Raw genomic sequence first — 136,485 nt, forward strand, 5'->3', positions numbered from 1 at the left:
CCAGTGCCTCCTTTTCCCTAGGACTTGGCTAGCTCCAACATTTCCTTTTCCATCACTTCTGTCTACCCCCTTACCCCCCAGCCTCCTGCACCCTTATCCTTTCTCTTCATCCTCCTCCAACCTTCCTGGCTCCTTCTCCTCCCTTGTAGATAGCAAACTCTCAGAGAAGAATCTCTTGGGGATGCTGGCAATATAAACGGCAACACCAGAGATGTAGAGGGAGGCCATGGGAAAGCCGATCTAGCCAACAGCTACAGCCTGGCCTGAACATGAGGCCACTCGGACCCAGGCCCAGACCCAGGCCCAGAGCTGCAAGGGAAGAAGGGCCATGGAGCTCCCCTCTCTGGCTTTCAGAACCAACACTCTTAAAGGTCCCTTCCGACTTTGACAATCAGGGAAGGGATCTGTGAACACAGGGCTCTCAGGATCCATGAACACGTCTGGGAGAGGAGGAAGCAAAGAGAAATGGAGTATAGGGAAGACGGGGGGGGGGGCGCTCCTCACCAGCCAGATCCTTCTGGTACAGAAGTATGAAAAGGTAGCCCCCCGCCTTGAGCCCAGGATGTGTTCAATCTCAGGGTAGAAAGCCTGGAGCCGGGTAGAAGGATTAATAAAGCCAGGGCACAAAACTCCCATCAACCAGAGAAGTCTAGTCTGGAGGGAGTGAATTGCCCCCAGATCGTTTTCTTTTTGATTCGATTTACAGTTAATTTCTTCCATCTCAGAACCGCTTAAGCCATGCTTTTCTGCCTCAGAATTTGGTTCAGAATTCAATAGGTATGTAAGGGGTTAAAATCCAGCTCTCCTGAACCATCTGCACCCAGGAAGCTGACTATGGGGACTGAATGTGAATCACAACAGAGTATTTTCACCTTTTGTGTTATTGTCTCCTTGCTTTTTGTTTTGTTTTGTTTCTTTCTCTTTTTTTTTCCTTTTTGACATGATTTTTCTTGTGCAGTGTGATAAATGTGGAAATCTGTATAGAAAAACTGCACATGGGCAACCTTTACTGGATTACTTGCGGCCTGGGGAAGGGGGAAAGTGGAAAGAGAGGGAGAAAAACTTGGAACACAGGGTTTTGCCAGGATGAATGTTGACAACTATCTCTGCACGTATTTTGAAAATAAAAAGCTATTGTTAAAGAAAAAACAGTCCAGTTCTGCTAATCATTGACCTATTCTTGCCTCAAGGAAGTGAATTGAGCTTGGGGGAGACCTGTGAACATAAGGGAGGCTGGCCTAGTATCTTAACACTACCGAACTATCCTTCAAGGCCATCTGATTTGCCGTCCGGAAAGGTCCGGTCCATTGTCTCTAAACTTGGAAGCTGTACTTGAATAATGAGCCATCCGTAGTCTTCTGGGAAAAGAGAGGGGGTTGTTGCTGGCCCATTTTACGAACTTCTAACCAATCTCGTGCTCTGTAACCAGTCATGTTGCCCTCAATCCCATGATCTCATCTACCCGGTTTCGTTCTTTGTTCTGAACCTATATAAGGGGAACTGTCCTTTTGCTTGGGTTCTTTGACAGAAATGGAAGTAAAGTTCTACTTGTTCAGTGATGAAGAGAGCCATCTACACCCAGAGAGAGGATTGTGGGAACTGAGTGGGAAACACAACATAGCATTCGCACTCTCTCTGTTCTTGTTTGCTTGCATTTTATTTTCTTTCTCAGGTTTTTTTTCCTTCTTTCTTGATCTGATTTTTCTTGTGCAGCAAGAGAACTGTATAAATATGTATACATATATTAGATCTAACATGTATTTCAACATATTTAACATGTATGGGACTACCTGCTATCTAGGGGAGGGGGTGGGGGGAAGGAGGGGAAAATTTGGAACAAAAGGTTTTGCAAGGATCAGTGTTGGAAAAATTACCCATGCATATGTTTTGTCAATAAAAAAATGTTTTTTAAGGGGAGGTAAACCGTTGACCCTTTACTGACAGGCAGCATGGACCTGTTAATGGTATCTTGCTTGGATAATCGCCTCAATTTATCCTTTTGAAAAATTTCCGTTATCATAGAAGGAAGACTGAGGAAGGTGGGGGATTGAGAGCCTGCCCTTTCCTTAGTTCATGAGCACAAACACTGTCCCTTCACTGGTGTTCAAGGACTCCTTCAGGGCCCTCTTCTCTAAGAGTTAAAAGGGTATAAAGGGCAGGCTCCATCCTCAAAGAGCTTACGGTCTACTGAGTGGATACAGAACAGCAAACAAACCGAATACAGGGTCGCATGGGAAAAGTGGAGGCCGGGGAGCTCATTCTCTTCTCAGAGACGTGAGCTGGACAGGAAGCTCTTTCTAGGCACATGGGGAGGACGTTTGAGAAGGCAGAGGGCGTGCCGAGGTCAGGCTCCTATGTGGCAGGCTAGCTTTCCGAGCCAAGCCAGCGGTCCGGTGGGATTCCGGTTCTGAGGGATCTTGATGACTACAGAGATCAGAACCAGACTGCAGTGGTGACCTGGGCCCCACTGAGTTCATCAAAGGCTCTCAGGGAAGCTCACCAGGTAGTAAAAGGCACAGTGGGATCCTACCTCCTCTGATTCCAGAATGTGTCCAGCAGGCAGGTAGAACGGGGCCAGGGAGTGGGGAGCTTGCCTTGGAGAAAAAGGACAAAAGCCTAGAGTGCAAACTGAGGGGCGGCGAGTACCGGGAGAACAGAGAGAAGTTGGAGAAAGATGGAGGGACAATTCCGAGCGACTCAGAAAGACATGATGCTCTAGTCCAGGGATTTCCTCAGCCATCAGCTGAATTTTTGTAGAGGCTTGCGCTCCAAAGCAAAATCAAAGGAGAGTGAGAAATGCGTTAGAGGCAGGAGGATTGAGGACAGTCCTTTCTTTCTGCTAGTTTGGCCATGAAGAGGTCCAAAAGGGGCTCAGAGTCAAAGGATTAGGGTTTTCCGACTCCGGGCCACCTGGCCGGGTTTGTTGGCAGCTGCCAAATGGGGCAGAGGCGGGATGAGGGAAACATCAGATCGGAGAGCCACTTTATCCTCTGAGGCTGATGGGAATGAGAAGTCTGATGGAGATGGAGAGACTCGGAAGTGGAGAGGAGCTCACGATGCTCTCAATGGGCTCTCCAATGCAAGATCAGGTGGTAAAGGGAAGGTAAAAGGCTTAGGGAGAACGCTGTGGGGGAAGTGGAAAACTCAGTCCAAGACGATAAGCCCAATGACTTGCCTACCATGCGGGTAGCCATTCTGGAGAGCCATTTGGAACTAGGCTCAAAAAGTTATCAAACTGTGCATCCCCTTTGATCCAGCAGTGTTTCTACTGGGCTTCTACCCCAAAGAGATCTTAAAGGAGGGAAAGGGACCTGTATGTGCCAAAATGTTTGGGGCAGCCCTGTTTGTAGTGGCCAGAAACTGGAAACTGAGTGGCTGCCCATCAGTTGGAGAATGGCTGAAGGAATGGTGGTATATGAATATCATGGAATATTATTGTTCGGTAAAAAATGACCAGCAAAATGATTTCAGAAAGGCCTGGAGAGACTGACACGAACTGATGCTGAGGGAAGTGAGCAGGACCAGGAAATCATTATAGACTTCAACAACAATACTAGATGATGATCAGTTCTGATGGACCAGGCCATCCTCAGCCACGAGATCAACCAAATCATCTCCAATGGAGCAGGAATGAACTGAACCAGCTACTCCCAGAGAAAGAACTCTGGGAGATGACAAAACCATTATATAGAATTCCCAATCCCTCTATTTTTGCCCGCCTGCATTTTAGATTTCCTTCACAGGCTAATTGTACACTATTTCAGAGTCTGAGTCTTTTTGTACAGCAAAATAACAGGACATGTATGCTTATATTGTATTTAATTTATACTTTAACATATTTAACATGTATTGGTCATCCTGCCATCTAGGGGAGGGGGTGGGGGGGAAGGAGGGGAAAAATTGGAAAAAAGGTTTGGCAATTGTCAATGCTGTAAAATTACCCATGCATAGAACTTGTAAATAAAAAGGTATAAAAAAAAGAAAGAAAGAAAGAAGAGCCATCCTGCAACTGAGAAATGGTCAAAAGTAATTCAAAGTTATCTATAGTCCCACCCAAAAATGTTCTAAATCACCCCTGATGACAAATGCAGTTTAAGCTGAGCTGCTATCTTACACCTGTCAAACTAGCTAATGGGACAGAAAAGGAAAATGACAGATGTCGAAGAGGACGTGGGAAAATTAAGATACTGATACTCTGCTGGTGGAGTTGTATACTGATCCAACCATTCTGGGGAGCAATTTGGAACTCTGGCCAAAGGGACAGCCCATTTTGTGATGATCTGCTCTGAATACTTTAGCTATTCTCAGCAGTACAATTTTCTAGGACTTCTGATGAGAAACGGCCATCTCCAGAGCAAGAACTGGTAGAGCCAGAATACAGATAAAGATGGGTTGTTGGGGGTTTTTGTTTTGTCTTGTTACTTTCTAGGGGTTTTTTGGTCTGTTTTCTTTCACAGTGTGATGTACATGACCACACATGTATAACCTATGTCAAATTGCTTGTGTGCTCAATGGACTAGAGAGAAGATGGAAGGAGAGAATTTTGACCTCAAAATTTGAAAAAAATGAAGTTAAAATCGTTTTTCCACGTAATTAGGAACAAATAAAATATTGGATTGCCACATTGCTGAGAAGAGCCAGCACAGCCGATCAGCCCAGAATCTTGCTGTCATTGTGGACAATGTTCTTCTGGTCTTGCTCGCTTCCCTCAGCATCAGTTCATGGCCTCTGGGTGTTTTCAAAATCCTCGTGCTGAGCCTTTCTTACGAAACAATAATATTCCATCACATCCATATACCATAATTTATTCATTCTCCAACTGACGGGCAAGCCCTTAGTTTCCAGGTCCTGGCCACTACACAGAGGGCTGCCCCAAACATTTCAGCCCACGTGGGTCTCTTTCCCTCCTTTATGATCTCTTGGGGATACAGACCCAATAGTGAGACTGCTGGATGAAAGGCTAGGCACCGTTACCCTTTGATCCAGCCGTGTTACTACTGATTTTAAAGAAGGGAAAGGGACCTGTATGTGCAAGAATGTTTGGGGCAGCCCTCTTGTAGTGGCCAGAAACTGGAAACCACCTTTCCCGATAGTATATCAGTGTTTTAATTTTCCCACATCCCCTCCAACGTTTGTATGATGATATGACCTCAGATCTTAACTCTAGGCCAAGGGCTGTGTGCACTGGGGTGCTCCCTAGCTGCCTCAGGGATTATCTGGGAGTACTGAAAACTCTTTGGGTACAAAATGTCAGCGTTCTAAAGCAGAGGCATGGAAGGCTGGAGAGCAAGTTCGTATGAAGACCTTCTTTTGGTGGGCTCCAAGCTCAAGACGCTTCCGATGTGTGACTGGTGGCCAAAGTCATTTGATGCGGGGCTGCACTAAGTGAGGCTTCGGACAGGCCGAGGCAGGTAAATACCCACCCTCTGCTTTCATCCCTCATTCCCCATCTGGGCAGGTGTTCTGTTCTGGCTCTCAGAGTTTCAGAAAGAAACTGAGAAGCTGCTAAGCTCTAAAGAAGAACAGCCATGATAGTAAAGGGCCACAGGAGACTCTGGTAGGGGAAGTGACCCCGGCTAGTCCGGAAAAGAAAAACTGAGAGAACGCCTTCACGTCTTTGAAGGTCTGTCACATGGAACATGGGTGACGTTACTCTGCTTAGATTCAGAGAGAGGAAAGCTACCTAACAAGTCAAGCTTGTCTTGAAGAACGTGCACCCCCATGGCCCAGGAGCTCTCGTAGACAGCGTCTCCGGCTAGGCGAGAGTCGGGCCCATAGCCTCCCAGGTGACGATAATTTATCTCGTCTCCTTTCGAAGATTGGGGATCGATTGATACAAGATTTGAATTTCATTATTCCCAAGGTCCAGGCCCAAGGCTCATACAATAGTAGCTCTTTAGAGAATAAAAGAGAAAAAGAAGCTGGGGATGTCATACAGTGGATCCTGTGGCCTCACATGCTTCCCATCTTATTCGGGGGGAACTGCCCAAGGAGGTGGCAGGAATCTGCTCCTGAAAGCAGGCCCAGAATGGGGCCTGGGCAGCTCATGCCCCCGATCAAGAAATCGCTGCTCTTTAGCTGGCGTGGAAGGACATTGTGGACCATTCTCCACCCTGGAGGCTCAGAGAGAGGGAGGCTCAGAGAGAAGGAGGCTCAGAGAAAAGGAGGCTCAGAGAGAAGGAGGCTCAGAGAAAAGGAGGCTCAGAGAGAAGGAGGCTCAGAGAGAAGGAGGCTCAGAGAAAAGGAGGCTCAGAGAGAAGGAGGCTTTTAGGACTCATCCTAAACCTGAGGGTGTAAGCCCAAGCCTTCAACATGCTCTTCTCCCCAGCTGCTCAAAAGATTCCAGGCTTGGGGCCTCCTGGGTCCTTTCAATTACAGGATCAGAAAAGGTCCCAGCCCCAAGGACACGGGGAGACAGGCTTGTCCCGTCTGTGAGTCCCGGACTTGGGATGTAAAACTCTAGCATGTGATGGGGCCTTGGCCGGGAAGCAAATGGAGTCTCAGAGGGGAAGCCTAGAACTTCCTCTGGGACTGGAGGTGTCCTCGGGGAACCTGGGAGCCAGGCCCGGTTGGCTCACTGGCTCACTGGCTGCAGGGAAGCCTTTGCTCCTGGATCCACCTTCTGGAAAGGGTTGGAGTTCCAAAAGAATCCCCAAAGGGGCCTGAGCACCTGCTTTCCCTCTAAGGACCATGGAGGCTTTTCTTCCAAGGAACTTGAGGCTGACCTCGGCCTGGCCCTTCCAACGGGAGCTCCCGGAAGCAGGGACCGTCTGACTCTTGTCCCCCCCAGGCTTAGCACAGTGCTTGGCACACTGGTGGTGCTTAATAAATGCTTCATTGATTCAAAATGGTATACTCGGCTACCAGCTGGGGTGAGCTATTCCTCCCCTCCCCCGCCTCTCCTTTTCTCCCTCGTCCTTCCTCCCCCCACACTCCCCGTCCCCCAGCAGGGCAGAGATGGAGCTCAGCCCAGACTGTGGGGGAGCACGAAGTGGGGACCGGCTCCCGGATGCCGGGGCCGCTGCCTAGGCAACAGGCCCGTCCCCTGGAGCCTCCCCCCCTCCTCGCCTTTCCAGGGACGACTTCCATTGGCAGGAGGGTGTGTCCCTCCACAAATGTCCCTGGCTCCCTAAGGCCTGTAGGCGAGACCTCCCGCGGTGTTTGATTTCCCCCCCCCCTCTTCCCCCCACCCCCATCCGACTCCCCAGAGCTATCGCCAGGAAGAGGGGGAGGGGAGCCCCATTGTCTTTTGAAGGGCCCGAGCCGAGCCAGCTCGGGGATGTGGAGGAAGAGGGAAGGGGGAGGAGGCGCTCTGCGGAAGTGGCCGAATCGCCGGCCCCTGAGTCCCGCGCTTCCCCCTTCCCATCCCGGCCTCTCTCCCTCGGGGGCAGGTCGGATGTCTCGTTTCTGGGGCAGGGAAGAAAGCGATGGCGGCGCCCGGACAGACACTGAGCAGAGCCGGAGCCCCTTCTCCGGGGGCGGGGAGCAGAGCTGGGGAAAGGAGGCGGGGGCGGAGCGAGGCTCTCCTCTCCATCTTGTTTGAGCCAGGGAGCAAAAGCTCGTGTGGAGCCCCCCGTGTGGTGGGAAGGCTCGGCAGGAGGGCGTTGCGGAGGGAGTTAGAAGCGGGCACCCAAGGAAACGGCCCAGGCCGGGCGGCTGAAGCTCTGGGGAAACCCGGCTGGAAAGCGATTTCCGCAGACAATAGTGGCCGCCCGGGAACCTCGAGGCGGGACTTTGGGCCAGGGAAAGTCTGTTTCGCAGTTGACTGCAACTGAATCGTGAACCTCGGGGGCTTTTTTAAGCTTTTTATTTACAAAACATGTAGGGATGACTTTTCAGCACTGAGCCTTGCAAAACCCCGCGTTCCACGTCCCCCCCCCCCCTTCCCCTTGCCCCCTCCCCCAGGTGGCACGCGATCGCATGCATGGTATTAAAATCCATGTCAAACCCAACATGCGTAAACATATCGCTCCCATTCTCTTGCTACACGAGAGAAATCGGATCAGAAGAAGCAAGAAAATGAGCAAAAACCAAACGCAGGCGAGGGAAAAGCCACTCTTCCGGGAGAGCGGGAACGTTGGGCTGTGCTGTCTGGGAAATCTTGAGCAGGAGAAAATGTCCGCGTGGCGGCCAAGTTGAAATTGAGTCCCATCTGTCCTTCGGAGAAGGAAGATGGCCCCGCTCGGAGAAGGAAGATGGCCCCGCTCGGAGAGAAACAGCGCGTTGCCTCCCTCCTCCGCTAGCCCAAATAAAGGAGAGATTTCCCTCCGTCTGCTGTGGGGGATTTGGGGCCATTGTTGTTGGCGTAAGAAAAGGCACCGCGGTCCCGGAGCAAAGCTGCAAACCGAGCGACTTGACGTTTAGACGTTCCCCGGGCTTTGCTAAATTAAGGAGGACCCTCCAGCCACGGCGCGATCGCTCGCGCGGTTTGGCCGATGGTCCCTCGGTCGCATCGAAGTCTAAGATGATAATTCCGCCGAATGCAGCCGGCGCAGCCCGGAAGGTGAAATGGCGGAGGGAGGACAAAAGGTTCCGGGTCCCAGGCGCCGGTTTCTTAAACGAGGCGCGCCGATGGCCCCACAAGGCAGGAGCAGGGGACCCCAAGCGGGGCGGGAGACGGGCTCTGACCCATTAAAAGTGGTTAGGAAGCCCCCATAGGGCAGCCAGGTGGCCCCGGGGAACCGAGTCTGAATTCAAATCCGGCCTCAGACGTGGGAGGGAGGGAGGGAGGACTCTGAGCAAGTCCCATAACCTCAATCCACGGAAAGGGAACAAGCAAACGCTCCCCAACGTGGCCTAAGAAAACCCGAGCGGGGAAACAAAGAGCCCAAGATGTCTAACGGAGGGAAGAGCAGAGGCTTTGGGATCGGGGAGGGGGGCAGCGCGCCGGCGAGATGCCCAGAAATCACAAAGGGGGTGTCCCGCTCCGCCCAGGAGCCCGTAGCCGAGCAAAGGAACAAAGAGACGGAGCGCTTGGCCACTTTGCAGCCGAGACACAGGGCTCGTTCGAGATGACAATTGTGAGCAAACTCCTGGCATCCATCGTTGGGTCCCACCGGGTTTCTGGGCACACCGGGGGCTCCTCGGTTAAGGAGCAGCCCGGGGGGGGGGGAGGGGGGGGAGGTGCGGGTTCAAACCATGCAATAAGGTTGTCTCCCAGTCCCCACAACTGAATAAACTTCTCTCACAGGACTGTGGAACTAGCCCCGTAATGAACACAAAGGGAACTGAGCGGGATCTGGAATTCAATCCTAAGATGGAGTCAGGGTGGTCCACTCAGTTCCCACAATCCCCTCACGAGTAAAAAACAGCAAAAAATCAATAAACAAACAAACAAGCAAACAAAAAAGGACAGCAAAAAAAATAAACAAAAACAAAAACAAAAAAGAACAGCAAAAAAAATAAACAAAAACAAAAACAAAAAAGAACAGCAAAAAAAATAAACAAAAACAAAAACAAAAAAGAACAGCAAAAAAAATAAACAAAAACAAAAACAAAAAAGAACAGCAAAAAAAAATAAACAAAAACAAAAACAAAAAAGAACAGCAAAAAAAACCCAAAAAAGAACAGCAAAAAAAATAAACAAAAACAAAAACAAAAAAGAACAGCAAAAAAAAATAAACAAACACACAAAAAAGAACAGCACAATTGAAAGCTGGATGAAACCATTCTCTATGTGAGATTATTTACAAATGCATTCAGCTGAATTGATATTATTTATTTAACTGGCTTTTTTTTCCTGTTTTAAGTCTGAAATATTATATTTACGTTATGCTCATGCTCTTTTTGCAGGATGATTTTGGGAAACGATCATATAAGAAATGCTGTCCAGGTGAAAACTGCTCACGAGAGTGCCCTGCTTTTTTATTCTCGGGAAACTACCTCTTCCGTTGGGAATGTTGGGAAATGATCCATCTGACCTCAATTGTGGTCAAAAGTGGAGAAATGGTCTTAAGTATTTCATTCGGTAGAGTTTTCTTTATAATGAATAATGATGATAAATGTTTGATGTTTGGGGAAAGTCCCCCCCCCCCCAAAAGCCTTGTAGATTCTCATCATCTGTACAGTTTTTTGAAGGCTTTGCCAGGTTCTCTGGATGATCATTCTCAAGAGCTTATTCAGTCTTACCTGTTCCACGAAAGAATCTGTGTGATTGATGAAACCCTGTGTAAGGTCTGCTTTGTACATCAGCATGTGTTTAAATTGGAAATTCGAATGAATATTTTTGGAAAGAACTCCTATTTATCCCAAGGCTGAATGTTTCTATTTATTGCCAACCGTCAGTGCAAGTGGAAGAAACAGGGACTATTCCTTGCCCTAAACTGGGATTCCTCGAAACTTGCCGGGTGAGCTAAAATCTCTTGGGATTTGCTCTGAGATTTAAATTCACATACAGTTGTTTGGAGTCCGCTATTTAAGGGAAATGGCATGAGCTACCCAAAGGAAGTTCAATCGGGAGATGTTTCAGGTAGAAAGATGTAGGTACCCGAGAAGGAGGAGATGATCCATCTTACTGATGAAGATCGGGGCAGGATGCTCTGGATGTGATTTTCTTTTCCAGCAGGAATATTGCCCACCCGGTCAATATGACTCTGAATAATGTTTGGCTGTTCCGAAAGGTTTCTATGACTTCTAGCTAAAGTCAAACCAAACCAAGGGAATTTTGTGGACTTGGTCTCTCTATGAAAGGTCAGTCTGTGAGCACACTTAAGCTTGAGGGAGCCGGCCTGATAATTGTTTCAATTGTGTCCTTCCTTTTTCCTTGGCAGATTTCTCTGACCATGGCAGGACAACTGTAAATGTTGTATCGTGGATCTTATTGGTGCGATCGAGGATTTCTGGACTGTTTTCATGGCTGGCAAATAAAAAGGAAACTAGAATCTGACGGTTACGAGTTTGTGACCTTTCTTTATTTCCAACTTCCTGGCCCAGACAACTAAAACCATTTTAGGCTTGCCATCTGCTTGCTCGTCGGTTTGAAAGTTATATATTCGTGTAGAAGATTGCTCCCACAGAGTATTTCTTTTTTTTGGGGGGGGAGGGGGGTCAGGCAATCAGAGGCAAGTGTCACACGCCAGTGCCAAGTGTCTGAGACCACATTTGAACTCAAATCCTCCTGACTCCAGGGCCCGTGCGCTATCCACTGGGCCACCTAGCTGGCCCCGCGGTATCACATTTTAACTGAATGATAAGAAGATAGATTCACACCTTGATGAGTAAAACATTTAAAAAAAATTTTTTTTATTATAACTTTTTATTTACAAGTTCTATGCAGGGGTAATTTTTCACCACTGACAGTTGCCACACCTCTTGTTCCAACTTTTCCCCTCCTCCCCCTCCCCCCCAGATGGCAGATTGACCCATACATGTTAAATATGTTAAAGTATAAGTTAAATACAATATAAGTAGACATGTCTATAGGGTTATTTTGCTGTACAGAAAGAATCGGGCTCTGAAATAGTGTACAATCAGCCTGTGGAGGAAATCAAAAAATGCAGGCGGGCAAAACTAGAGGGATTGGGAATTCTATGTGGTGGTTCTTAGTCAGCTCCCGGAGTTCTTTCCCTGGGCGTAGCTGGTTCAGTTCATTCCTGCTCTATTGGATCTGATTTAGTTCCTCTCATTGTTGAAGAGGGCCAGGTCCATCAGAATTGATCATCATACAGTATTGTTGTTGAAGTATAGAATCATCTCCTGGTCCTGCCCGTTTCAGTCAGCGTCAGTTCCTGTCAGTCTCTCCAGGCCTTTCTGAAATCCTCCTGTTGGTCATTTCTTACAGAACAGTAATATTCCATAACACTCTTCTACCACCATTTATTCAGCCAGTCTCCAACGGATGGGCAGCCACTCAGTTTCCAGTTTCTGGCCACTACAAAGAGGGCTGGATGGGTAAAACACTAAGGCTTTAATGTCTGATGGATTAGGAAAGTGAAGACTTTGGGAAATGCAACCAGATTAGATCTGGGAACAAACGCGTGTGATTGGTTTTCAAGTATTTCCCATTGGAGAAAAGAATATACTTAAAAGTATTTGTGAGACTTGTAATTCTATCAGCAGCCTTAGAACTGCAGTTGTTTTGCAATTGAAAAAAAAGCCCTGGAAAAGAGCCAGCAAAAATAAAGGTCCTAAATGAGATCTTTCCCATTGTTTGGGGGGTGAATGCCTCTCAGGTGCATTTGAATGTCCAGGGATGTCTATTCATAGGAACGCCCCAATACACGGGCCTTGGATGGCTTTTAGTGCCTAGTTTTTAGTGACTGACTCTAGGGTTTCAAGTTGGATCGAGGATTTCATATATAGAATTGTTTTAATTGTCAGGAACTTTTCAGAGCATGATGTTTTCATTCCTTATTTTTTTATATTTTATTAAAGTTGTTGCTTTTCAAAACATGGGCATGTTTTTTGTCTTTCCTTCTCAGGTTATTTTTTACCTTCTTTCTAAATCCGATCTTTCTTGTGCAGCAAGACAACTGTATAAATATGTCTACACATACTGTGTTTCACATCTCCTTTAACGTATTTAACATGTATGGGTCTGCCTGCATGTGGGGGAGGGGCTGGGGGGAAGGAGGGGAAAAGTTGGAACAGCAGGTTTTGCGAGGGTCGGTGCTGAGAAAGGACCCATGCGTGTGGCTTGTCAATAAAAAGCTCTAATCAAAAATGTAAAAAAAATAAAAATAAAAATGACAACATACGCAGGGATCATTTTTCACCATGGATCCTTGCCTTGTGTTCCAAATTCCCCGCCCCCCCCAAGATGGTGAGTAAACCTAGTAAAATACAGAGGATGCTTTTTTTGAATGAAAAGATAAAGAGGAAATGACCCACGTCCTTGTGTGTGCCCGGAGGCCCATGCTTGGAACACGGCTGGGGTGCTCAGGCTGATCAGAGATAGAGCCCCTGGTAAACCACAGAATATGGACCGAAGGTCTCCCTGCACACCAGAAAGCGTCCCCCTGCTGCTCTCAGAAACAAAGGACGGCTCGCTGCGGCTCCTCGGCCCCCAGCGCTCTATTCGCATGGTTTCGCTAAGGAAAACTACAAAGTCCGCTTACCGACCTGGAGACATTGCCCCTAACGGCAGAAGCCTGGGTTCGCGGCCTCAGAAAGGGCCGGAGATCAAGTCCCGTCCTTTCCTCCGCACTAAATGGTTCGGGATTTGGCGAAGTTTCGAAAGAACTACGTCGTGGCCAGAAGGGAAGCTCGTGAGGGCCGAGCTGGGCCAGGGCCCAGTCCCGGGAGGAACAGACGGAGAAGGCCTCGGCCCCTGGCGGCGCCTCCTGCACCCGGGAAGCCCACTTTGATGCTTCTGCGCAACTTACCCGCAAGTGGACCAGGCTCACGGTGAGTTAGTGAAGGGAAGTGCTGGGGGGGAGGGGGGGGGGGAGGACTGAAACGCCTGCTGAGAAATAGCTGCATTTTGCAGGACTTGCTTTTAGATGATAATTACACAAAGGCCAAGTCTTGTTGATTGCTTTTTGTGGGCTCCCGGGTACACTGCAGCTATGCATGGAGAGGCTCCCCCTCTTCCCTTTTCAAGGTTCATTTCGACTCAACATTTTTCTTAGGGACCGTCTTGCCCTTAGAGTTCGGGGGCCTCGAGGGCACGGGCTGAGCTTTGCCTCTTTTGTTTCCCGGCTACTTGACCCCCTCGGTGCTTAATAAGTGGGGATTGAGCCTCGGGAGCAGGAAGAGATTCCCGAGGCGAAGAGATGGACCCGCACAAGGACCGCGAGGCGGTGGGCGGCCGCTCAGAGGGGTCACGTAGACGTGTGGCGGGGACGGAGAGGGGGAGCCACGCCGGTGTGGGAGGCCAGGAGAGCGCACCGGCTCAAGCGGTTAAGGCGAGAGGGCGGCCTACGCAGGCCCCGGGCTCGGTGGGCTGGCCAAGGAGTTTAGCATCAAAAGGAAGGAGAGGGCGGGAGTTACACTCCCCGGGAAATTCGCGCCCAAGCGAGGGCTATTTTTCGGGATGGGAAGGAGCCAGTAGTAGGCAGCTACCCGGAAGGGCACGGAGGCCGTTCGGGCCTCCCCTCCCGCCCAGGGCAGGGACTGCCTTCGACCTCTCTGCATCCCCTGCGCTTGGCGGGCGGCCTGCCACTTAGGAGCTTCATCAGACACGATTGATTGATTTTTCCTCACGGCACAGAGCTCGCGGGGGTCAAAGGTCATTGGGGTTGGCGATTTCCCGAGGCCGGGCCCTGCAACAACGCAGCCGCCGGGGATTTGGGGTGGGGGCCTTCAGGTAAAGGGGGGCTGGGGCCCCTGGCGCCTCACGCGCAGTCCCGGCTGAGGCCGGGCCTATCGCTCGAGTGGGCCCCACAGCCAGGACTACTGTCACGGCGGGAGTGATCCCAGCGGGGGTAAAGGAGGAGGGGTGTTGGGGGAAGGGCGTTGTGAAACCAGCGCCTACACACTCTAGAAAGACAGAGGCCGGGCTCGGGCAGCCCTCCCATATGGTCTAGCGGTTAGGATTCCTGGTTTTCACCCAGGCGGCCCGGGTTCGACTCCCGGTATGGGAAGGAGGCGACGCTCCTTTTTGGATGCTTGGGTGCAGGGAAGAGCCCGAGACAGGGGACTTTGGGCGGCGGAGGGGGGAGGGCTAGGCTGGGCTGGCCTCTCCTCCCTTCCCCCAACGTCTCTGAGCCGAGGCCCCGGCCAAGCTTTTTCACTACAGCCGTGGGTGTCCTCTCCTTCCTATGATGGCCCACTTTGCACATGAGGAAACTTGCCCGGACTGGCAAAAGAAGGCTTGAGCTGAGGACTTCTCGAGTCCAGCGTCGCGTGGCCTCCGTCGCCTCTTAGGCGTCCCGGGCCCCGCTCCCCGACCTGAGCCCCACATTCGGGCTCCCCAGGGCCGCGCGCTCTGCCTCGTCACCTTGCTCCACGAGCCGCAGCCTACCGCGCAGCTTTACTCCGCACTCCTTTTTACCTAGACAGAAACAGCTCTACCCTCTCCCGAACCTCCCGCAATAATCTGGCGCTCCCAGAATCCCACAGGAAGAACTTTGACGAGGCAAGAACTAAAAATTTTTTTCTTAAAAGCCATTTCCCATACCGGGAGTCGAACCCGGGCCGCCTGGGTGAAAACCAGGAATCCTAACCGCTAGACCATATGGGAATGCGGACGTAGCCGTCTTAAGTGATCTACATCATAGTTGCAAGTCGCTGGCTTAGCACGCCCCCTAAAGGACTCTGGCCATTACTTCGGAACTTCTGCGCCTGCGCTTACTTCGTCCATTGTTTCCCCCACACACACACACATACCCCCCCACACAACCTTCCTTAAGGGGGCCTCCGACCGAACCTCGCGGGCATTTTGGGAGCACCAGCCAGGGACAGATACGTCAAGTCTCGCTCTCGAGTCCCTCGGCCCTAAACCTTTTCTGTGCTCTGCCGAGCTGGGAAAGAAAGGGGAGGGGAACGAGACCCAAACTGGGAAGAGAACAAGCCGGTGCTCCTAAGCACCTAGAAAAGCGTTTCACTGATCTGACGTCATTCGAGCCTCACAACGCCCCCAAGCGGGGTGGGGGTGAGGAGAGGAATATACTGCTATACCCATTTTACAGCTTCATACTGGGGGTACATCACGTTGTACATCAGTTCCCCGGTCTACTTTAGCCCACGACCTCCCCTTCCGCCGCACCTCAACTACGAATAGTTTGCTATCACCTACCTGCCTGTTCTTCGACTTCCAAAGTCTGTCTGATTGTACTTTCATTTCTCTACCCTTTCTAGTCATCTTGGTACCCTCGGACCCAAGGTTACCGGTAGCCAAGCTTAGTATGTGCTTAGTGAACTCATCGATGGCTCCTGGAGAAAGGCTTCGAGTCCCAGTTCCTGCCCCACATTTATTCAGACAGTAAATAGGATCATTTCCATGTCACCCTGGAACCCCAGCCCAAGGTGACTATAATGTGGAACCCAAAAGGACCCCGAGTTTCTCCCGAGAACCTGAACTTAGCCTCCTGCACTAGATCAAAGTGACAAGCGTGACCATAGAGGGACCTTGCCTATTTTTGTTCTTCTGCTTACCTGGGCATCACATCACTGAGGCGTTTCTCCAGAGAAGATCAGTTATTGTTCTCAAAAAATACTGAACTTGGAAAGTCCCCTTGAGCCCCTTCCCATCATCGTGTGCATGCAATTTATAAAAATTATTTTTTATTTATGTAAGCTTATGTTTACGCAATTATTGTATTATTGCTTTAGGCTGTGAGAAATGTAATTTTTGGTATAATGGGTGCCTGACGACCTAATCGCATTCTTCTTGCTTCTGGATCATCCGCTTGCTGTGCTGGTTACTGTGCCTCAGTCACTCTAGACGGAATGATTTGGACGCCAGTCCCGCCGGTCAGCTAGCTTATTAGACTCTCCACATTAAAAGATTAAAACCCAATCTCTGTCTTGCTTCAGTTTCTTAGGGCATCACACTAAGATGGGGAAGGCCGACATTCCAGTCGGCCCATGGTGAAATGCTAGAGGACCTCAGCTGATTGGGATAAACTCTGGAAAAGAGGAGGCAGAAAATGCTTCGTCTGGGCCAGAAGCCAGGAGAATGGAACCCAGAGGGGGAGACGGACATGGGCGCAGGGGGGCCCTGAAGCTACAGGGGTCTAGAAAGCCAAGGTATAGAAAGGACTTGAAGGCAAAAGGCTAGAAAGACAACCGGGAGGTCATGAAACTTGAGACTGATCATTTATTTGCACTCCAGATTTTGATATCTTCAAGCCATCTTCAGCTGATGGAGGAGTTTCCGCTTCTCCTGTCGTAGGGTTTGGATCCGGCCTCTTCTCCCCTTTATTTGGCTCTGAAGCTCAGCAATCTCCGCTACCATCAGCAGAGCTGGACGGTACAGAACGGGAGGGTGGGGAGAATGGGGAGGAAGAAAGAAAGCCGGTTACAGGCAAGCAGCATTTCCTGCTACCTGGCCCCAACACAGCCTCCCTGGAAATAAAGAACAACCGAGCAAAGAAATCTTTGGGGAGCAAATGGGAAATTCTGCGACTTGCTCTCACCCCACCTTGGAGGGAGGGAAGTGGCCGGGCCAAAGCCCCTCGGGTCTCTAACAAATGGGCGATCCCTTAAGGTTGGGAGCACCCTAAGGGTGGCTCACCTTTCCGGAAGGTTCTCCGGGCCTGCCGCAGACTGCGGGGCCCCGAGAGAGCAAACCAGTTCAGGGGATCCTGCTGAGGAGTTGGCTCGGTGTAAGGCGGTGGGCTGCTGGGGCAGCACAGGAGAGTCCTCTTGCTGCGGCTGCTCGTGAGGCACTGGGGGAAGCAAGGCCTCCTCACGCTCAATCACGCCATGGGCCTCCTGGGGTGGCGAGTCCTTCGGGGCCTCGGGTTCAGTGGGAGTCACCTGGGGCTGACCGGATTCGGGCTCACTGAGGAAGGAAGTTCAGAATGGGATCAGGAGCCACACTGGTGCCTCCTGCGCCCTTTCCCTCCGAGGGCGGCCCGCCTTTCTCGCTTACCTAGTGCAGGCACGGAAGAGGGGCGTCACAGAGGAGCCACATTGAAGGGGGCTGACAGCATTGGTCCCCAAGTTGTAGCGAGACTTAGAAAGGGAGAACCAGCACTTCAGAGGGCCGGGAGCAGGGTTAGGGGCAAGGCCCGGGGACGGAATTAAGGTCAAGGGGCAGGGGAGGGAGAGGACCCGGAGTGCCCCTTCCCTTCCCCCTTCCCCCCCACCCCCCACCCCCGCTTCGGGTTACACTTCGAGGCCGACCCCACACCTCCTCCACTAGGGCGTTCAGGGTCGCCCTTTTTTCTTCCAGCTGCTCGAGTTCCTGGAGTATCTGCACGATGTACAAATCGAGCTCGGTCCTCAGCGCTCGCAAGAATTCGGCCCCGGCGGCGGCCGAACTCGAACTACCCGCGGCCGTCGCCATTACCGCGAGACGCCAACAAGAGTTCTTCTGCCTGCCCCACCCCTTCCCGGAAACCAGCCACTCGACGTCCTCAGCGTGCTCCCGTCAGCCACCTCGCGACGACCTAGAGCGCCATGATGAACGAGGGCAGGAGAAGCGAGCCGGAAGCCCGGGCAGTTCGGAGCGGAAGCTGGCGCTGGAGGCGGGCCGCGGCCAGACCAAAGGGGCCGGAACTTCCTCGTTCTCCGGTCTTTCGAGCCCGCCTCCTGCCGTCCGACTGTCGGCCAAGAGAAGATCGATTGGCCCGCGGGCCAATGAGCCTGTGAGCGTGGGGCGAAGCCGACTGCCCGCGCCCGTAGCCACGCTTCCTACCTCGAGAGAAGGGCGGGATCGCACACGCGCACTGGTTCTCCGTCCCCCCACGAGGAACGCTGCTTTGCTGCGAGTGGCGGCTGCCTTGCCGCGGCCATGGTCAGAACTGGGGTTTTGTGGGCCGGATGGGACCCCCCCCCCCGGGCCCGAGGGCCCCTGGCTGGGAGGTGGGGTGGAGACGGGAAGGAGGGGCAGAGGGCAGCGGGGGACAGAGAGGGGGGGAGCCCGGGAATCGCCCGACCGGAGCTCGGCGGGACCCTGAGGCCGCGATCCCCTCTGCCCCCGTCCCTCCGCAGCTTCGCCGCGAGGCCCGCCTGCGCCGGGAGTATCTGTACCGCAAGGCCCAGGAGCAGAAGCAGCATCTTCTGGAGGAGAAGAAGCTGAAGCTCAAGCAAGCCCTCGATGGTAGGGACGGCCCCGGGAGCCCTCCTGGCCTCTCCCGCCCCCTCCCCTTTCTTCTCACCGGCCCTTTGCTCTTGCAGAAAATCAGCCGCTTCCCACCGAGCTCCGAAGAGAAGCCCTGACTCTCCAGAAGGCCTTGGAGTTCGATGACGACGGGAGTGAAGGTAAGAGGAGGTCCCCGGCTCCCTGGCCACCTCCCCCTCCGAGAAGCCCTCCTTGATCCGCGGCTGTTTCCTTCTCCTCCCCCAAAGGTGTCTTGAACCACCAAGATGACGAGTACCGCTGGGCAGGCGTGGAAGACCCGAGGATCATGATCACCACTTCTCGGGACCCCAGCTCTCGGCTCAAGATGTTTGCCAAGGTGGGTGAGTCAGGGCTGGGGCCGGGGAAATGGGATTCTGGGGAACCCGAGCCCTTAGTTCTGGGCCTCTCACGCAGGAATTGAAGCTGATATTTCCTGGGGCTCAGAAGATGAACCGGGGGCGCCATGAAATGGGGGCCCTGGTCCGGGCTTGTAAGGCCAACGGAGTGACCGATCTGCTGCTGGTGCACGAGCATCGGGGGACCCCAGGCAAGCCCAAGGGGTGGGACGGGGGTGGGGGTGGGTGGCCCGGTTGCCTTTTTGTCGATGTCGTTCCTTGATTCTCCCCCCCTTTCCCAACAGTTGGCCTCATCGTAAGCCACCTGCCCTTTGGGCCCACTGCCTATTTCACACTGTGTAATGTGGTGATGCGACACGATGTCCCTGACCTTGGCACTGCCCCACAGGCCTTTCCCCACCTTATCTTTCACGGATTCTCCTCCCGCCTTGGACAGCGAGTAAGTCCTGGGGCTGGAGGACCGTTACCTAGAGGGATACTTGCTATTCAAGGGGATGATCTCTAGGTCACCTCTCTGGCAACCTCAAAGGGAAAATATATATGTGTACATGTGTCTTTGTATATACACGTTCATACATATGTACATATATGTGCACATGTATACGTGTGCAAACACACACACACACACACACACAATGTTCTCCAGCCCAGGACTCTTGCTCTAGCCTGTCGTCCTTTCCCAGGTCTCAGACATTCTCCGATACCTCTTCCCGGTACCCAAGGATGAGAGCCGCCGGGTCATTACTTTTGCCAACCAGGATGACTTCATTTCTTTCCGGTAAATCCAGGCCCGTCCCCAGAGGGCAGAAGGTAGGTGGGTCCCTACGGGCCAGAGTTAACAACATCCCTTGTGTCCTCCTAGGCATCATGTGTACCGGAAGCCAGATCATCACACGGTGGAGCTGACAGAGGTGGGGCCGAGATTTGAGATGAAACGTGAGTATAGAGACTTGGGGGAAGCAGGCCATGGAACCGAGCCCGTGGTTCCAAATTTGAAACAACCGAAGTTAGGAAAGATTAACCGGGCCCCCACCTGAGGTCTAACACGGGCATCTCTGGTTTTGCAGTGTACATGATCCGCCTGGGCACACTAGAACAAGAAGCCACCGCAGATGTGGAGTGGCGCTGGCACCCGTATACCCACACGGCCCGCAAGAGGACCTTCCTCAGCATCTAGCGGGCCCCAAGAAAGCATCTGCAGAGCTGGCATCAGATTGTGCACTCGGGAAAACAATTATGATTTTCATAATTGTCAACGTGATGGTCTAGGTTTTTTTTCTTTTAAGCGTTACCATTTTCCCAGCAGAGTCTGACTCGGGAACGGGACTCTTGCAACACAACTTGAAATAGCCAATTCTTGACCACGTCTTCTCGCGTACGTGTGTGAATCAAAGTGCCGTGAACCAAAGATTGAAGAACTCTTGTTCCCGTCACTGAACTGTGGTCTCGATAACAACCCCCAGGGATTCAGGACTGTTCCCACAGGACTGGAAACACTCCTGTTATCGTGCCTCTTCAGCCTTGTCACGGGCAACCACTCACACCCTGTATTATCATGGTATTGATTGTATTGTAATCTACTTGGCGATTTATGCTTTGTACCTTTTGCTGCAGCAGGGGGAGGTCCCCTGCCCAGGAGAGCTTCCAGATTAGACTCTTCCTCACTCTGAAAGTGATGGATTAAACCATGACTTGAGCTCTAAAACACGGGTCTAGGCTGCCTAGTGTGGCTCTAGCTATTCACATTTAGAGACCAAGACATTAAAATTCTGTTTACAAGCTAGACCGCAGACCAAGGCAAAAGGTGAGGAAACCAGCCTTTGCCTGCGAGGGGACCATTCTATTGTTGCCTCCTCTGCGCTTTTGTGTTTTGGGGACCTTGTGCTCAAGGCACTGGGAGGGTGAGCGTTACATCCGGCCAGTGCTAAAGGTTTCTTTGTTTCCTGTGGTGGACACGCTGAAAACCGTTCTCTGGCATGTGCTGGTTTGGGTACAGGCAACGGAAGCCAGGGGAAATTGGCCCTTTGAGGCCCGGAGCCTCAAGTGGTTACACCACAGTCGATCGCAAAGTCAGGGACGGGTGGAAATTAGGGAGCTGGGCCAGGTACCCGAACCCAGGCTCTGGAGCCTTCCTCTGCTGAGGACACAAACCAAGAGTAACTGCTGGGTCTAAGCTTTGTCACGTTTCCTGGGGCAGCAATGAATTAGGTCTCAGACAATCTTGGGGACTGGATCCTGAGGTATTATCTAGCTAGCCATTTAGTACCATCCATCTCCATCCGGGAATCCCCCCCTGTGCAGGAATGAGGGCCCTTGTTCTTCCTTCCCAGCGGGGCCTGTTTCACTCAGATCTTTTACCCTTAAGAAGGCTTCCCTCTCATTAAGGCCAATTTCCTCTCTTCAGTGCTGCCGACTGGGGCCTTAGAAGGGCAGAACAAATCTAACCCTTCTGTGCTTCCCCCTCTGGAGCCAATTCGGCACCCTGACGCCCTGGGGTACGCCGAGGCCGAGGCACAAGGACACCTCATCCAGGATGGGGAAAAGTTTTATTGCAAAAAGTGACCTCTAATTTGGTGCCCCACCTCCCTAATGTTTGCCTAAGGAACGGGAGCCAAAGCTGCCTTGGGCCCGGGCTCCAGGGAAGGAAGCGCCACAGGTTTCCTACACTCGACTCCACTCGGCCGGAGGATCCCGGGGACCTTTTGGTTTCCCGATTCGAATGTTGAAGCCTGTGGGAAGAGGGAAGGGTTGAGACCCGAGGAAGATTTGGGAGGATAGGAAAGGGGCCGGAGGAAAAGCCGGGTGCTCTCTGCTGCCACTCACCAAGGCCGCCGCTGGGCTGGAGGCCACCGGGGCCCAGGCCTGGAACCGCAATGTCCGTCACATCTTCGTAGGCCTCGGGCCCGGGGCAGTTCCTGGAAGGGGTGCTGGCTGTGGGCAAGATCCCGCAAAATCCCGGTTCAAAACCCTGAGGCTCCTGGGGAGATGCCCACTCCCCAGCCCCTGCATCGGGCCTCCACCGGTCTCTACCTCCAGCTACTTCCCTACTTACCTTTCCTTGTGGTGCTGGGGGCAACGACCTAGAGAAAAAAAGGCAGTGACTGGAAGGAGGCCCGGGAAACTGGCCTGCCCGGCATGTTCCAGCCTCCCAGCTTTGCCACTTACTGAGGACAGCAAGGGCCTCCCCGAACCCGGGGAGGAGCACGCTGGGCTTTCTAGGGCTGCTGAGCCAGGATGGGCCACCACAGTGTATTCTGTGGGAGTCGCGGGTCCCCCACGCAGAGCCCTGGGCTTGACGGTGCTGTACACGGCCCCCTCGGGCTCTTCCTCGGCAGGGTCGCAGGCCGGGGCCGGAGGGTGGCCCCGCTTCTGCACTGAGGCGTATGTCGCAGCCATGACTGGTGCAGCCGGGTGCCGAGGCCCTGGAAAAAAACTGACAGCGGGGAGCTGAAAGCAGCCACTTGGGCACAGAGGCAGGAAATGGACCCCGACCCCTGGGAGAGGCCGGCCGGTACTTAGAGCTCCCCAAGCCACACATTTGGAGCTCCAAGCTCAGCTGAGCCCTCCTTCGAGAGAGGGAGAGTGCGAGGCCGCCAGGCACATGCCCTCGGGTCCAGACGCCTCCCTAGCCAAAGCCACACTTGAATAAAGGCTTTTCTAGCTGACTCGCCCTTGCCCCGCTGTCTCGGGCATCAGGCGGGGGCAGTCAGAGAAACGGGATCGCCTTGCCTCAAACCAAGGGTAAAGGAAAGGGTCCGGGCAGCTGGCAAGTCGTGCCCCGTGCTGCTGGGGGACCCCAGGGTCGAAGATGCGTCCTCCCCCGCTAGGGACCCTAGAAATGGGGCAAGGGGCAGGCTTTCACTAAGGCTTGTTTCGGCAGAGCCAGGCCGAGAGGGCTAAACCCTGAAGGAAAGGGGGCCTCCCTCAGATCTAGCTTAGCCTTCAGGAGGAAAAAGTGCCCGGTGACACCTCGGGGTAGGGAGGGCAGGGATGGGGGCTGGCAAGAGCTGCTAAGTTCCCCCCAAACCTGCCGAGAAGCTGTTGCTGCCCCACCCCTCAGAGGCTGAAACGGGCCCAAAGGGAGAGCCTGCAAGAGAAGCTGTACCTGCCAGCAGAAGCTTCAAGGGGAGGACTCCTCAGCTTTGGGGGAAGAGAAGACTGGGAGGGAGAATGAGGCTTCAGGGCCCCTGAGCTTCCTCTCAGGAAGTGTGGCCTAGCCAAGCCCAGCCCAGGCGATGACGTGAAGCTGGCCTGCTGTGAGGAGGCCCTGGGCCCGACATGGGAGCCTTCCTGGCTGCTGGGGCGCCAGATGGCAGGGGTGCTGAAAGTGGGAGGCGGCAAGTTCGAGGCAGGCACAGGCCCAAGGAAGGCCCAGAAAGCTGAGGAGTCTCCCATCTCCGAGCAGATTCCCCCATGGACTTTCTGCACAGGACTCTGCTGATGTAGTTCAGGGAGCAGCGCTCCATTTGGGGCCTCTACGGCAGCAGGGGGGGGAAGGAAGCCAGGAGCTGACAAAAGCAGCCTTCAGGGAGGAGAAAAATCTCTGCTCACTTGGGTCCTGGCTGAGGAGGGTTACACCCGTGTGTTCCAGGGGAGGCCCGAGAACCACAGTGACTGTGGGGGAGGTGGGGGGGGGGGAACCTTTATTCTGGGCCTACTAATGTGTCAGTCACTATGCTCCGTGCTCTACAAATGCCTTCCCAACCTCCGCCATGGCCAGACCCAGGGCACGGGTCTGATCCAATTGGAGCCTCCCAATACCGCCCATGGCCCCAGGCATGGGTTTGAGAGCCCAGGTTAGGTTCCCATTTGCGGGACTCCCCCCTGGCCTAAAGCCTGACTACTAATGAACTCGGCCTGCCAGGCTTGGGGACCCCGAGTCGCCTGCGCCACAAATGTTCACGTGGCTCCCGGTCACCTCCTTGGGCCAGGTTTTTGTGGAGTCGTGATGAGGGGCAGCAGGTGGTGGGTACAGTTCTGCCCTCAGTGGCGGGAAGCTCGCACGGTTACCAGGCAAACATGAGGTAATTTGATGTCCACAGCCTTCCTGGGGTGCCGGCACATGAGCTCCGCCTTAAAGCCGGGGTTCTCGAGCTAGGCCCGCAAAGCGGCTTTTCAGAGAAGGGCTGCACAACTGTTTCAATAAAATTGGTTTCGTGTGCCCTGCTGTCTATTTTCTTTGGTGTGTCTAAAAACGTGATTCCAAAAGACAGGAGTTACCAGCCTGCCAGAGGGATTTATGGCGGGGCTTGGGCGGCTAGGTGGCACAGTGGGTAGAGCAGCAGCCCTCAAGTCAGGAGGACCCGAGTTCTAATGTGATCTCAGACACTTAACACTGCCTAGCTGTGACCCTGGGCAAGTCACTTAACCCTGATTGCTTCAACAAAAAAAGAAAGAAAGAAAATTAAGGCAATTCTGAGGTTTCACAGAGCACTAACAAGAAAAAAGGAAAATGGCCATTGTGGGAGGGGCTGTAGCAAAACGAGTAGAGTAGATTTCCTTTGGTGGAGTCATGAATCAAGCCAGCCATTCCGGTTGTTGTGGGGGGGGGTTAAATCAGCTGCTCATGGCATATATATATAATATATGTTCAGTATTTGACACCGGAACTGTTTGCATTGGTGCAAGTGTAGATATGTAGGTGGACATCCGTGCATATATATGTCTGCACGTCTGTATTAGACAAAACAAGCTCCCTTGAGAAGGTTCTAGAGCACACAAAAGGCAGCCGGGGACATGTGGGGGGCTGGCTCCACTTTCCCACAACTCTTTGCAGATGATACAAACCCAGCCTCGTTATGGGAACAATAGGTTTAACAAACTGAAGGAGCTGACTCCCCCCCGACCCCTATTTTCAGTTCAGGAGCAAACTGCAGCTTTATAGTTTCTACTGAACTGGATCTGCCCGACTTGAAAAGGCCGCCATATTCAATCCCTTAAATTTTGGTATTTTGTTTCTTTTGCTGAGGCAGTTGGGGTTAAGTGACTTGCCCAGGGTCACACAGCTAGGCAGTGGTAAATGTCTGAGATCAAATCTGAACTCAGGTCCTCCCGACTTCAGGGCCGCTGCTCTATCCACCGGGTCACCTAGCGGTCCCCAATCCCTTCACTGTTGTCTTGTGCTGCAAACAGTAGGACAGCTCCTTCTCTGAATTGGCCACATCCTCTGGAGTCACTTACCTTTTCACCACCCAAAATGCCATTCTGGCACAGGACCCGTGAGACCCGGTGGCTCAGGAAGTGGAATCCTTCAGCTTGATTGACAGCAGAAGCACTTTCAACTAACTACCTGTTCACAAACATCTTTGCAATGTTGTGAATCGGGGTCAGTTCTGAAGGCGGGATGCAAGTTCTTCAGAGAGAGAGACCCCCGACGTTCCCGGCACTCTACACAGGAGCACGAGAGTCGCCATGTTCCCCAAAACCAGCTGCAAGAATAGACACTGTGTCTCCTGGAAAGATGCAGATTGCAATCACTTTCCTTAATGACCCAGTTTGGGGGAAAGCCACTCGGCTCCCAGACCACGTGTCTCGGAACATCCCCTGGGTTGGCAACAATAAGCTCTGCCGGTATTTGATAATTTGGGAATGATGAACTTCGATATTTGCAATACCCAGGATCGAATTAGACGACTTTCTTCCTCCCGCTGACGTGCCCCCCAACTAGCTTCAAATCTGCAACCATGCTCTTTGCCGGGGACGATCCTTGATGTTCTGAGAAAAGGGCTCTCATCTTTGGGAGCTGCTTTGGGCCTATAAGGGGTGTAGAGCTACCCCTGCCTAGTGGGGCTCAGACTGAGGAGGGGAGGCATGGGCCCTGAAGATGGCAGCAGGGCACCCAGGGGGTACTGCGTGTCAGAAGCAGTTAGCCCATGGCATTCAGGGTGAATAAATAGTTGGAAGTTCATGGCTTGGAGTCTGAAGGAGGTTAAAGATACAGGGGCCAAATATCAGCAAAAAAGAATAATTAAAAGTGGAGTTAGTATTGCGATTACGAACCCCACCCAGAGGAAAACTTGGCGGGGGGGGGGGAGGGGGGGAGGCAGACGAGACTATCATGAATGTCTCTCATCTAGACAGCTTTTCCTAGGGTAAATATCAAAGACATTCCCCCCAAATCCCTGCTTGTGTCTCTTCAAAGGAGTTGGGGCAATGGGCAGAATAGTGGTAATATACACAGGGAAAGGAGCGCTCGGGTGGTCGAGGGTGCAAACACCATGATGTTTAAAAGGCATTAAGCAGTGGGTACAGAAGGTGACATGCAGAGTGGAGTTTGTAATTCTTTTAAATGGGTTTGATCTCCTTTAGCAAAAACCTCTGAGCCTTTCCAGTCTCACAAGGGAAGGCTTTTACCCAATTAGTAAAGGTGACAGGAAAAACCAAAAGCAGTTTGAAGCCCTGGGGTCTGCCAGTCCTCCCTGGGTTTGTACCCCTCCTTAGGATGGGCTTGGGGGCCATACAGATTTACTTGGGCACAAACTGGGCAGGCCTGGCTGATCCGGTTAATTGTTTCTCCTGGATTGTGACCAATGAAAACAGGTTTCACAAGGGATTGGAGAGTCTCGTTTCCCAAGTGAGTGGCTTCCACCGGCTGGCCTCTGGGATTGGAAGTGGCTCTGAGGAGTGACTCTCTTCAACAATGAGATCAGGTCAAAGGATATGAACAGACAATTCTCAGATGAAGAAATTGAAACTATTTCTAGTCATATGAAAAGATGCTCCAAGTCACTATTAATCAGAGAAATGCAAATTAAGACAACTCTAAGATACCACCACACACCTGTCAGATTGGCTAAGATGACAGGAAAAAATAATGATGATTGTTGGAGGGGATGTGGGAAAACTGGGACATTGATTCATTGTTGGTGGAGTTGTGAACGAATCCAACCATTTTGGAGAGTAGTTTGGAACTATGCTCAAAAAGTTATCAAACTGTGCATACCCTTTGATCCAGCAGTGTTACTACTGGGATTATATCCCAAAGAGATTATAAAGAAGGGAAAGAGACCTGTATGTGCACGAATGTTTGTGGCAGCCCTTTTGTAGTGGCTAGAAACTGGAAACTGAATGGATGTCCAGCAGTTGGAGAATGGCTGAATAAATTGTGGTATATGAAAATTATGGAATATTACTGTTCTGTAAGAAATGACCAACAGGATGATTTCAGAAAGGCCTGGAGAGACTTACACGAACTGATGCTAAGTGAAATGAGCAGGACCAGGAGATCATTATATACTTCAACAACAATACTAGATGATGACCAGTCCTGATGGATCAGGCCATCCTCAGCAACGAGATCAACCAAATCATTTCTAATGGAGCAGTAATGAACTGAACTAGCTATACCCAGAAAAGAACTCTGGAGATGACTAAAACCATTACATTGAATTCCCAGTCCCTATATTTATGCACACCTGCATCTTTGATTTCCTTCACAAGCTAATTGTACAATAATTCAGAGTCTGATTCTTTTTGTACAGCAAAATAATGTTTTGGTCATGTATACTTATTGTGTATCTAAGTTATATTTTAATATATTTAACATCTACTGGTCATCCTGCCATTTAGGGAGGGTGGGGGTAAGAGGTGAAAAATTGGAACAAGAGGTTTGGCAATTGTTAATGCTGTAAAGTTACCCATGTATATATCCTGTAAATTAAAGACTATTAAATAAAAAAAAAAAAAAAAAAAAAAAGATATTCATGTCCCATGTGAAAAAATGTAAACAATTTGTCCATATTAAATTCCTTGAAACTGAAAAAAAAAAAAAAAAAACAATGAGATCAGGTCAGTTCCAATGGTTCAGTGATGGAGAGAGGCCTGTGGGAACCAAATGGGAACCACAACCCGGCATTCTCACTCTTTCTGTTGTTTGCTTGCGTTTTGTTTTCTTTTATCAGTTTTTTTTTTTCCTTCTTGATCCGATTTTTCTTGTGCAGCAAGAGAATTGTATAAATATGTATACATACATCAGGTTTAACATATATCTTAACATGTTTAACATGTATGGGACTACCTGCCATCTGGGGAAGGGGTGAGGGGAAGGAGGGAACAGTTGGAACAGAAGGTTTTACAAGGGTCAATGTTGAAAAATTACTCAATTAAAAATTACTAATTAAAAAAAGAAGTTGAAACCACCCAGAAGGAGAAAGTGTGTACCCCCTTTCTTTAGCGAGGGCTCGTTCCTGGGAGCTACATGAGGGAGTGTAAGAGTGGGGCATTTGGGGAATTAAAAGTGCCACGGTCAGGGGCAGATAGATAGCAACTGTGGCCCCTGAATCTGCAAGGTTGTTCCCCTTGGCCTGAAGTGAATCCCCCTTCTGGAGTCCTTTACAAAACATAACAGGAACCTCTCTAAGTTGATGGCCAGCTTGCAAGAACTGTAGAATTTCCCCTGCATAATTAATGGGGGATTTATTTATTTGTTGGTGTTTGCTGCCAAGAGGCCCCTTTCTTTCCCTATAGCCCCATGAGCGAACAAAACACGAAAAGCATATTTGGAGTCGGTGTGGATGTCCACTCTCGTTCCTTTCCCCAGTTCTCAGCCTCGGTGAGGACAAAGATGCTCTGAACCCGGTGCGGGGTCAGAACCTCCAATGGTTGGCCCAGGGGAGCTTGGAGGCTTCCTCGATGAGAAGGGCCATGGCAGCCACTGCTCCAAGGCAGGAGGGTCACCCCAGAGATGCCTTCTCTTTGAGAAGCTTACAAAATCCCGCCAGGCCCAGGAAAGCACACGGCTGTTTCCTAGAGACAGGCTCAGAGAGTGACAAGACTGTCTGCTTCCTCTCCCATGTGAGCTAACAGGAGGTGGGAATTCATTCATGGCCCAAATACTTACGAACTGATGGGCAACCTGGGCCTTTAGATGAAACTATAGCCCCAGGAGGCCAGAAAGTTAAGGGTTTTTATGGAAGTAGTCAGAGAAGCCTCTTGGGGGGCTGCAAATCAAGATACTCGTACTGGGCTTCTCTGACCATCGGCTCTGATTAGGGACATTTACTGTGAGAGGACAAAGCAGAGACGTGATTATCATAGCACCAGAAGAGGACTTTCAGGCCTCAGCCTGAGAGCACATACACAACAGGAGAAAGCACCCTCGACTCTGACTGACAGCCGATCATGCGCTAACAATTCCACCTCATAGCCAGACTCGGCGATATTCAGGTGGGAAACAAAGAAACAGAACTGGGAAACTGAGTCAGAAGAATCCCACCTTGAGCAAAGGTTGTCTTGCTCTTGCCCCGACAGAACACGCACCCGTGACAGTTCAGGAAGGCAGCCCTCTGAGTACCTCACAGCATTTCTCTAGAAGGGTAGGCTACTGGCAGTGATCAGGCAACTGAATTTGAAACTCGAGAGAGGATCACTTACAACCCCAAGAGATTTGATCTCTAATAGAAAATCCTACTAATCACAGCTTGGGGCTACATACATTATTTTAAACGTTTACCAGGACTCACACAGAGATTTTATTGAACATGTCTTATATGTTTAAACTTATACCTGTGCAAAGGATGAGTCATTAACCAAGCTTAGAGATTCTTAGTAAACACAGTCCTTGTTTAGGAACTACACATCCTGAACAGGCTCAGGTCTCAGGGCTGATGACCTGGCTTATCCTGATGGTTTCAAGAAAACTGGCAAAGCTCACAAATGAAGGGGACTTGACAGAGAGCCCAGGGAAGGGGCTGAGCTTGCTGTTGCCCACCCCAACTATTCTCAGTGCTGTCTGATACCTCCCCCCACTCTGTGAAGGGGGGAAAAGGTATCGCACACCTCATGCTTGGAGGTGAACCGAGAAGGCTTTCACCCCCTCCCTCTTGTTCCACTCCCAGTAATTACCAAGTTTACGATGAACGTGATGGCAGCAACTTCAATAACTTAATTCACAATTTTAGAATTTTCCTAAGTAACAGCCAAATCATTTTAGCTGTAATTTCATCTTAGTTTTCTAGGAAAGGCGAAAATACCTAATTCCCTAAATTCCATTCACAAAGTGTTATAAAACGGGATTGGCAAGGCGGAATAACCTTTCCACCTTCTTTTAGCTGCTCAGTTTATTCTGTTCCTAAGCTGTTGCAGCTTTGGAAGTTCTCAGGGAGGATTCCTATTCCTTTATGTTTCCCTTTTTGTTTTAGGGGAAAAACAAGACAATTCTGAAAATGGAGATAGAACAGATTTTAAACATTTGCCCATCAATGTTGAAAAATTAGCCATGCATATGTTTTATCAACAAAAAGCTATAATCTTTATCACTCTTTGCCGACGATATGATGGTATACTTAGAGAACCCCAGAGATTCTACTAAAAAGTTATTAGAAACAATCCACACCTTTAGCAAAGTTGCAGGATATAAAATAAACCCACATAAGTCATCAGCATTCTTATATATCACTAACAAAATCCAACAGTCAGAGTTACAAAGAGAAATTCCATTTAAAGTACCTACTGATAATATAAAATATTTAGGAATCTATCTGACAAGGGAAAATCAGAAACTTTATGAGTAAAATTACAGACCACTTTTCACACAAATTAAGTCTGATCTAACCAATTGGAAAAATATTAAACGCTCTTGGATTGGGCGAGCAAATACAATAAAGATGACAATATTACCTAAACTAATCTATTCATTTAGCGCTATACCAATCAGAGTCCCAAAAAACTATTTTAATGACCTAGAAAAAATAACAACAAAATTCATATGGAAAAACAAAAGGTCAAGAATTTCAAGGGAATTAATGAAAGAAAAATCAAATGAAGGTGGCTTAGCTGTACCAGGTCTAAAATTATATTATAGAGCAGCAGTTACCAAAACCATTTGGTATTGGCTAAGGAATAGATTAGTTGATCAGTGGAATAGGTTAGGTTCAAGGGATAAAACAGTCAACAAATATAGCAACCTAGTCTTTGACAAACCCAAAGATCACAGCTTTTGGGATAAGTACTTACTGTTTGATAAAATTGCTGGGAAAATTGGAAACTAATATGGCAGAAACTAGGCATTGATCCACACTTAACGCCATACACCAAGATAAGGTCAAAATGGGTTCATGACCTAGGCATAAAGAATGAAATTATTAATAAATTAGAGGAGCACAGGATAGTTTACCTCTCAGACCTGTGGAAGGGGAAGGACTTCATGACCAAAGAAGAACTAGAGATCATTACTGATCACAAAATAGAAAATTCCGATTATCCCAAATTGAAAAGTTTTTGTACAAACAAAACTAATGCAGACAAGATTAGAAGGAAGCAATAAACTGGGAAAATATTTTTACAGTCAAAGGTTCTGATAAAGGCCTCATTTCCAAAATATAGAGAGAATTGACTCTAATTTATAAAAAATCAAGCCATTCTCCAATTGAAAAATGGTCAAAATATTACTGTTCTGTAAGAAATGACCAACAGGATGATTTCAGAAAGGCCTGGAGAGACTTACACGAACTGATGCTGAGTGAAATGAGCAGGACCGGGAGATCATTATATACTTCAACAACAATACTAGATGATGACCAGCTCTGATGGACCAGGCCATCCTCAGCAACGAGATCAACCAAATCAGTTCCAATGGAGCAGGAATGAACTGAACCAGCTACGCCCAGAGAAAGAACTCTGGGAGATGACTAAAACCATTACATTGAATTCTAATCCCTTATATTTATGCCCACCTGCATTTTTGACTTCCTTCACAAGCTAATTGTACAATATTTCAGAGTCTGATTCTTTTTGTACAGCAAAATAACAGGTTGGTCATGTAGACTTATTGTGTATCTAATTTATATTTTAATGTACTTAACATCTACTGGTCATCCTGCCATCTGGGAGGGGGGGGGGGTAAGAGGTGAAAATTGGAACAAGAGGTTTGGCAATTGTTAATGCTGTAAAGTTACCCATGCATATAACCTGTAAATAAAAGGCTATTAAATTAAAAAATAAAAAATAAAAAAAGCTATAATTTTAAAAAATTGACCTGGCCATAGTTAATGAGATTGCCTAGATTCTGCTTAAATGTTCTAGACCCACTGAATTGCCATTTGGTTATTGTCCAATTCACACAAACCAGTCTCTTTTGTGAGTCCAGAAAGGGTTAAGGTGCCAGTCTTTCCTGCCGGGCCCTCAGAAGTCTGACTCTCGATAGTCTGAAGCAGGCTGGTTTTAGCTGGTGTTTTTAGTACAGCAGCAAACTGCTTTTGAGTTTTCCTAAAGTTCCCAAGCTCTTCTGGTAACAGTCAGTGCAAAGAGATCCCAATTTCCATAGCCCTGGAGTGGGCTTTTGCTTAGAGTGCCCCCAAACTGCTTTTACTCTACATTTTAAATGGCAAATTTCACTGAACTGAATATATTTTCTTTCTCTCCCTCTCACCCCTTCATCCCTGTGTCCCTGCTGCAGTCAGGGAAGGAGGGAAGAGGGAAGAAAGAGAGAGAAACTCTCTCTCCTCCATGCACTATCCTCCTACTCCTGGGGAGGCCATTTATAAAATATAGCAGTGAACATTCATATAACGTGGTTTATGCTAAGCACTGTTGCAAAGATGTGATACTGTTGCTCTTTACAAATCAGAAAAGCGGGCAGACATAAAATAATTCGCCATAAATGACACGGCCGATACATTTTTGCCACTGAAACAGAATGGTGGGCTTACCACACGCAGAGGCCGCCTGGCTTTCCCGCCTCACGCTGCCGTGCAGGGCGCTGCCGGGGGTGCCCAAATTCTTGCCAGGGAGTTGCTGGACAGAACCTGTGGAAGGCTAGGGGGACTGGTGCCGGGATCTCCCTTTGATGGTACTTTCAGGGGCCAGGGCTCAGGGGATGCTGACCATCGGGCCTGACCCTCACCCATCTCCATGTCCCCCAGCTGGGATGGGGAGGAGTCTGGGCAAGGCTACGTGGGGTCCCCAAGGTCACTGTGGCTTCCCCCGTTTCTATAGGTGAGGTAGAATTGGGATTTCCCTCCGGTACTTTGGCATTCTCTTCTCAATCTGATCTGAGATGAGAGGAGTTAGCAAACAGAGAGAACTGGACTGTATCGGTCTCGTTAGCGATCCCTACCACTGAGATCCACTGGGGACTCTGGGAGTGGAGCATCCTGTGTGACGTGGGCTATGGAGAGGGTCCCTTAATACCTTCTGGGCTGCTTTCCCAAAGGAGCAGAAGAGGACTCCAGCCAAGATGGGAGTCAAGGAAGGCTTAGCAAAAAGTTTGGTTTTTTTCCTTTTTCCTTTCTTTCAGAAGGGGGTAAATCCCTGGAATCATCCCCTATGTTTCAGGATTTTTTCTTACCATCTTAAAATGACAAATTGCCCAACTTCTTAATCATTGCTCTCAAAACCCTGAGAATCTGCTAAGATGTTATTTTAATTTTAATTAGTCATTTAATTAGCTATTTCTGTAGCCCCCAGATTGTCCAGAGCTGGGGTCCACGGGAAAAAGTCAGGTTGTCTTCCCTGTTTAAGGTAGGAGCCAACGATGTTAAGAAGAAATCTTCCCGGCATTCTAACTACAGCATGGAAGGGTTTTTCTCACTGGTTACATTTTAAATCTTTCCAGGTAACAGAATCCAACCGACAGAACAAACGTGCCAGAGACCCGCTGCACAGAGATACAGACACACACAAAATGACACTAAAGGGGACTGTTCCAGCTTTGCCCAAAGCCATGAACTTTCTTTGCCAGAAGCCATCCTGCGGCACTTCGCCTCCTCGGGCGTCCCAGAGAAGGTGGAAAGGTGGCAAAGGTTCCGTAGGAACTTTGCTGAAAATTGCAAGAATTTTCCAGTCTGAGCGTCCCCAGTCAAGGAAAACTTGGAAATAAAGGATTAAAGGAAGAGTCCTACCGAATTCCCTTTACACCACCAATGTTTTTGCTACTTAAGAAGGGAGATTAAAAACAGAGGAAAAAAACAATAGCTCAATTTCATTTATGAATGTCAATGCAAACATTTTAAATAAAATACTAGCAAGGAGATTGCAGCAACATATCACAAAGGTCATACCTTGTGACCAAGTGGGATTATGCCGAGGATGCAGGTCTGGTTCAATACTATGAAAATTATAAGCATCATTGACTACATCAAAAGCAAAACCAAGAGAAATTATATAATTATCTCCCTAGAGATAGAAAAAGCAGTTGACAAAATACGATCTCCAAACACTAGAAAAAAAAATAAAAGCAAAACAAAAAAGGCAAATGAGATCCCAAACGGTGTCTTGATTTGCAGGTGAATGAGACTAGTCCTCCTGAACACCCTATTGGATTTCAAGCCCCTGAAAATGGGATTCTGAGCCAGGGTTGCAGATGTCTCAAAAGAATATGAAAGCTGAGACCAGGGGTCCTCAAACTTTTTCAATAGGGGCCAGTTCACTGCCCCTCAGACTGTTGGAGGGCCGGACTATAGTAAAAATAAAAACTTTGTTTTGTGGGCCTTTAAATAAAGAAACTTCATAGCCCTGGGTGAGGGGGATAATCATCCTCAGCTGTTGCCTCTGGCCCGAGGGCCGGAGTTTGAGGACCCCTGGCTTAGACCATCTCCAAGAGCAAAGTTTTATTATTTTATTATTTATTATTATTAATTTAAACAACAACAACAACAATGAGCTCAATTCAAGTGGGCTAAATTCCAAGAGAGGAAGATAAACAACAAAGAGCTTGCAAGGAGCAAGCAGGTAAATTTCCAGGGAAAACAATTAGAGGTGGAATTGGGGAGCACAGGACAAAGAACAGAGCAGGGTGACTGACGGCATGGGATTGGGGTTCTCACGATCAGAGGGAAGTTTGGTAATAGGGGCTAACAACAAGCCCCTTTCTTTTCTCATCAAACTAAAAAGTGCTCATTGTTAGAGGCCAGCTTCGAGATAGCAGCCCATATCTTTGGCAATGAAAGGATCCAAATCAGTTCTAATTGATCAGTGATGAACAGAAGCAGCTACACCCAGTTTAAGAACCCTGGGAAATGAGTGTGGAGGACAACATAGCATCTCCACTCTTTCTGTTGTTGTTTGCTTGCATTTTGGTTTTTCTTCCCAGGTTATTTTTACCTTCTTTCTAAATCCGATTTTTCTTGTGCAACAAGATAACCGTACAGATCTGCACACATATATTGTATTAAACATAGACTTTAACATGTTTAACATATATGGGACTGCCTGCCATCTAGGGGAGGGGGTGGGGGAAGGAGGGGAAAAGTTGGAACAGAAGTGTTTGCAAGGGTCAGTGTTCTCCTGGTTCCGCTCACTTCATTCAGCATCAGCTCCTGTAAGTCTCTTCAGCCTCTCTGAAATCATCTAATCTTTTCTTATAGAACAATACTATTCCATTCATACACATTCATATACCGGCACTTATTCAGCCATTCCCCAAGTTACAGTTCCTGGCCACTACAAAAAGAGATGCCACAAACATATTTGCACAGATGGGTCCTTTTCCCTTTTTTATGATCTCTTTGGGATACAAGATCAGTAGAGACACTGCGGGATCAAAGGGTGTGAACAGTTTGACGGCTACCTTGTGACTCTTAAACGAGATATTCTCAAATAGTATTTTGTTTGATATTATTCGACTTGTAACTATGTTGTCATCTGCGGACCTGTGAGATAAACATGTCCCTCACCTGCTGATCAGGTGTGTCACCCTCAGTGAATTTCCTTGGCCGTCTGGATGTTGTGCTGGCTTATTTTGGCAGTAGCTAGTAAGGACCCTGAACATTTTGCCACCCCCAAGTAGAATGGAAACTCTTGGAGTAGGAATCGCTTCCGTTTTGGCTTCAAGAATGGTAGCAGCCAGCAATGTGCCTCTCGGCCGCCTCCCCACCCCATCCCCCATTCCCAGGTGTGTCTGGGAAACTCCCTGGGGTCTGGAGCTCCCCACTTCTGTCTCTTGCATTCAGGGAACCTGGATTTTGCCTTTTCTAGGATCGCGGAGGAGAGTCCGGGTGTCCGAAAACGGCCTAGAGGTCTGGAGACGTTCGGGAGAAACGAGGTGGAGCGAGGGGAAAGGGCCAAAGGCGAGGGGGAGGGCGCGCGGAGACCAAAGGACTGTGGGAGGCGTTCAGCCAGCCAACAAACACCCCTCAGGTGTCAAGTATGGAGTTACAAAGGAAGGTAAAAGGTTCGGGGAGCTTGAGCGGGTACAGCGGCCGTCTGCGACCGGGAATCGGAGAGACGAGGCCAGAGACGATACATTCCCGGGAAGCTCGCGTGGTGTTGACTCCCAGGGACGCGCGGGCCCCCGCCGGCCTCACCTGGCCGTGGCCAAGCTCTCTCCCCGTCCCTAGCCCGTGGGGGCTCTACCTTGCCAAGCCATGCGCACGGACAGCGCAGCACCTCCCGGACCCGACAGCCCGGGGACCGTCCCCGGGTCTGTGGCCAACTAGGGTCCACAGCTCCAGGAGAAGTGGGAGCGGAACCGCCCTCCGCATCCTCTGTTCCTAGGAGCGGGAGAGGGAGGGGCTAACGGATGCCTTCCTAGCACTCGGAGCTCTCTCATTGGCCGGCGAGGTTTCTGGAAAGAAGACCCGAGGGTGGGCAAAAAAGACGGAACGGGTGTTCCCGGCCTGCCCATTGGGCCACGATACCACTCTCCGTGCAGAGTGCCGGGCGGGCGAAATAGGTCCAGGCAGCCCTGAGGAGAGGGAAGGCGACGGGCTGAGGAGCCCAAGGCCAGTCTTTTCCGTTCCCAGCAGATTCTTTGGTCCACAGCAGGCGTCTGTCAGGTCCCGGGGCGGGACAGACGGCAGCCTAGGCACCGTATTGGCCGAGAGGACGTTTAATTCGCGTAGTCACGCCCCCGGAGCTCGAGGATAGGCGGCCTTGGAGTTTCTCCCCGGGGCTGGAGAAGGGAGAGGCAGGGGGCCGGAGGGCGGGGCTCGGAGCCTACGAACTCAGGCCCCGGCCCCGCCCTCAGCCTCGGCCCCGCCCTCGACCCCCGGCCCGGCTCCGGCCCCGGCCCGGCCCCGGTCCCGGCGGCACCGCTTCTGCCTTCTCCCCACCCCGGGCAGCGGCCTTGACGCCCCAGGGTGAGTCCTGGACCCCGAGGCCCGGGCGAGGGGGGAGCGGTGATGACGGCGGTCGGACCGGGGCCGGGCTGGGAGTGGCCTTTCTTGGCCCCATTACCTCCGGCGGATCCGGGGGGTCAGTGGAAGGCAGGCAGACAGGCAGGCCGGAGGAACGTCCAAGCGCTCACCGGACTGTTCTGCCCAAACCCAGGGCTGCGGAGATGGAGGCCCGAGGAGGTGTTGGCGCCGGCTCCGCTCCAGCCCCGGAAGCCTCCGGAGACCCAGAGAGGCCCTTCAGGGTTGCCAGTGCTCAGGAGCCCGCGGGAGCCCCCGGCAGCCCAGAGGCTTGTGGGCCCCCCCGGGCTGATGAGGAGCTTCCGGGGGCCCTGGCAGAGCCCGAGAAAGAGGCCCCCACTCACCTAGGTGAGCTCAGCCGAGACCCCACCGAGGGGACACGTGGGGCTTCGGTGCCACCCCCAAAGTGGCTTAGACCAGGCCCCTGGTTCATGCCAGTCTGGGATTAGAGCAGACCCAGAAAGGCTGGGGGTGGGGGGAGTGGGGGAAGCGATTAACTGGTGGCCTTGCATAATAGCCGGGCCAGTCCTTGGGAAACTTACAGGAGGCCTTGTGTTCCAGGTGTGCATGAGCTTTCAGGCCAGACCTCCTTGGAGAAAAAGGATAATAAAGGAAGCAAGGACGCAGGAAGGGCAGGTAAAATGCCTGGCACTGGGGACGGCAGCCAAAGAGGGGAACTGGCGGCTCCTGGACCTCGAGATGAGGAGGATGTGACGGCTGAGGGTTGGAGAAGCAGGCGAAAGCATGTGTTCGTGCTGAGTGAGGCTGGGAAGCCCATCTATTCCCGCTATGGCAATGAGGAGGCCCTGTCTGCCACCATGGGTGTGATGATGGCCCTAGTCTCATTCATCCAAAGTGGGGACAATGCCATCCGTTCTATCTACTCAGGTACCACCTTATCCTGTTTCCCCAAACACAGTTTTTCACACACACACACACACACTCTCTCTCACACCCATATCCACCCACACCCACACACCCCCACATACACATACCCCATACATCCCCATATACATATACCCCTATACACACACCCCTATATACATATGCCCCCATACACTCCCCCCACACCTCTATACACACACACACCCCCATACACCCCCACATACACACACCCTGTACATCCCCATATACATATACCCCTATATACACACCCCTATATATATATACTTCCATATACTCCCACATACACACACCCGTATACACACACACATCTCCATACACTCCCACATACACATACCCCCATATACACACAAACATACCCATACACCCCCCCTTATACATATGCACGCATAACCCCCAATATATACCTACACACACAAACACATCCATACACCCCATAAACATCCCCATAAACACTCCCACACCTATACACCCCCAATACACACACACACACACACACACACACCTGTTGCCCTCCCCTTTCTTCCTAGCAAATCTGGGAGAGGCCCAAAATAGTTCCATCCACAGTCATGAAGTCATGGCTCGCGCCCTTTCCTTCTGAAGCTGGAAAGACATCCGAGACCATTTAGGCCAAACCCTTCATTTGACAGCTGAAAAAGGCCCAGAGTGTCACACAAGTAGTCAGGATCTGAACTGGGGATCAGTTTGAAGTCAAGTACACTAACCCCCAATCCAGGGCATTTTGGGTTTTTTAATCAAACCAGGCTGTCTCCTAAAGCCACTCTGAATTCCATTTCCATAAGAAACTCAGCTTAGGGCAGAATCTAAACTCCCAAGTACAGTGGGACCTTCCAATTCAGAAAACCACATATCCGACCCAGAACGAGACTTAAAGATCACCTCCATTTTCCCAAGGAGGCGGCAGGCCCAGTGAGAAGAATGAACTTGCCCGAGCTCACGCAGTGAGTCACTGACAGAGTCGGTACAGGCTAAACTTGCTTGGGGAGAGAATGGAGGGACTTGCGTATTTGCCCTGGCGGGGGCCCGATCTCCTCAGTCTTTTCATTTCTTTTCCTTCCTCCATGACAGATGATCGAACATTGGTCTTCTTGCAGCAAGGTCCGCTGGTGCTGGTCGCGGTGTCCAGGACCCCCCAGTCGGCAGCACAGCTCCGTTGCGAACTCCTAGGAGTGCATGCCCAGATTGTGAGCGTGCTCACTCGGGCTGGCGTGGCTCGAGTGTTTGAGCGCCAGAGGAGCTATGACTTGCGCAGGCTCCTGGCTGGCTCCGAACGGATCCTCGACAGCCTGCTAGATGGGGCCGAACGGGAGCCGGGCTTCCTGCTGGGCGCCGTGCGTTGCCTGCCCCTGCCGGCGCCATTCCGGGACAGCCTGGGTGCCCTCCTGCAGCGGGCCACGGCACCCAGCCTAGCCTTCTCCATCTTGGCTGCTGGCCGCCACCTGGTCACAGCGGCACAAGAAAGGGCTGTCCTGGAAGACTGCCGCCTTGACCCGGCGGATCTGCACCTGCTCCTGAACTTGGTGGGAGCATCTTCGGCCTTCCGGGCCGGGGAGGTCTGGGCTCCCGTCTGCCTGCCTCGCTTCAACCCCGATGGCTTTTTTTACGCTTATGTCAGTTACCTAGGTGACAACACTGACTACGCCATCTGCCTCGTGCTCCTCTCAACTGACCGGGAGGCCTTCCATGCCCTGGCGGGCTGCAAGCGGATAGTTGAAGAGGGTCTGCAGGCCCTGGGTGCCTCCCGGGTTCTTGCCGGCGGGGGGGTGGGGCTGCCCTCCTATGGGGTCAGTGCAGTCGGCACCCCTGACCTACGGCACTTCCTCTACAAGCCTTTTGACGTCCCTGACAACTATCGACAGTTGCCGCAGTTCACCAGGTGACTGTGGGTCATCGCTTCTGGGAGGGTTTCGGAGGGAGGGAAGGAGGGGGGTGTGGAGGGGGGGTAGAGAAAGGAAGGGGAGTTGGAGAAAAGGGAAGAAGGAGCCCTTTTGACAGATCCTTCTGGCCCCCGTCCCCCACCAGCCCAGAGATGGAGGGCCCGTACGCCAGCGAGTGTGAACGCCAGAGGCTCTTCGACCTCTACTATCACCTGCACGGGCGTCTGCATTCCCCGTCGAGGCCCCTTCGGCTCATCTATCACGTGGCTGAGAAGGAGACCCTGCTTGCTTGGGTGAGCTGGGTTCCTGCTGTGGTTCAGAGCAAGTCTGAGACAGAGACCCCTAAGAACTCTGGGATTTTCTGGGGTTCACAGCATTCAAGTTAAACAGACACCAGACTCCGATGATATGTATTTGAGCCTCTTTGCACAGATTTGAGGCCCACTCCAGAGGAAGCGACAGAGGGAGAGAGGGTCGAGAGCCTGCCCTTCGGGGGAAGCCACCGCACCGTTACGGGCCTAAGCTGCTCAGGGCACTGGGGAGGGTTAGCCAGTGCTCTAGAAGCAGGGGACTCAGAACTGGAAGAGTATTTAGTAATAAAAATGCCTTCACCTCTGAGTCATGTTTTAAAGTAAAATTGAGAGTCCCCAAACTTTCAGTTCACCAGAGTGCTCCACTCCCGGCCCAGGGAAAGCTCAGACATCCAGAATAGCTGCTGTATAGAGGGGCAGGGCCTTAGTCAAGGCTCACTAGCTAGTGCGAGAGGGAAGAGACCATGCCACTCTGTGATCTGAGCTGGAGGTTCATCCAAGGGAAGGGCAGCTCTCTGTGGAGTCAGGTGAACCTCCGTAGAGAGACAAGAGTCCCGCTTCTTGGCAGCGACCTGGAGCCGGAAGAGACCCGAGAGGTCACTGAATCCAACCTTATTTCATGGAGGAGGAAAGTGGGTGCCCCGGGGCAAGGGCCCACACATCTCCAAAGGGTCTGTAGCTGGGATAGGAACTCAGGGCACCTTTTAACTGCGGCTCTCACTTGCGGGGGGCCAGGCAGGGCAGCCAGGCCCCCTGGAGTTGGAGAGCACCCTTCTGAGTTCTCATTTCTCCTCCCAGGTGACACCAAAATTTGAACTTTATGCCTGCTTTAACCCACTGGTGACAAAATCAGGGGCCATCCATGCTGTTACCAAGCTTCTGCGTTGGGTGAAGAGGGAGGAGGACCGACTCTTCATCCGATACCCTCCAAAGTACTCAACTGCCCCTGGCCCAGCCCGCCACGGGCCCAACAGGACTGATTCTGCCCTGGAGAACGGCCTTTGAGATTCTGCTAAAGTCCATGCCCCTCTTTGCACCTTAGTCTGCTGGCCTGGGGAATGAGAAGGCCGTGGCTCTATTGATCCCTTCTCTGGCTTGTCTTGGTCGGGACGGGGACAGGGATGGGAGTGGGGCAGCTACCACGTCCCTGAGAAGGGCCCTATTCCCTGAGCTGGGTTTAGGAGAGGGAGGCTTATCCCTTACTGTTCCTCCCTAAAGGCCAAGCAGGAAGCTGTGAGGGCCTGTCTCTATGTCCACTAGAGTCAGTGGGGGGGTGTTTTTTTCCATGTGTCGGTGACTTTAAGTGTATGTTGGGGAGGTGGGGAGGCAGATCTGTGTGGAAGGATCAAGCCTTTGTGGGTTGCTCTGAGGTTGCGGCTCTAGGAGTAGCTAGGAGAGTCCGGCTATGCTGGGCTTTCCTGGGGAAGGGCGGGGGGGCGCTCATCCATTGGCGCCTCTTCCTTTTGACCGTCCCAAGCTGCAGTTTGTGTGTGAGTCACTGAGAGGCGTCATCTGTCCCTTTCTCCTTGGGCTCAGCCAGAAATAGCTTCTGAGTTCTGAACAGTTCCTTCTGGCCCCTCACTGGGCCCTGCCCAACCTGTCGTCCCCCTTTTTTCACCCCCCCCTCCACCTGCCTGGCCTTTGACAGGGGGCACTCTTTCGCTACCTTAAGGCTCTGACTTAAATGAGAGCAGAAATAAAAGATTTTAAAAAAAAGATCCCCTTTCCTTGACTCTGTCTCAGCCTCTTTCCTGATCCCTACACTGGACCAAGGAGTGAGAGATACTACATGAATTTTCACCTGCTGGGAAGGCTCAGGGCAGCCCTAGCCTCCAGCTACCTCCGGGCCTCCCCTTTTCTCGTCCCCCATTTTAGCGGGGAAGGATTGACAGTAGCCGTGGTACTTCGACGGACCTGGGGGATGCAGGACATGCAATCCGACAAAGGAAAGGAAATACAAAGCAACTGGACTGGGTGCTAAGCTCACAGTTGTCATGGACCCGAGTGACCTGCAGAGGTTTGGGGCCAAGGCCCTTTCCCAGCTTCTTTCCTCTTGGTCATACTTTTCTTTTTTTTTACTTAATAGCCTTTTATTTACAGGATATATACATGGGTAACTTTACAGCATTAACAATTGCCAAACCTCTTGTTCCAATTTTTCACCTCTTACCCCCCCCCCCTCCCCTAGATGGCAGGATGTTGGTCATACTTTTCAATCCCTGTCCCACCCCCAGATGCAGGCACAGTTCCCTTGGGTCTCTTAATGACCTTGACAAACCTTGGGTTGGAGGGGAGGCGGTTAGGGCCCAGGAAGTTTGGGATTTGCAGTCAGAACATGTGGCTGTGAACCCCGGCCTTCTTATTCAAGCCCCATGGAGATACTCTGGGGTTTGGGCCGAGCCCATAAAAGATACTGATGTAGCTCACTGAGCAGTTCATCAAAAGGAGCCCTATTTCAGGAAGTTGGTGGGTTATTCAACCACCACCTCCACTGGGGGTGAGGTGGATTTTTTCTGGCAAGAGCCTTTGGGATATTTATAACAGTGCTTGGGAGCCACACAAAGTGATCGACAGAACGAGTTCAAGCAGCTGGAGGTGGCTGCCACCCACTGTTGCCTTGACAGGGCCAGACTCAATGATTTTAGGGGCCCTACTGGGCTGGATGTTCCTCAGCCCGGATGTATATTAATACTCTGAGTTCATTCACCCCTTACCTCCCTGCCCTGCTGGGATTTCTCAGGGAGTCCTGCCTTCAGACTCTTCTCCGCCGCCTCCCAATGAGTCACCTTTGCACCCAGAGCTTCCTCCTTTGCTCTAGGGGCCATTTCTGGCCCAGGCGCATTTCACACTGTCACTCGGGCCTTACCTGTGACTGCTCCTGCCTCTTGGAAGGTGGGAGGGAAGACTCTGAACATGAATCCTGACTATATCTCCATTCACAGAAAACTGGAACTCATTTCTCAGGGGTCGGCTTCTCCCCCACCCCATACTCTCTCCATTCCAATGATTCGGAGCCCCCAGCCACAAACTCCCATTCTCCCTCCCCAACAGTCTTTACTCACCTTCACTTCTGAAGCCTCCTCCACTCCATGCCCCATGTCAACTCTGCCCACCCAGTCTGCTGTGGACCATAAGGAACATCTGAACCTGACTGCAGCTTCTGGCTGCCCTCTGTGCAGATTGGTTGCACTTTGTGACCTCCCTGGTCCAGTGTGGGGAGGCAGAATACCCATTGCTGCTTCTGGGCTTGAGCTCTCTAGGACCTTCCTTCACAATCAGTTTAAATTTAAATTTAAATTTAATTTAATCCTGACCTTCTGGGCCATTATCTAGAATTGTTTCCTGCTTTTGCAAACATTCTTCATCGACAAGGTCAGGCCCAGATTCATACCCTCCTTTCTCAACTCCCGCCCTTGTCCTTGTTTTTCCGACTCTTCATGACCCCATTTTGGGCCTTTCTTGGCAAAGATCCTCTAGTAGTGGGTCATTTCCTTGTCCAGCTCATTTGACAGATGAGGAAAATGAGGCAAGGAGAGCTAAGGGACTTGCCCAGAGTCAGGAAATTTCTGAGGGCAGGGTGTGGGACTCAGGTCTTCCTGACCAGGAGTGGCGCTCTCTCCATTTTGCCACCGGGCTACCCTACCCTCATACTAGAGAAAGTCAACTCTAGCCCCTCAAACGCTAACAGAATTCCATCTATATACATGCACATTAAAAATATCATCTCCAAGAGGTTTGGCAATTGTTAATGCTGTAAAGTTACCCATGTATATATCCTGTAAATAAAAGGCTATTAAATAAAAAAAATTTTTTTGAATGTGTTCAAAGAATTCAAATAAAATTGATTTAAACAGCAAAAAAAAAAAAAAAAAAAAATATATATATATATATATATATATATATATATATATATATATATATATATATATCATCTCATTAGATCCCCACCACAATCCCAGGAGACTTTTACAATTGAGGAAACTGAGGCAGAAATTAAGGCCGAGCCCAAGCTGAGAAGTATCTGAGACGGGATGTGAATCTGGAACGTGGCTCCAGGTCCCGTGTTGTACCCTGTCCCTAACCGCCCGCGGCATCCACGCCCCCGGGCCACAATTTCCTACTCACCTGCCGTCTTCGTGGCCCGTGTTCGGAAGGGCCGGGCTCTCCTCTAGGCCTTCTGCGGCAGCTCCGCCACCTACTCTAGGGCGGGGAGGAGGGGCGCAGCTTGAGCCCTTCCCCAAGCACAAAAGTTTAAATGCTTGGAGATTTGGGGGGCAGAGAGGGCTGAGGAGGGAAGGGGTGATGGAGGGGGTGGCGGGAAAAGGAAGGAGAAGGGGGTGCGACGGCATGGCGAGGTGGGACAGGGCACGCATGCGCATCCCTGGCTGGGCGCTTAGAACTTTTTTCCTGGGCGGAAGGCGCAGCATCTCTCGGGGTGCAGCATTGTCCAGGGCGCAGTGAGACCACTGCACTCTGTGCATGCACTCTCAGCAGGAAAAAGAGCGGGAAAGGAGGCTGCTCACCACACTCGTGACCAGGAGCGGCAGGCTGAGGGGTGAGTGAGGGAGCAGAGCCGGGCTTCCAGTAAGGCGGGAACGGGGTTTGCAGAACCCCCAAATGCTTTCCTCCCCGGGAGCTTTACAGCTTCAGCATGCCACCCACCTGGCCCATCCGCACCCCAAAGGGCTGTACATCCAGAGCTCAGGAGCCTGGGATGAGGAGCTGTCGGGAGCAGGGGCGGTGGCCGCATGGCCGGGAGCAGGGGCGGGCTGTAGCCCAGAGCAGGCCCCGAGGGGGGAGGCAGCCTGGCCGGGAGCAGGGGCGGTTGCATGGCCAGAAGTGGGGTTGGGACGCTCAGAGGGGGCCCGCAAGGCTAAGAGAGGGCGGTGGCGTTTGCCCAGGAGCGGTGGCCACATGGCCCGTAGCGGGGGTGGGAGAGGGGCGGTAGCCCGGAGCAAGCCCCGAGGGGGGAGGCGGCCTGGCTGGGAGCAGGGTTGGAAGGAGGGATGATAGCGGAGCCCAGTGGGACAGAGCCGGACAGGCCCTGGGAGTGGGGTTTGGCTGGGAGCAGGGTTGGAAGGAGGGATGAGCGGGCCCAGTGGGACAGTAGCCCGGAGCAGGCCCCTAGGGAGTAGGCGGCCTGGCTGGGAGCAGGGTTGGAAGGAGGGATGATAGCGGAGCCCAGTGGGACAGTAGCCCGGAGCAGGCCCCTAGGGAGTAGGCGGCCTGGCTGGGAGCAGGGTTGGGAAGACAAACCGTAGTGGAGCCTAGAGCGGAGTCGCATGGCCAAGAGACGGAGGTGGCATGTGCCCGTGCAAGGTGGCCACATGGCCCGCAGGGAGGGGGGACGGCCTGGCTAGGAGCAGGGGTGGCTGCATGGCCCGAAGCAGGGTTGGGAAGACAAACTGTAGCGGAGCCCAGAGCGGGGCCGAGAGAGGGTGGTGGCGCGTGCCCGGGAGCATCGGAGGTGGCCACATGGCCCAGAGAAGGAGCGCCCCCGGGGGGTGGGGGTGGCTGGGAGCAGGCCCCAAGGGGCCAAGGCCTGACCTGGAGCAGGGACACCGGCAAACAGGCCCCCAGACCAGGCCCAATCTCTATAATGTTTTTTAAATGCTGCTCAGGGGTCCCTGAAATGCATCTCCTCCTTTGTTGCTTCTTGGTTTAATCATGGATCACCAGGAGTCTCCATTACATTTCTTGTGGTCTTCCCAGAAGCATCCATGGACTTGAATAACTGCCTAGCCTCAATCCCTTCTCTGGTCCTGGCTAGGTAACTCCTTTCATCACAATTTCTCTTGCTCCCTGTTTCATTTCTCTGAAAGAAGTGATGAAGATCAGGAAAATATGTGACCAGGTTCAGAACCACTCTGGAAAAAGACTACTTTCTCCAGGTCTCTGGGCCCCCAGAAAGGGATGAGGTGGTTAAGAAACCCCTTTACAAAGGGGTTTCTTTTACAAAAGAAATAAACAAATCTATGCCCCCAATTTAAATTCTTCAATTTACTGGCAGGCCATTTTCTAAGTATAAAGTGAGATTTAATCCTTGCTTTTCCGTAACTATATTTGATTTATTCCTTAGGAAATTCACATATTTGGTGATAGCCGAAGACCTGCTCTGGCTAGTCAACAGGATGGAAGAAGGTAGTTATTCTCCTCATTTTATAGCTTTGTCACAGGTCGCTGACCCTGAGTGACCCCTCTCTGGACCTCCTTGACTAGATCATTGGCAAGCACTCTTCCTTTGACCAATTCAGATCTTTCTAAAGGGGGAAAATTAGTAACAACCCTTGAATGACAAAGGGTTAAGGGTTCATCTCAAATGGGATTCCAAGTCAAAAGGAACCACAGATTTGAAGCATGTTAAAGAGGAAGCATGGCAAAAAGCATTGCCAAAGAGCAGTGGAAGTGGAGGACCTCAGCCAAGCTGGAAGTGAGGCTGACTGACTCCCTTTCCATAGCAGAGGCAGTATAACAGAAATAGAGAGATTTCTGGGCTTGGGGAAATGAGTGACTGAGTTTTGATCTTACCTCAGGCACTAAGGAAGCTTCATTTTAACTCCTCTCAAGTCTTAGTTTTCTTGCTTATAAAAAGAATAATCATAACACCCACTTCATGGGGTTATGAGCATAAAATGAAATAATATATGTAAAATTCTTTCTAGACCTTATGGCACTATCAAAATGTGAGCTATTATTGAAGGGGCAGTGAAACTGTATTCCCTTTAAAATTATCACTCTGAAATTGTGTCCCCTTTTGATCTGAGAGATCAGGGTCTCCCAGACTCCAAATCGTCTAGAGAGAGGGCTCATCCTCCCAGGATGAGAGAAGCAACACTATTCAAGGGCAAATCAACTCCCATTGATCTTTTGGAAAAGTCACATCCTTATTCAGGAAATTCTAAATTCTCATTCTCATTCAATTGAGAAATTCTGATCTGATCAGCTCAGGCTGCCCCAGCACTGCGCCGACCCCCCCCCCCCAGAACTATTCCTATAACAAGTTTCCTTTTACTCATTTCTTTGCAGAATGTCCAAAGCAGCTTGCTCCGCCTCTTTGGTAAAGCTGCTAGGGCCCTGCCCACTGAGAAGGCATTCTCTTCTCAGTGCCAGCCTCTATTTCCCTAATAGTACTTTGCCACTAAAGAAGTCAGTCTCTTAGCAAAACTGACTTCCTATCCAATAATAACCTTCCATTTTTGCCAAATAACATTTCGGGTTCGTGAATTCTTTCACAAAGAACCTGCACGGGCCAAAAGGTGATTTTAACAACTCTCTGACAGCCACTAACCTTATCATTATCAGATGATTGAGGTACAGTTTCTTAGGATTCCAGAATTGGAAGGTTGTTTGTTGCTGTTGTTCAGTTGTTTATAACTTTTAGCGATCTTATGGCCTTTTTATCCTTTGGGACTATCTCCCAAAGTCTGGCCAGGCTCATGTTAGTTGCATTTTATCCATCTCTGCCACATCCTTCTCTGTTTTTTTTTTTTCCTGAAGCAATTGAGGTTAAGTGACTTGCCCAGGGTTACACAGCTAGGAAGTGTTAAGTGTCTGAGGCCACATTTGAAGTCAGGTCCTCCTGACTACAGGGCTGCTGCTCTATCTGCATCTTTCCCAGTAAGTCCCATCTTTTCACTTTATGGCCAAAAAATACTTAAGTTCCAGTTCCCAGTGAAGAGTCTGAATTCATTTCTCTAAGTACTGATTGATTTGATCTCCTTGTTGTCCAGGGAATTCTCAAAAGTCTTCTCCAGTATCAATTCAGAAGCATCGATTCTAGGGCACTCAGCTTTCCTTATAGTTCAACTCTCACAGACATACATCACTACTGAAAAAACCATTGTTTTGACTTGTCCAGCCTTTGCTGGCAAGGTGATCTCTCTGCTTTTATTCCACACAGATTTGCCAGAGCTTTTCTTCCAACAGCCATCTTTTAATCTCATTGCTGCAGTCGCCGTCCACAGTGATCATTGAGTCCAAGAATATAAGATGGACACTGCTTCTACTTCTACTTCTTCTCCCTCTTTTTGTTAGGAAATGATGACACTAGATGCTCTACTCTTAGTGTTTTACTATTTTTTATATTAAGTTTCAAGCCAATTTTTACGCTCTCCTTTTTCACCATCAACAAGAGACTTCCTCATTCTTTTTCACTTTTTGTCATCAGCTGCATAACTGAGATGGTTGATATTTCTCCCGGCAACCTTAATTCTGGCTTTGGATTCGTCCAGCCTGGCATTTCTTATGATGTAATTTGCATATAAGTTAAATTAATAAAGTGACAATATACAGTCTTGTCACACTCCTTTTCCAATCTTCACCCAATTAATTGATCCATGTTCGGTTCCAGCAGTTGCTTCTTGACCAACATACAGATTCCTCAGGAGACAAGTAAGATGTTAGATCATTACAGCCAACTTTCTCCTTTTATAGGTAGAAAAACAGGCCTAGTGTATACTTAGCAGAAGAAAATCTTCCTCTAAGATCAACCCAAGCCTCTGAGGAATTAGTGCTGGCTTGTGAGTGACCTTAAAGCACTAAGGAGATCTTCCTGGAATGGAGACAAGGGTCTGATAATGGTCTTCATTTTGGATATATTTATTTTACAGGAAAGGAAACAAATAGGTCTATGGTGATTTGTGGATGGTTACAGGGAATGGGCTGCTAGATGGGATACTGGATAGATAGAGCACCTAGAGCCAGGAAGAGCAGGGTTCCACTTCACCCTCAGATACTTCCTAGCTCTGTGACCCTGGGCAAGTCACTTCACAGTTCGTTTGCCTCAGTTTGCTAATCCGTAAAATAACCTAAGAAGGAAATGGCTAACCCTTCTATCATCCCTGCCAAGAAAACCCCAATGGGGTCACAAACAGTAGGACATAATCGAAAAAAAAAAACAATTAAACAAGGAATCAAAATCTTATAGCCCTGGGGTCCGAGGATCTTTGCCTTTTTGTGTATCACAGACCCCTTTGGCAGTCTGGCAAAAATGCTTAAAATCAAATATATAGAACGAAGAAGAGAACTAATTAGACTGAAATACAGTTACCAAAACCCTGAGAAGGCAGCAAGTACGCAGAGCCCATGTTCAGAACTTCTTTGCTTGTGTACTAGCTGCCCATGGACCACCCTGAACATTTCTCTATTACGGAGTAAAGTGTATGGAATCAGTAAAAGCCTCTTACTGAAACAGAAAGAGGAAATGGGGCAAGTGGGGGAGACCTTCCCATAAACCATATCTCTTCCCTCTCCTTTGGGGACAACTCTTCTGACTCCAAATCTTGTGCACAACACTGATGAGCTTGGGATTTGTTTGATTTTTTTTATGGTATTGTGGGGAAAATTCATTTTCCCAAGTTCACATTCAGCCTTAGACACTTACTCCCCCCTTAACCTTTGCCAAGTCACCTTCTGTAAAATGGGGCTTATAATAATAGCATCTATCTCGTAGGGTTGTTGTGAAGATCCATTGGGTTAGCATATACAGTGCTTTGCAGGCCCTATGTAAATGTTTGTTCTTATTAACTCAAAGATCTAACTTTTCTCTTCTCCCATAACAGGGGATTATAGTTTCAAAATGGAAGAAATGATCAGCATAATTAGCCAGCTGCAACAAGGTGAGCTGAGGAGTGAGGAAGGCCCAAATTTAAGCCTTTGGGGAGCTCAGGATGCCAGGTAGAACTGTAACTCTCTCTAGAAGTGTGGCCCTCTACCCTAATATTCTTTCCATCCTCCTTCCTTTCTTTTCCATCAGAGGAGGAGGAAATCTGGTTGTATAGGACATCTGAGGAAAATGCCCTCCCCTGGGAGGTGACCCTGGAGCTGAACTTTAAAAGATGGACAAAGAGGCCAGAAGAGAAGGCATTAGATCCTCATTCAGGAAAACATTTCTTAAACTTAGCTCCTGTAATACTCATTTATTGGGGGATCTTAAGAAAGTCCCCGCCTCTTATTGAATCTTGATCATCTCCTCTGTAAAATTAGTGGTCTTAGCATTCCCCCAACCATTTGAGGGCAGTCTAGGCTAAGAGCTCCACTCATAAATCTCTTCCTTGCTCTCTGTTTTTTCTAGCTCAAAGATGTACCAATGAGGAGCTTCAGAGAAACCAACTTAAAATGGAAACATTGAAGGAAGAATTAGACAAATGTAAGTCATCCTAATGCAGCTAACTGATCACTTCTTCAGTCCCAGGATTGTCCTGGCGGCAGCTGCATTGCTCTCCGCGCATGCCTGCCTCCCTTTTTGTTTGCAGGAGCCAGTGAGACACTGAGAATTACATACTTCAAGGAACTGAGCTCAGCAAATAGCAGTTTTATAGCTTCTCTGTACAAGATTTAGTCACCCAACCATTGGCTAAGTGCCCAAAACCGTTTCCCCACATTGGGCAGTAGAGAAGGATGATGGAGGACAGAGAGACTAAAAAAAGCTGGGGTTCTTTCCATATTGTTAGGACATCTCCGCCATGCCGGGCTTGGTCACTTACTCAATCAGGCAGTAAAAGGTGGAAGTCCTTTAGTTAGCTTTCTGTGTAACCTTGCCTTAATCCCAAAATATGAAATCTGTAAAATGTGTACTAGTATTAACTGACTAAATGTCTGGAAATAGACAAATATGACAGAAATAATCACTGCTTACAGAAGCCCACTAAACTGAAGAATATTGATTGGAATAAAATAGGGATTAAATGAATCATTTGACACTAGTGAGGAGAGGTAGAACACAAATCATAATAGCATCAGACTAGTGAAGCTGGAAAGGTAATTGAAACTATTTAGTCCACCCCTGTGGCTGATAAAGCACCCTCTAAATATAAGGTTTAGCTTGGAATGAGAACTGAAGAAATAACCCCTCCCCCTCAAGTGTAATCTCTATTCATTGCCCTTTTTTGGTTCATAGACTCAGAACATCAGAGCTAAAAGAGCCTTTGGAGATCATCTCATCTCCCCTTTTATTATTATTTTTTTAATTAGTGGGAAACTGGAATCCAGGGAAGGTTTGGGACCTACTTAAGATAACATGGCAAAAACCTGCTAGAGTTGTAAAGTAGAACTCCTCTTTACACAACACAGTGCCCGGCACATAGTCCATGCTTAGTAGAAGTCTTATTGACTACCTCGGACAACTACTCCCTTTTCCCTTTCTGGCTGTCAGTTTCCCAATCTATAAACTGAAGGGGTCACTGTCACCTCATTGACCACAAAATGGAGGTGAGAAAGATTACTCAGTCAAATTTCTACCTCCTTGCAGTGAACCTGGAAATGATTCAGTTGGAGGAAACCTTGAACATGAAGCAGGGTAAGTGTCTCTTGCTGGAGAACTTTTTCCCCTGTAGGGGAGCTGGTCTCTTCGTGTGGAAACTCTGTTGTGGGTGAGCTGTCTCAGGCAGGTACCTTTTTGAATGTGGCTTTAGCCTCCCATTAACCTCTTTCTCACCATAGGAACTTTGCTGCTCCTTCAAGAGCGCCGCAGAGAGGAGGAAAAGAAAGCCCTAAGGTAGGCTATTTAGATCTTTGCAGAAGGAATCCAGAAACAAGGATTAGATCTGCCTTCTGGTAAGGTGATGATAAGTCATGGGGTCTCCCAATTCCTCCACTGGATCTGAAATGTTCTTCATTAGCCATTTCTGGAAGTTAAATTGTAGAACAGGACTTTTGAATTTTTTAACTAAATTTTTTTTTAATCAGTTGATAAAAATCTACCATTTGCAATTGTCACCTCCCCTGTTGATAAAGAAAGAACCCCCCCCCCCAATTACAAATATGTAGTCAACGAAAACAAATTTCCCCGGTTGGCCATATTAAAAAACATGTCTCAATCTGAAATTGAGCCTAGCACCTTTTCTGTCAGGAGATGGGAAACAGGCTTCATTGTCACACTTCTGGAACCATGGTCGGTCATTATATTGATCAGAATTCTTAAATCATTCATAGTAGTTGACCTTTACAATGTAGTTATTATCTACATTGTTTTGGCTCTCACTTCATATGTGTCTTCCCAGAATTCTCTGAAACCATTCCCATCATCATTTCCTACAGTACAGTATTTCTTCACTTTCCTATACCATAACTTGGCCAGCCATTTCCCAGTTGCCGCGCATTCCCTCAGTTTTCAATTCTTTGCCCCCACAAATAGAACTGTGAGATATGTTTTTGTACATATATGTCTTTTTCCTTTTATCTTTGATCTCATTGGTGTATAACCCTAGTAGGAGAACTACTGGGTTACGGCATGCAGAGTTTAATAGCTCTTTGCTCTAGTTCCAAATTGCTTTCCAGAATGGCCGGACTAGAGAATAGGTGCCCTTAATCTGGGATCCATGGCTAAGATTCCAGGGGCCTGTAAATGGGAATGGGGAAAAAATGATATCTTAATTTCACTAACTTCTAACTGAAATATAGCATTATAATTTAATTATTTTAAACCATTCTGAAAAGGAGCCCATGGGCTTCTTCTGCCAGCTCAGGGGGTACGTGACCAAAAACAATGAAGAATTCTAGGATCTCCTTAAAATCCTGTCCGTGTCCCTTGATGAGCTTGGCTTCTAGACTTGGAGTCACAGTACTTTGAAGGTGTTAGCTGAATTCAGTCCCTGACTTGGAGAATGAATTCTCCTCTCATAGATGGCGTAATTTGGAATGGGACTCAAAAAGCCATAAACTCTTACATAGAAATGTTCCCTTCTACTTCTACTTATTGACCTATAGCAGCTCACACACAGTAAGCATTTATTAAGCACCTAATTTCCAGTCACTGTGGCTAAGCCTTGGAGATACAAAAAGAGGCAAAAACAGTCCCTGCCCTCAAGAAGTTTACAGTCTCATGAGGGAGACAACATGTAAACATGTGTGCACAAATTAAGTGGTGTTCAGGGTGAACAGAATAGAGAGGCGACACTAGAATTCAAGAGGAATTGGGAAAGGATTCCTTAATTTTTTTATATTGTTAATGGCATTTTATTTTCCCAAATACATGTAAAGAAGATAGTTTTGAACATACATTTAAAAAATAACTATTTTCAAAATATCTGCAACCGTGTTTCACATATATCGGATTGCTTGATATCTAGGGGAGGAGGTGGGGGAAGGAAGGGAGAAAAAAATTTAGAACACAAGGTTTTGCAGGGGTGAATTTTGAAAACTATATGTTTTGAAAATAAAAGGCTTTTAAAAAATAAACAAACCAAAAATAGACAGCAAATAATCCAATATAGGTTAAACATGTACAATTCTTCTATATGTTTCCACATTTATCAACATACATTTTGGTAGAACTTTGTGTTCCAAATTTTTCTCCTTCCCTTCCCTCCCCTGTGCCCAATCTAATACATGTTAAATATGTGCAGTCCTTTTATAGTTCCATATTTGTCATGTTATGCAAGAAAAATCAGACCAAATGGGAAAAAGGGGTGAAAATACTACACTTCAATCCATAATCAATCACCATAGTTCTCTCTCTGGAGGTGATTGACATTTTCCCTCCCTCCCAAGTCTGTGGGAATTACCTTGAATCACCACATTGTTAAAAAGAGCCAAGTTTATCACAGTTGATCATCACATCATCTTGTTTGTTTGGGTTTTTTTATAGCTTTTTATTGACAAAACATATGCATGGGTAATTTTTCAGCATTGACCCTTGCAAAACCTTCTGGTCCAACTTTTCCCCTCCTTCCCCCCACTGCCTCCCCCAGATGGCAGGTTGTCCAATACATGTTAAATAAGTTAAAGTGTAACATCATCTTGTTGTTAATGTGAAAAGTGTTCTGGCTCTGCTCATTTCACTCAATGCTAGTTCATGGAGGTCTTTCCAGTAATTTTTGAAATCAGAGGCTTCTGCTGTGTGACTCTGGGGAAGTCACTTAACCCCTATTGCCTCAGGGGGAAAAAAATCAAAGGCTTCCTTTAGAAAGGCAGGATTTCTACGGGGTCTGAGGTTTAGGGCACTTTGAATCCAGTCACCTTCCCAATAACAAAGGAAATCTCTAATCTGAGGAACAATTCAAAACCGGTTTGAAAGGAACACAAATTCCCACTAAAACAATACCTCTAGTTTAGGGACTCTTAGAAGATCAAAGCTAGAAGGGGTAGGATGTAGAGGGGAGGGAGATGTATGTGTGTGCACACCCACACGCCCACGTTTTTGTGGGCATATGTAACTCAAACTAAACCCAGGAGGGTAAGTTTGGATTGAATTGACTTCCCTCCCCCATTCTTTTCCCCTTTAAGACAACAGACTACATCAATGGAGTGCCTTCAGAATGTAGCAACTCTAAATGCTAAGATTCAGGAAGAGAAACTTCGAAGAAAGAAGCTGAGGTAAAAGAATTACTGATTTTATGCTGGCATTCAATAGCCTCTGAATTCCGTTGCAGATTGTGTTTAAAACGAAAACATCTCAGCTGAGAAGGTGTCCATGACATCAAAGGGGCATCGAGTCCAGGCCCCCTAACCAGTCAGGAAGCCCTACATGGATGAGACAAAATAGAAATAGATCTACCCTTTCCTTCCGAAGATAGCCAACTAGAAGGGATAACCCTAACCCTTGTTTTCTATTTAAAGAAACAACTACTGGGCTGGGCTGGGCAAAAGAGGGAGGGAGGGGTTCACATAAGCTATGCATGGACCCCAGGGCTCTCCACTATACTATGTGGCTTCTCATCTTCAAGAGTGCAGAAGGAGACTCAGGATAATAAATAGACAGCGCAGAGAGCCCTAGAGGCTCTCTAGGGGCAAGAGGCAAGAGACCTGAGGTCTTGTCCTAGTCCTGCCACTGACTCCCCATGGAACCTTAAGAGAAAGCCTTCCCTTTGCTTCCCTTGACCTCCATTTCCCCAGCTGTCAAACAAGAGGGTTGAACATTGCTGGTTAGCCCCTTTCAGTCCTGAAACGTAGTGACATTAAATGATCAGTTGTGAAGTTCCACATGTGGAAGGAGCCAAGAAGAGCCAGAGCAGAACTAGGCCTGGGAGGTTTGCAATGACTGGGATTTTCTTTGTTTCTCTTTTCGCAGAAAGGAATTTGAACAGCAGCTCGAGGAACTGATGCAAAAGCATAAGGAGCTAATGGAATTTCACGTGAGGGAGATCCTAGGGTTGAAATGGGGTGGAAAGCCTTCCAGGTCATGGGGGGATATAGGAACATGAGGGCAAAGGTCCAAACCAACGTGACCGGGGGGAGAGGTGGGGGTGGCGAAGATCTGGTCTGGCTAGAGCAGAAGATGAATTGGAGCAATAGGGATCCTATGGGGTCACTAAGTGAATGGACTAGCCAGTCCAAAGAAACCTTAGATTCATTGCTTTCTCTTACCGGAAGTTATCAGGCGGAGACTGGTTTTGAGGCATCGGTAGAATAAGATGGCCTCTGAGGTCCCTTCCAACTCTTGAGATTCTGTAATTGGAGTTGGGGGGGATTTCAGAGGAAGGAGGAAGCCTTAGATCCAGCTGCCCTTCCTTCCATTAGACACCCCAGAGGCTGCTTAAAGAAATCAGCAATTTGATGCTTACCAAGGAACAGCTTCTGGAGGAAGGTAAGGGTCCTTAGGCAAGAGGACAGAGGGAGTGAGCAAGACGGGACAGATGAATGGGGTGCCCTTGTGAATTAGTGAGCTCCTCATCTCTGGGGACATGCAAGACTGAGGCTGGGTGGCCACTATTCCGGGAGACCAGAGAGAAGGAGCTGGCCCTTAGCTGAAGATCAAATGGGGAGAGGAAGAGGTGTGAAATCTAAGAGGAGATGTCTGAAATCCATGTCCTGGTAAACAGAAAAGGCCGTTCAGGAGAAACTGGATGCTCTGGAGAAGCAAATTGCTGATCTGCCTGCCTTCATGACCAAGGAAGAGATGATGGATGAGGGTACCGAGAGTGTCTTCCTCCACAGCAAGGAAGCTGCTGCTACTATGTGAGTGAGGCAGGGGGAAAGATGGTCAGGGGTTAAAAAAAAAAAAAAATACCAGGAAAAGAACCCTGAACCGGCTGTTCAGGGAAGGTACTGGCTGGTGTGACATGAGGGCCATCTTTCCCAGGCACCTTTTTGAAGAGGAAAACAAGAAAGCCATGGAATTCCTGGAGGCAGCCTCTCAAAAGTACGAGATGGTGAAGCAGAAATCCCTCAGGTGAGCCGGGAAAAGGCCTGAAAAAGCAGGGGGCACCTGTTTTTGCCTTCTTTCTCTCTATCCCTTTTCCTCTCTCTATTGCTGTCTGATTCTTTGTGTTGTTTGGGTTTCAGCTTCTGGTTTTTTGGTCATTTTCTTTGTTTCTCTCTCTGTTCCTCTTTCCATATTTGTCTCCCTCCCTCTCCCTCCCCCTCATTCTTCCTCTCTCCCTTGATTTCTGTGACTCTCCATCTGCCAGTTTGTGTGTGGGCTGTCTGTACACCTCTGAGTCCCTGTTCGTGTGTGTGTGTGTGTCACAGGGCACAGTATGTACAAAGGGTAAAAATGTTTCAGCTTTAGTTTCGCTAAACAACAGGTTTCAATTTTTGAAAATGAAATTGAAATATTGAAATTCAATATTTCAGTAAAATAACAGCTCTTACAGACGATTGTGTTAATTAGTTTTACATTATTTTAGAAACCTAAAAGGACTTGACTTCACATAAACGTCTACATGTATCTATAGCAAGTAGATGACTAGTAGATGACTAGGCCAAATCCCCATTCAACAAATTATTTAGGATATAATGACTACATATTTCCAGTTTGAAAATGAGATAGCACATAATTGCATTTGTGTTGAACATTTGCATTTATTATAGACATTTGTTAGAGGAGGAAAACACCAGGGTATGATAATACCATCGGAATTGGTTCTTCAGGCCTCAGCCTGGGAGCAAACCCATGGCAAACTAAAACTTCCTTACTTTAGTTTGATATCCAATTATAATAGTTCCACTTTATCAGAATAAAGGAATGATCTTTATCAGGAATGATCAGGTGAGAAACGAAGAAGCAGAACTGGGAAACTGAGTTGGAAGGATCTCACCTTGAGCAGAAGCTCCCAACTCTTGTCCAGATACAGACCTCTAATTTCTTCAGGGTCACATTTCTCTGAGTAGCTTATAATAATTCTCTCAAGTGATAGGTTACTGACTTAAATCCAATATGTAGCATTTTTTCTTAATAGAAATTGAAAGCTTTGGTTATAGAGTAGGGATTTCTTAACCTTTTTATGGATCCCTTCCCAGAAGAGTGTTTTTAATTGCATAGATTGAGGATTACAAAGGAAAACAATCACTTTGAAATTAACACTTTCCCCCCAATCCAAATTCAGAGAGATCCTGAAATCTGTCTACAAACTCCGCAAAATGAGATTCTTAAATTAAGAATACCTGATATAAAGAGCATTCAATTGAGATAAATTTCAATATTGTAGTGGATTAAAATTTTCAAAGACACTCCTTTTATTTCCTACTGATTCCCTTACTTTAGATTTTAAATTCCTGGAGACTAGGAATTACCCAAAGTCTTTTTTTTTTTTCTAATTTTTTAAAATTTATTTATTTTTTTATTAAATAACTTTTTATTGACAGAACTCATGCATGGGTAATTTTTTACAACATTATCCCTTGCACTCACTTCTGTTCCGATTTTTCCCCTCCCTCCCTCTGCCCTCTCCCTAAAGATGGTAAGCAGTCCTATACATGTTAAATAGATTACAGTAGATCTTGGATGCAATATAGAAGCCTGACTTTTGATAACTCAAAAGCAGACTGGTTTTTTGGCAGTTTTTAAGTAGCCGTGGATCACTCTGGGGGTGCTGTCCCTCCTAGGGCTTCTACAGGTGGCAACTGGTTATCGATTGTTCCTTGTAATGGTGAGGAAGGTGGGACTTCTTCACACTCCGCACAGCCTGCAATGCAAAATACACATCCCTTGCTGGAGAAAGCCCAGGACCCTGAACTTAAGAGCCTTGGGAATAGCAGTGCTGAGCACTGAGGATGCAAAGCAAGCCAAAAGCCAGTCCCCCCCCCCAAGTTGAATGGGGGAGACACATCCAAATAAAGGTCTAGAGAGTGCAAATGGCCTCTTGTTAAGAAAGTGGAGTGATGATGAGGGATGGGGGCCCACTCTCATTACTGGATTGCAGACTGCACAGGGAGCAGTCTGATTTAAGAATAAGGGAATGGCTAGAAAGGGCCAAGTAAGGAAGGGAGAGCCAAGTAGGGAGTTTATTCAATAGAGGGTGATGTAGTCTGGGCAGCACTTGGGAAGATGACCTGGAGCCTGGAGAGCCTGAGTGGCCCCCTAGCAGCTACTGCCGTGGTCCAGGTGTGAGTGATGAGGGCCTGCACTAGGTTGGGGCAGTGTCAGAAGAGAGCAGGGAGCCATATCCAATTGCGGTCAACAAAACCACAAACAGTGGGATTTAGTGACTGATTGCATCTGGGAGGTGAGAGAATGAGTGAAAGGTGACATCTAGTTGCAGGTGGCTCGGGCAGTAGTAGGGAGGGAAGAAAGGGGAGAATTGGAAGAAAAGATGAGTTTGGCGAGGGATTGTGAGATCCGGGATATGCCCGTCTATGGGTAGCAGTGCTGGGGCCGAGGGCCAGGAAATCTGAGTAAACTGAGAAATTAGGGGGCAGGATGTTGAAGGGGACTACCTCTATATTGGAGGCTGCTGGATTGGGGAAGAGAGACCACAAACCATTCATTGAGGAAAGAAGGGGAATGTGCTGGATGTTGATACATAAGAGCTATGGGGGGGGGGTGCATTTATACTTCTGTGTATGTAGCCAGGTGATTTTGATTAGGGCTGGGAGGGATTTATTTGTATCTGTGTGGATGTGGGTGTCCCTGGATAGTTCCATGTGTGTTCATATGTTGCTGGACATGTGCAGGTGTGTGTGTGATTGGATATCCTGGGGGGGGGGGTATGCCTTTGGATACCGCTATATACAGATGGATATTTCCTCTCTCTCTCCCCGTGTCAGTGTGCATATACTCATCAGTAAGTCAATTGACAAACATTCATTAAGGGCTTACTATGTGCCAGGAAGTGGGCTATAAGTGCTCCATGGGCTCTGCCCAAAACAGACCACCATCTAGAAAGGAAAGAGTACGTACAAACACGTATTCCCATATGAACAAGAATATGGGAGACAATCTCAGAGGGAAAATACTTGCAGTGCAGGAAACCAGAAAAAGCCTTTTGCAGAAGGGAGAATTTGAGCTGAGTCATGAAGGACCGGAGAGAAGCCAAGAAATGGAGGGGAGTGGAAGAAGGTGGAGAACAGTATTTCAGGCATGAAGCCCATGAAAAAGCACGGGGCAAAGAAATAGATTAATAGATTATCCTATATGAGGAACAGCAAGAAGGCGCTCTCTCTTTTCCTCTCTCCATCCCTCCTCCTCCTCCTCTTTCTCTCTCTCTGTCTCTGTCTCTCTCTGTCTTTTCCCCCTCTCTCTTTCCCTCTCCCCGACCATGTTTGTGTGTCCCTGACTACAAGCAACCTTCTTTTTAATTTTTGAAGAAAGTTTATTGATTTTGAATTTAAATACACAAAGACAAAAAAGAACATTTCCTCGTACCCAGCATACCATAAAAGAGCATTCAATATAAAACCTTGAGTTTCCACTTCACAGTTTACTTTTTTTGAAAAACTTGGTAATAAGTATATTTTCAAAGCTACCTTGCTTCTCTGTGCTTCCTTTTGTTCTCTGCTGTGTGCTTTTTATTTTCTCCCTCTCACTTCATCCTGTCCTACCATTAGACACACACACACACACACACACACACACACGCTGTTCTCTAGCTCTTGTTTGTTCATAAATTGTTCTCCTATCCCTAAGCCTGATAGGTAATAATGTCCCATGTTTTTGTTTTCCTGTTATATCTCCCTTTATATGTAGGTCATGTGCTCATTTTGACTTTATTTTGATAAGTGTTGTAAAATATGGGTCTATGTCCAATTTCTGCCCGATTGCATTCCAGCTTTCCCTACAATTTTTTAATCAAATAATGAATTCTTATCCCCAAAGCTTAAATCTTTATATTTGGCAAATATAAGATTACGCTGATATTTGCTATTGTGTATTGTATGTCTACTCTGTTCCACTGATCCATCTTAATATTTCTTAGCCAATACCAGATAGTTTTGATAGTTAATGCTTTAGAACCTAGTTCTTCAGATCCCATATTACTAAACCTCCTTCCTTTCTATTTTTTCATCAGGTCCTTTGATATTCTGTTATGTGTTTTGTTTGTGACCCTCTCCCCCTCCCTGCCTCTGTGTTTCTCTTTACATTGGTGCATCTCTCTCTTTGGGGGTCCGTGTATCTCTCCATTTTTTTATGTGCTTTTCCTCCACACATCTTTGTCCCTCTTATTTCTCAGTTGGTCTTCGTTTTCCTGTCTTTCTCTGGGCCAGCCTCTGTGCCTGTGTATGTCCCTCTACGTGTGTGTGAGCGTGGGTCCATCTCTGGCTCAGCCTCCTAATCTAGACCTTCCTAACATCTCTCCTGCCAGAAAAAAGATGGAGATGGAAACTTTTGACCAACTTAAAACCATGGGAGCTGATGAGGATGTTGTAGAGGCAGCTGCTGAAGGAGCCTGTGCTATGGTTGATGAGGGGCCCATGGAACAGGTAAAGATCCCAGGTTGGGGAGCTTTTCTTTTCAGACTATTCAGGAAATCTCTGAGGATGAGAGAATAGAAAGGAAGGGAATGAGATGGGCAGGGATGTTACTGGAAGTTTGTTCCAAGGGGGGGGGGGTCTTCTTTTGTTTTTGGATCTTTAGTGTATTATGAAGTCCTCAGTGGAGAACGAGCAGAATATTGACTTCAGCTCAGGAAAACATCCTGATGGGCAAGCCTAAGCCTTGTCCTACAACCTCACAGGAAGCTCACTCAGTTGCCGAAGAAAGGAGCTTCAGTCTGTTCTGAACCCAACCAAGAGAGACAGTGATGATGGGTCCTTTAGCCCTATCTCAACCACAGGGGACCCTATGTTATGATCTTCTGAATAAAAAAAAGTTTGTTATCTTCTCTTGCTCTGGCTAGGTTTCTTTTTTTATTAAAGCTATTTATTTTCAAAACGTATGCACAGAAAATTTTCAACATTCACCCTTGTGTTAAACATGTTCAATTATTCTGCATGTATTTACACATTTATCCTGCTGCACAAAATAAATCAGATCAAAAAGGGAAAAAATGAGAAAACAAAAAGCTAGCAGACAACAAAAAATGGTGGAAATACCATATGATCCCCATTCAGTCCCCACAGTTGTCTCTCTGGGTGCAGATGGCTCTCTCCATCTCATTTCTATTGGAATTGCCCTGAATCTGCTCATTGTTGAGAAGAACCAGTTCCATCAGAATTGATCATCGTACAACCTAGCTGTTGCCGTGTACAATGATCGCCTGGTCCTGCTCATTTCACTCACCATCCGTTTGTGTCAGTCTCTCGAGGCCTCTCTGAAATCCTCCTGCTGGTCATTTCTTACAGAACAATAATATTCCATTATATTCATAGCATGGCTTATTCAGCCATTCCCCAACTCATTTTTCAGTTCCTTACACTACACAAAGGGCTGCCACAAACATTTTTGCACACATGGTTCCTTTTCCTTTTTTAATGATCTCTTTGGGATACAGGCCCAGGAGACATCCTGCTGGGTGGAAGGGGATACATAGTTTGATAGCCCTTTGGGCATGGTTCCAAATTGCTCTCCAGAATGATTGGAGCAATAGTGATTTAGAGTATTTTTTCTGACTAGAAATGATTTTAATTCATCTCAAAATTGTTCAGATCCTTTGACCATTTTTCTTTTTTCTTTTTTTTTTTTAAATTTAATAGCCTTTTATTTACAGGATATGTAACTTTACAGCATTAAAATTGCCAAACCTCTCGTTCAATTTTCACCTCTTACCCCCCACCTCCCCAGATGGCAGGATGACCAGTAGATGTTAAGTACATTAAAATATAAATTAGATACACAATAAGTCTACATGACCAAAATGTTATTTTGCTGTACAAAAAAATCAGACTCTAAAATATTGTACAATTAGCTTGTGAAGAAATCAAAATGCAGGTGAGGCATAAATATAGGGATTAGGAATTCAATGTAATGGTTTTAGTCATCTCCCAGAGTTCTTTTTCTGGCGTAGCTGGTTCAGTTCATTCCTGCTCCATTGGAAATGATTTGGTTGATCTCGTTGCTGAGGATGGCCTGGTCCATCAGAACTGGTCATCATCTAGTATTGTTGTTGAAGTCTATAATGATCTCCTGGTCCTGCTCATTTCACTCAGCATCAGTTCGTGTCAGTCTCTCCAGGCCTTTCTGAAATGATCCTGTTGGTCATTTCTTACAGAACAGTAATATTCCATAATTTTCATATACCACAATTTATTCAGCCATTCTCCAACTGATGGACATCCATTCAGTTTCCAGTTTCTAGCCACTACAAAGAGGGCTGCCACAAACATTCGTGCACATACAGGTCCCTTTCCCTTCTTTATGATCTCTTTGGGATATAAGCCCAGTAGTAACACTGCTGGATCAAAGGGTATGCACAGTTTGATAACTTTTTTGAGCATCGTTCCAAACTACTCTCCAGAATGGTTGGATTCGTTCACAACTCCACCAACAATGCATCAATGTCCCAGTTTTCCCGCATACCCTCCAACAATCATCATTATTTTTTCCTGTCATTTTAGCCAATCTGACAGGTATGTAGTGGTATCTTAGAGTTGTCTTAATTTGCATTTCTCTGATTAATAATGACTTGGAGCATCTTTTCATATGGCTAGAGATAGTTTCAGTTTCTTCATCTGAGAATTGCTTTGACCATTTTCAATTGGAGAATGACTTGTGTTCTTAAAAATTTGAGTCAATTCTTTATGTATTTGAGAAATAAGGCCTTTGGCTGCAAACTGTTTACTTGCAAATCCTCTATTCACACTCTCAGTGCCAACAGATTATCTCTGTGCCTACAAGCTTAAATTTTCATTTTTTCCTTCTACATCCATATCCCTCTAGTGGGCTTGGATGAAAGCATCTTTCCAACTGCATGTCTATTTTCTTTCATATTCTGATCCAACTCATGTTATTTTCTTCTACTTGCTTACTACTTTATTCTACTGGTAAAAAAAAAAACACCACCAGTCACATCTCAAATAATCTTCACCTTATTAAATATTTTTCTTTCTCTCCTACCTCTCTGACACTGCTGCAGTCAGTAGGGGTGGGGGGTGGGGGGGAAGAGAGACACATGGAAAAAGATACAGAGACAGTCACAGAAACAGGGGAGACTCTCCCTGTTACCCCTTCGTCCATAATGTCCTTTGACTTGTCTCACTATGGGCTCTCCCAGCTTTCATTCCACTCCTAGCTTTTTTTACAACGAGTGTGCTCCCTCCCAGACAAGCAAAGCAACAGGCCTGGATTTCTAACTTCTCACTTCATTGGAGTTTCTTTCCAACTGTCTCCTCTTCCTCTCTGTCCCTAAGGGGGCTTCAGCAGGCCTACACACAGACCAAAGATGGGCGCCAGCTCACAGGGCCAGAGTCCTTCCTACCTTTCCTGACAAAACTAAGCACTCTCAATTCTTTCCTCAAGGGGCACGAGTCAATTAGTGTTTGATTCGGTGCCTCCAAACTCCGCCAGTAGCACCCGGGATGACTTCTGATGGATGATGTACCTCTTCACACACAGGTGACCCATTAGGAGATGTCCACCTCTGCCCCCACCCAAAGAGGAAGCCTGTTTCTTTTCCTTTTTTTTCATTTTTATTTTTTTATTTTCAAAACATGCAAGGATAATTTTTCACCATTGACCCTTGCAAAACCTTGTGTTCCAAAATTTCCCCTCCTCCCCACTCCTTTCCCTAGATGGCGAGTAATCCAATATGTGTTAAACATGTTAAAATACATGCTAAATCCAATGTATACATATTTATACAATTCTCTTGCTGCACAAGAAAAATCAGATGAAAAAGGCAAACAAAATGAGAAAGAAAACAAAATGCAAGCGAACAACAACCAAAAGAGGGAAAATGCTGTATTGTGATCCACACTGGGTTCCCACGGTCCTCTCTGGGTGCAATGGCTTCTCTTCATCACAAGATCATTGGAACTGGCCTGAATTGTCTCATTGTAGGAAAAAGCCACATCCATCAGAATTGATTGTCCTATATCTTGCTGTTGCCGTGTACGATGGTCTCTTGGTTCTATTCCCTTCACTCAGCATCAGTTCCTGTAAGTCTCTCCAGGCCTCTCTGAAATCATGCTGCTGATGGTTTCTTTTTTTTCTTTTTTTTTTTTAAATAACTTTTTATTGACAGAACTCATGCATGGGTAATTTTTTACAACATTATCCCTTGCACTCACTTCTGTTCCAACTTTTCCCCTCCCTCCCTCTACCCCCTCCCCCCAGATGGCAAGCAGTCCTAGACATGTTAAATATGTCACAGTATATCCTAGATGCAATATCTGTGTGCAGAACCGAACAGTTCTCTTGTTGCACAGGGAGAATTGGATTCAGAAGGTAGAAATAACCCGGGAAGAAAAACAAAAATGCAAGCAGTTTACACTCATTTCCCAGTGTTCTTTCTTTGGGTGTAGCTGCTTCTGTCCATCCTTGATCAATTGAAACTGAGTTAGATCTTCTCTTTGTCAAAGAAATCCACTTCCATCAGGGTACATCCTCATACAGTATCGTTGTTGACGTATATAATGATCTCCTGGTTCTGCTCACTTCATCAGCATCAGTTCATGTACATCTCTCCAAGCCTCTCTGTCTTCATCCTGTTGGTCATTTCTTACAGAACAATAATATTCCATACTATTCATATACCACAATTTACCCAACCATTCTCCAGCTGATGGGCATCCATTCATTTTCCAGTTTCTAGCCACTACAAACAGGGCTGCCACAAACATTTGCTTCTGATGGTTTCTTATAGAACAATAATATTCCATAAGATCCATAGACCATACCTTATTCAGCCATTCTCTAACTCAGTTTCCAGTTCCTTACCACTATGAAACACATTTGCACATATGAGTCCCTTTCACAGAAGCCTGTTTTGCAAGCCCTGGGCATGTAGGTAGCGAGCAGGCTGCCCCTCCCTCTAGGGATGTGGGTGACAGGCCCCAGTCTGTTTCCCCAAGCCTATTTACTCTTTACCTCTTCATGATGCCCATTGCAAGTGTGTGGTACCTAACCCACCCAACAAACCTCAGAGATCTCTCAGGGTGTAAAGAAAAAAGTTTTATTCGTTTTTCATGAGAAGCAGGCGTCACTCTCATCAGACAAGAGGTCAAAGTGAGGCCCTGAGCAGAAGCATCATAAGCAGTGTGTATGACCCCTGACACAATATTAGCGCCACCCCCCCGCCCCCCCGCAGCTGCTGGTTCATCCCCGTTGGCTGAGAATGTGGCCTTACATTCTAAGCGTGAAAGCTATTTTTAAAAAACAATATTAGAAAACATCAAGAATCAATCAATCAATCTGACGCTGGCTGGGAAAATAGGTGCTAGATCGGTGCAAAAGGGGAAACGAATTTAAATAAATTCGAATTTAAACAAAGACAGGTCTTTTGCTGACCCTGAGATACCTGTTCTCAACATATGAGAAGGCTAAATATGGACTAGGTCAGTTTGTTCTATGCATTCCCAGAGTTATTCTGTCCACCCATATCCTGGGAATTGTTGGTCAGGGAGGAAAGGCAGGGGAAAATGGGAACCCGATCCTATGGCTTGGTTAATATATAATTTCCTTTTGAAGAAATATCAAACTTTTCCCATTCACAAGGACACAAGATCTGTCTGGAGCAGACGATCCTGCCAGCTACTCCAATCGTAAGGTCAATTGTAAGGTGCTAAGACATCCTAGGGTCAGGTGCTTTTGCTGTTCACATTAGATATTCCAGGATCTCTGGGAGACTTGAGGCCCTTTCTGACCTCCTGCTGTACAGTCACACCTTTGGGTTGTTTTGGGTGCTTTTCTGGAGATGATTCCAACACAAATGACGTACACACCTGCCCTCTGTTTACGGTGTTGTTTAATGGTGTTCGAATCTCTGTGATTCTGTGGACCATACTATCTATGGGGTTTTCCTGGCAAAGATACTGGAATGGTTTACCATTTTCTTCTCCAGTGGCTTAAGGCAAAGAGAGATTAAATGACTTGCTCGAGATCACAGAACTAGAAAGTATCAGAGGCTGGATTTGAACTCAGGTTTTCCAGAGTCCAGCATTACCTGAGTCACCAAGCTGCCTCTCTCTCACTGCTCTAAAATCATGAAAAAGATCTTAGAAATTGCTTATCATCTTGAAGGAGTATAGCTTCTAGGGGAGATGGCACTAGGGAGGACCCCCAACCTTGGAATACTGTTGTTCTAGCAATCTGTCTGTTAATGATAACAAGTCCTCTAGCCTATTTGTATACTATATACTATATATATATATATATATATATATATATATATATATATATATATATATTTCTTTCCTTAGATTTTAGGGAAGATGTATTAGGAATCCTGAGGCCCTCTGACCTTAGGGTGCTTTTGTTCTGACAATCTTGTCTGTCAATGATTCTAAAGTCTTCTGGCCTAGGAATATAGTCATATTTCTTCCCTTGGACTATAGGGGAAATATACTAGGGATCCTGAGGCCCTCTGACCTCAGAAGGCTGTTGTTCTGACATCTTGCCCGTCGGTGATTCTAAAGTCGCCTGGCCTTCTGATAGTCCTAGGTCTGCTGATCTGTGAGAACCAAGTAACTCAGACCTCTCCTCATTTCTTCCTCTGAGCCATAAAATGGGCAAATAAGTTACATGAAGCTCTGGTCTCTCTAACTTTTCCTATAAATCTGTCTTCTTGCCCCTGGTCATTTGCTAAATTCTCCTGGAATTTAGCCCTCTTCAATCGGCGTCACAATTACAATAAACTTTGCCCCTTGCCTTGGAGATGGATTCAAGCCTAAAAATTCTTTTGAGACACCTCGCGACACCAGTCAGTCTGTGACCCCCAACCTTTTGGGGTCCCTTCCCAACCTCAACAATCTCTTCATATAGGAACACAAATAATTTATCCTTATTTAGCCTCTTGCAATTTTTCTTTCACATTCACCTGTTTGTGCTCTTCTTGAGTCTGGCATTTGAATGGAAATTTTTGTTGGCCCTGCAGCTCCAAAATTTGATGCAAGGTTTTATTTTTTATTTTTACTTTAAAACTGAAATAGAAAATGTTTTTAAAAATTAGAAAAAGAAAAAAACTTGCCATTTTTCTTTGTCAGAATGCATGAGAGCATTCAAAATCTGTAACAATACATGTCCATTTCAAGAAAGTGTATATAAAAGAGAACGTAGTATTCAGAACTATCCATCTTTGTTTCCTTGTAGGTTTTTTTTTAGTTCTCTTCTGTACACTTTTTACTTTATTCGTTTTTCCCCTTCCCCCACCTTCCCCATGTAAGCTAAGTGTGGATATATTTATATGTATTTATATATGTATACATGCACATACATATATACATACTTACCCATACATTTATTTTTTAAAATTTTTTTTAATTAACTTTTTATTGACAGAGCCCATGCCAGGGTAATTTTTTACAACATTATCCCTTGCACTCACTTCTGTTCCGATTTTTCCCCTCCCTCCCTCCACCCCCTCCCCTAGATGGCAAGCAGTCCTAGACATGTTAAATAGGTCACGGTATATCCTAGATACAATGTATGTGTGCAGAACCGAACAGTTTTCTTGTTGCACAGGAAGAATTGGATTCAGAAGGTAAAAATAACCCGGGAAGAAGAACAAAAATGCAAGCAGTTTACATTCATTTCCTAGTGTTCTTTCTTTGATACCCATACATTTATATGCATCATCTCTTGTTCCCTACTTCTAACTCTTCTTCTTTCCTCCTTCTGCCTGCTAACTTGCCTTCCCGTAACTTAACTTCCTTCCTCCCATTCCTGCCCCAAGGATCAGTCCTGTATTCTCTCTCTCTCCCCTTTCCCTCCCTCATCCCTTTCCCATTCACCTACACATCTAATCTAATTGCACTAATCCACACACTCTTCTATCCCCTGTCTTATCCTATTCCCCCCTCCCCCTTATTTGTAGATTTTGGAAGGTACTATATACTTCTTGGTGTGTGTGTATAAATATATATATGCAGAAATGTGTGTGTGTGTGTGTGTGTGTGTGTGGATCTATTGTTCCCTCTAACTCATTCATGATTCAAGTAGGGTTTCAGAACTACCGGCCCTCTTCCCCACTCTAATTCCTCTGTATGGGTTCTTGCTCTCCTACCTCATTATACAGCATGAGTACTATGTTTACCTTTTTCTGTATGGTTTTGCTTTTTATAATCATCTCATACTCAGTTCTACCCCAATCTTTCTTTTAGACTAGCCAGTCTGTACCTGATCTTTAAAGTACCCACACGCTTTACATTTCCATGTATAAAATAAGAACACTTTGTCCTTATTGAGGCCCTTGAAATTAGTCTTTGGTCTTGGTTGTTGTGGGTTAACTTTTCTATTGAGTTGAGATCTGTTTGCAACAAAATCGTGAAACTCTGACAGTTAGTTGAGTGTCCATTTTTTTTTTCATTCAGTATTTTACTTAACTTGGCTGGATATATTTTCAGCCACAACCCTAGTTCTTTTGATTGTAGGTATATGATATTCCAGAACCGGCTGGCTTTTATTGTAGCCTGTGACAGACAGTTTTTAGGTGACTAATTGTAGCTATTCGAGATGTTATTTTCAATTGTTTGAAGGAGAATGTTGGGAGAGTTCAGCCGGGTTGCCGCCTGTACTCTTCCATCCTAGCTCCATCCCCCTATGACTTCTTTCCTAAAGTGATTTTCTAAAGTGGTCTGTCCTCCCAGCCATCTAAGAAGCTCCAGTGAGTCCCTATAGCCTCCAAAATGAAATATAAACCTTTCACAGTCTAGCTCCTTTCTAACTTTATTTCCATGGAATCAGGTTCAAAGCGCAAGAGAATATTACTTATAGTCCCAAGAGATTTTATCTCTAATAGAAAATCCTACTAATCCACAGCCTAGGGCTAAATCCATTATTTTAAATGTTTACCAGGACTTACACACAGATTTTGTTGAACAGGTTTTTTATGTTTAAACTTAGGCTGGTGCAAGGGATCAATCATTAACCAAGCTTAGAGATTCTTAGTAAACACAGTCCTTGTTTAGGAACTACACATCCTGAACAGGCTCAGGTCTCAGGGCTGATGACCTGGCCTATCCTGATGGTTTCAAGAAAACTGGCAAGCTCACAAATGAAGGGGACTTGCCAGAGAGCCCAGGGAAGGGGCTGAGCTTGCTGCTGCCCACCCCAACTATTCTCAGTGCTGTCTGATACCTCCCCCCCACTCTGTGAAGGGGGAAAAAGGTATCGCACACCTCATGCTTGGAGGTGAACCGAGAAGGCTTTCACCCCCTCCCTCTTGTTCCACTCCCAGTAATTACCATTTTCAGGTTGAATGTGATGGCAGCAACTTCAGTAAGTTAGTTCACAATTTTAGAATTTATCTAATAGCCAGATAGTCTCCCCTTAAATAAGTTTCCCTTTTGTTTTAGGGAAAAAACAAGACAATTTTGAAATTTGAGATAGAACAGATTATAAAAATTAATGAGATTGCCTAGATTCTGCTTAAATGTTCTAGACCCACTGAATTGCCATTTGGTTATTGTCCAATTCACACAAACCAGTCTCTTTTGTGAGCCCAGAAAGGGTTAAGGTGCCAGTCTTTCCTGCCGGGCCCTCAGAAGTCTGACTCTCGATAGTCTGGAAGCAGGCTGGTTTTAGCCGGTGTTTTTAGCACAGCAGCAAACTGCTTTTGAGTTTTCCTAAAGTTCCCAAGCTCTTCTGGTAACAGTCAGTGCAAAGAGATCCCAATTTCCATAGCCCTGGAGTGGGCTTTGCTTAGGGTGCCCCCAAACTGCTTTTACTCTCACATTTTAAATGGCAAATTTCACTGAACTGAATATATTTTCTTTCTCTCCCTCTCACCCCTTCATCCCTGTGTCCCTGCTGCAGTCAGGGAAGGAGGGAAGAGGGAAGAAAGAGAGAGAAACTCTCTCTCCTCCATGCACTATCCTCCTACTCCTGGAGAGGCCATTTATAAAATATAGCAGTGAACATTCATATAATGTGGTTTATGCTAAGCACTGTTGCAAAGATGTGATACTGTTGCTCTTTACAAATCAGAAAAGTGGGCAGACATAATTCGCCATAAATGATGCAGCTGATACATTTTCTTTATTTTTTGAAATTATTAAAGCTTTTTATTTACAAGTTATATGCATGGGTAATTTCTCAGCATTGACAGTTGCAAATCCTTTTGTTCCAACTTTTCCCCTCCTTTCCCCACCCCCTCCCCCAGATGGCAGGTTAACCGCAAGACGTGTTAAATATGTTAAGGTATATGGCAAATACAATATAAGTAATGTCCTAAGAGTTATTTTGCTGTAACAAAGAATCGGACCTTGAAATAGTGTATAATTAACCTGTGAAGGAAAGCAAAAGTGCAGGTGGGGAAACAGAGGGAGTGGGAGTTCTGTGTAGTGGTTCCTAGTTATCTCCCGGGAGTACGGGGAACACCAGCTTTGCATGTATTTGGAGACGCAAAACACTATTATATTTTCCTAAAAGATGGTCTCTGGGGCTTGCTTTGGCTTAGTCGCTTCACTTGGCAGGACCTCGATGGCCCTGTCTGCCCAGCGAAGGGACCGGACCCTATGCAGCCAGAGAAGGCTCCGGGAGAGCAGGAAGAGCTCCAGGAAATCCCAAAGCAAACCCCAATTTCCCGTCCCGCCCCGTCCCGTCCCGCCCCGCCTGAGACGGCAAGCTCCCGTCTCAGCAGGAAGGTGGCAGTGCGCCTGCGTCCCCGGCCCGCGCGCTTCCTCGCGGTGGCGGCGGCGGCGGCGGCGGCGGCGGCGGCGGCGGCGGCGGCCCGACTCGTTCTTGAACCCGGAGCGTTGGGCCCACCGGCTCCTCCGCCTAGTTGTTCCTAGGCAGTGCGCCTGCGCGTTGCCAGGGTCGCTACCCAGAGGAAGCCGGGGAACTCGCTGGCTTCGGAGGCCGTATTGAGTCTGCGCAGGGCCCGGGTATCGAAGGCCTGAAAGGCCTGGAAGGAACCGGAAGCGGAAGTTAATCCGGGGACAACTCTCGCTCAGAGAGCTCCCGTTTTTGTCTCGAAGGAGTCTCGAGATCCCGGCGCCGCCATGGTGAGAACGAGGGGCGGAGCCGGCCCGGGGCAATCCCGGGGGGCGGCCCGGGGGAGGAGGCTGAGCGGGTCCGGGACGAGCCTGGGGGCCTTCCTACTGGACGAGGTGGCTGGGGCCCCCCATTTGGTTGGCTTTGGTCCCCATCGGGGAGGAGGGGCACGGGGGATGGGGGTGGGGAGCGTGGAGACTCACGGGGTTGCCCGGGGGCTGTTGCCGAGAGAGGCGGGACGAACAGAAGGATTTGCAGCGGGGCCGGGGTGGGAGAGGGGGGGGGGGGGGCTGGTTGGGGAGTCGGGCCCCTCCATCTCCCCCCGCCGACCTCTCCCTATCCTGCCCCATAACAAAGAGGCCAGGCTGGGGCCTCCTCCTTCTCCCCAGCGGAAGGGCGGAGAGTTTAGGAGGGGAAGGCCCTTTGGAAGGCCTCCAGGACAGTGCCGGGACAGCCCCGGGGCAGGACGCCCGGCTCCAGCTTCCTGAGGGAAGAAGAGGTCAGAAAGGAGTTAAGATTCCCCCAAGGCTTGCCCCTGGCTGGAAGAGGGAGAAGCTGAAGGGGAAGCTCTGAGGCCGTCCCCTCCCCCTCGGGGAGGAGGCGGCTGGATGGTCCGAGTTGCTTGGGGGGGTGGGGCAGGGCGGGGGCCCAAAACTTCCAGGGGGACAATGGTAATAGAACGGTGGAGGTTCTAAGGCTGCCGGCTGGAATCCTCGGCTGGCAGTCGGGGGCCGCTTCTGCCTGGGGAGGGTGATTCAGCCTGGACCGAGGAGCCAGGAGGGGAGCCCGAGTAGAGCAGGGGGGGGGGGGGGGGGGGCCACTCCTGGGGCAAAGAGTCAGGTTGGGGAATGCCCTTTAGGAGAAGGAAAGGGGGGGGGCCTCGAAATGGGGACGGCCGAGTTTCCGGGAGGGAGAAAGAGGCTGTGATCCCTTGTGCTCTCGTGACCAAACAGGAGGAGAGCGAGTTTTCAGACCCAGAGCCCGAGGCTGCCGGAGAGGCAGAGGAAGAAACAAAGTCGGATAATGGAGAGAACGCACCCATCTACTGTGTCTGCCGGAAGCCTGATATCAACTGCTTCATGATGTGAGAGCAGATGGGGGCCTTTGGGCCAGAAGGCACACGGGGATGTGGGCCGAAGGGGGGGAGGAGGACCCCAGATTTGGTGTCATGACAAGGCTTCCCCTTCGAAGTCTGATGGGGGCGGGTTCCCCCAGGGAGGCCCAATGAGTCGTAGCCAGAGTTCTGGGGAACAGAAGCAAACCAGAACCCGCGCCGAGATCCCAAAATGTCCCATACGGGAGGAGAAGGGGCTGCCAAGAACCTTGGGCCCTGATGTGTTCCTCAGAGTGGGCAGGGGGCAGGATTGGAACTGATTTCAGGACAAGCCTGGAGGCTGAACGTACCGGAGAAGGGGCTCCCTGTTTGTCATACCTCAAAATGGGAGGGGGGGGGCAAATCTCGACTTCGAGTTCTTTCTGTCCCTTGCGTAGCGGCTGTGACAACTGTAATGAGTGGTTTCATGGTGACTGTATCAAGATCACAGAGAAGATGGCAAAGGCCATCCGGGAATGGTACTGCATGGATTGCCGCGGTAGGTCTTGGTAGGGTGGGCTTTGGGGGTGGGGGGAGGCTTGGATATCGCCAGAGGAGTCCCTCAAGTCTCTTTCTGCCCCTTCCCTGGACAGAAAAGGACCCAAAGTTGGAGATCAGATACCGCCACAAAAAGCCGTGCCGTGAGCGTGAGGGGGAGCACGAGGGCGAATCCAGAGATGATGTGAGCACCCCACGGAGGAAGGCTGGTCCCGATCTCCTTGTAGATCCCATGCCAAGCAGCTCCATGTCCATGGGCAGGGGCTTCAGTTCTCCTTATAAGGCCCCTCCTCCACCAGCACCTGGGCCTGTCCGGGAAGTACACAGTCAGGTGAGATCCTCCTAGAAGCCTGCCTCTCATAAATAGACTTGGAGGACTTAGGGCTTATCACAGGAGGAAGCTTTGGGTCAGAAGAGAATTTGGGGGCCCAGGGCCATTAAGGTTTGTCATTATCGTAGGATATTTGTGATGATGAAGGAGCTTCTCAGGACGCTAAATACCACGATTGTGTCTCCCTCTTCTTCCCTCCTTACCCGCTCCATCCCCTGACAGCAGATCAAACGGTCAGCTCGGATGTGTGGGGAGTGTGAGGCCTGCCGACGGACTGAGGATTGTGGCCACTGTGACTTCTGCCGGGACATGAAGAAATTTGGGGGCCCCAACAAAATCCGACAGAAGTGCCGCCTGCGTCAGTGCCAGCTGCGGGCCCGGGTGAGAGGGGAGGAGCTGGCTGTGGACCGCTTGGGCCTGGCGTCCACCCAGCTGGGCCTTCCCCTGACCTTCTGCATTCTTTGGTTTTCTTTATCTGTAGGAATCCTATAAGTATTTCCCTTCCTCGGTGAGTCTGGCATCAGCCGTGGTGAGTGTTAGGGTTTGGGACTTGGCCCCGTTCGGCCCCCCCGATAGCTCCATTCTAGGCAGAGTTAGAGAGGGAGGCCGCCTGGGCTTGAAATACCTTGTGAAGTTGAGGTGACAGTTGCTACAATGGAGACATTCTTGCTAAGGCCTCAGAACCGTTCTCTGTTCCCTGTTTCCTTCCAACTTCCCCGCAGTCTACTGGCAGGACCCCTGGGGAAAACCTTAAGTTCTGACCTGCGAGCGGGCCCCTTCCTCTTCCTCACCCATTCTAGAGGCCGGCTCTGGGCTCCGTGAGCCAGCGTTCAGCCCATTGCTTTCTTCATGATAGAAACTTCTTCGGACCCGGGAAGAACATTTCCAGATGTTAAAAGAGCCGCCAGAGGCTGTGGCCACGCCTGAGGCGCTCTCTGATGAGGACCTGCCTCTGGATCCCGAGCTCTATCAGGATTTCTGTGCTGGCGCCTTTGATGACCATGCTTTGGTGAGGTTCCTTCTTATGGTAGGGGGATGAAAGATCCTTCTGGGCCCCAAGATCCCCAGTTGGGTCCTTTGTGTATTTACTCTGAGTCCTTGAGCCTCTTCTCTAGCCTGAACACCATGGGATGTGGACCAGGTGCTAGACTGAGGCTTGAAGGATGCAGTTTGGAATGTACACTCTGCCCTTCACCCCCTAAGGGTCTTTGGGCCGCATCTCTCCCTCTGGGGCAAATGAGTGTTGGATTTCCATGGCCTTGAACGATCTCTGCGTCTTGGATTTTACGTCTTCAAGGAGGGGGGGGGTGGGAAGAGGCCTTCTTTCCATAGTTTGGAGTTTCTGCTGGCTAGGGGAAGCTAACTCAGATCTCGCTCTCCCCAAAGGCCTAGCCAGGGGTCCTCAAACTTTTTCAATAGAGGGCCAGTTCTCTGTCCCTCAGACTGTTGGAGGGCCAGACTCTAGTAAAAACACAAACTTTGTTTTGTGGGCCTTTAAAGAAACTTCATAGCCCTGGGGGAGGGGGATAAACGTCTTCAGCTGCTGCATCTGGCCTGTGGGCCGTAGTTTGAGGACCCCTGGAGTGCCTTTCTACTCTCCTTCCTGATCTGCTGGGAACCGTGGTATCGGGCTCAGTTTCCTCTACCTTCCTGTCCCCAGCCGTGGTTGAGTGACCCCGAAGATGCCCCTTTCCTGGACCCAGCTCTTCGGAAACGTGCAGTGAAAGTAAAACATGTCAAGCGGCGCGAGAAGAAGTCAGAGAAGAAGGTGAACGGCGAGAGAGGCACCGGTGGTGGTGGGCCTTGGGGACCTGTCCAGGAGACTCACGGGGTTGCCCCTATCGCCCTAGAAGGAAGAGAAGTATAAACGTCATCGGCAGAAGCAGAGGCACAAAGATAAGTGGAAACACCCTGAACGCCCAGATGTCAAGGACCCGGCCTCCTTGCCCCAGTGCCTGGGCCCCAGCTGTGTCCAGCCTGCCCAGCCAGGTTCCAAGTACTGCTCTGATGACTGTGGCATGAAGCTGGCTGCCAAGTGAGGAAGCCATTTCCCCTCCCCCAGCCGCTTGGCCCTTCTTCCCCTCTCCCCCCCACCCCCCACCCCAGCCCTGTTCCTTGCCCACGTCACACACGGCCTAGTTCCTTCCCCTATTCTGTCCCATCCCGGCTGTAGCCCATGTGACCCCTGGGAGGGACCCCAGAGGCCACGAGCCCTCTGGGGTCCTTTGCCATACACATCCCGCCTTCTTGCCCTGGCAGTCGAATCTATGAGATCCTACCCCAGAGAATTCAGCAGTGGCAGCAGAGCCCATGTATTGCAGAAGAACATGGGAAGAAGCTTCTGGAGCGCATCCGAAGGGAGCAGCAGGGGGCTCGGATGCGTCTGCAAGATATGGAACGGCGCTTTCACGAGCTGGAGGCCGTCATCCTCAGGGCAAAGCAGCAGGTGGTGCGAGAGGACGAGGAGGTGAGAAGAGTCTTGGCAGAGAGGGGAGAACCCTTAGGAACCAGGAACCTTTCTCAGCATCACTTTGTGTTTGCCTCTGTTCTTGTTTCAGAGTAATGAGGGAGATAGTGAAGACACAGACTTGCAGATCTTTTGTGTCTCCTGTGGCCACCCCATCAACCCCAAGGTAGCATTGAGACACATGGAGCGTTGCTATGCCAAGGTACGCGGCCTCAAAGCCGTCTGGAGAAGATGGGGGCGGTGGTCCCTCCTGGTCTTTGGAGGGCAGTTGGGCCACTCGGGCAGGAGCTGAGGCTTGATCCTGGGAGGCCTCGGAAGATGGGCGGTAAACTTATCCTTCGGAGGCCAGGGTCCAGGCTTGTTTGGCTTAAGGAAATGGGAAGTGTCTGACCTGGCAGAGGGCAGAATGGTAGCTGTCCTCAGAACGACGGAGATGGGACAGACTCTTGGCCGGGGGGAGGGGGGAGGGCAGAAGAGGGTACGACAAGCAGATGCCTGCTAACAAGGGGATGACTCTTGGCCGAGCCGGCTCTGCGAGGAACATCTGTCCCACTTGGTCCCCTGTGTCTTCCGCAGTATGAGAGCCAGACATCCTTCGGATCCATGTACCCCACCAGAATTGAGGGGTGAGAAGGGGCACTTTAGGGGAAGGGTGGGGAAGGCCAAGCCATCTTCTTCTCCGGTCACTGATAACCATCTGGTTCTCTTCTCATCCTCACCCTACTAGGGCTACTCGACTCTTCTGTGACGTCTACAACCCACAGAGTAAGACATATTGCAAACGCCTGCAGGTACTATGCCCTGAGCACTCCAGGGACCCTAAGGTGAGTAAGGACGTAGTGGACACAGGTGTTTGAAGCGGGCCCTGGGGATGCAGTCCTTGCCATCATTTCTCGGGGGAACGGTTGTCCAAGCCAGTGCCAGTAGTTCAAGAGCCTTTAGCTCACGTGTCTCTAATACTCCCCCGGGCTTGTGTGCCCGTTTCGGGGAGGGGCAGGTGCCAGCCGATGAAGTGTGTGGCTGCCCCCTGGTACGGGACGTGTTTGAACTGACTGGGGACTTCTGCCGCCTGCCCAAACGACAGTGCAATCGGCACTACTGCTGGGAGAAGCTTCGGAGAGCTGAGGTGGACCTGGAGCGAGTGCGAGTGGTGAGGATTTTCTGCTTTGGCCCAGGTTTTCTCCCCGAGTCCACGTGGGCTTCAGGCAGTGAGGAGGCTTGAGTACCCGGCAGAGTGTTAGTCCCAGTTGGAGGTTCTAGAGCAATCGGCGTGCTCCATTCTTCTAGCAGGCTGGCATTTCCCCTGCATGAGGGCTGTGAGGTTGGGCCCGTGCGACGGCCTTGCCCTAGGAGCTGGGGGAGAAGCCAAATTTGGAGGTGCAGGTAGCGCATGCTTACCCTGGGGAGGTGGGGCACTGGGTGAAGGCCGGTGGAAGGGGGTGCTCTTCACCTGGAGGAGCTGCATACAGATTGGTCTATGCAAAGTTCCCCCAACTCTGGCCACAGCCACCACTAAACTCAACTTGAGAGAGACCTGGGTTGTGGAAATAGCCCCCCCCCCCCCCCCCCCCCCCCCGCCGCTTCTCCCCGCAGTAACACACACACGGCTCTAAAGTGCCTTCCTTGCTCCCTCTCATGTAGTGGTACAAGCTGGATGAGCTGTTTGAGCAGGAGCGAAATGTTCGAATGGCCATGACCAACCGGGCCGGCCTGCTGGCGCTGATGCTGCACCAGACCATCCAGCACGACCCCCTCACCACCGACCTGCGGACCAACGCCGACCGTTGAGTCGGCCCCGTGGCCCGGAAGGGTAGAGGGGTAGTGACCGACCCTCCCTTCCTTCAGCTCCGCTGCCTTCCTCTCTTCAAGTGTTCAATTGTGCCCCCGTGCCTTCTTTGGCCTGTGGGGCCCTGCAACTAGTGTTCTCCTTTGGTGGACCTGCCCTCCCACCAAGTCCCTGTTTGTTTGCTTCTGTCATTTGTCTGCCCCTGTTCCACCTGCCCTGAGCCTTTGCTCTGTTCCCGGTAGCCATCCCTTCCTGACCTCAGTAGTCCACACTTTCTATTGACTGAGGCCCTAGAGGGGAATCAAGCAAGAATTTGGGGGGATCTGGGGCTGAGCCTCCAACGTTGTTCACAATAAAGTTTGGAAAAAAAAAAAAAGAGTGGTTGGCTTCCTTTTGCCTCATCTGCTTGTGTTTAACCCTGGAGGCCTGACACTCCCCAGGGTGGGGCCCTGAGGTTCCAAGATTTCCAGAGCTCTGGGCTCAGCAGGAGGGGAGGGCTGGGCTGAAAACAGACGCACTTTGGGGATGCTTCCTCTGGGGCCAACACACTGGTTAACAGGAGGGGGACTTTGCAGGGATTTTCAAGTTCAACCTCACTAGCTCCCTAGAAGGCAGGTGCTTCTCTTGGCCCCGTTTGTCAGATGGGGAAACCGCCTGAGGGAGCATTAGGTCAGTGACCGAATCAGAATTTGACCTTGGAAAGGGGGAAAGGGGGGAAGGGGGAAAGGGCCGGAGTCCCAGCTCATCTGAGGCTCCGTCCTCCCATCTGGTTGCTGGGGCCAGAGGCAGATGTGCAGGTGGTCATCACGGAGGGTCTGGCGCGGGCTGCCTGTGGCAACCTTGGAGGTCCCTTGCATCCCGAACTACTCTTAACGAGTCCCCGAAGCAGACTCCTGACCCCACCCTTGGGTGAGTGCTGGGTGGCCAGGTGCGCCTTCTCCCGCCAGCCTGGGGGGGGGGGGGGGAGAGGAGCGGGGCTCGAACTTCACGGGAACTGGCGTGCCTGTCTTCGCTGCCCGAATAGGCTCCGCCCCCTCTCCCGGAGCCGAGCGCGTCTTTGCGACGCGTTTGGGTGGGGCGGGGTCGGACCGGATTTCCGGTTCCGGGTTCAACGGAACTAGTTCTTGCGGCAGCGGTAGGCAGGCAGACAGGCAGGCAGGGAGGCCTTCGCTGACTGGCGACGGACGCGGGCTGGGCTGGAGGGAGCCGAGCAGGTAGGAGGGAGCTGGGCCGCGGGGGTGGATGCGGGCCGAGCCGGAGGGGCCGGAGCGCGGGCCCCTGGCTGTCGCTCCCCGGTCACTTCAGGCAAAGGCGCGGAGGCGGCCGAAAGAGCGAGTCTTTAAAAATTGGCAGCCTGCGCGCCGGGCTGATGGCGACGGTTCAGGAGAAGGGACGGAAAGTCGAGGCCTCCGCGCTTTGGAAAGGCGGCGGGCCTGGCTTGGTCCCTCGAGTCTGGGCCTGGGCCTGGGCCTGGGCCTGGGCCTGGGCCCGGGCCCGTGAGGGGGCGGGGAAGAGGGGGCGGGGAAGAGGGAGGGCGAGCGAGAGAGCGCTTCCCGAGCGTGGGGGGGGCTCTGAGGAGGACTGAGGAGTCGGGCGGGGAGGCGGCTAGTTCCTCCCCTCCCCCCTCCTTTTTCACCGCTTCCCTCGCTTTCCCTTCTCCTTTGCCTCCCCCTCCGCGGTCCCTCCGGTCTGGCCTGAACAGGGCTTGTTTCTGCCTCCCCAGGGGGACTCGGAGGGAAAAGAGCCAGAACTGCAAGGCGGGCAAAGAGGGCAGTAGGTGGCGCTCCCTCGAGGTGACGGCAGACGGGGGTCCCACTGGTGAAGCCGCCCGGCCATTTGCGGCCGCGGTTTCCTTCTTTGGAAAATAAGGGGGTGGGTTTCAGTTGCCTGCAAGGCCCGACCCAGCACCATTTGGGGCCAGATCTCTTCCTGCCCCTTGTGCGGTGAGGAGGAAGAGGGGTCCTTGGGGAAGGGGGAGGGGCACCCTGGGGCTTTTGCTTTCTCTGGTTGCCGGGGAAGGGCGGGTTTGGCCCTCGTTAAGCCAAAGCCCACGGGCACCAGGTTCTGATTTAAGGGCCGTATGGAGAGGGGGAATCCCACCGTTTCTTGTGAGAGCCATATTGCTCTCATCAGAGCCAGGAGGGCAGGGCATGGAGAAGAAGCAGGAAGAAGGCCCTGCTGCTACTTGGCCTGTGCCTCTGTACTCTTAGTCAATACCTGAGCAGCATCTGCTGGCCTAAAGTGTTCTGGGGGGGGGGGGGGGGGGGGCTTCTGGCCCAGCCGGGGAGGCTGAGTTGGAATGAGAAATTGAGGAACCAGCAGGCCCCTTTCTGCCCAATTCCAGAGCACTGGCTTAGCTGGGGGCTTTCAGGGCTCACCGGAGATAATTGAGGACGAGGATCGAGAGGACACTTTTTCCCAGGTGGCCCCAAGGCTGAGCCCGGATCAGAAGCTTGCTGTTGCTTTTGGCCAGGCCCCTCAGGTGTGGCTAGGCACCCCTGGGTGTGTCAGCCCAGCGTCTACCCCTTCCCTCTACCTGGCTCACGGCAACTGAGCTAAGTTCAAGGTGTGGCGGTAGCAGCAGTGGCATCTTAGCACTCCAGAACAGCTGGCAGGATTGGGCTGGACCCTCAACCTGTTGGGCTCCTGGGAGAGAACTGAAGCCCCTTCCATCTTGGATCCTTTATCATTTCTTTTCCAAGGCAGCCATTTTACCTCTGGTTCTAAAAAGTAACAACCCCATTTTAGGGTTTCTCTCCGTTCCATTCTTTTCCTTTCTGTTCCTTTCTATCCTATCCCTTTCCTTTCTGTTCTATTCCATTCCTTTCCATTCCATTCCATTCTGTTCTGTTCCATTCCATTCCATTCCATTCCTTCCCATTCCTTTCTGTTCTATTGCATTGCATTTTGTTCTTTCCCATTCCTTTCCTTTCCATTCTTTTCTATTTCCTTCCATTCCTTTCCATTTCATTCTTTTCTGTTCTGTTCCATTTTATTCATTCTTTTCCATTCGTTTCTGTTCTGTTCTTTTCCTTTCCATTCCATTCTGTTCCATTTCGTTGCTTTTCATTCCATTCTGTTCCTTTTCATTCTGTTCATTCCTTTCCTTTACCATTCCATTTTGTTCCATTTCTTTTATCATCCATTCCTTTCCTCTCCTCTTCTTTTTCCTTTCTCCCCTCCTTTTTCCTTTCTCCTCTCCTTTCCTTTTTCCTTTCTCCTCTCCTTTCCTTTTTCCTTTCTCCTCTCCTTTCTTTTTTCCTTTCTCCTTTTTCCTTTCTCCTCTCCTCTCCTTTTTCCTTTCCTTTCCTTTCTCCTCTCCTCTCCTTTTTCCTTTCTCCTCTCCCCTCCTTTTTCCTTTCTCCTCTCCTCTCCTTTTTCCTTTTCTATACCAAGTGCCCTTGGCACACTCATTCCCTGTTGAGCCTTTGGTGCTGTAGCTTGAGAGGCAGACCTGGGTTTTATCCAATGTCTGGACTAGCTGCTCCTTTAACCTTGAACTACTGCCTTCTTCTTTGGCCTCAGTTTCCCCAATTTTATACAATTCTCACTAAGACTGTGATTCTAGGCAAGCTGGTTTGCCTTCCATTCATTGGCTCCTTCTCCTAGGAAGATCTCGGTCTTTATTTAAAGGTTGAAGGTTCGAACAAGCCCCAGCAGGGCTTCTTTGTTAGTTTCTGCATGGGCAGTTGACCACAGGGAACAGAAAAACAGGATGTGGTTGCCCAGGCATCCTAGTGCGGGGGTCTTGGCACGTGGTAAGTAGGACACAGCTTCCCACTCGGCTCGGTGCAGGAAGTTTGGGGTCCTGCTGGACGTTTCAAAATCTGGGGCCTCTATGGACCTTTGGTAGTTTCAAAGTCTTGTTGATCCCAACCAAAGGTTGGAGAGCACTCTCCCCTGGGAAGAGACAGGCGTTATCTCATTTGGTAAATATCTTGCCATCCCCCTTCTCTGACCACCTAGGTCCCCGATGCTGTGCGGTTCCATCTGCTTTGAGGACAGTTAAGCCCCTTCCTTAGAGAAATGGCCTCTTGGCGGTTCTTACTGATCAAACCTGCAACTCCACTGCAGGGTGGGGTGGGCAGGCCTATGCCTGGAGTGTGTAGCCTCTGGTTTGCCTCTTCCTTTGGCCTGCTGACCTGCCCTGCCTGGGCTCCCTGCACCCCACTGACCTGCCCCCCCCCCCTGCAGGCGGCCACCTCTGGCGCCCATCACTCTCTCCCCTCCCCTGACCCCCGTCCTCCATGGCTGAGGACTGGCTGGATTGCCCCGTGTTGGGCCCGGGCTGGAAGCGCCGTGAATCCTTCCGGAAATCCGGAGCTACCTGCGGTCGTTCAGACACCTATTACCAGAGGTAGGCAGGCACCGAGGTCTTGAGGGGGCACTGCTGGAGGTGGGGAAGGGATTGAAAGCTTTGGGCTGCAGATGATGGTTCTGGGGAGGTGTGGACAGAGCTTCTCAATTCTGCAGAGGGGGGGCACCAACAGTGCTATCCCCCCGGGGGCCCACATGTTGAACCGCCCCAGTGGCACCCTAGGTGGGGCAGGAACAACTGGGCCTAGTCTGCCAGCCTCTTTCCGGTGAAGTGGCCCCCCAACCCTGGCCTCTCGGTTGGATTGAGGGAGCCGTGGGAAGAGAAGGGGAAGGAGGGTGGGAATCATTTTTATAGTGCCTACCATGTGCCAGGCCCTGTGCTAAGCACTTTACACATATTTTTTCTCGAATCCTCACGCCTGCCCCGGGAGGTAGGTGCTGTTGTGCTGCCCGACTTACGGCTGAGGAAAATGAGGCAGACCGGGAAGTGACTTGCCTAGGGCCGCAACAGCCAGCAAGTGTCCGAGGCCAAATTTGACACGGGCCTCGAGGCCTCTGAGTGAAAACTTTTATTTTATTTGGAGCCCAGCGAGGTCGGAACCCAAGGGGGAGGGGGCAGTGGCTGCAAAGTGGGCATCTGGGGAGCTGTTGTGTTCTCTGGCCCCGGGCCTGGGCTGGGTGTGCTCGCGCGGAAATGGTCTCCACCGGCCTCACCCCCTCTCCTGGCCCTCCCCTCAATGTAGCCCTACGGGAGAGCGGATTCGGAGTAAGGTTGAGCTGAGGCGCTTCTTGGGCCCCGACTGTGACCTTAGCCGCTTTGACTTCAAACGGGGTGTCCTCCAGTATTTGCCTGCCAAGGTATGTTGTACTGCGGGAGGTGGGAACGGGGACCAAGAAGGTGAGGGCCTTTTGGAGTCCTGCTCGTGTTCCACCCTCCCCAGGAGCTTCTCAAAAGAAAAAGAAGAAGAAGAAGAAGAAGAAGAAGAAGAGACGAGTTTGGCCCAAGAAGAAAGAACCGTCCCTCAAAGAGAAGCAGTCTCTGGGGTCAACCCCCAGATTCTGCCAGCCTCCCCCCCTGGCCACTCTGGCTATGTGAGTGGGAGACCTGCCTGGTTCATCCCGCCGGGGAGCTCCCCAGCCCAGAATTCTTCGATTCGCACAGGGATGGGGCTTCTGGGGGGTCGGGGCGGCACCCTGCTCTTTAAGGTTGCTCCCAGTGCGGGGCCCCTTGGCACCCCCCGGGATGGGAAGGGATGAGATCTGTGAGGGAGTCAGTCACCAGTGCCCTTCTTGCCCCAAATACCTCCCCCAACCTGCTGTAACTTCTCCTTTGGGGTTCACTGGCCAGGCTCTCCTTCCCCCTTAGAATCTGTGAAAACTGTGGCGCCAGCATCTCAGCGAGACGCCCGGCAGCGCTCCGGACTCTATGTCAAGGTTGCCGAGGTGGGTCTGGGCTGGTGCTGCTCCCGCCACTGGCTTGTCTCTAGGAATTGGGGCGGAGCTTGGCTGGGGGCTCTTGTGGCCAGGGATCAGTGTTTTTCTTTCTTCCCCCAGCCCGGAGGAATGCCTTCAACCGGGAGCAGAGGATGTTCAAGGTACTAGTTCTTGTTGAGCTCCCAGTCCGGGCCCCACCCCTGCCCTCAAGGGGCTGACAGTCTGGGGGGAGTTTCGGGGGTGACCAGGCGTCTCCTTTCTCCTTGGCAGCGAGTAGGCTGTGGTGAGTGCAAGGCCTGCCAGCTGACCGTGGACTGTGGCACGTGCCCCGGCTGCACCATGCGGGTTTCCCGGCCTGGTGCCTCCCAGCTCCCTGGAAGCCAGTGTGTCCAGCGCCGCTGCCTCAAGATCGTGAAGAAAGTGAGTGGGACTCCTGGGGCTGGACTGGGCCTGGGGCTGGGCCCTCACGATGCTATTTAATGCCCCTTGCTTCCCAGAGTTTTGGCTGCGGTGTCTGTTCTGGTTGTAAAGTCAAGGAGGACTGTGGGACCTGCTGCATTTGTGAGCGCCGGGGGAAACCAGACCTCAAGAGGCAATGGAAATGCCTTCAGCGGCGTTGCCTCAAGGTGAACACTCCCAAAGGCCCTAGGGTCTCAGGCCTGCTTGCATCTACGTGGTTGACAGGTCTTGGAATGGAGTTTGGGTGCGAAAACTGAACCCCAGGGGCTTCTGCTGCCCAGAGTGGCTTTACTGAGTCTAAGGCTGGGGAGCTAGCTCTTCCCCTCGTGTGGGGGGTCGCAAGAAGCCCCAGATGCCCAAGCACTTCATCGCAACTGACAAAGCCCTTGCCTCCCAGAAGCGCATCAAGAAGAAACCTCGAGGATTGCCCACCAGGAAGCTCCCGGGCAGACGCCGCCGAGTCCTGATGCCGCCGCCCCCCCCTCAAGCCTACGGCCCGTTTGGCACTACTAAGGTGGGGAGCACCGCAGCTCGGATGAGTGTGGGGAGGAGAGCTGGGGCAGGGCTTCCTGGCCTCTGACCTGGGTGCAGCAGGCCACGGTCCCCATCTAGTTTTTGTCATTGGTTCCCCCCCCTTTTCCCTCCACTCCATCTTCTTCCTCCCTTTTTGCCTCTGCTGTCAGACTGGGTTAGCAGTGCCAGTGGAGTTACTTGGCTGCTTCCTGGGGGCTTCTTTGTTCCTGAGGGGTTGGGCATCTGCTTTGGTATTGAGAGCTTGGAACCTAGGGAATGGGGGAAGTGGAAAGGGGTACCTTGAGGCCTTGACTCTCCTGGGCTGGCTTCCAGCTTCCCTTACGCTGCCCTGACTTCCCCACTGAGCACAGTAGGAAGAAACTTCCGACTAGGAGTGGGGGGCACGGTGCCCACTAGTTTCTTCCTTCTGCTTGTTCTCCCTTTCTCCCTGGCCTCGTTGCTGTGCCTCTGACTTCTGGCACTGAAAGTTGCACCTGCCTGCCCCCGCCTTTCTATCCTGCATGTCTATAGGGTCTCTTTCCCAGCGTCACCCATAAATGCATGGAGCTTTTGGGGGTCCTGCTCCTCCACAGGCTCAGTCTGCCCTTGCTCTCTGTTTTTTCCATCAATCCCCTTGGGCCCCATCCTGCCCTGCTCAGGACAGGCCACCTTCAAAGCTATCCAGGAGCCAAGTTTGATGTCTGATAAGGCTCCCCACAGTGGTGACAGTGAGTGGGGCCTGAGGGTGAGGGCACGCATGGTGCATGTGGGGACAGGACTGAGCCAGTCAGTGTGATTCTGCTGCTTCCTTCTTCCTACCTACCCCTGGGGCTGGGCTACCCTACCGAGCTTGTAGTTTCCCAAGCCAGCTCTGTCTTGTCTGTCTGTCTAGCCTAGTGGGTGGGAGGACCTCGAAGCTTGGGAGTGGCCCCTTTGCTTGTTGTGATCTTCCTGCCTGCCTGCTCACCCTGCCTTCCTGCCAACCCCAGGTTCCAAGCCCCAACGGGAGCCTTGTGGTGCCATCACGTTGTTGTTGGAGAAGGCCTGATTTCCAGGAAGAGGGTGGAGGGCTGAGGGGAAGAGGAGAGAAGGCAGGAAGGTCTCCAGAGGTTCATCTCTTTCCCTGCCTTTCCTCATCATCCTTCCTCTCCCTTCCCGATCTCCTCTGATCCTCTGTCCCCTTCCTCCCTGGCCTAACCGGCAGGAGGCTGCTCCCGCGAAGACCCCCGGGGCTGGCAGAGAGGTCCCACTGCGGCAGCTACGGCAGTGAGGGGATTTTAAACTCAGTGTCTGGTTTGAAAGCTGGGGGTAGTGTCCTCCTGGCCCAGGTGTGTGTGGGGGGGGGCCTTGCCCTGCCCCACCCTGTCTTGTCCCCCTTTGCACGTGAGTGAACCCTACTCCCTTAGTTCATGAAGACCAATCCCATCTCCGTGCTGGGGCCTGCTTGCGTGTGCGCGCGCGTGTGTGTGCATCTGTGTGAGTATAGATATCTTCACTTGCTTTGTTCTGACCCCGGCTGTGCCATTTATCTATCCCGTGTTCACAACCGCCCCACTATCATCACTTTTTTTGGGAGAGGGGGAATCATGCATTTCTTCCTCATTCTGTCAGAGCTGTTAGGAGTTGGGGGGAAGTGGGCACCGTGATGGGAAGACCATAGAGTTCTGACTCTGAATGGGCAGATCCTTGGACCCCCTACCCACTTTGGGTTGAATCATGGGGGGAGGACGGGGAAATGTGTGGCTGTGATGCCCTATCCTCCTTCCCCTTTGACAAATGAGGAGCCAGAATCCCAGCTGGAAGGGGAAGAGAACAGATGCCCGGTAACTGGCACGATAGCACAGGTTTGAGAGAAACCCCATGAGTTTCTCTGTCCCGTCCATGCCAGTCTGTACTGTCTCTCCCCGCCACAGACACACGTACACACGCACGTGGAACATCCCTTGTAGAGAAAGGGAAACATTTGGACCCGTTCCTGGAATACTTCTAAGAAGGCTGATGGGCTTCGAAGCACGGTTCTGGGCCACTCTTCCACTCAAGGGTGTCGCTGGCAAGAGTGTACTCTGTCTTTGGTGGTCGAGCTTGGCCGGGCCCAAGATTTTGCTGCCCTTAGACCCCATCCCCAGAGCCAGGACTGTGATTTCCTGTTAGAGGACTGTTGTCCTCCAGTCCCAGAGAAATGGAAGTTGCTTCTGGAACCCAGCAGAGCAAGTGAGATAAAAGGGGTATGCCCACCTATCGGCCGTGTGCACAAGCAGGCGTTCACATGCAGCTCGTGGAAGGAGCCCCTTTTGCTCAGGTCATCCGGTCACTTTGCAGGGAGAGAGCAGGAGGGGGTAGAATTTGAGGTTCTAGCTGCCAGGCGCTCCTTCACCGGCTTGTTCGTTCCCTTCCCCATCCTTGCAGCTCAACGTTGGTTATAAGGCCAAAGAGCCAAATTGGGGCCAGAGCTGCCCTGCACCTTCCAAGCTGGTAAGGCCCGACTTGGCCGTGGGGCTACTGGGTAGGCTGGGCCTTGCTTGGAGTTGGGGGTTGCTTGTAAACACAGAGGGATCACGTGAGGGGAAAGGCTCAGTGCGTTGGAGTCGGGCTGGGGTCTTGGCACTTGGCCCGGTCACCTCCCAGGGAACCCTTGCACTTGAGCTGCTGGCCCCTCCCCCTTCCGCCTGTTTTCCTTGCAGTTGTCTGTGGTCCCCGCCTTCTTCTCCAAGAACTTTCTGTATTACTGTGTAGGCTCTGATTTTCTAGTGAGTGTCCAAGTCCCTTCCCCACCCCCCACCGGCCCACTTGGCCACCGTGATCCCCAGTGGCTAATAAATTAGTAGCTCTGCTCCCCCTCTCCCAAGCTGGGTGCTTGATAGGAAGATTCTCCTCGGCTCTTTGACCCTTCCAGGGCTAGTTTGGAGGCCCTTCCTACCACCACCCCCCCACCCCCCCACACGCCCCATTCCTGTCCCAAAGTGTGCGGTTGAGGGGCCACCCAGCCCAGGGCTTTATGCCCGAGATTTGGCTTAGGGTTGCGATGCTCAAGGAAGCTTCCTACAGCAAACATGGGATCACACGGGGGGGCCAAGGTAAAGAGTTGGTTTGGACACGTCTGTCTGAAGAGCCGTCTAGAAGCCCCTACTGTCCCGCTGTTCACCAGCCCTCCTCCAGGGGGGCTGCCGTCCTGCCCCAGCAGGAGCACTGGCAGCCCAGGTGATCTTATCTCTCTTGCCTGCCGCCCAGCACTACTCTAGTCACCGGCAGAGCCGCAAATGTGGGGTGTGTGTGGCATGCCGGCGCTGTGTGGACTGTGGCCAGTGCGACTTCTGCTGGGACAAGCCCAAATTTGGGGGCTGTAACCAGAAGTGCCGATGGAGGCAATGCCTGCAGTTTGCCATGGTGGGTGTGGCAGCCGGCTCTGGGGAAGTCCTGGGTAGGCAGTGGCTCATTAGGGTGCTCAGCCAAGTGTCTGCCTACAGAAACATCTGCTGCCTACAGCCAGGTGGGACAGCCCTGCTGTAGAGGGGGCAGCTCTGCCTCTGTGCTGGCCACGCCGTAGGAAGGGTGCCTTGGTTAAGCGGGCCAAATCTGGGGGCCTCCAGGGCCAGAGGCTGGTCACTGAGGCCCTCAGCAGTGGGCTTGAGGTAACCCTAATTTCCCATGGCTCCCATCTCTCCCTCCCTCCCACCCTGGGATCCTGAGCTGGACCCGACCCCTGCACAGCAGCTTTGGAAGCATCGCTGCCTTCCTCTGATCTCCTTAGTTTCAGTCCCGTGTACCCTGCGCCCTTGGAGGCCATCACCCCTTTTACTCATGCTGACCTCAGCCCCATGCTTCCTTGGCAGAAGGGGGTCCCCGTGATGATGGAGGAGTTCGATCCTGGCTTTGCAGTGCCCTCGGGGACCGACCTCGTCATCCTACAGGAGCAGGAGGGGCGTGAAGGCGTATCTATAGTAGTGCCCAGTACCAAGCCACGAAGCTCCCGGTTCTCCTCTCCTAGCTGCATCGTCATAGAGGTGAGAACTGGTTGACGGGCCCGGGCTCCCCGGCCCCTTTCGTTGCCTCCTCGGCACGTAAGGCGGTAGTCGCTCTGTCAGAGAGCCGATGGAGCCGAGTCCCCTGCGGACTGGGCCGAGATCGGCTTGACTTGGAGGGAGGCCGTTCAACTCTAACAGTAATCTTGGAGAAGTGTGGCTTAGGAGCTGGTATCCAGGGCCAAGCAGAGCTTTAGAGGGGCCCGCTCTGATGGCAGTGGAGGGTAGACGTCTCTTCTCACCTCGGGGAGCCAGCCTGTGGGGGCCTTGTGCCGGTCTCTTGGCCAGAGGCCCTTAAGGCTTTGTCTTCGGTTTTCCCCGCAGGAGTTTGCGTGTCCAAATTTTGGGGTGTTCGTCTCAACCCCCCTGATAAAGCAGGAGGTGGAGAGTTATGGGGACCAAGCTTTTGGACCTGTCTTTCCTCCCCCTTCAGACTTCTCTCCTGGCCTCCCCATTACCTTGGTAACTTGCTGTCCCACGGCCCTCCCCAAATATCGCCTCCTGCCGCCACTCAAGGCTTGACTCCCACATGCAAAGGCTGCTTTTGATGCCCTTCCTGTTTCTTGGATGGCAATTTGAAAGTCGCTTCTGGGCTGTGATGCCTTTGTGGGTCTTGCTAACTGTGTACGGAAGACAGAATTCTGCCTTGATCTGGCTCCAAATCTCCACCCTGGAAAACAACTGGAAGGGGGAGCGGGAGGGAGAAATCATGCCGCCATCTCCCCCAGACCCGGCCCATTGGATTTCGTGCCAGTTTTTCAAGCATAATAGGTCCTACTAGTGATATTGTGTTTTTTTAGGATGTTGATAAGACCCAGCTACCACTTTCTGTGAAACAAGAGGAAACCTGGGGCGAGGAAGAGGTGGAAGAGGTGGAGGAGGAGGAAGAGGTGGAAGAGGTGGAGGAGGAGGAAGAGGAGGAGGAAGAGGAGGATGAGGATGCAAAAGCAGACACTCCTGTGGTGAGTGACTGAGGGCTGGCCTTGGGTGGCCCATAAGAAGGGAGGAAGCGAACGAATGGCAACTGGGGAGTTGTAATTGGACTTTTCCCTCCAGATCATGGAGATTTATAGCCTGAGTGGAGCCGCCCCGATAAGAGCTGGGTCCTGGAGTGGAGTCCTGGACAGTGTCCTCCAGGAGTTTCTAGGGGAGCTGAATGAGCTGCCCTTGCCTGCCCACTGGGAGGTCCTGCCACCAAGGGGACCCGACCTGTGCATCACCCAGCGTTCTCCCTTGTCTACCATGGCCTCTGCCGTTATCCATATCCAGCCGGGCCTCTACTTTCACGTAGTGATACAAGATGTCCCTGTTCCAGCCAACCATGAGCTGTACACAGCTCACCCATTGCGGCTCACCACTGTGGATGAGGTGGTAGAGCTCATCTGCAACCTGGAAGCCTACCATGTGTGTCCCGGCTTCCCCGGCATTGGGAGGCAGGGCTCCCGTTCTCCAGACTGTGATGTCCTAGTGTATGAGGGGCGCTGCCAGGCCTGCTGTCTACCACCCTGCCCCCTCAAAGAGTGGCATTGAGCCACCTTGTCCCTGGGTCCCCATGCACTGAGCTGGCGTGGGGGGCCCCTTTCCCCCAGTTCTCCCCTACTACCCTCTGAAGGAGTCAGTGTACACTGGAAAGGCTTGAGGTGAGGATGGATGCCCTTCCCCTCCTTCCCCCCCCTCCCCACAGAAACCAGCATTCACCATCTCCCACTGGACTGCTCTCGGAGCATCTCCACCCTTCTGGCCTGCCTCAGTCCCTCTGTGGCTCCCCAAACAACCACCACTGTCTCTGTTCCCGTTGGCACCCCTCCCACACATACACATATTCAAGCTCACCTCAGGGATATGGGCTGGGCCCATGTATAGAAGTGTGAGGGGCCTGGATGCTTGGACTTGTCCTGGAAGTGGAGCCCCTAGGGAGGGGCACCTGCAGGGCCAAAGGCCACTCCTTTCTCTGCTATGCCCCCCTGAAACACACACAGAGATCCCTGAAGCAAAAGGAACTTTATTGGTTTTATGTACCCCAGTGGCCCGCTTTGCTGGTCTGTATTTGTTGCCTTACCTTTATTTTTCTAAATAAAGTATGATTGATGGTTCTGTGAAAAAAGTGAACTCTCTTGGGGAGGGGAGGGGAGGGGAGGCATGTACACACACACACCTCTTTGGGGGGAGGAGGCAGGAAGGATGTCAGTCCACACAATTCAAGCCTCGTTAGCCAGTATAGGGTTCCAGGAGAGGCTCGTCTGCCTTTCAAGATGTTAAAGCTGGAACCTCACAGTGGTTCTCAAAGTCTGGTCCAGAGCATCCTGGGAGTTTCTGAAATCCTTTCGGAGTCTACAAATTCATAATTAGTTTTTATTTTTCATGTGATCAATATCTATAACTATAAAACACATGAAAACACTGTGGACAGATCCTCACTCATTTTTAATAGGATAAAGGTATTGAGAACAAAAGTTTGAGGACCACTGCTTGAGGCAGTCTTTTCTGTGGAGAACTGACCTTTGAGGCTTTTGGAGGTTGGGGAGAAAAATGATTTAACAGGCAACACTGCCAGTTTCCTCAGGGTGTGGTCAGCTAATGAGGGCTTGAAGTCACAAAGCTCAGAACACCCTTACAGGTCCGAGTAGGGTGTCTTTTAGTTCAAGAGCATTTGGGGGGTGGGGGGAAGCTCCTTGTTATCTAGGCCGAAGCCAAGGTTTTCAGGCTAAGCCTTCTCTCCCTGTGCTTTGGATCCCCCTGCCCACCAACAACAGCCTGTGGGTACTGACTGCCCTGCTCTCTGAGCAAAGCTGAGCTTTAGCCAACTGGCCACAAGGATTCCAACTGCTGTGTTCTGCTCCCCGATCCAGCTTGGCTCTAAGTCAAATTCATCTCCAACTCATCCCTTTTCCACCAGCTCTGGAAGGTTCCCCTCCCCCCCAGGAACCACCCATTAATCAAGAATGGGGCAGGGACATGAAGAAACAGGCTACTGCCCAGAGTTGGGTGGTCTTGCCCCCAAAACTACGTTCTTTGTTTGTGGCAGCCCTCTCTGTAGTGGCCAGAAACTGGAAACTGAGTGGCTGCCCCTCCACTGGAGAATGGCTGAGTAAATTGTGGAATATGAATATTATGGAATATTATTGACTCTGTAAGAAATAACCAACAGGATGATTTCAGAGACGCCTGGAGAGACTGACAGGAACTCATGCTGAGGGAAACGAGCGGGGCCGGGAGATCATTATAGACTTCAACAACCATACCAGATGATGATCAGTTCCGATGGCCCTGGCCATCCTCAGCAAGGAGATGAACCAAATCAGTTCCAATAGAGCAGGAATGAACTGAACCAACTATGCCCAGCGAAAGAACTCTGGGAGATGACTAGGAACCACTACATAGAATTCCCAATCCCTCCGTTTGCCCGCCTGCATTTTTGATTTTCTTCACAGGCTGATTGTACACTATTTCAGAGTCCGATTCTTTTTGTGCAGCAAAATAACAGTTTGGACATGTAGACATATATAGTATTTAATTTCTACTTTAACATATTCAACATGTATTGGTCAACCTGCCATCTGGGGGAGGGGGTGGGGGGAAGGAGGGGAAAAGTTGGAACAAAAGGTTTGGAGATTGTCAATGCTGAAAAATTACCCCGGCATCTATCTTGTAAATAAAAAGCTATTATTAAAAATTTTAAAAACTACATTCTTTAAAAGACAGGACTAAAAAGGAAAAAAAGTCCCAATGGCAAGATTTTATTGTTTGAAAGGTAAAAATTGCATCCTGAAGTTTGTCAAAACAAACTAGTAATTGGAAGGCTTCAACTGGGCAGAAAATCCAGAAGTGAACTCGATTTCCACATCCCATTTTGTGGGATCATTCCCAACGTGCTAGTAAGGCTGAGGTCACTTTAGTCAGTTTCCCAGAAACTCAGGCCCCAGGACGGAAGATCTTGGCCAGCAGCGGCTCGTTTGGCTGAGCCTTCCTGGCAAACTCGTGGATCTGGGTTTGCATTTGCTGCTCTCTGGCCTGGCTGGTCGGAATCTCTCTGTGCTTCCTGATCTCCATCTCTGTGGGGCGCTGGATGAAGCCCCAGCTCTTCTCCGCCGCTACAGAACCCTCCCCACGGGAGGCCAGCGCAGCTTTTGCCTTCTTCTGGAAATGTTTGCTCTTCTCCACGCTCTGCAGGTAAAAGTCTGTTTCGCGCTTAGCCTGAGAGATCTCAGCCCGGAGGCGCTGCTGCCTGACGTGCCGCTCGTAGGCCAGGCGCTCGCTCAAATGGCTCCACTTGAATCGGTGCAAATACTGCGAAGGAAGACCACCGGCAGGTCACCAGGCTGCCCAGCCCAGCCCAGCCCTCTCTGCCCTGCCCTTCATCTACCCGGCCTCACCTTCAGGTTCCACAGATCGTATCGGTAGGGACTTCGGCGCTGGGCGCCCATGGGCGTGTTGTGCAGGCTGGCCACCACCAGCTTGGCCACCCGCTTATCCCGGAACTCCACCCAGCCCTCGGTGTAGGCCTGCCTCAAGCGGCGGCCAGCTGACGAACTCCGGGTTTTCTTTAGTCGGCCAGATCGGTCTGGGTCCCGGAGGAGGGCGGGTCAGCCAAACGGACAGAAGGGTAGAGGTCAAAGGCGAAAGCCTGGAGGAAAGGAAGGAACACCGCCCCCGCCCCCCCCACACCCACCCACCCCTCTTCCCACAAGAAACCGTCGCACGTGGAGCGAGGGCGGGGCCTTGACCCATTTTGCAACTGGAAACACTGAGGGCCCTACCTACCCAATCCTTTCCAGGAGATCCTCCTGGCGTTGGGGGAGGAGTTTAGAGGCCAGACTCCGCCTTCTCGTTCCCCTCTTCCCGACGCCCCCACCCGCCGCACCTGCGTACTGGTCGCCCTCCCAGCCCGCCACGTGTGTGTGCTGAGGCTCACCCTCCGGCTGGAAGAAGACGCGACCGATTTCGCCGTGAACGCTGAGCAGGTTCCGCACGTGCAGGGGCCGGAAGCACGGCGGGATATGCCCCAGGTATATGATGCCGGGCACTACCCGCTTCCCGTCAGCTCCGAGTTCCCCTCCCGCCTCTGACGAGGCCGACACGAAGTCCGACTCCGACTCGGACTCCAACTCCCGCGGAGAACTCACGCCGAACCCTTCGGAGCCTGGCTCCGGTCTCACGGCGCTCAGCGACATCCCGGACTCGGCGAGCGCCGGCCGCGGCTACGCCCAATAAGAAACCCCCACCGGCAGGGTCTGACCCATTAACGCTCCGCCCCCTTATTAAGGTTGGGGCGGGGCGGCCAATCAGGCGAGGCCGGGCGGGAGCAGCAGAGCCACAACAACCGCGAGAGCGCAGGCGCGGGCCTTGGGCCACTCCCGGGTTTCTCTGATTTCCGGCCGGTTGTGGATGCTTGCGCACGGGGACGTACTCACGCCCGAGCGCGAGCACTCACGTGCTTAGGCGTTCTTGTGAGCAGTGAGCCCCTGCCCCCTGCGCGGGAAAAATCCCAACTTTCTCCCCCGCCTCTAGGCGCCGGGGCTGCCGCATTCCCTTCTCTCCCTCCCCCGGGGACTTAGGGCCGCCCTCCCTTAGCCCCTCGAGGACCGCCAGGGCTCTCGGGAGACCCCGGAGGCGCAAATCTGCCCGACTGGGCCTCGCGCTCTAGCGGCTCCCGTGCTCTTCCCGAGCCACCCGGTCGGCTACCCTGAGATGGGCCGGGTGTCCCTGTTGGGAGGAGCTGCGGAAAGATGAGCCCGCGGGGAGCCGCAGAGCGCCTTGGCGGACCTCTGAACGAGCTCAGCCATTCTGGGAAGCCTTTCGTTGGCTATCGTGCGTAAAAAGTCACCCAGATTAGCTCCCGTGCCCTTTGATCCAGTTGCCAGAGCTTAGAATTTCTCCCAAGGGCGCCAATTGACTTCCCCAGCCAAGTTTATAGCGTGAGTTTGTGTGGTTGTAAAAACGTGGACATTTGGGGGCAGCCCCCATCGACTGCGATGTCACAAAGTGCCCTCTGCTGGCCCCCGTGATCCCCGGCACCAGGGCAAGGACGAGGTTTGCGTGAACTTTTGCAGACTAAAATAAGACAACTGAGAGAAAAGGCGTGTCCGGTGGCTACAACTGGACCACAATATGATAAAAGAAATTACGGAGAATAAATTGGGTTTTAGCGCGGTGCCTGGGACCTGGTCCGAACTTCAGGTTTTTGATTGGTTCAGACGAGGAGACAAAGGGGGGGGGGCGGGGGGGAGGGCGGCCTGCATCTAGGAGGCAACTCACTCTTTCACAGAGGTGGGAGGTCAATAGGTGTGGAACTTTGCAAATAATGTCAAGGTTTGTGGGTTGGGCTTTTTTTTTTTTTTTTTTTTTTTAAGGTACTCATTAATCAATTTTGCCGAACTTTTAAAATCAACATCACGCGCTCGAAAAGCAGACAACAAAAAGGAACTTCCTCCACTAGACCCTCTATGCACTTTAGAACATCATCCAGTTGTCGGCCACTTCGCTTAGCCCCCGGGCCCTCAGCATCTCCTCCCTAACCCTCCCCACACCCTTTAATCTGGGGTAATGCTTGCTGGATCCGAGGCTCCCAGTTAATCCTAGGCCTCTATCCTCTCCCAGCCTTCCCTCTAGCTAGGAAGATAATCCTTTAAAGAGCTAACATAATCATCTCATTGAAAGCTCCAGCTGGTAGGCTTTGATGCTTTAGACATCATTTTCTCCAATATCACTACTGAGAACCTGAGGCTCTGAAATAGCCTGGGGGACCAGTCTCTGTTTAGAAGGAGGTTTCAGTCCTGTGATGGCTCCAAAAAGCTTTGGGGGAACTTTCCTGCTCTTCTAGGATTTGCCTGTCCCTTCCCCGTTTAGGACATTGACTACAAATAGGCTAGGACACTGCCGTCTTCAGATCCACTGGGCCCTTAGACCCCGGGACTAGAGGCTGAGAGAGGAAAAAGGATTGTCCCATTCCAATGAAAGCTCCTTGCGGACGTTTCCTGGCAGCTGGTGGGCGTTTCATAAATACTTGTGAACGATGATTAGTTCTTTGAGTCATATCCCATGTAGATAGATCCAGTAGGGGTAGAGATCCATTTACTCAGTGCCCAATCTGACTTGATTTTACAGCTAAGGAAACTGACCTTCACGGAAGGGTGAGGACTTGCTAGGGGTCACGCCCCAAGTCTGGATGGTCTTGGGGTTGAGTAACTGTAGTTTTTAATGACAAAACATCCTTAAACTAAGCGAAGTAGCTGTTTGCTCGTGTGGTAAAGTAAGAAACCCGGGGCCCCGAGGTGAAACTCGCCCGAAGGCTCGGCAAGATTAGGAATCCGAGATAGCTGTCAGATTGTCCCTTGGGAGTTGGCCAGGGCTGAGAAAATAGAAGGGAAAGGGCATGGAGACCCAGTCCCCGAAGACTTGGGGTGGGGGCTGGGGGGTGAATGGTTCTACTCTACTTCCCATCCTCCCTGCCTGCAAAATGAGCAGTGTGTTTGTGGGCTGTATCTCAGGGGGATTTACTGGTTTTAACCCTAAACCCATTGCCTTATATTCTTCAACATCTGGCACTTAGACCTGGGGCCAGGGAAGAACCCTCCCCATCCAGCTGGCCAGAGAATGCCCTCCCCCCCCCCTCCCCAAGCAGCTCAGTCTTGTGGGGGAGCTCAAAGGACAGAGATTCAAGGGGTGTCAGGCTTCAAAGACCGGACCATTCTGCCAGAGCTGTCCAGGAAAACATCTAACTGGCCGAATCTGTGAGCAGTGAGGGGGCAAATGAAGCCAGCAGAGCGGAGGGAAGCCAGCTGCCAAAGCGTCAGACAGAGAGGGCTCCCCATGGGAGGCGGAGGCACTTTCCTGGCAGGTAAGAACGGCAGGGGAGGGCCCGAGAGGAAGAAAGGGTAAAAAGGGAGGGGGGGGGGGAAGAGGAATCGGGAGATAAAGTGAACAAGAAGTTGGGGGGGGCCGCAGGGGAGATGTGCCCACACCTATTTCAGAGCTGGAGCGAAGGAAGGCCCCAAGAAGGCAGGAGCTATTTCCAGGGTCACCCAGCCAGCTAAATAGGTTCCTCAGGCAAAGAGCTTCAGGAAAGGCGGCTGGGGGGGGGGGGGGGGGGGGGGGCGAGAGCGAGCTAGTGGCTTGGTGAGGCAGCCTGGCAGCGGTCTGGCGGCTCAGGGTCCAGTTCGGCATCCCGGATCTCGCTGTGTCCCCCCCGCCCCCAGGAGCCAGCTGCCTCTGTGACCCAAACCGGCTGCCTCTGCTGCTGTTGCTGCTGGGCCCCTTGATCTGCATCGGGGCCCAGGGCGCCGTCGGAGAAGCGGTGAGACTCCCAGGGGACGTGACGCTTGGCGGCCTGTTCCCGGTGCACGCTCGGGGAGCCGCGGGAGCCGCCTGCGGGCCGGTGAAAAAGGAGCAGGGTGTGCACCGTCTGGAGGCCATGCTCTATGCCCTGGACCGCATCAACGCCGACCCCGGCCTCCTGCCTGGGGTGCGCCTGGGAGCCCGGCTACTAGACACCTGCTCCCGGGACACGCATGCCTTGGAGCAGGCGCTCACCTTCGTGCAGGCGCTGCTGAGGCCAGCCTCGGCGGCCCGCTGCCCGGGGGGCGGCCAGCCCATCGGAGCCGTGCCCGAGCAGCGGGTGGCTGCTGTCGTGGGCGCTTCGGCCAGCTCCGTTTCCATCATGGTGGCCAACGTGCTGAGACTCTTTGCTGTGGGTGATGGGGGGGGAGGGGGAGGCTGCTTGTGTGTGTTTTGGGGAAGAGGGGATCGCTCCCTACCTATTGATGGAGACAGAACTCTCTCTCCCCTCCCCCCCGCCCCCGCCCCAGATCCCTCAGATCAGCTATGCGTCCACGGCCCCTGAACTCAGCGACAATGCGCGCTACGACTTCTTCTCACGGGTGGTCCCGCCAGATTCCTACCAAGCCCAAGCCATGGTGGACGTTGTGCGGGCCCTGGGCTGGAACTATGTGTCCACTCTGGCTTCCGAGGGCAACTATGGCGAGAGTGGGGTGGAAGCCTTCGTGCAGATCTCTCGAGAAGCCGGTGAGCACCGCAGGGAGCAAGGGGGAGGGGAACTTGCCTGGGGATCCCAGCATCCCAGAGTTGCAAAAGAAGCCCCTGGAGAGGTCACCTAGGGCAATCCCTCCCCCACCCAGCGCCCCCCCCCCCGTTTGACAGAGGATGAAACTGAGGTGAAGCAAGCGTCCCAGGATACCAAGATGCCACCAGCAGGGAGACGATTCGATCCCACATCCCTCGAACTGGCTTCCGGCCGCACCACAGAGAAAACGGGAATTGCTTGACCCACACCCACACACGCGCACACACACGCATACCCAGGTTGGCTGGTTCCCAGAAGGATCATCTTCCGAGCCTCCCGGGCCCTCCTTTATAGACTAGATGGAGCTTAACAGCCTCAGGCCCCCAGTGGACAAGCGGCTGGCCCTTTTCTGCCGGGGGAGCTCTCGAGGCCTCCCCACCCCTGCTCATTCTTGGGATTGAGGGTTCTCTACCCAGTACCAGCTATAACTGAGCTCAGGTGTCTGGGAACCAGTGGCTCCAGGAAGTGGAGCGGCAGAAAGTGGCCCACCGGGAGGTGGGGGAGGGCTAGCTGGGAAATGGATCGGGCCACATCGTTTGCTTGGTTGGGGGGCAGGAGGCGTCTGCATCGCTCAGTCAATCAAAATCCCCCGAGAGCCAAGGCCTGGAGAATTTGGCAAAATCATCAAAAGGCTCATGGAGACGCCCAATGCCCGTGGCATCATCATATTTGCAAGTGAGGATGACATCAAGTAAGGAGATGGGACTCTTGTCATATTATTCAGCTCTGTCCGCTTGGTGCGAGCTAGATGTGCTGGAGGGAGGGAGGGAGCCGGCGGGGAAGATCGATCCAGCTGATCCAGCTGACGGCTATAAACCGACAGATTCCCACTTCAGGTTTTCCTCAGTTCCCCCACCCCCAGTCTCATCTTCCTTTCAACTTCCACCTTCCTAGACGAGTCCTGGAAGCTGCCCAACAGGCCAACCTGACAGGCCACTTCCTGTGGGTTGGCTCAGACAGTTGGGGGGCCAAGATCTCACCCATCCTGAACGTTGAGGATGTGGCGGTGGGGGCCATCACCATCCTTCCCAAGCGGGCTTCCATTGAGGGTGAGTCAACTCAAATGTCAGGGGAGTCTCAAAAAGAGGGAGTTTGGGATCTGAACAGAGAAGACGGCTCTGAAAAACAGAGGGGGCTCTTTGAAGGCGAAGTTGGAAAAGGCGGCTCCAAGGGATCAGGAAGGGCCTTTCCTGGGCAGCTTCTCCAGGCATAAGCCTTGAAGATTGGAAGTCAGATAACTCCCAGATAACTCTTTAGCTTAGTCTCACCACATCTGCAAGGAAGCCATAAAAAACTGGCAAAGGGAACAAAGGACCCCGCCATTTGGGGGCCTTCCCTAATTTTAACCTCCCCCAGCACTAAGCTCAGTCTAAGTCAAAGTATCCCCGCCCCCCCCCCCGCCCCAGCCAGGACTCTTCGTTCCCTTGATTTATTTACACCGTGGCTCGCTCCCCAGCCAGAGAAGGCGCCGTCCCAACAAGCCCGAGGAGAGCAGTGAGCCAACCTTATTAACCCCGAAGCCTGCCCGTGCCAGCCCCTCCCGTGGGCCCAGCTGGGGCGTTTTCTCAAGTTTTCCTCTCCCCTTCACCTGGGCTCTGGGGCTACATCTGTGATCAGTTTCCCCTCCTTCTTCTGCCAACCAGGGTTCGACCAGTACTTCACTACCCGCTCCCTGGAGAATAACCGGCGGAACATCTGGTTTGCCGAGTTCTGGGAGGACAATTTTAACTGCAAGCTGACAACAGGCTTCGGTGGCCAGTCTGAGGATCCTGCCACCCGGAAGTGCACAGGTAAGGGGAAGGCCCAAGAGCGGGGCAGCCACCGAAGCACGGGGTGGCGCCAGGGAGAACAGACGCAAATCCTCATCTTCCCCTGGGAGCAGGTGAAGAGAGGATTGGGCGAGACTCGGCCTACAAGCAAGAGGGCAAGGTGCAGTTTGTGATCGATGCCGTTTATGCCATCGCCCACGCCCTCCACAGCATGCATCAGGCTCTGTGTCCAGGCTATATTGGCCTTTGTCCTGCCATGAGCCCGACAGATGGCCGGACGCTGCTGCAGTATATCCGAGCCGTTCACTTCAATGGTAAGCTGGGCCCAGAGCTCCCGGTGAACGCCCGGGTCACCAAGAAAGGAGAACTATGGGATGATCATCTGTTTTTTATAGAAGTTTCACAAACCAAGAAGCTTCTGTGAAAAGAACATTGACTTTAAAGTCCCTTGGTTTGGGAACTTGAACAAGTTCTTTTCTCCTCTGGGCCTCCTTTCTTTCTTTCTTTCTTTTTTTTTTTAATAAGAGCTTTTTACTTTCAAAATCCATACAAAGATACTTTCAACATTCACCCTTGCAAAACCTTGTATTCCAAATTTTTCTCCCTCCTGACCCTCCTCCCACTCTCCTAGACAGGAAGTAATTCAAAATAGGTTAAACGTATAAATTTTTTCTATAAGTATTTCCACATTGATGGTGCCGCATGAGAAAAATCAAATCAAAAGGGAGAAAAAAGAGGGGGAAAAAAAAGCAAGCAACAAAAAGGTGCAAATGCTATGTTGTGCTCCACATTCAGGCCCCATAGTGCTTTCTCTGGGTACAGATGGCTCTCTCCATCCCAAAACTATTGGAATTTTGGGATCTCATCTGTTTTGCCCTTTCTTTTTAAAAAAAATTTTTTTAGCCTTTTACTTTGAAAATATATGCAGTTGTCAACATTCACCCTGGCAAAACCATGTGTTCCAGATTTCCGCCCCCTACCTTAGACAGCAAGTAATCTTAAGTTAAACATGTACAGTTTTTCTCTAAGGATTTCCACAGTGATCATGCTGTACAAGGAAAAAAAAAATCAGATCAAAAAGGAAATAAGAAACGAGAGGGGAAAAAAACGAGCAAAGCAAATAACAAAAAAGGTGAAAAACCTATCTTGTGGTCCACATTCAGTGCCCAGAGGCCTCTGTCTGGATGCATGAGGCAGTTGGAGTATCTGCTCTTAGAGGGCTGATGGGGACTTTACAAGCGCCCTTTTGGTATTGTTAAACGAGAGCTGGGTCTGACTCTCGGGAGGTGTTAGTGCAGGAGGCCTCCAGTCTGGCAAAGCGGACTTTAAGGAACTTTCGGTTCTCTTTGAACTGAGTCTGGAGTTGGGAACGCTGGTATCAGGTACACCTGGGATGTAAGGTTTTCCCAGTTATCTGATTTGTTTAATGTATGCACATAAAACTCCCCATAAAACTTCTCTGGGGATACTTAGATGGCTCTTTACAATTTGCAAAATACAATAGAAATGTTATCTTCTAGGTTCCTCCCAGTGCCCCTGGGAGGTAAGTGCTAGAATTCTGATCCCTATTTTACAACTGAGGAAACTGAGGAAGAGATGAAGTGACCTGCCTCGGGTCACACAGCCGCTCAGTCAGATTTTAATTTGGATCTTTCTTATTCCAAGTCCAGAGCTCTCTATCCAGAGGGCCAGCTCTGGCCCTAATGGTATCTATAAAGAGCTTGTAAAAGATTCGCATGGAGTCTTCCATGCTCATTTGATTCTTCTAAGAACCCTGTGACCTATATACCTTGAGCTTGTTTCCTGGTTCATCATTGATGGATTGGATTAATGGAAAACAGATACTTTTCTTTGGACTCAAGATTAAGTGTCTGGGGGAAGTGGCAGGGAGACAAGGCCTTAGGGCCTCCTCCCTTTCCCTCCTCCTCCTGCTCCTCCCCTTTCAGGCAGTGCAGGGACCCCGGTGATGTTCAATGAGAATGGGGATGCTCCTGGGCGCTATGACATTTTCCAGTACCAAGTGACAAATGGCAGTGGAGGCTACCGTGCTGTGGGCCAGTGGACTGAATCCTTGAAGCTCAATGTGAGTGGGTTTTGGGCTGAGGGAGAGGGAAGGGGGAAGAGGGATGGTCCCTTCTAATGGCTTCCAGCCTCTCTCTTTATAGAGCCGGGTGCAAGACTGAGATATGATCAGATGACTTTAGTCCCCACGGTCTCTCAAGGAATAAGCTCCAGGGGGACCCCAGGTTTGCAACCTTCAGGGACAGTTAGGGCTTTCCCTATTAACGATGGCGAGGGTGACATTTTCCTTGTGAATGACCAGCAGGAGTGGGATGGGGGGGGCGGGGTTTAGAAACTAAAAAGAGAAGCAAGAAAGGGAGACCTAGGTGAGGAGGAAGGGACTGAAAAGATGCAAGAGCTCAGAGATTTCAGCTCCAGCTGGGCTCCGTGGGCAGCCAGGACCTCGATGGGAAGAATGCACCAGCTTGATTTTCGCTCACCTCTAATTGGACGTTTCCCTTTGATCTGTTTAAAACGAAGGTCCTAGGAAGGGGTTCGCGAGACCCGCCAAAGGCAAAGGAGCCCTGTTCAGACACTCCCTTATAATTCCTGCCCTCAGGTAGAAGAACTGGAGTGGTCAGGCAGTCCCTTATTGCCGACTTCCCTGTGCAGCCTCCCATGCGGGCCTGGGGAGCGCAAGAAAATGGTGAAAGGCGTCCCCTGCTGTTGGCACTGCGAGCCTTGCGATGGCTACCGCTACCAGGTGGACGAGTTTACGTGTGAGGCCTGCCCCCTGGGAGCCAGGCCCACGCTGAATCACACCGGCTGCCGCCCCACCCCCGTCATTCGCCTCGACTGGGCCTCCCCCTGGGCCATCCTGCCCCTCCTGCTAGCCGTGGCAGGCATCGCGGCCACCGCCTCCGTGCTGGCTACCTTCATAAGGCACCACAACACCCCCATCGTTCGGGCCTCCGGCCGGGAGCTCAGCTACATCCTCCTCACCGGGATCTTCCTCATCTACGCCATCACCTTTCTCATGGTGGCCGAGCCAGGCCCCACCATCTGTGCCGCCCGACGCCTCCTTCTGGGGCTGGGCACCGCCCTGAGCTACTCTGCCCTGCTCACCAAGACCAACCGCATCTACCGCATCTTTGAGCGTGGCAAGAGGTCCGTCACACCCCCGCCCTTCATTAGTCCCACGTCACAGCTCGTCATCACCTTCAGCCTGACTTCGGTGCAGGTTCGTTCCCTGAGCCCCCTCGAGTCCCCGTGTTGGGAGGGGGGGCCCAGAGTCTGTGGGGCTCCGGGCGGGGACGGGAGGGTTTTGCAGCCACACCAAAACCCCATTTGGGGAAACTCGGTTCCTGAGACGGGTCTCGCTCCCAACAGTTTAGGACTGAGGAGCCCCGTACGTAGCTCAGCAGCCCTTCTCTGGGTAGCTTCCCCTAGCTGGCTTTTACCTAAAAGCCACTTGTCTTTCAGGTCATAGGCGTGGTAGCCTGGTTGGGGTTCCAGCCGCCTCACAGTGTCATCGACTATGAAGAACAGCGGACGCCAGACCCGGAACAAGCTCGGGGTGTCCTTAAGTGTGATATGTCAGACCTCTCTCTGATTGGCTGCCTCGGCTACAGCCTGGTGCTCATGGTGACCTGCACCATCTACGCGATCAAAGCTCGGGGGGTCCCCGAGACGTTCAATGAGGCCAAGCCCATCGGCTTCACCATGTACACCACCTGCATCGTGTGGCTCGCCTTCGTCCCCATCTTCTTCGGCACGGCTCAGTCCGCTGAGAAGGTAGGGAGCCGGCGCATCCCACCCGGCGCTCTGCTGTGGAGTCTCGAATCCGGGCGCTACTGCGTCTGAGTAGTCGCCAGTCAGTTTCTTCGTGTGTCCGTCTGGCTTGCTGTCAGCCTGTCCTGTCGCCAACCATTTGTTTTATGCCGTGTTTGCTTGTGGAGCGTATTTGCTCGTTCGTCCCTCTCCCTTCTTCTCCACCCCACCCATATTAGGCCCTGTCAGCCCAGTCGTCCCTTATGACCCCTAAGATGCCATCCTCCGAGCTGAACCCATCCTGGGGACCCAGCTCTTATTCTCTGGCCCCCGGTGAGGGCCATCCTGGGATGGGACAGGGAATGAGGTGACATCCCTTTTCTTTGGATCAGATATACATCCAGACTACAACACTGACTGTTTCGATGAGTCTCAGTGCCTCGGTCTCCCTGGGGATGCTCTACGTGCCCAAGGTGTACATCATCATCTTCCATCCCGAGCAGAACGTACAAAAACGCAAGCGTAGCTTCAAGGCGACCTCCACCCTGGTAGCCCCCAGTGAAGAGGGCAATCCTGCCAACTAGTCTGAGAAGGGCTGCCTGGAGGAGGAAGAAGGTGGGGTCCCCAAAGCAGGGGGGTGTGTGTGTGATTTGAACCAGGTGGTCTATACGGGCTTCATGCTGGCCTGGTTTTCTGAGTGTAGCCCAGGGTCTGGCTGTGGGGATGTGGGCTGGGGGAGGTCAGAGGAGAAAGAACAGAGAAGGAATAGGAACCAGGGGGCCCCAAGGACACCTTGGTGATAACCGGCACAATTCTTGGTTCTGGGCAGTCTAATAGAGTCCGGTTCCACTCTCCCTGGTGGTCCAGGTGGATACATGGGGCGCTACCCTCATTAATGTTGGGAGAGAACAAAAGGCTGACACCTTTATTGGCTGTATCTTTGTGTGTGTGTGTGTGTGTGTGTGTGTGTGTGTGGTTACTGCGGGTGGCTTGCTGGGGCTCCAGAAAGGTTTCCGTTTCCTCCATCTCCCTCAGCTTCATGTAGCTTCTCCAGAAGTCCTAGGAAGGTGTCAAGTCTGCAGAAACAGAGGCTGCCGCTCGTGGGCCTGCCCCCCCTCTGGCCCGGCCTTCTTCCACCCCTGCCCCCTTGGGCACCAAGCCGCAGATTCCCACCTCTGGGCATCCTCCTGCCTTTCCTGCTGGATGGCCAGCATCTTCTCCAAGTGCTGGTTGGCACTCTCTAGGCGCTCCCTGTGGGCTTGGGCTTCAGCCACTAGCTTTTGCCTTTGAACTTCCTGTGAGGACAGAAATCAGCCCGTCGCTACCCGACTGCTACCCCGGTGCCCTTCTTCCTCGGCTGCCCTCACCTGCCCTCACCTGCTTATGCTTCTGCTCGGCCTGGGCCAAATCCTTCTGCTCCTGCAAAGTCTGCCTTTTGTCCCGGACCTCCCTCAGAGCGCTCTCCAATAAAGCCTGCTTCTTCTGGCCGGTCTCCAGTTGCAGTAGGGCCCTCGGCAGTGCCGTCTCGATGGCTTCCACGTGCTTCTGATGCTCAGCTTTCAGGTCCTTCCAGAGCTGTTGGGCTGTGCCAGCTTCTGCGCCTGTGCCAGGGAGGAGGGAAACCGAGTTGAGTTCTCCCTGCCAGTCTTCCCCCCCCCCCCCACTCCCTCCACAAAGCTCTTAAGGCTACAGCTGTGAGGGAGCTTACGGATGTCTTCTTCGGGGTCCACCGGCATGTCCATGTGCTCCAGGAAGCCCTGGAGGGAATCTGCCACCTGCAGCTGGCTCCACAGAAGCTTCTCCTTCTTCCTGGAGTCCTGGGGAGAGTTCACAAATGCGTTTCCAAAAACTTTCCCTGGGGGGAGGGTGGTGGGGGGACTGCTCCTAAGGCAGGATCTTAAAGGGTAGGGAGTGATTTTCTCTGAGTTTTACTGTCACTGTGTGTGTGTGTGTGGGGGGGGGGGGAATCAGCTCTTGGAGCTCTCTAGGCATGAGAGGCTGAGCTGGGCCTTCTGGGCGCTCACCTTCAAGAAGTCTGCCAGCATGGCAGAGGGCATCTCCTCCTCCTGTGCTGGGGGAGCTGCTAAGGCCGCTGAGGCCGAAGCCAGAGCCCTAGAGTGGGGAGCACAAAACCTGGAGTATGGGAACTGAAGTCCAGGCCCCACCCCCTAACCTCAATCCACAGCTGGGGCAGACCCCCCACCGCATACACCTCGAGCCCTGGCGGGGACAGATCCCACACATACACCAGGACCCCGGCCCTGACAGACCCCTCCACACACACACCTCAATCTCCAGCCTGGGCAGATCCCTTCACACACACCCCCCCCCACCACCACCACCACCTGGACCCCGGCCCTGACAGACCCTCTCACACACACACACACACACACACACACACACACTTCCAAGCCCCAGGCCAAACAGACCAACCCCCCCTACACATACACCTCGAGCCCTGGCGCGGACAGACCCCCATCCCTCACTTCGAACCCGGCATCGGACAAACATCCACTCCCACCCCGCCTGGATCCCGGGCCCGGCCGGACGCCCCACCCCCACCTCGATTCCCGGCCCGGACAGACAGTCCGCCCCCATGCGCGCCCCAAGCACTGCCAGCCCCCCCCACACCCCGCTTACTTGCCCGAGGCTTCAGCTGCAGCCGCCGGCGATTCATCAACATCCTGGGACGCCATACCTTCGAAAGCGCCGCGGTCCAGGACGCTCAGTTAGAGGAGCCGTCGCCGAGCGCTGATTCGCTGAGGCAGGAAGCCGCGTCCTCCCCCCCGGGCAGCGGTCACGCTTCTCGAGCGCTCATTGGTCGCCTTTGAACTCGCCCCTTCTGATCCGTCCCCACCTCGGGCCGACAGCTGCCAACTACGTCCGGGCCCGCCTCCTCAGCCGAAGGTCGCCTCCCATTGGTTGAGATGAGCGCGCGGAGTGGCTACTGGCCAGCGGCCGCCGCGAGGACGCGGCCGCCGCGGGCACGCTCCCCCTCCCCGTCCCATCCCCCCTCCCCCCGCGGATGCTGCTCTGCCCTGGCGCGGGTCGGGCCCGGCGCTTCCGTGGACTTCGGGGCGCCCGTTCTGGTCCTTGCCGGCTCGGAGGAGGGCGCGGGGTTGCCTTGGGCCCCGATCGCCCCTCGCTCCCTTTCCCCGGCTCGCCGCCCTCCTTGCCAGCTGGGCCGGCCCGGAGGGTGCCCGCTCCAGCTTCCATCCCAGATTTTTCCGTCTTCTTCCTGTGAGTCACTTCTTTGTTTGCCCGGCGCCCGGCGCTTGGTAGTCACTTAACGGGTGAGGGCCAAAAGCCCCAAAGAGCCCCGCTCTAGATTGATGGGGCCCCGTGTGCCCCAAGAGGGGAAGGCTGCCAGGAAGCCCACGGAGACATGAGGCTGCCGCCGCAGGGGGAGCTGTGAGGGTGGAGCCTGGTGGCCAAGTCCCAGCGAACTCCGGAAGTCCGAGGTTCTTCCTCCTGCCCTCTTTGGGGACCTGGCAAGGCTGCTTCTGACTTCCCTTATTGCTTTCTGGCACTTGAAGAGGAAGGCCGTGGTGGGAGCACTACCTCCACTTTGCAAAGATTCCGGGTCCCCGTAGCTCAGGCGGAGAGGGGAGGCGGAGATCTGGGCGCACTTGGTCATTTGGAACTACAGCCGAAAGCCATGTTAGGGAGACAGCTGCCCTAGGTCACCCTCAGAACCCAGCAGTAATGCTGCATCCCAAGTGTCAGAAAAGCAGTCCCATTGTTAGGCCGCCTCATCTGGCATTTTTGAGGCAACACTGACCCCTGGTGGCTGTTTTTTAACTGGCCTGGGGCTTTTCTGATCTCTCCCATTTAATACATTATACCCTTCTTGGCCTTGTGAAGCTGATTTTGATGCTTACTTGACCTTAATTTCTTTATATGCCCCCCCCCCCAACTTAGCTCCGAGCCTGTCCCTATTGTCCACGTTAGCTCTTTTTCCCCCTTTTATTTATTTTTAAAGCTTTTTATTTTCAAAACATGCACAGCTAATTTTTCAACAATGACCCTTGCATAGCCTTGTTTCAGATCTTTCCCTCCTTGCCCCCCACCCCCTCCCCCAGATGGCGAACAAGCCAATATATGTTAAACATGCTAAAATATATGTTAAATCCAATATATGTAGACATATTTATACAATTTTCTTGCTGCACAAGAAAAATCAGATCAGAAAGGAAAGAATGAAAAACAAAATGCAAGTGAGCAATGCCAAAAAGAGTGAGAAGGTTATGTTGTGGTCCACACCAGTCACCAGAGAGAAGACTGTGAGAGCTCCGTCCATCAGAATTGATCGTCATATAATATTGACGTTGCCGTGTATACAGGTCTCCCGGTTCTTTGCTCATTTCCCTCACCATCAGTTCGTGTCAGTCTCTCCAGGCCTTTCCGAAATCATCCTCCTGATCATTTCTTACAGAACAATAATATTCCATAACACGCCTATTCCATAACTTATTCAGCCATTCCCCAACTGATATGCACCCTGTTTCCAGTTCCTTGCCACTACAAAAAGGGCTGCCACAAGCCCTTTTTGTAGTGACTTAGAAACTGGAAACTGAGTGGCTGCCCATCAGTTGGAGAATGGCTGAATAAATTGTGGTATATGAATATTATGGAATATTACTGTTCTGTAAGAAATGACCAACAGGATGATTTCGGAAAGGCCTGGGGAGACTGACACGAACTGATGCTGAGGGAAATGAGCAGGACCAGGAGATCCTTATATACTTCAACAACAATACTAGATGATGACCAGTTCTGATGGACCAGGCCATCCTCAGCAACGAGATCAACCAAATCATTTCCAATGGAGCAGGAATGAACTGAACCAGCTACGCCCAGAGAGAGAACTCTGGGAGATGACTAAAAACCATTACATTCAATTCCCAATCCCTATATTTATGCCCACCTGCATTTTGGATTTCCTTCCCAAGCTAATTGTACAATGTGTCAGAGTCTGATTCTTTTTGTACAGCAAAATAACATTTTGGTCATGTAGACTTATTGTGTATCTAATTTATATTTTAATGTATTTAACATCTACTGGTCATCCTGCCATCTGGGACAGGGGGTGGGGGGTAAGAGGTAAAAAATTGGAATGAGAGGTTTGGCAATTGTTAATGCTGTAAAGTTACTCATGCATATATCCTGTAAATAAAAGGCTATTAAATAAAAAAAAAACAAAAAACAAAAACAAAAAAAACAAAAAGGGCTGCCACAAACATTTGTGCACATGTGGATCCCTTTCCCTTCTTTAAGATCTCTTTGGGGGGGCAGCTAGGTGCCACAGCAGATAGAGTACCAGCCCTGAAGTCAGGAGGACCTGAGTTCAAATCTGATCTCAGACACTTAACACTTCCTAGCTGTGTGATCCTGGGCAAATTATTTAACTCCAATTGCCTCAGCAAAAAATAAATTTTAAAAAATAAAGAGTAGATCTCTTTGGGATCCAAATCCAATAGTGAGACTGCTGGGTGAAAGGGTATGCACAGTTTCATAACTTTTTGCATGGTAGCTTCCTTTAAGCTGAGCTGTGTCACCTCCAGTCTGATGAGAAGAGAGACCCTGTGAAGCCTTTCTTCAAATCACTGATAAAAATTGGTAAACATAGGAAACACTTACTTGAACTGCTGCCAAGGGAAGAAACAGGGCCAGATATCAGACTCCATGACCCCAACAATGTAAATAGAAAGAATCCTTAACTCCTCCCTCTACCCAGACTGTTATAAAATGGCAAAGAGAGGGGGGAGAAGCCACCTCCCCCCACTTCTTGGCTGAGCTGAGGCCCAGGGGTGAGGAATATTGCATACAAGGTCAGGAGCTTTACATGTATTGGTTGGTTTGGCTAAATGAGGTTTTTGTTCCCCTTTTCTTCCTTTTTCTTTTCTTTACAAAAATTCTTTCTTGTAAGGGATGGCTCTCTTGGGAGGGGCAGGAGACAGGAGGAAATCAGGGAAGGTGAAAGTAAACGACATCAACACAAAATGATGTTGTCAAAGATGTTAAATAGCCCAGGAGCAAGCACAGATCCCGGGCCTGGCCACTAGATACTTCCTTCCAGATTAACAACAAACCTTAGTGACTTCTATACTGTGTGTATAGCCACAGGATTCCCCATCTCTCCATCTTGTCCATAAAAATAGTGTGAGACTTGGTTGATGGGTTGTTTACACACACGCACACACACACCACACACAAAATACAACACACACACACCACATACACGCACACGCTCACACACACACTCACGCACACACACACACAACACACACACAAGCTTTTCCTTTTTCCAAATACATGCATAGTTTGCAACATTCATCCTTGCAACACCTTGTGTTGTAAGTTTTTCTCCCCCCTTCCCGCCCCCTCCCTCCTGCCCCTTCCCTCAGACAGCGAGCAATCTGTGTGGCACAAGAAAAATCAGATCAAAGGGACTCCCCCCCCAACTTGGGTGGATGTTTTGCGCGGGTTCTTTTGGCGGAGAGCCGGGGGGTGGGGTGGGGGTGGGGGGAGTGGGGGGGGGGGGGGTAGGGCGGTCAGGGTTAAGGAAAGGGGGGGGGGGGCGGGATGACGGCACATCCCAGGGAGCCTCCTGCTCAGGGAGAGCTGGGAGCTGGGCCTTGAAGGAAGCCAGCAGGGCGGAGGTGGCCGGGCCGCTGTGGGGAGGAAGGGGCCGGGGCAGAGCTGGCCTGTGGCCGCCTTGGGCTCGCTTCCCCTTGGGAGCCCGGGCCCGCCTTGGTTGGAGACTTATTTTCAAGCGGCAGTTAGCCAGGCGATCACTAGATGGCACCATCGGCCAAAAAATCAGATCGGCGAACCGTCTCGCTCAGCTCCCCCGCCCCTTTCTCCTTTTGTTCCTTCGAGAGGTAGCGGGACGCGCAGGCGCAGGCTCCCGCCAAGGGGGGCGAAAAGGGGAGGGGGAGCTAGGGGCGTGGCAGTCGGAAGCTTTGCCTACCCCGGGCTGGGCGGGAAGGGGCGGAGGCGGCCGGCCGGCCGGCCCTGGGCGCTTGCGGGACTCCTCTTGCCTGTGGCTTCCCCTGCCCTCCCCGGCAGCTAGGGCCGGCTCCTGGTAAGACGGGACGGGGCGGGGGAGGGGGGAGTGGGGGGGTGGCAGGTGGCAGGTGCGGCTGGGGAAAGAAAACCGGGGTGTGAGGGGGTTACTATAAAGCTTAGCTCCGCACCTCCCCTTTCGTCCCCCTCCCCCCCACCCTCCACGAGCCCCGCAGCCCCTCCGTATCCCGGGGACTCTCGGGGTCGGGCCCGGGCCTTGAGGGGTCGGGGTCAAGGCGGGGTATTAGGTCCGGTTCAGGCCCGTGGCGTCAGACCCAGGGAGGGGCGGACCCGTGGTTTCAGGCCTAGAACTAAGCCGGGCCCGTGGCGTCAGGCCCAGGGTGGGGCGGGGCCTCCCGAGGAAGCCCCGTGGGCCCGGTAGGTGCAGTCCCTCCTCGTGTCCGGCCTCGGGCTCTTGCTATTGCTCCCCTGTATTCTGACGCTCTCTCGAGTGACCCCGGCCGCCATTTGCTCAAGGGGTCACTTTCCCGTCTCTTTGCAGACTTTGAGGTCCTTAGTGTTTCTTTCCCCCTCCCCCTTTGCACTGGCCCATGTGGAGGCGGAGGGAGCTATGATTCTCCAAGGGGCCCAGCCAGATGTTTATTTCTGGATCTCCTCAAGGGAGTGACGGGGGCGGCGGGGTCCTGACCCTGTGGGGGTTTCGAGCTCACGTTTCCTGGAAAACAACAGGCCCCTAGAGGGGCTGCTGTTACTTTAAAGTCTCATTGATTTCGTTGCTTCAGTGTGGAGAATCTGACACCCCCGTTCTCCTTTCCCCCTCCCTCTTCCTAACAGCAGACACCTGGGGTGGCCGAAGCCAGAGATGGAGATGGGCCTGTGACGGACAGGACAGCCGGCCGCCTGCCTCCTCGGGACTGTAAGTAGAGGGCGCCACCTCGCTCGGTTCCCATGGGGATGAGAGGGGAGAGAAAAAGTAAGATGGAGAGTTTCTTGCATCGGGAGGGGGTGATTTCTCAACCCATGACCCAACTGCAGGGAGAACCCATCCTCGGGCTCCGTCTGTTCAGGAGTGAGGCAGGTCCCCCTAAAGCTTGCCATGTGTATCGTGTGGGCACCGAGAGGGATGCAGAGGTGGCGGTGCGGTGCCCTGGCACTGCGGTGTCCGGGCAGAGTGTGCCAGTTACTTGGAATAAGGAGATTTGGGCATTTGAGGCCGTTTTAGGAAACTCTGGGTGAACTTCATTTTCTGGAAGGTGGAACTCGGCATGCCTTGAAGGCGGCAGCTACCAGAGAGGGGCAAGGAAGGAAGCATTCCCGGGTTCAGAAGTGAATGAGCCAAGATAGAGCCCTTGGAGGTCTTCCCAGAGCCTGTCAGTTTGGTAGGGATAGAAACAAAGAACACTGAGCTTGTTCTTGGCATTGGCCCATGCTGAGGCGTAGCAAACTACAGGCAAGTCCTGAATTCGAGCTTAGCCAGCTCTGCTTCTAGAACCATGGGGGGTGGGGGGGAGAGTCCCCTGGGGGGGCTTCCATTTTGACACTGTGATACACATCGACCAGTTCGGAATTTAGAGCTGGGCTGCAGAGACAATGGTTCTGGGAACCTCCAAGGAGATTTTTCTTGGGCTCGAGATGGACCAGGAATGTTTGTGGTAGATATCTCCAACACAGAGAAAATGAAAAACATCACTGGACAGATAATGTGTGTGTGGGAGAGACTAGTGAGGAAACACCCTCTCCCAAGAAGTTGGTACCATCTCTGCAACTTTCCATTCAGCTATCTCGGGGACAGAAAGAGCAAGTCAGAATCACCTAGTAGATGTGTCTCTGAGGTAACGCTTGAACCCAGGGCTTCCTGGCTTTTTGTTTGTTACCCTTTCCACTGGCAAACCTCAGGTGATAGCAGTAGTGGCCAGGGTGAGGGGAGGGACACCTGAGCCTGCTGGTAGCAATGTGAAACTGGCCCCGTCTTTTGGTAGTGTTTATGGAGGTCAGCCTGGTAGCCTGCCTAGATCCTTGTGCTGGTGAAAGCATTAGAAATCAGGACAAAAGCTTGTTTTGCTGCATTAGGAAATTTATTGTCCTACTTTTTAAGTGAAAAAAACAAAAACAATGAATTTAATAATGCAATCCAGTTAAACAGGCATCTCTTACACATATTCAGTGCCAACTTTTAGAGCTACCAAGACAAAAAGGGAAGGCTAATCTCTTCCAGAAGCTTCTATCCCACGGGGCCAGCCTGTGGAATATCACTGTAACAGACTCCTCACGCTGCCAGAAAGAATGACCCAGAGAGAGGCTGAGTTTTACAAGGCTGGTACTTAATGGATGTGGCCGGAGGGTATCAGGTAGTTGGGCCGGCCAGTAGCAGTAAGAGGTGGTAAGCCAGCCAGGCCTTCTGGTCCTGTTGTGGGGGCTATAGCTCTTTTGGAAGCTGATCCACGAGGGCCACTGTGGTCCGAAGGCTTTGCAAAGTGTACTCCCGGTCTGTTTTTTGGGTTGTTTCTAAAAAGAGAAAAAGAAAAAGTGAGCGTTTGATCCTGGCCTCTGGAAGGAGACGAGAGTTCTCTTTATAATGTTGGGGCAACGAAGAGTTTAAAGTTTAACGTTAATGGATTTTGACCAGGGAACAGTCATAGGATTTAGAGCTATGAGAAACTTGCAAGATCATCTGGTCAGCTCATCAGCATGTTTTTCAGGTGAAGAAATCAAGTTCCAGAGATAGGAAACAATTGCCTTGAAGTAGCACAGGTAATACTCTGGGTCAGTAATTCTAGTGCCTAAAGAAGGGAGCTTGATCTTGGCTTTACAAACTAAAAGAGGAAAGAAGCCTTCCCTCTCATCAGCACTTACCTGTCCTTCAGTGGCCATCCGGGTTCATGATGCAATACCCCCTCCAATGGGACACAGTTCAACTTCCCACACCTTTTAGGGGATTCTGGTCCATGTCTGCCCTTAAAATAAAAACCACACATTTCCAAATGGGGTTGATAATCTGTTCCAATTAGATCAGCCCTTGTTCTTCTACTATCTCATTAGAATCTTAATAACTAATGAAAGGAAGCCCCAGGTGGTACCTGGGATTCAGTGACATAAAACTGTGAACTTCCAAACCTTTATTGATAATTTTCTTCTGTTTCCATGGTTTTTTCTATATCACAGAGAATAAGGGGCACCCTAGACTCAAAAGATGTGTGTCTGAATCTCAGCGACTGGGATGATGGAGCAAATCTTTTCTCTGGATTTACTTCCTCACCTGTATATTGGGCATAAGGATGGGGGAATGGTAGACCAGGTGCCCCTAGGATTCCTTCCAGATCTGTATTTTTTGACAAAAGGCAATCACACCTTCCTCAGGTCCCATCCGAGATACGATGTTCAGTTCTCATCCAGCACTGCATTTTGGGAAGAATGGCTAGGCCCTTAGGATGGAGATAAAACTTGAAATCTTCTTAGTGAAAACAAAGGTAGTTGAGGATGTTTCACCAGGAGGTAAGATGATTTGAGGAAGATGTAATTTCTGTCTTTAGACAGAGATGGAGGCAGACTGCAAAAAAAAAAAAAAAAAACACACAAGTGAGATAGAAGGTAAAGGCCACAAAAAGACATAAAATATAGGAGGCAGACGCTATTAACCCCCCCCCCCCCCCCCCCCCCCCCCCCCCCCCCCCCCCCCCCCCCCCCCCCAAAACACAACAAAAAAAAGCTGTGAACAAGATTGGAAACAAAGGTTGTATCTCCTTCCCCAAAGGACCTCTCCTTTGGGCCACAGGCAGTAAAATTCTCAAAAGCCCAGACAGAGGCACAGAGGAATTGGGGGAATATTTCCCAAAAAACAAAATGGTGATACAGGCGGTATTTCCCAAAAGGTCAGTCGGAGGCACAGGTGATATTTCCCCAATAACCCAGACGGAGGCACAGGCAATATTTCCCAAAAGCCCATTCGAAGGCACAGGTGATATTTCCTAAAAACCCATTTGGAGGCACAGGCGATATTTCCCAAAAGGCCAGACGGAGGCACAGGCAATATTTCTCCCAAAACAAAATAGAGGCACAGGTGATATCTCCCAAAAGGCCAGACAGGTGCACAGATGATATTTCCCCAAAAGGCCAGACGGACGCACAGGTGATATTTCCCAAGAGCCCATTCAGAGGCACAGGCGATATTTCACCAAAAGGCCAGACGGTGCATGGCTGATATTTCCCCCAAAACAAAATGGAGGCACAGGTGATATTTTCCCAAAAGGCCAGACAGACACAGAAGCGATATTTCCTAAAAGCCTATTTGGAGGAATGGGTGATATTTCCACAAAAGGCCAGACAGAGGCACGGTGATATTTCCCCAATAACCCAGACGGAGGCACAGGTGATATTTCCCAAAAGGCCAGACAGGCACGGTGATATTTCCCCAATAACCCAGGCAGAGGACAGACCCAATAACCCAGGCAGAGGAACAGACGATATTTCCCAAAAGCCTATTTGGAGGCACAGGCGATATTTCCCCAAAAGGCCAGAGAGAGGCACGGTGATATTTCCCCAATAACCCAGGTGGAGGCACAGATGATATTTCCCAAAAGCCCATTTGGAGGCACAGGTGATATTTCCCCAGAAGGCCAGACGGACACACGGGTGATATTTCCCCCAAAACAAAATGGAGGCACAGGCGATATTTCCCCAAAAGCCCATTTGGAGGCACAGGCGATATTTCCCAAAAGCCTATTTGGAGGCACAGGCGATATTTCCCCAAAAGGCCAGAGAGAGGCACGGTGATATTTCCCCAATAACCCAGGTGGAGGCACAGATGATATTTCCCAAAAGCCCATTTGGAGGCACAGGTGATATTTCCCCAGAAGGCCAGACGGACACACGGGTGATATTTCCCCCAAAACAAAATGGAGGCACAGGCGATATTTCCCCAAAAGCCCATTTGGAGGCACAGGCGATATTTCCCAAAAGCCTATTTGGAGGCACAGGCGATATTTCCCCAAAAGGCCAGAGAGAGGCACGGTGATATTTCCCCAATAACCCAGGTGGAGGCACAGATGATATTTCCCAAAAGGCCAGACAGGCGCACAGGTGATATTTCCACAAAAGGCCAGACAGGCACGGTGATATTTCCCCAATAACCCAGACGGAGGCACAGGCGATATTTCCCAAAAGCCAGAGCAAGGTGATATTTCCCAGGAGGCACAGGGATATTTCCCCAATAACCCAGACGGAGGCACAGGCGATATTTCCCAAAAGTCCATTTGGAGGCACAGATGATATTTCCCCAAAAGGCCAGACAGATGCACAGGTAATATTTCCCAAAAGCCCATTCGAAGGCACAGGTGATATTTCCCAAAAAACAAAATGGAGGCACAGGCGATATATCCCTAAAAGGCCAGACGGAGGCACGGTGATATTTCCCCAGTAACCCAGACGGAGGCACAGGCGATATTTCCCAAAAGCCCATTCGGAGGCATAGGTGATATTTCCCCAATAACCCAGACAGAGGCACAGGCGATATTTCCCTAAAAACAAAATGGAGGCACACAGGTGATATTTCCCAATAACCCAGATGCACACATGGATGATATAAGGCCAGACAGAGGCACAGGAGATATTTCCCCAAAATCCAAAATGGAGGTGCAGGTGATATTTCCCAGGAGGCCAGACGGACACACAGGTGATATTTCCCAAAAGGCCAGACGGAGGCACAGACGATATCTCCCAAAAAACAAAATGGAGGCACAGGTGGTATTTCCCAGAAGGCCAGATGGAGGCACAGACAATATTTCCTAACAGCTCAGAAGAAGACTAAGGTGAGAATTCCCCAAAAGAGAAGAAGTTGTATCCCCACAGGCTCCCCTTCCCTAAAAGGTGTTGCAAGCATCATATTTCCCAAAAGAAGCCAGAAGTACAGGCTTTTTCTCCCCAAACATGGAGAGACTCAGGCTGTACCACCCCAAGGATGGAGAGATTCAGACTGTAGCTCTGTCAAAACGGCTCCAGTTGGAGCACAGGTTGTACCTTTCCCAAAACAGAAAGGTACAAGCTAGAGCTTCCAAAAGACCTCCACAGACAGGCTCCAATTCTCCACAAGGAGACAGACACAGGCTGAAACTCCCCAAAGATAGCTCCAGATACAGGAACAAGCTGTAATCCCCACCAGGTACTGATTCCCCAAAAAACAATGTAGCCACTCGTGGAGATTCCTAAAAGGAGACATAGGCACAGAGAGGCATTTTTAAAAGGAGACAGCCACAGCTAGAGCTATCCAGAGGCAAAAATGCAACTTGTACCTCCTCTGGGCAGAGGAGGCCCAGGATGCATCTCCAGAGATGCTCAGTCTGTAGCCCCCCAAAAGAAGCTGGCACAGGCTGTACTCCCCCCCCCCCCAAGTACAGCTTGTGCCTTCTTAAAAGTGGGAGACTCAGACTTTAACTTTCCAAAAGGAGACTGGTATAAGTGGTAATAGCCCAAAGGCAAGGAGACTAAAGCTATTACTCCCCCCAAAAAGATGACTTCAGATAGAAACACAAAATAATTCCCCAAAGGGGATGCAGGCACTGGTGGTAATTCCCAAAAGGCAATGCAGGCACTGGTAATAATGCCCAAAAGGCAATGCAGGCACTGGTAATAATTCCCCAAAGGTAATGCAGGCACTGGTGGTAATTCCCAAAAGGATGCAGGCACTGGTGGTTATTCCCAAAAGGATGCAGGCTCTGGTGATTAAATTCCCAAAAGACAATGCAGGCACTGGTAATAATTTCCAAAAGGCAATGCAGGCACTGGTAATAATTTCCAAAAGGCAATGCAGGCACTGGTAATAATTTCCAAAAGGCAATGCAGGCATTGGTGGTAATTCCCAAAAGGCAGTGCAGGCACTGGTGATTAAATTCCCAAAAGACAATGCAGGCACTGGTAATAATTCCCAAAAGGCAATGCAGGCACTGGTGGTAATTCCCAAAAGGCAATGCAGGCACTGGTGGTAATTCCCAAAAGGCAATGCAGGCACTGGTGGTAATTCCCAAAAGGATGCAGGCTCTGGTGATTAAATTCCCAAAAGACAATGCAGGCACTGGTAATAATTCCCCAAAGGTAATGCAGGCACTGGTGGTAATTCCCAAAAGGATGCAGGCACTGGTGGTTATTCCCAAAAGGATGCAGGCTCTGGTGATTAAATTCCCAAAATGCAATGCAGGTACTGGTGGTAATTCCCAAAAGGCAACAAATATAAAACCTCTATCTCCACCTAAGGCACAAGCAGTGGCTCCTCTCAAACCAAGATGGAGGCAGAAGCGCTATTTCCAAATGCATGTGTAGGCCCAGTGGTAGTAATTTCCAAAAGCAAGAATGGAGCCATAGGCAGTAGTTCTCAGAAAGACACAGAGAGACACAGGCTGTAATTTCCAAAAAGAGGCAGAAGCATCGAGATTGATTTCCAAAGGAAAAATGGAGGCACAAATAGGTGATTCCTCAAATAAAAAATGGAGGTGTGGAGAGGTAATTCTCAAAATGAGGTACAGATGGTAATTTCCCAAATAAAAGATGGAATGATCAGTGACAATTCCCCAGATGAACAGATGGAATTAGGGGTGGTGATTCCCCAAATGAAGTGGAGATCCATATGGCAATTTTCCAAATGAAAAATGGCTCTGACTAGAGCTCCCCAAAGGTGGCTCCAGATTCTAGAGGCACAGGATGTAACTCCCCAAAGACCCAGGCCATAATAGCCTTCGTGCCTTCAATGGCAACAAGAGGCCCAACTGTAGCTCCCTCCCCCCAAGGACCAATACACAGGCTGTGGCTCCCTCCAAAAAGATGGAGGCACAGGCCGGTGCTCCCCAAAGATGGCTCCACGTGCAGGCACAGGTGGTAATTCCTTAAAGGAGGTGGCAAGACAGCTGGTAATTCCCAGAGATGGCTCCAGGTTTTGGAGGCACAGGCTGTAGCTCCTCAAAGATGGTTCCGATGGAGAGCCAGACCATAAACTTCCATGCCTTCAATGGCAACAAGAGGCTCGATTGTCGCTCCCCTCCCCCCAAGGACCAATACACAGGCTAGTGCTCCCCAAAGATGACTCCACATGCAGGCATAGGTAGTAATTCCCAAAGGAGGCAGCCTCAGAGGTGGTAATTCCCAGAAGGTGATGCAGGCACAGGTGATGATTCCTGAAAGATGGCCCCAATGGTAGAGGCTGGCTTCTCAAATGACTCCAGATGCAGAACCAGGCCACAAACCTTCCTGCCCTCGATGGCAACAAGAAGCCCAATTGTAGCTCTTAGCTTCCCTCCCCCCAAGGACCAATATAAAGGCTGCATCTCCCTTTGAAAAAAGAGAGGCACAGGCTGTAGCTCCCCAAAGATGGTTCCAGATGCAGGCACAAGTGGTTATTTCCAAAGGAGGGAGCAGCAGAGGTGCTAATTCCCAATAGACAATGCAGGTACAGGTGGTAATTCCCAAAAGATACCTCCAGGTGGCAGGCACAGGATGGTAATTCCCAGAAAGCAGCAGACATACAGTCCATCTCCCCATAATGGGAGGCACAGGCTGTATGTATCTTTCCCCAAAAAACAAGATGAAGGCACAGGTAGAAATTCCCAAAGAGCCACGATGGAGACCCAGGCTGTAATTTCCAAAAGGTGACAGACTCCTAGAGATTGATTCCAGAAATGAAAATGGAGGCTCAAGTAGGTGATTCTTCAAATAAAAAATGGAGGCATGGAGAAATAATTCTCAAAATGAGGTACAAGCACAAATGGCAATTCCCCAAATAAAATATGGAACGATGAGTGGCAATTCCCCAGATGGAATCGTGGGTGGTGATTCCCCAAATGAGGTGGAGGTCCATGTGGCAATTTTCCAAATGAAAAATGGCTCTCACTGGAGCTCCCCCAAACTGCTCCAGGTGAAGGTAGACTCATTTCCAAATGCTAGAGGCACAGGCTGTAGCTCCCCAAAGATGGCTCCAGGTAGACACCCAGGCCATAAACCTCAAAGGCCACAGAGAGTTTAGCTCTCTCCCCCCCCAAGGACCAATATAGGATGTGACTCCCTTTCAAAAATAGAAGCCCAGGCTGTAGCTCCCCCAAAATAGCTCCAGATGCAGGTAAAACTGGTAATTCCCAAAAGGAGCCTGTAATACATGTGACATATAGCCTGTAGCTCCTCCCAGACCAAGATGGAGGTACAGGTGATGATTCCTAAGAAACGAGATGGAAGCAATGATGGAAATTCCCAAAATGATATATGGGCACAGGTAGTAATTTCCAAAAGCCATAGAGGATAATTCCCAAAAGCTCATCGAGGCAGAGGCTGTAATTTCCAAAAGGAGACATTAGCGTGAACAGCAATTCCCCAATGAAAAATGAGGGCACAAATAGGTAATTGCTCAAATGAAAATTGGAGGCGTGGCGAGGTAATTCTCAAAATGAGGACAAGCACAAATGGCAATTCTCTAAATGGCGTGGGGGGCCAAGGAGTGGGCTTCCCCAAATAAAAGATGGAGTGACCAGTGGTAATTCCCCAGATGAACAGATGGAATTATGGGTAGCGATTCCCCAAATGAAGTGGAGGTCCATGTGGCAATTTTCCAAATGAAAAATGGCTCTGACTAGAGCTCTCCAAAGCTGGCTCCAGGTGAAAGCAGATTCCTTTCCAGATGCTAGAGGCACAGGCTGGTGCTCCCCCAAAGGGGGCTCCAGATGGATACCCAGGCCACATAGATTTCCTTGCCTTCAAAGGCCCAGAGGCTCAAACTGTAGCTCCCCTCCCGCAAAGGACCAATGCACAGGCTGTAGCTTCCTCTGCCAAGATGGAAGCACAGGCTAGAATCCCCAAAGATGGCTCCACATTCAGGGGATAGGTGGTAATTCCCAAAGGTGGTTTCAGACTCTAGAGGCATAGGCTGCAGCTCCCCCCGAATTGCTCCAGAAGCAAGCATGGGTGGAAACTCCCAAAAGGAGGTGGCAAATTCTCAAGGAGATTGATTCCAAACAAAAAATGATGACACAAATAGGTGATTCCTCAAATAAGAAATGGAGGCATGAAGAGGTCATTCTCAAAATGAGGTACAAGCACAAATGGCAATTTCCCAAATAAAAGATGGAACAATGGGTGGTGATTCCCCAAATGAAGTGGAGGTCCATGTGGCAATTTTCCAAATGGAAACCGGCTCTTACTGGAGCTCCCCAAAGTTGGCTCCAGATGCACACCCAGGCCATATAGACTTCCTTGCCCTCAATGGCAACAAGAGGCCCAATTGTAGTTCCCCTCCCCCCAAGAACCAATACACAGGCTGTGGCTCCCTAAAAAGATGCAGGCTCAGACAGGTGTTCCCCAAAGATGGCTCCATGTGCAGGCACAGGTGGTAATTCCAAAGGAAGTGGCAACATGGGTGATAATTCCCAAAAAGCAATGCAGGCCCAAGCATTAATTCCCAGAAAGTGGCTCCAGGCCCAGGCTCAGGGACTAATTAGCAGAAGACATACACTACAGATCTCCATGTGATGGGATGCACAGGTGGTAGGTAGCTCTTCAAAACCAAGATGCAGCAGGTACAGGGCGGATTCCCCAAAGGTCCCGTAGGCACGGCCTGCAAAAAGAAGACAGAAACACGTGCAGTCATTCCCCACATGAAAAACCGAGACATGATTTCCGTAATTAAAAGATGGAGGCGTGGAGAGGTGAAAGCACAAACGTTCCCCAAACAAGTGTATACTGACCCGAGTGTACAGACGCAGTCGTGGGCTCTGGGGTTCCCCAAATGGAGCAGACACAAGTGGTGACCACCTCAAATGAAGGCTGACTCCAGGTGAAGGCAGATTCTGATTTGCACATGCCAGAGACTACCCCTAGATGGCTTCAGATGGGGACCCAGGCCATAAACCTCCCTACCCCCCAAGGCAGTAGCTGCCCGACTGTGACTTCCCTCCCCCTAAGGACAAAGGCTAGAATCGCCCCAAATACCGGCCCAGACTTCCCAAACAAAAGATGACTCTAGATGGGGGGGGGGGGTGTACCTCCCAAAACAAGGAAATGGCAGATCACCAGAAGCTGCACATCTGACCCTGTGGCTTGTGGTGCAGGTAGATGCTCCATGTTCAGAAATTGATGCGAGGAGGCCGCCTGCTGGGGGGGGGGGTGTTCTTTGTGACCTCAGTGGACCATTCCGGTTTTTCATCTGGTACCTTGTTTGGGTTACAAAGCCAGATGGACGTAGTTGTTTTAATTGTTAAGTATACAATTGTGAGTGAGAAAGAGTCAGAGAAACTCGGCATACCAAGGAACCTTTGGCAAAAGGCCCTGCTGATCAGTGCAGTGGCGTGGCGGGCAGTCTCTTCCTTTCCTGCAAAGAAAAATGGCCTCAAAACTTTAATTTTCTCTAGCTGTGTGACCCTGAGCAAGTCATTTAACCCCAGTTGCCTCAGCAAAACAAAACAAAACACACCTCATTTTCTAACTACTTTTATCAGAAACTTACTAGAAAATATTGTGATAGTCACCTCAGTCATTTCACAGTCTACCTCACCAGAGTACAAACACCCAATGTAGAGCTACCCCTTTATATGCCTTTTTCCCCCTTGTTTGAGGGAGGAAAAATGGTTTCTGGGCTTGGTCTTTTGGGGCCCTGGTTTCCCCTTTATTTCAGATAGAGACTCCTGTGCGTGAGCTTAGCGTTTTTATTGCAGGGTCACTCTGGTGCATGGGCTGTTTGCACACTCCCTGACCACTTGTGTGTGCTCTCTGCTACAGAATATTTCATTGCCTACAGGGACCACAGCTTATCCAGGCAGTCGGCAGCCTCTCACTTTCCGACTCTTAGCTGCTGCTGCTACAGACGTTCTGCAGCTTTGGGTACCTTTTTTGGGCTTTGGCTGTCCTGGGCCGGGCCACAAGCCTCCCTTTTCTGGCAGAATTCTAAACTGCCTTCTAGAACACCCTAAATCTTGTCCCCTTCATTTTGTGCCAATTTGCCGGGTCTGATGTGAAACCTCAGTTCTCTCCCAAGTTTCGGTGGCAGCAGTGACGTGAGGGGTTTGCACGGGGTGCTACGAGAACGTTTTCTTGCGTTAGGTTAACTCCTTTTGAGTTGAGCAGTGCTCTACAGGAGGGCCCCTTCTCTAAATAGCAAGGATATTCAAGATATGCTTTCGATTTGGGGGGGGGGCTTATCCTGTTCCCCCCAGCCTCACACGTGGTAGATTTTGTTTGCTGCTTCTTCCACCCTAACCCTGGGACTTAGCTGGAGGACTCTGGACTTGTTTGCTCTGTCAGGGACTGCCACCCTAGAGAAACTTGTTAATGTGATAATAGTGATAGGAAAAAGAAGGCAATATTATTCCTTCGGACTGAAATGCAGGTGACTGTTTTTTTCTTTTTCACTGTTCAGATTGCAACCGCGACGCAGACTCGCTTTCCTACAAACCTTGTCGGACTTCCCATCTGACGACTCCTTTGGAAGCCGGCCCTAGAAAAGGAACGATCGCCTTGAATGCCTTTGTCAGACAGGCCTTGGACTTTCCTTTTAGGAGGGAGGAGGGAGAGGGGAAGGCGGAGTGAGGGGAAGGCGGAGCGAGGGGGGGTGGCCAGGGGCGGGGAGAGTGACGGATGAAGAGGGAGGTGGGGTCTGGTTCAGGGCCCGCCTGTGGAGGCGGGCCAAAGGGAGGGGTAGGCAGAGCCAGAATGGGCATGCGCACAAAATGCTTTCTTCTCCAAACCACCACCAGGGGTAGTAATGCCGCAGCCAGCGCAGTTGTTTTTTTTCTAGAACGATCTGGCCCTCAGCTTGTCGGCGCCATTTTGGGGTGTTGTCCTCCCGCTCAGTCCCACCATGAAGGGGACCTTCAGCCGCCCCTTTCGAACCTCGCCTTGCCCCGAGTCTTGTCTGTAGTCCAGGGCCAGGTCACAGATCGGCTGTACGAGCTGGAAAAGCCCCCTGTGTAGCCCCTTCTTCCTTCCCCTTGGGCAGGGCGGCCCCCCTCCCCCTCCTGCCCTTTCCCGGGCATTTTTCTAGTCTCCTGATTTGTCCCCAAGTGCACCCCCCTCCCCCCCAGCCTCCCTCCAGGTCATTCACTTTCTTCCTACCTGCTTCTCTTCCTTCCTCGTAGTTGTGGCGGTTCAGCGCGGACCATCCAGCGCGTTCCCAGGTGAAGTTTGGGTTACCCCGCGGCGCGGGACTCGGCAAGCACATGGAAGATGCGCCACTGATCGGCGCAGTCTAGCCAGGCATTGCGGACCCTTCCCTGCGTCCGTGAGCCCGAGAATCGCCCAAACGGGATGGGTAGGTGGTAAGTGGGGGGAGAAGAACTTGGGGGGGGGGGGGAGTTGCAGGAACATTAGGCGGTGGCGGACCGCGGTGGCGGCAGGCGGTTCCGCGGCGGCGGGCGGTTCCGCGGCGGCGGGCGGTTCTGTGGCGGCGGGCGGTTCCGCGGCGGCGGTAGATCATCAGCGGCTCTGGATCTACCGGAGGCACCAGTGTCCCCGAGATGGTTGATCGCTGCCATGGAGCGGACCGTTGCTGGGGGGTCCGGGCGCCCGATGGCCTGTGCCGCATTGCGGAACTCTGCAGCTAGCCACGGAGCTACCAGCTTCACCAAGAGCTCACTGCCCACTGCGGCAGACCCACCCTGATTCGAAGTGACGTGTACTTTGATGACGTTATTAAACCTTGGGCGGGCCGAGCGGGCCTGTGGGCCGCTGGCACTGTGGGGCATGCGCAGAGTAGGTGGAAAATTTCAACAGCCCCTCCACCGCCTATCGACTGAAGGTCATTGGTCCCCTCCCCCACAGCCTCTTCCCCACTCCTATTGCTCTAATAGTGTACAATTAACCTGTGAAGGAAATGAAAAATGAAGTAGACAAAAATAGAGGGATTGGGAATTCTATGTAACGGTTCCTTGTCATCTCCCAGAGATCTTTCACTGGGTGCAGCTGGTTCAGTTCATTCCTGCTCCATTGGAGCTGCTTTGGTTCATCTCATTGCTGAAGAGGGCCACGCCGTCAGAATTGAGCATCATATAGTATGGTTGTTGACATGTATAACGATCTGGTTCTGTTCGTTTCCCTCAGCATCAGTCCCTGTAAGTCTCCCCAGGCCTCTCTGAAATCCTCCTGCTGGGCATTTCTTACAGAACAATAATATTCCATAACCTTCATAGACCACAATTTATTCAGCCATTCTCCAACTGATGGGCATCCACTCAGTTTCCAGTTTCTGGCCGCTACAAACAGGGCTGCCACAAACATTCGTGCACGTACAGGTCCCTTTCCCTTAAGATCTCTAAGCTGTAGTTTAAAAGAAACTGGGATTCCAATAGGCAGAGGAGTGGAAGGATGTAGACAGAGGGACTACACCATGCAGAGGGAAATGGAACCCAAATATTTATGGGGATTAGGGAGTTAGGCTGATTTGGTCCAAACATGGAGTGAGTATCATGGAGGTACAAGGCAGCTGGGGGGGCCACAGTGCCCTGTGGACTGGACCTGGAGTCAAGAAAATGAGTTCAGCTCTATCATCAGACACTAACTGTGTGAGCCTGAATAAGTCATTTAACTTCTGTTTGCCTTGAGATCATATTTGTAAAGCACTTGGCACAGTGCCTGGCACATAGTGAGCATTATATAAATATCCCCTTGTCCTTCCTCTACTATTTCTGAAAACACAGGTTGCAATCAGATAACAGAGGGTTTAAAATGTTAAACAGAAGAGTTCACATTGGTAACAGCCTGCACCGTTTCCTTCTTGTTCACTTTCCTAAATGATGTGGGTCCTTCTGTTCTTGTAGCCCAAGAAGATTTTGGGGTGGATGGGCTAGAAAGGGGCTCATCTTTGGGAAAGCTCCCCACCTTCTCCAGTGTCTGTTGTTTTGCTTCAGAGGAAGGAATCCCAGAGACTCGTGGCTGGAAATCCAGAAGTTCCACAGCGAGATGATCTGGGAGAGCCCTTTGACCCCTTTGCCTCTTAATGGATCTCTCTCCTTCCAGTGTCTTCTTCCTCTATAAACCAGTCACTACACAGCTGCTAAACTCAGTCACTGAAAACTTTTCAATAAAATCCAAGTAAAAAAACAAGTCATCAGATTATTATTATGTCAAATTCAAACAGGATTTGACAATCAAGTTCGATTTAAGCCAGAAATTTAATGTTGGTGTGATATTCAGAAAGCAATGAACGTATATTCAGTAAAGGAAAAAAAGCCTCATCTGTCAAATATCGAAAAGTCTTGAATTGATGGCGTTGGTCAACGTCTGCTTTATTTCTTCATACTTTTGGCATTTTCATAAATGGAGAAGGGGCTAAGTGCTTTCTTTTTGGGTTGCTGAGAATCACTTTGGTGGCAGGGGTGAGATTCAGTTGCAGATCTGTCAAGACATAAATAGAGATTTTCCCCCTTTGTCGGTTCTTTTGTTCTTAGTAGTTAGTTGAATTAGTTCTTTCATGGCTTGTTTAATTTCAGTCTCTGAGCTTGAGATAAAGATTTAAGATCTTTCCTTCTCACCCTGTTAATGCGGTTAATGTAGATTTTTTGTGGCTAATCATCCATTTCCTGATGTTCTTCATTTTGTGAGCATTAGATGGTGTAAAAATGGGTACTGATAATCTTTTTTCTTTCTTGAGAATTCACCTTTTTTCATTCTTTCTCCAGGTACAAGGCAGCTATGTATCTTGTCTACTATAAAAATGATACTTTGAATACTACAAAATTCGTGAGTATACATTGTGAAACATGTGTATGTGTGAAACAGTAGCTCCCAATTTCTCTTACATTGACCAAGACTTGACATGTGAAACAGTAGCTCCCGATTTCTCTTACATTGACCAAGACTTGACATGTGAAACAGTAGCTCCCGATTTCTCTTACATTGACCAAGACTTGACATGTGAAACAGTAGCTCCCGATTTCTCTTATACCCCCGTGGAGGGCTAACAGTGAAACAAGAAGAAAACCCTGTGAGAATGCTCAACTGCCATTTTTGCTTCTCTTTGCCCTGGTTACATCTCCCAGCAGCTGGATATCAGAGTTTCTCCACATGTCACTTGGACACATAGTAGCAAAGAGTCAGGCGGTCGGCGTGCATTCATTAAGCACCTATTCTGTGGCAGGCACTGGGCTAAGTACTAGGGATAGACAGAAACACAAAAGACAGGATCCCTTTCCTCGAGGAGCTACTGGGAGAGATGACACACAAACAGGTACACATGAGATATATACAATGTAGATAAAGATGATCTAAAAGGGCAATACCTGAGCAGTAGAGGAGGCTGGCACGAGGTGGCAATTGAACTGAGTCTGGAAGGATGTTGAGACAAGGGACCATAGAACATTTGTAGTGAGGGGAATGGAATAAAGAACATAGATTCGGGAGGAAACAGCCAGGCCATGAAGAGCCTTGGCCAAACAGGAATTTATATTGGATCCTAAAGGTTAGAGGTTGCCACTGAAGTGGGGTGAGAGGGTAGGATTCAGAGTGTGGTGCAACCATAGCAACTGAGTGGAGGATGGAATGGAGTGAGGAGAGACTTGAAGGAGAAAGTGGAAGAGTCCTATTTGAGATGCTTAGGGGACATCCAGTTCGAGATGTTCAAGGATCAGCTGGAGATGTCCTAGAGCAGTGGTTCTCAAAGTATGGTCTAGAGAATCCTGGGGATCTCTGAAACCCTTTTAGAGGCTCTACAAATTCAAAATTACTTTTTATTTCCAACATGGTAAATGTCTATAAATATAACCCAGATAAACAAAAACGCTTTGGAGAGATGCTCAATAATTTTTAATAGGATAAAGATACTGAAATCAAAAGTTTGAGAACCACTGTTCTAGAGAGAAAGCCACAATCTCACATACTCATTTTTTTTTTGTTCAGATCATTTCCTTTTTGAAAAATTTATTTTTAATACCCATTGCTTTATGAGTCTTGTTGGGAGAGAAAAAACAGAACAAAAGGGAAAAACAAGAAAGAAGTCAATAGTGTGTGTTGACTTACATTCGGTCTCCATAGTTCTGTTTCTGGGTGCAGATGGCACTTTCTGTCCAGAGGCTGAGGGGATTGCCTTGGATCACTGAACCACTGAGAAAAACCAAGCCTTTCATAGTTGAAGATCATTTTCTAATAATCTCCTCTCCTCCCTTCTCCCCCAATGACCAGTTCATTGGCTCAGTAGCACTTCTTGATGGAATACTTGGAGTCAAATTTAGAATAATAGCACTTCAAGTTTCTTAAGGTCTTAATTAGCAAGTTCTAATAATAGTTTCATGGCGATTCAGCTCTCAGGAATCATGTAGAGAGCAGGGCTTCTTAAACTTTTACCACTCCTGACCTCTTTTCACCATAGAATTTTTCACACAACCCTGGATATATAGGCATATTAAATAGGTATAGAGATCAAAGATTTACTGATGATGAATCATAATTTGCTACCCCCTCATTCAGTTATGAGGCCTCACCTGGGACTGTAAATCACACTTTAAGTGTCTGGGTCCCATATAATAAGTATTGACCAGAGTGTCACATTGGAAATAGTAAGAAATTGGTCACAGAAAAATCACAGCCTATCTTGATATAATTAGTAATCATAGTTCAACATCATGCAAATGATTTTGCTTTAGGATGCTTAATAAATATAAGATTTGGGATGGGATATGTAAGGGTAATCCAAATTGTGTACAGAGAACAGATTACGTGAAACATCGTCTATAGTAAACCATGTTCAGTTATTAACCACGTTCACATGGACATAAACAGAGCCTACTGCTCTCAGAAGCCTTTTATTTTATTTTTTTAAATAGCTTTTTATTTACAAAACATGTGCATGGGTAGTTTTTCAACACTGACCCTTGCAAAACCTTCTGTTTTCCCCTCCTTCCCCCCACCCCCTCCCCTAGATGGCAGGTAGTCCCATACATATTAAAAATGTTAGTGTATGTTAAACACAATATATGTATACGTAGTTATACAGTTATCTTGCTGCTCAAGAAAGAGCAGATCTAGCTAGGAAGAAGGTAAAAAATCTCTTAGAAGCCTTTTAAAGAATGGGAATGTCTTTAAGTTGATTTGTTTGAATGCATTTCTATAGTGTTCTAAATCCAGATTCAATAACAAACATAAGTAAAAGCAGATTTCTCTTGTTAAGGTGACATGAGAGAGCTCATAAATTACTATTTTCCACTAATGTAACTGAAATCCTATTTCTTAGAAATGAGAGGTTTCTGCCGGTAACCTCACAATTTAATGGATTCTCACCTTTCTTTCCCAAGTTTCTCCACAGTTTAATTGTACCCATATCATTCTGAAAGAATGAGATACTTCGGGAATTGAATCTTCTACACGTGACAAGTTCAGGTACCTTAACCCCTGCTTTGGCCGTGGAATGACACATTCAGATCGGAATAGCAAGATCTTCCCAATTGCAGCTTAGTACAGTATTTCAGATGCCTCGATCTTTTAAACTAACGAGAAGTAGATTCAGTATTGTGATAATAAACTTGCACTGTCTATACTGGTAATAAAATTGGCTATGAGAGCAGGGACAGGGTTATTACAGCATCAGGGCCTACACCACTATAAGGAGCCTAGAATATGGAAGCAAGTGGACAGATTTCTTGTATGGGAAAATAAATTTAAGAAGAGTGTCACCTGAACTTCCCCAGGGTAATCTTCCTACTTTCTTTCCAGGAACAGATGTAACAGCTCTTGGTTGTCGCTTCTATTGAGCCTGCTGACTTTTTTGTTGTTCTTGTTGAATTTAACTACTTTATTTATTTAATATTTCCCCCCAATTACATTCAAAACCAAAAAAAAAAAGTTTACATTTGTTTAGAGTTCTAGGTTCTTCCCTTTATTCCCACTCACAATTAAGAAACCACATGTGAAGTTATACAAAACATTTCCATAAAAGTCAAGTTGTGAAACAAAACACAGACCTACCACCATAATGAAAATAAAAACCCTCAAGAAAAATTAAGTAACAAAAAAGAATGCTTCAACTTGTGATTCAGACACAATCAGTTCCTTTCCGGGTATGGAAAGGATTTTTCATCATAAGTTCTTCAGAGTAGTGCTGGCTCATTGTACTGCTGAGAATAGCAAAGTCATTTACAGCTGGTCATCCCAAAACGTTGCTCTTACTTCGTATACAGCATGTTGCGCTTTGCTTGAGTTTATGGAGCACTTGCCAGTTTTTTTTTTTGTTTTGTTTTGTTTTTGAGAACATCCTGATCATCCCCCACAGAACAATAATATTCCATCACAAACATACCATACATAGTTGAGCGAGCCATTCCTCCCAGTTGATGGGCCCCCATCTTCCAGCCCCTTCTGACATTTTTTAAAGCTTCCATTTAAGGACAGTTCAAGGCCGTGTTGTGTCCTTGGTTTGTTGTAACCGATGAAACTCCAAAAAGATATGCAGGATCCCCAAAAAACTTTCTCAGCAATAAATTTCTCACTAGTCACAGTAGGTCATGCTGCACAAGAAACGTCAAATTAAAAGGGATTGGGGCGGGGGGGGGGGGGGGGGGGGGAGAGACCAAGCAAACAGCAGCAAAAAAGTGAAAATCCTCTGCTTTGATCTACAGTCGGTCTCCACTGTTTTCTCTCTGCACACAGGTGGCATGTTCCATCTCGGGTCTATTAGAACTGCCTTGAATCACCTCATTGTCGGAAAGAGCCATGTCCATCACAGCTGATCATCATATAAACTTGTTGCTGTGTACAACGTTCTCTTGGTTCTACTCATTTCACGTGACATCAGTTCACATAAGTCTCATAGGTTATCCTGCTGATCGTTTCTTATAGAACAGTAATATTCCATAACCTCCATATCCTATCACTTATTCAGCCATTCCCTAACTGATGGGCATCCACTCAGTTTCCAGTTTCTTGCCACTACAAAAGGGGCTGCCACAAACATTTTGGCACATGTGGGTCCTTTCTTTCCTGTAAGAGCTCTTTGAGATGTAAGCCCAGTAGAAACACTGCCGAGTCAAAGGATGTGCACAGTTTGATGGCCCTTTGGGCATGGTTCCAAATTGCTCTCCAGAATGGTTGGGATCAGTTCACAACTCCACCAACAATATTAGTGTCCCAGTTTTCCCACATCCCCTCCAACATTTACCATTATCTTTTCCTGTCATGTGAGAGGTGTGAGGTGGTACCTCAGAGTTTTAATTTTCATTTCTCTAATCAATAGTGATTTATATTTTTTCACATTATTATATTCTTCATCTGAAAATTACATTCAGTCTCCTTAGTTCTTTTTCTGGACACAGATGCTGTTTTCTATCCAAAGTCTATTGGGCTTGCCTTGGATGGATTTATTCCCAATCCCTGCCTCCCTTTACCTTTCTTTGAGACTTATGGCATAAAGAGCTGCCCAGAGCATCTCACCTTCAGATTCCTTTCCTCTTGGGAATTTCAAGCTGCATATAATTAAAGTTTTTTTATTTTTTTTAAGTGTAAAGTTTTACCAATAGTTGGAAATCATGTGTTATTAAGTTAAAGTGTGCTGAGCTAAAATATTATTAGGTTCTCAATTGCACTGCTGCTTTTTACCCAGGCAAAAATACCTAAAGAATTTGATTTAATGCTAGCCGGAGGTAGCCAGTTTCCCCAGACAGAAACCTTCACGAGCTCTCACAGAGGGAGTCAGTGAAATAGTCCAATTAAATAATTGAACAGTACAAGGAAACATTGGAGATTTGTATGTACTGGGGCAGCTAGTTGGTGCAGTGGATAGAGCACCAGCTCTGGAGTCAAGAGGATCTGAGTTCAAATCTGATCTCAGACACTTAATACTTCCTAGCTGTGTGACTGTGGGCAAGTCAATTAACCCCAACTGCCTCAGCAAACAAACAAAAGATTTGTATATACCAATCACAATAACCAATAATTTTACCTATTCAATGTTTGGGTAGTGTTAGATTGCATCAGGGTTTCTGATGGATTTATCCTGAAAGGTGAAAAGACACCAACCAGATGATTATCTGACCTTAATCTTAGGGAAAAAAAAACGAAACTGGTTACTGCTTGATTTCTACAAATTTTTCCTTTGCACTTTCTGCTTCTTAACTGAAGTCAAATCACTGTACTTTAATCACCTAAGCCTGGGACTAGAGCCTGAAATCTTAAAATATTAACACTGTAACTCAGTCACTAATCTGCTACTGGTTTTTTGTTTGTTTGTTTTTAGGGTTTTTTTTTTTAATTTTTTTTTTTTATTATAGTAACTTTTTATTGACAGAACCCATGCCAGGGTAATTTTTTTTACAACATTATCCCTTGCACTCACTTCTGTTCCGATTTTTCCCTCCCACCCTCCACCCCCTCCCCTAGATGGCAAGCAGTCCTATACATGTTGAATATGTCCTAGTATATCCTAGATACAATGTATGTGTGCAGATCCAAACAGTTTTCTTGTTGCACAGGGAGAATTGGATTCAGAAGGTAGAAATAACCCAGGAAGAAAAACAAAAATGCAAACAGTTTACATTCATTTCCCAGTGTTTTTTTTTTTTTCCTTTGGGTGTAGCTGCTTCTGTCCATCCTTGATCAATTGAAACTGAGTTAGGTCTCTTTATCACAGAAATCCACTTCCATCAGATTACATCTTCATACAGTATCATTGTTGACGTATATAATGATCTCTTGGTTCTGCTCATTTCACTTAGCATCAGTTCATGTAATTCTCTCCAAGCTTCTCTGTATTCATCTTGCTGTCATTTCTTACAGAACAATAATATTCCATCACATTCATATACCACATTTATTCAGCCATTCTCCAATGGATGGGCATCCACTCAGTTTCCAGCTTCTAGCCACTACAAACAGGGCTGCCACAAACATTTTGGCACATCTAGGCCCCTTTCCCTTCTTTAAGATCTCCTTGGGGTACAAGCCCAGTAGAAACAGTGCTGGATCAAAGGGTATGCACAGTTTGATAACTTTTTGGGCATAATTCCAGATTGCTCTCCAGAATGGTTGGATTCGTTCACAGCTCCACCAACAGTGCATCAGTGTCCCAGTTTTCCCGCATCCCCTCCAACACTCATCATTATTTTTTCCTGTCATCTTAGCCAATCTGACAGGTGTGTAGTGGTATCTCAGAGTTGTCTTAATTTGCATTTCTCTGATTAATAATGATTTGGAACACTCTTTCCTATGAGTGGTAATGATTTCAATTTCATCATCTGAAAATTGTCTATTCATATTCTTTGACCATTTATCAATTGGAGAATGACTTGGTTTCTTATAGAGTCAGCTCTCTATATATTTTGGAAATGAGGCCTTTATCAGAACCTTTAGCTGTGAAGATGTTTTCCCAGTTTGTTACTTCCCTTCTAATCTTGTTTACATTAGTTTTGTTTGTACAGAAGCTTTTTAATTTGATGTAATCAAAATTTTCTATTTTGTGATCAGTAATGGTCTCTAGTTCGTCTTTAGTCACAAATTTCTTCCTCTTCCACAAGTCTGAGAGATAAACTATCCTGTGTTCCTCCAATTTGTTTATAATCTCATTCTTTATGTCTAAATCATGGACCCATTTTGATCTTATCTTGGTATACGGTGTTAAGTGTGGGTCCATGCCTAATTTCTGCCATACTCATTTCCAGTTTTCCCAGAAGTTTTTGTCAAATAATGAATTCTTATCCCAAAAGTTAGGCTTTTTGGGTTTGTCGAACACTAAATTGCTATAGTTGACTATTCTGTCTTGTGAACCTAACCTGTTCCACTGATCCACTAATCTATTTCTTAGCCAATACCAAATGGTTTTGGTGACTGCTGCTTTATTAATATAGTTTTAGATCAGGCACAGCTAGGCCACCTTCATTTGATTTTTTTTCATTAATTCTTTTGAGATTCTTGACCTTTTATTATTCCATATGAATTTTGTTGTTATTTTTTCTAGATCATTAAAATATTTTCTTGGAAGTCTGATTGGTATAGCACTAAATAAATAGATTACTTTAGGGAGTATTGTCATCTTTATTATATTCGCTCAACCTATCCAGGAGCACTTGATATTTTTCCAATTGTTTAAGTCTGACTTTATTTGTGTGGAAAGTTTTTTGTCATTTTGCTCATATAATTCCTGACCTTCCTTTGGTAGATAGATTCCCACATATTTTATGCTGTCGACAGTTATTCTGAATGGAATTTCTCTTTGTATCTCTTGCTGTTGGATTTTGTTGGTGAATTTTTAGGGTTTTTTTTTTTTTTTTTTTTAACAATTCCATAACCCCAAGATAATCATGGCAGCTGGCCATGTGTCCTTTTGGGAGAAACAGAGTGACAATCAGTTCTGATTGGTTAACAGTTAATGAGAGAGCAGTGTTTCTACTGAGCTTCTATCCCAAAGAGATCTTAAAGGAGGGAAAGGGTCTCACATGCGCCCTAATGTTTGGGGCAGCCCTCTTTGTAGTGGCCAGAAACTGGAAACTGAGTGGACGCCCATCAGTTGGAGAATGGCTGAATAAATGTGGTATATGAATGTGATGGAATATTATTGTTCGGTAAGAAATGACCAGCAGCATGATTTCACAGAGGTCTGGAGAGATTTACATGAACTGATGCTGAGTGAAATGAGCGGGACTAGATCATTGTACATGGCAACGACAAGACTATATGACAATTCTTTTTTTTTTTTTTTTTTTTTTTTTAATAGCCTTTTATTTACAGGTTATATGCATGGGTAACTTTACAGCGTTAACAATTGCCAATAATAGCCTTTTATTTACAGGTTATATGCATGGGTAACTTTACAGCGTTAACAATTGCCAAACCTCTCGTTCCAATTTTTCACCTCTTACCCCTCACCCCCTCCCCCAGATGGCAGGATGACCAGTAGATGTTAAATACATTAAAATATAAATTAGATACACAATAAGTATACATGACCAAACTGTTATTCTGCTGTACAAAACGAATCAGACTCTGAAATATTGTACAATTATCTTGGGAAGGAAATCCAAAATGCAGGTGGGCAAAAATATGGGGATTGGGAATTCAATGTAATGGTTTTTAGTCATCTCCCAGAGTTCTTTCTCTGGGCGTCGCTGGTTCAGTTCATTCCTGCTCCATTGGAAATGATTTGGTTGATCTCCTTGCTGAGGATGGCCAGGTCCAGCAGAACTGGTCATCAGATTATATGACAATTCTGATGGACTTGGCTCTCTTCAACAATGACATGATCCAGGCCACTTCCAGTGATCTTGTGATGACAAAAGCTGTCTGCTCCCAGAGGGAGCTCCAGAGTGTGGCTCACAACATAGCATTTTCACTTCTTTTGCCGTTTGCTGCTAGAATTTTATTTTATTTTTTTTCCTTTTTGATCTGATTTTTCTTGTGCAGCAAGAGAATTGTATAAATACATGTACATATATTGGATTTAGCATATTATATATATGATTATATCTTTTTATTTACAAGATATATGCATGGGTAATTTTTCAGCATTGACGGTTGCAAATCTTTTTGTTCCAACTTTTTCCTCCTTCCCCCCCACCCTCTCCCCGAGATGGCAGGATGACCAGTACATTAGCATATATTCTTGACCATGTTTAACATATATTGGATTACTTGCCATCTGGGGGGAAGGGGGAGGGGGAAAACTGGAACACAAGGTTTTGTGAGGGGCGGTGGCGAAAACTTATCCTTAGGTACGTTTAAAAAAAAAAAGCTTCAATTAAAAGAAAAGAAAGAAAAAAAATTCCAATAAATAAAAGTGAAGTTTAAAGCTGGGGGAAAAAAAGTTAATTAAAGAATGAATATTATAATGAAGGGCTGGATCTGAACTTTGATTATAGCATTTAATTCTCAACTTAGTTCCATCCTTGGGAAATCTATTCAAAGAAGTTATCCCCAGGCCAACCTGAGTAGAACATAATGGCTGCCCCAGAGGACAAGGTTAGCCCAACCTTCAGAGACTGAGGTCTTGAAATGAGGGTAAAAGAAAAAGGGAGGCTTCTGAATCGCCCCAAATCATTGCTTATTAATAACCATTTCTCTCATCCCAAAGACCACCATCAATTATTTCAAAGTAGCACATCAAAGATGTTGGTTAAAAACCATAGCTGTCTAAAAGGGAATCAATTCCCTCTCCGCCTTCTTAGTGCTGCTGATGCCAAATGAAAAATTCGACTTGTTCCTTTCCCAGCTAAAAAACCATATTCTCGATTTGTGAAGCTGGTAAGATGTATCGTGCCCTGAAAGAAAATTCCAAGTGAGTGGGATAATTGGGGAAGCAGCAGCACCAGACAGAGTATCCATTGGGCTTCTGGATCTTTTTGTTGGTGTCGATTTACATTTTTTAATTGAAAAGATCAGTTTTTCAGTTGGAAAAACCCAAAATGTACAAAAATAAATTTTAGGGAACGTCTGCCACTTGTTAATTTTCAACTGCCATGGGAAAATGTAACTTTTGATTAAGTGCCATTTTCAGCGGGAGGGTTTGTCTTCTGTCTATATGATGTATAAATTCTTTTTTTCCCCTTTTTTGTTTGGTTTGGTTTCTGAAGGGAAGCAAGAGACCGCATTGGAGTTGATCAAATGAAAAATAAGAGAAGGTGGGGCTTACTTTCAAGAATAGGAGATATTAAAACAGGTAGACCTTGAATGTGTGTGTTTGTAAGAGAAAGAATTATGTGTTGCATTTTTTGTTGTTCAGTCATTTCAATTATGTCTGGCTCTTCATGACCCCATTTGAGGTTTTCTTGGCAGAGATCCTGGAGTGGCTGGCCATTTCCTTGTCCAATTCATTTTACAGAGGAGGAAACTGAGGCAAACAGGGTGAAGTGACTTGCCTAAGGTCACGTGGCTAGGACTTGTCCGAGGCCAGATTTGAACTCGTGAGGATGAGTCTTTGTGACACCAGACTATCGTTCCATCCATGGCAGTGCTCCTTAGCTGCTCATAGTATAGTGTGAGCACACAGTAGGTGTTTAATCACTTTTATAGAATGTAAGAATGTTGAATTGCCTTTTATGTTAAATTGGGAGTTAAGAAGATTTGAATGTGGTACGAATGTGTCCGGGATGATTTATTCCTGGAACTTTTTTTCTGACCGCAGCGTGCTGGTGTTTGGAAAAAATCGGTCCTTTGTTCTTTAAAATTTAAAAAAAATGCTTACGTTTTAATTGTCAATAGAAAGGCAAGCAACCTCGAAGTAGGAAAAAAGCCCATATTGCTCTGCCAGAAACAAAGCATTATGGGTTTTTCCTGCGTTTGAAGAGCCTTGGGCTCCCTCTGCTAGGGTCTTGCCCGACGAGGCTGGGTTTGGAAGAGGGTGCTGGTAATTATATCTCTGGATAGACTGGAAAGTAAGTCAAGGAAGCAGGTATGAAGTAGCTACTCTGTGCCAGGCACTGTGCGAAGAGCTAAGGATACAAAGAAAGGCCAAAGACTGTCCCTGTTCTCAAGGAGTTCTTGGTCTGATGGTGACATGAAGCCAAGAGGGGGAGCCAGCTTGGGCTACTGCTTCCTGCGCCTGAGAAGAGGCTCCTACCCTTCTGACTGCCTCAGCCTCCCCTTTCTGTCTCCTAGCGTCACTTAGC

At 49.8% G+C, this 136,485-nt stretch overlaps 10 protein-coding genes and 2 non-coding genes across 22 annotated transcripts; 7 read left to right on the plus strand and 5 right to left on the minus strand.

Moving 5' to 3' along the window:
- The first annotated feature begins 14,450 nt into the window (after positions 1 to 14,450).
- Positions 14,451 to 14,522, plus strand: TRNAE-UUC. The gene has a single exon. It is a non-coding gene; the product is annotated as a tRNA-Glu (tRNA).
- Positions 14,523 to 15,049: 527 nt separating this feature from the next.
- Positions 15,050 to 15,121, minus strand: TRNAE-UUC. Its single transcript has one exon. It is a non-coding gene; the product is annotated as a tRNA-Glu (tRNA).
- A 1,564-nt stretch (positions 15,122 to 16,685) lies between these two features.
- LOC100916247 (coiled-coil domain-containing protein 115-like) lies at positions 16,686 to 17,952 on the minus strand. Its single transcript, XM_031944398.1, has 4 exons — positions 17,738 to 17,952; positions 17,477 to 17,559; positions 17,117 to 17,386; positions 16,686 to 16,845 (listed from the first exon to the last, which is right to left on the minus strand). Exons 1-4 carry the CDS (start codon positions 17,891 to 17,893, stop codon positions 16,818 to 16,820), a joined length of 537 nt encoding a protein of 178 aa, XP_031800258.1. The 5' UTR covers positions 17,894 to 17,952; the 3' UTR covers positions 16,686 to 16,817.
- A 238-nt stretch (positions 17,953 to 18,190) lies between these two features.
- Positions 18,191 to 20,864, plus strand: IMP4 (IMP U3 small nucleolar ribonucleoprotein 4). The gene is made up of 9 exons (XM_003774985.4): positions 18,191 to 18,343; positions 18,541 to 18,649; positions 18,727 to 18,810; positions 18,898 to 19,007; positions 19,085 to 19,217; positions 19,311 to 19,465; positions 19,710 to 19,804; positions 19,889 to 19,962; positions 20,094 to 20,864. The coding sequence occupies exons 1-9, from the start codon at positions 18,341 to 18,343 to the stop codon at positions 20,201 to 20,203; spliced, it is 873 nt and encodes a 290-aa protein (XP_003775033.2). The 5' UTR covers positions 18,191 to 18,340; the 3' UTR covers positions 20,204 to 20,864.
- A 691-nt stretch (positions 20,865 to 21,555) lies between these two features.
- Positions 21,556 to 23,437, minus strand: LOC105751095 (tyrosine-protein phosphatase non-receptor type 18). Its single transcript, XM_012553418.3, has 5 exons — positions 23,132 to 23,437; positions 22,192 to 22,459; positions 22,079 to 22,106; positions 21,850 to 21,957; positions 21,556 to 21,755 (listed from the first exon to the last, which is right to left on the minus strand). The coding sequence occupies exons 1-5, from the start codon at positions 23,419 to 23,421 to the stop codon at positions 21,688 to 21,690; spliced, it is 762 nt and encodes a 253-aa protein (XP_012408872.2). The 5' UTR covers positions 23,422 to 23,437; the 3' UTR covers positions 21,556 to 21,687.
- Positions 23,438 to 37,046: 13,609 nt separating this feature from the next.
- MON1B (MON1 homolog B, secretory trafficking associated) lies at positions 37,047 to 41,922 on the plus strand. The gene is given in 6 exon segments (XM_031944400.1): positions 37,047 to 37,206; positions 37,209 to 37,442; positions 37,656 to 37,982; positions 39,087 to 39,894; positions 40,041 to 40,188; positions 41,005 to 41,922. Coding segments are annotated over 6 exon segments (1,848 nt in total). The 5' UTR covers positions 37,047 to 37,082; the 3' UTR covers positions 41,212 to 41,922.
- Positions 41,923 to 50,282: 8,360 nt separating this feature from the next.
- On the plus strand, positions 50,283 to 61,174 carry LOC111721619 (synaptonemal complex central element protein 1). Of its 2 annotated transcripts, none has more exons than XM_023507093.2 (10): positions 50,283 to 50,353; positions 51,455 to 51,502; positions 51,646 to 51,700; positions 54,430 to 54,519; positions 55,214 to 55,277; positions 55,663 to 55,729; positions 55,965 to 56,100; positions 56,225 to 56,314; positions 60,666 to 60,783; positions 60,938 to 61,174. In XM_023507093.2, exons 1-10 carry the CDS (start codon positions 50,323 to 50,325, stop codon positions 61,013 to 61,015), a joined length of 777 nt encoding a protein of 258 aa, XP_023362861.2. In that variant the 5' UTR covers positions 50,283 to 50,322; the 3' UTR covers positions 61,016 to 61,174. The 2 variants fall into 2 exon arrangements, with proteins under 2 accessions (XP_023362861.2, XP_031800381.1); XM_031944521.1 differs by having other exon boundaries at positions 61,038 to 61,174.
- A 9,934-nt stretch (positions 61,175 to 71,108) lies between these two features.
- On the plus strand, positions 71,109 to 77,940 carry CXXC1 (CXXC finger protein 1). 8 transcript variants are annotated; one of them, XM_031944368.1, is made up of 15 exons: positions 71,109 to 71,400; positions 72,343 to 72,473; positions 72,881 to 72,981; positions 73,076 to 73,311; positions 73,534 to 73,692; positions 73,793 to 73,840; positions 74,168 to 74,320; positions 74,972 to 75,079; positions 75,162 to 75,346; positions 75,571 to 75,778; positions 75,870 to 75,980; positions 76,355 to 76,404; positions 76,506 to 76,602; positions 76,776 to 76,928; positions 77,420 to 77,940. In XM_031944368.1, the coding sequence occupies exons 1-15, from the start codon at positions 71,398 to 71,400 to the stop codon at positions 77,564 to 77,566; spliced, it is 1,890 nt and encodes a 629-aa protein (XP_031800228.1). In that variant the 5' UTR covers positions 71,109 to 71,397; the 3' UTR covers positions 77,567 to 77,940. The 8 variants fall into 8 exon arrangements, 6 of the variants coding, with proteins under 6 accessions (XP_031800228.1, XP_031800229.1, XP_031800226.1 ...); XR_004230461.1 differs by lacking the exon at positions 71,109 to 71,400 and adding an exon at positions 77,066 to 77,161 and having other exon boundaries at positions 72,220 to 72,473; positions 77,420 to 77,508; XR_004230462.1 differs by lacking the exon at positions 71,109 to 71,400 and adding an exon at positions 77,069 to 77,161 and having other exon boundaries at positions 72,220 to 72,473; positions 77,420 to 77,508.
- A 713-nt stretch (positions 77,941 to 78,653) lies between these two features.
- Positions 78,654 to 90,410, plus strand: LOC100923299 (methyl-CpG-binding domain protein 1). 3 transcript variants are annotated; one of them, XM_031945235.1, is made up of 14 exons: positions 78,673 to 78,778; positions 81,759 to 81,921; positions 82,625 to 82,739; positions 82,822 to 82,973; positions 83,248 to 83,324; positions 83,436 to 83,476; positions 83,586 to 83,735; positions 83,813 to 83,941; positions 84,172 to 84,288; positions 85,277 to 85,396; positions 88,118 to 88,288; positions 88,631 to 88,768; positions 89,107 to 89,268; positions 89,363 to 90,410. In XM_031945235.1, exons 2-14 carry the CDS (start codon positions 81,812 to 81,814, stop codon positions 89,834 to 89,836), a joined length of 1,956 nt encoding a protein of 651 aa, XP_031801095.1. In that variant the 5' UTR covers positions 78,673 to 78,778; positions 81,759 to 81,811; the 3' UTR covers positions 89,837 to 90,410. The 3 variants fall into 3 exon arrangements, with proteins under 3 accessions (XP_031801097.1, XP_031801095.1, XP_031801096.1); XM_031945236.1 differs by lacking the exon at positions 78,673 to 78,778 and adding an exon at positions 79,288 to 79,507 and having other exon boundaries at positions 82,625 to 82,740; positions 82,823 to 82,973; XM_031945237.1 differs by lacking the exon at positions 81,759 to 81,921 and having other exon boundaries at positions 78,654 to 78,778.
- A 1,602-nt stretch (positions 90,411 to 92,012) lies between these two features.
- LOC100923033 (activator of basal transcription 1) lies at positions 92,013 to 93,561 on the minus strand. The gene is made up of 3 exons (XM_003775078.4): positions 93,219 to 93,561; positions 92,680 to 92,867; positions 92,013 to 92,593 (listed from the first exon to the last, which is right to left on the minus strand). Exons 1-3 carry the CDS (start codon positions 93,475 to 93,477, stop codon positions 92,219 to 92,221), a joined length of 822 nt encoding a protein of 273 aa, XP_003775126.1. The 5' UTR covers positions 93,478 to 93,561; the 3' UTR covers positions 92,013 to 92,218.
- A 471-nt stretch (positions 93,562 to 94,032) lies between these two features.
- GRM6 (glutamate metabotropic receptor 6) lies at positions 94,033 to 103,509 on the plus strand. Its single transcript, XM_031945095.1, has 11 exons — positions 94,033 to 94,118; positions 96,431 to 96,992; positions 97,111 to 97,327; positions 97,941 to 98,076; positions 98,280 to 98,434; positions 99,029 to 99,175; positions 99,268 to 99,468; positions 101,101 to 101,237; positions 101,775 to 102,395; positions 102,638 to 102,949; positions 103,318 to 103,509. The coding sequence occupies exons 1-11, from the start codon at positions 94,033 to 94,035 to the stop codon at positions 103,507 to 103,509; spliced, it is 2,766 nt and encodes a 921-aa protein (XP_031800955.1).
- On the minus strand, positions 103,377 to 105,699 carry ZWINT (ZW10 interacting kinetochore protein). Its single transcript, XM_031944807.1, is given in 7 exon segments — positions 103,377 to 103,951; positions 103,953 to 104,001; positions 104,099 to 104,220; positions 104,303 to 104,526; positions 104,634 to 104,742; positions 104,950 to 105,037; positions 105,566 to 105,699. Coding segments are annotated over 7 exon segments (999 nt in total). The 5' UTR covers positions 105,622 to 105,699; the 3' UTR covers positions 103,377 to 103,600.
- Positions 105,700 to 136,485: the final 30,786 nt, after the last annotated feature.

This window comes from Sarcophilus harrisii, chromosome X (genome assembly GCF_902635505.1).
Source record: "Sarcophilus harrisii chromosome X, mSarHar1.11, whole genome shotgun sequence".
Lineage (NCBI taxonomy): Eukaryota > Metazoa > Chordata > Mammalia > Dasyuromorphia > Dasyuridae > Sarcophilus > Sarcophilus harrisii.

Bases quoted from the DNA above. Each gene is read 5' to 3' on its own strand.
- LOC100916247 (XM_031944398.1), bottom strand. From the start codon at position 17,893: ATGGCGACGGCCGCGGGTAGTTCGAGTTCGGCCGCCGCCGGGGCCGAA. The intron at 17,387-17,476 runs GTAAGCGAGAAA...TTCCTTCCTCAG, and splicing joins CTCTTCCGTGCCTGCACTAG to TGAGCCCGAATCCGGTCAGC. The intron at 16,846-17,116 runs GTGAGCCACCCT...TGTACCGTCCAG, and splicing joins CCGGAGAACCTTCCGGAAAG to CTCTGCTGATGGTAGCGGAG.
- IMP4 (XM_003774985.4), top strand. The intron at 19,218-19,310 runs GCAAGCCCAAGG...CTTTCCCAACAG, and splicing joins CGAGCATCGGGGGACCCCAG to TTGGCCTCATCGTAAGCCAC. The intron at 19,963-20,093 runs GTGAGTATAGAG...CTGGTTTTGCAG, and splicing joins GCCGAGATTTGAGATGAAAC to TGTACATGATCCGCCTGGGC.
- LOC105751095 (XM_012553418.3), bottom strand. From the start codon at position 23,421: ATGGGAGACTCCTCAGCTTTCTGGGCCTTCCTTGGGCCTGTGCCTGCC. The intron at 22,460-23,131 runs GTACAGCTTCTC...CCCCGCTGTCAG, and splicing joins CTTGAAGCTTCTGCTGGCAG to TTTTTTTCCAGGGCCTCGGC. The intron at 21,958-22,078 runs GTAAGTAGGGAA...TCTTGCCCACAG, and splicing joins CCCCAGCACCACAAGGAAAG to CCAGCACCCCTTCCAGGAAC.
- LOC111721619 (XM_023507093.2), top strand. From the start codon at position 50,323: ATGGAAACATTGAAGGAAGAATTAGACAAAT. The intron at 51,503-51,645 runs GTAAGTGTCTCT...TTCTCACCATAG, and splicing joins AACCTTGAACATGAAGCAGG to GAACTTTGCTGCTCCTTCAA. The intron at 51,701-54,429 runs GTAGGCTATTTA...TTCCCCTTTAAG, and splicing joins GAGGAAAAGAAAGCCCTAAG to ACAACAGACTACATCAATGG.
- CXXC1 (XM_012553504.3), top strand. From the start codon at position 72,238: ATGCCCTTTAGGAGAAGGAAAGGGGGGGGGCCTCGAAATGGGGACGGC. The intron at 73,312-73,533 runs GTGAGATCCTCC...ATCCCCTGACAG, and splicing joins TCCGGGAAGTACACAGTCAG to CAGATCAAACGGTCAGCTCG. The intron at 76,603-76,775 runs GTGAGTAAGGAC...GGGGAGGGGCAG, and splicing joins AGCACTCCAGGGACCCTAAG to GTGCCAGCCGATGAAGTGTG.
- LOC100923299 (XM_031945235.1), top strand. From the start codon at position 81,812: ATGGCTGAGGACTGGCTGGATTGCCCCGTGTTGGGCCCGGGCTGGAAG. The intron at 83,325-83,435 runs GTGGGTCTGGGC...TTCTTCCCCCAG, and splicing joins TCTATGTCAAGGTTGCCGAG to CCCGGAGGAATGCCTTCAAC. The intron at 88,289-88,630 runs GTGAGAACTGGT...TTTTCCCCGCAG, and splicing joins CTAGCTGCATCGTCATAGAG to GAGTTTGCGTGTCCAAATTT.
- LOC100923033 (XM_003775078.4), bottom strand. From the start codon at position 93,477: ATGTCGCTGAGCGCCGTGAGACCGGAGCCAGGCTCCGAAGGGTTCGGC. The intron at 92,868-93,218 runs GTGAGCCTCAGC...TCCGGGACCCAG, and splicing joins CGTCTTCTTCCAGCCGGAGG to ACCGATCTGGCCGACTAAAG. The intron at 92,594-92,679 runs GTGAGGCCGGGT...CTTCCTTCGCAG, and splicing joins ACGATCTGTGGAACCTGAAG to TATTTGCACCGATTCAAGTG.
- GRM6 (XM_031945095.1), top strand. From the start codon at position 94,033: ATGAGCCCGCGGGGAGCCGCAGAGCGCCTTGGCGGACCTCTGAACGAG. The intron at 96,993-97,110 runs GTGGGTGATGGG...CCCCCGCCCCAG, and splicing joins ACGTGCTGAGACTCTTTGCT to ATCCCTCAGATCAGCTATGC. The intron at 102,950-103,317 runs GTAGGGAGCCGG...TCTTTGGATCAG, and splicing joins CGGCTCAGTCCGCTGAGAAG to ATATACATCCAGACTACAAC.